Below are 116,167 nucleotides of genomic sequence, written 5' to 3'. Positions count from 1 at the left end.
CTTGTCGGTCACTGGACTGGACTCGGAGGCTGCGGTCCGGACCGGACGGCGACGGGAGCGGCGGCGCAGCTCGCGCGATCATAGCGGCGGCGGCGGCGAGGAGATGGGGCTCGGAGGGCGAGGCGTGGTGGGGGAGAGGTGGTCGCAGCGCGTCCTCTGGTTGTGCGCCATCGGCAGCGCCGTGAGTAAGCACCCCGGCCTGAATCCCTAGACCCCCTACTCGTCGGTGTATATCTCCGCTGCAGACCGCCTCCGCCCTAATCGCAGTGGCTTGATCCGGCGCCCGCGTGTGCAGGCCTGTACTACGTGGCTGTGGAGAGGCAGGCGCAGAACCGCGCGCGGGCGATGGCCGAGGGGCTCAAGGCCCTGGACGGCGCCGGCGCCGGCGCCGGGGAGGACGTGTGACTCGCGAGGTGAAATCCGCCTGTGCAGGGAGGGCCTCTCTGTTCGAGCTCGAAACGAGTTATATTTGCTTGTCTGCTTCCTGTTTCATGAAATGTTCACAATAATGTATTAGTAATTGCCCCCCTTGTCATTGCGATAATTGAGTAACAATTTGCGATTTCGGGCTCTGATGGCAAAAATGAATGCTATATGTGGCTCCTAACTTAGTTGGTTTGGTATGTTAGATTTTTTACTTTAATGGCCACTTACAGCAGCGCGAAGTTCTCTCCTGGACCTTGTTTCTGTTCATTTATATCTATTTTGATCCATGTAAAGATTTGCACGATACTCCTGGATGTGGCCAAGTTAAGCAGAAACATCTTATATAGATAATTCTCATAGGTAATCTCTATCAGGTGGTATGCCTGCTATGCTAATCTTTTATTCTCCATCCAGTTTATTAGTCTTGATAGAATTGGGAGGGTGAACTGTGAGTCTTTGACAAACAGTTTCAGTAATATAATCCTGGGAGGGTGAGTGGGAAAAATGGTGCTTTGCAATGGCTTAACCCCATTCTGTGCCAATAGTCGAAGCTTGCTTAATGCTTCCTTTCACCCATATGGCCATATACCTCCTTTATCATCCTTTTTGGGTTAGTGAATCATAGTCTGTACTAGCAAATGCCATTTTGAAGTTTGTATATTAGCATCTTTTGCTATGAGCGTTTCAGAGCTCAACGTTCAAACAAGATGAGAATGGAACAACGTAGTGCCAAGTGCGCACGATAGTTTACCTTTTCCTTTCATTTGTCTATGCTAGATCTATTATTTTGCTCAGACCTTCAGTTCTGCTCCTTATTGAAGACCGGTGACGATTTCATATATAATTACCCCTCTTTGAGCTCTTATGTACGAAAAACTTCTATACCTGTGCACAACCATGTTCAATCAGACAATAACAGTGAAGTTTTGTATGTTCCTGGGTAATTCTATCATTGCTCTAAGTGAATATTCACATAGTAGAGTTTTTGTTATGCAAAAGTTCTGTTCTAGCAGATTGAAGAATAATATAGCATCTATAGGTTTTACAGCCTCACTGGGTAGAGCCTGTTAAATATTTTAGTTGCTTTGCTTTTCTTTAGGACAGTCTTTTGATGAGTAGTAGCATTAGACATGAACCTGAAAATGTAATTCAATTGGGCATATTATTATTGACTAGATTTATTTTACTGTGCACAGTTTAGAACTTACCTTCATAGTGAATTTCATGCAGACTGGGAATTATCAACATGGCCTTGTCCACGCAAAAAAAAAAAAGGTTGCTATAAGCCTATAACCATGTGATGCTAAAGTAGTGGTAAAAACAAATTTATTTGTTGATGCATCTGAATATGTAGCTGCTATTTTCTCCTAGCTTAAATGAAACATTAAATTTGATGTTTTTTGTGTTTTGTGTTTCCATTGAGGCGATAAGCCATTTTTTGTTTGCCTTATTTTATTCTCAATCCTTTATTTATAGTTTCATACTGATATTATACCCTACATGGAGGATTAATTCTCGGCATAATTTTCAGTCTTCTGGATATTGATGTTTCATTGCATTTTAGTCAAACTTTTAACAGAAGAGAAGCAAAATATGCTTCTTGTGCCACCATAGAAGGAAGAAATATCTGTGCAAGTTATAGAAGTTACCCAGGAATAGTATAAGAGAAAACATTCAAGAATAACTGTCACTCTGTCAGCAGTTATGGAAGAAAATATCACTACAGAAATTAATGATTGATAACAATTTAAAAGTCTCAACAGATACACATGTAATCATTATATATATTTCTACACAGACATCATGTTTTCACCTAAAAGCTTATGACAACAAGTTGCATTGATGTATGCAACCTTTATGACTTTTAAGCAGATGAATTTGATATTATACTTGGATTAAAATTCAATTAGTGGGTCACTGGATCTAAAAAGAAAAGGGGCTGAAAGGCTCATTGTTATATTCTTTTTCTTGTGTACTTTTTGGTAAGGCACTGGTTGATTGCTTCTATATTCAAGTGTTCAGGTTTGGATTTTGTTGAAATTGAGAAGCATATTGTAGGAAATTAGTGGTTGTACATATACTGGTGCGGTGCGCACAGAGAAAAGTATGATTTATGGAATCTGCTAAAGGCTTATAGTTATATTGTAAATTTTCTTTTACAATACCAAGATTTGTATCACTAATTTTGCTTTTACCCTACCAAAATTAAGTTTGCACAGGAATTTCACATAGCACTTCTTTATTAATCACCGAGAGAAGACTTGGAACTCTTATTGCCTTTTGCTTTTCTCTGATGCCTCTGTTTTTAACTTTAACTGAAAGGCAAGTGTTACTTAATATATGCTATATTTGTAGACCTAATGATCAACTAGGTGCCACCTTATACTAAGTATGAAACGTCGAAAATGCGAGGAATCTTCCACGCGCAGAGCCCACTAATGAATGGGGTTGCAGGATTGTGATGCAAGAACCCATCATTCTTCTCTTCCCATCCATAATCCTGAAAAATACTTTTTGTCACATGATGCTGGTTTATTCTACTAAGCGTCAACATCATGAGTTCTAAACAATCTGGCATGCATGTTATTTGTTTGACCATACAATTCCTGGTGCCTTCTTCTTTTGTCATAAACTCATAATCTTTGTCCTATACCGTCAGGCTGGCATGAAGTTCTATATGGATTTACAAAACAAAACTTTAGATTTAGAGGAAGAAGTTTAGCATCTGTTGATAGAGCCAAATCCACCGTAGCTGATTCTACTTTAGTGTATCTTAGAAGCCACATAATCACAAGATGCCTTCTAATAAAATCCATGATGATGGTGGTTAATTATGAGCACTCCACCCTTCCAGATGCTTTTAGTGCTGTTCTTTTCCAGCCTTCCCCCCTTTTTTTTTCGCTTCTTGTTAGTGAACCCCACAAAGTTTAATGTCACAATCAGCTTGATCCAGAGCATCTTGAGCATGATCTACTTGCATTGGGCCACAAGATAATCCCTATTAAACATGCTAACCTTTTCTGTAAATTATCCCCAAGGTGAGCACATCAAGATCGGGCACAGAATATAAAAAGTTCAAGAATGATTGATACGTTTACAATGAGGACCGAAAAGATTAAGTAATTGAGAAAAATGTTTAGGGGGATAGGGGAATCTATGGAAGTTGCCAAAACCCTAATTGGTTGTTTGGTTGAGCATCTTGCAATTTTTTGCTTTGGTCACTAATAGTATGTAGGGGGTGCTAAATTATGCAGTTAGTGGATGGAGAAAGAACAAGTTGAAGGTATAAAGCTTAGTGCTTGTTCAGGGAGTTCAATGTATGTAGTATGTACAGCACTACAACCCCTTTTGCTTGTGGGGCTGGAGGAAAGGATAGATTCTGTTGTTTGAACGTTTTCATAGCCATAGGCTTCCTATTCTCCTGGGACCATTTTAAGTATTGTTTATAATGTTTTATCTTCTCTCTGTCCATCTAGATCGATGGTGCCTACAGGTAGGGATGTACTTTAACAATCTGCTAGCTCATTTCTTGCATAAATTCCAACTTTTTGTGCTTTTAGGAGTGATGGGTGGCCAGGGCTTAACCACATAGCATATTCTGTTGATTACTGTAGGTTTCCCTAGTTAGTGTGCAATCTAATCTTACACAGGTCATTGTCTTTTTGGTGTTACACTTCCACCTAAGCCACTTAGCATATAATATCTGCCAACTCTGCAGTCTGCACAGCCAACTGTTGGTTCAAATCTCAATTAAGCTCCGTTAGATGTGCAAATACTTTCTTTACCTTACTTTTTAAAAGACGCTGTGCATTTGGTCTCGTTGTTTTTCTGAAAATAAATGCTTGTTCCACGACTACTGTTATTGGAGTTCTTGTTCTTTCCTTACAATGTATTAATCTTTTTCAATTTGTTCACAGTGTTCTCTAGATCTATCATACATCTTCTATGATAATAAAATGCACCTTTTTTTTGCATCTTTGCATACTTGCTGATCCGTCTTTTTTAAAAGCAATTTTCTGCTTAAGGAGAATATCTAGAAAAGAAGCTTACTGTCCCACATTCTCACTGAGCTACACTCTGTGGGCCATATGACACAACCTTAATCATGTTCCCCTGTGCGGCAATTCTGTTGGAAAACTGTGCTTAAAAGTTTTCTTCAATTTTAAGAAGATTTGAAAATGTTTGATCAGCCAGAACATTCTTTCACAAGTCTTAAAGCTCATTCCAAATCATCTTTACTATAGCAGAAAATAGGCCAACATGTCCAGGAGAAGCTTATTAATGGCTATTTGTTTGTGATTAATTTAGAGAGAAAGATGCTGGGCTGCTTTAGTTTTGTCTTCAGAACGGCAAAAGTTGGTTGACTTTGTACCTATATAAAAGCATCTTTATAGTCTCAGCCGACAATGTGTATCCACCAGTGTGCTTCATTGCTCCTTATGCGAGCATTTCTTTGGATTAAAGTTTTTAGATATGCATGATCCTAGTAGTGAAAACTAATGTAAACAATAGAGCACCAACCTCTTAGAACACAGAAGTTTCCTGTTTCTGTATGAATCATTTTGTTTTTTTTTTCTTTTTGTAAAATTACTATATTCAAATTAGCCAAATTTCCCTGGAATTTTTAACCCCAAAATGTTGATTTAGCGCCGAAAATCAAAGTTGTACTGATTGATTGCACCAAATTATCGTCTTTTTAGATGTGTTCCTTTGAATTATAAGTTGTGGGTTTTCTATATATAACAGATTTGAATGGTCCCTGTATACTTCTTAACTCTATTTTTCATTATGAAACTTGGTGCAACCAACATGTCTTTACAGGCTAGAACAGGAGAGGAATAAAAAGATGAAAGAAAGTAGGACTAGTAGAGAAAGGCCACGGGTGTAGATAGACATGGAAAAAAGACTAATAATTGCAACTCAGAGACAACAATCAATCGGTTGTCACCTCTACCTGGCCTCATTGTACCAAATTGCATGGGCTGTCTGTAATATGATTTTACAGATTTGACATGTCCTGCACTTCTTAGAGAATTTTAGGCCTTGTTTAGTTTGAAAATGTTTTTTAAAAATATTATGATTTTCACCGTAACTGTATAATTAGTTTTAATATTTATATATATTTAATGTTTTATTTATGTAGATATGATGTTTTAGAGAAAAGTTTTTGCTAACTAAACATGGTCTTATACTATCTGGCACCTATATACTCCTTCCATGGTCTTATACTATCTGGCACCTATATACTCCTTCCATCCCTTGCAATTAGACAGCTTATTGCATGAAAGTTCTAGCTGATTGGACAGATCCATCGAGCTTCTACTCCTACTTGTGCATGTTTTATTCTCTTCCTGAAAGCTATTATATTGTAAGATGAATTCTATCTACTAAGGTCCCGTGTAGTTTTCAAAAATTTTCACCCAAAAACATCACATCAAATCTTTGAATATCTAAATAGAGTATTAAACATAGATAAAATAAAAACTAATTACACAATTATATGAGAAATCATGAGACGAATCTTTTAAACCTAATTAGTACCTGATTAGCCATAAGTGCTATAGTAACCTACATGATTAGCCAAAAACATCACATCAAATCTTTGAATATCTAAATAGAGTATTAAACATAGATAAAACAAAAACTAATTACACAATTATATGAGAAATCATGAGACGAAACTTTTAAGCCTAATTAGTACATGATTAGTCATAAGTGCTACAGTAACCTACATACGCTAATGACGGATTATTAGGCTCAAAAGATTCATCTCGTGGTTTCCATGCCAGCCGTGAAATTCATTTTTTTATTCTTGTTCGAAAACCCCTTCTGATATCCGGTTAAACGTCTGATGTGACACGTAAAAATTTTTATTTCACTAACTAGACACCCCCTAATTATAGCACGAATTTTGTCTATCATATACTAAACTCCATCATAACTCCAATTTAGGTTGTGTATTAGAGCTGATCTGTTTCGAGAAAAGAAAAGAATTATACTTTCTGTAGCTGCAAACATTGCATGCATGCATGCATATTAACATAAGGAGGAACCATTAACCTGCTAATAGTTACACAGGACCACAGGTTGGTCCTACACTTGACAGTGGAGAACGTCCAAGATGACCAAGATAAATAAAAGGAACAAGGCAAAAGCTCACTTTTGGAGCACTTGAGCTTTTCCTCCTGGAACTCCTTTAAAATCTGAAGAAGAATAAGTTGCCATAGCTAACCCCCTTTCCCTTCCTCTTTTTATCCCTTTCATTTGCTAATTACATTTCTTTAAATAACAGCCCATGCATGCATCAGTTTCCTCTACCTTCTGTTGACTATAGTGACTTGGAGAATATGATGAGAAAGATGTGTGTTTGACTTTTGCATCATGACTTTAGTCCGAATGAGCTGTAGTGAAAATTGGAGGTTTTGGCATCTGCATTGCACAAGGAGATTTCCAATCTAGATCATTAAAGATATCAAATGAAAGTTATGGCATATTTATAGCAAAGGTTACTTGGCTTCCACTTCTTGAAAGTATCTCTATCATATCTTTCTTATGCGGTGTTTAACAAGAGGTGTTAAATATGACAGAACCTAGTAAATATATGGAGCTGATGCACCAGCATATGTTGTTTAATCCATTGGCTGGATTGGAAGGGAAGAAGAGCTAGAGGAGATTAATTCAAGCCATGCCAAAAGGTCAGCAGGTTAGAACAAGAAACAAGCTATATATGCATATGTCTCAGTGGATCTGTGTCTAGATACTTTAAACGTTCTCATGCCCTGTTCTGGCTAATCCTTTGTTATCCAACTAATCTTTGTCATTATGGCACCTTGCACTTCCCGGGTCCCATGCATGCTGTCTTTTGAGTGTGCTCGCTTCCTAGCTTAGCTTTGAGCTTTTCCTTCCTTGAACTCTACTCAAGAGCATCTCTTTAATTTCTTGATGACTGGACATGCTTGCTGCATGCTGCTACAAAGGTATATAACGTTGGAGCATTGAAAGGCCAAGTGCCGGGGATCTGAGAATACACGGCAAATGGTGAGCTGTGATGGGGCTTCAAAGATTTGTGTGGACTTTAGAACACATCAAAATCACAGCAGTTGATCTACTCCTATCATTTAGAGGTAAAAGATAAGGGGGGTACATGCATGCAGACACTGACACACAGTGTCAAGAAAAATGCATATATGCACAGTTTTTTTTTTTTGGGGGGGGGGGGGGGGGTGGGTGGGCATTTTTACCTGAACGGAAAGTAATTCCTAAATTTCTGTTCTCTCTGTCAAAAATAGGACAGCTCAAAGCCTCAAAGTTAAAAGTGACAGGTACCTGTGACTATCAACCAGCTAGTACTCACTCTGTTCCATATATCTTGTATGCCATTTTAGCCTTGTTCTAAGCCAAACTTCTGTAACCTTGATTGAATTTATATAACAATGCACTAACATCTGCAGCATTAAATTAGCTTTATTAGATCCACCATGCTTGAAATGTCTTGATAGTGTATTTATTTGTTATTGTAGATGTTAGATGCATTTTTTATAAACTCGGCCGACTTTAGAGAAATATGACTTAGAACAAAACTAAAATGACTTATAGTATGCAAGGAAGGGAATATTATTATAGGCTGAACTTAAGTAATTAATTTGATCTAAGTGACCAGACCAGTTTGTACTTTGGAACATGAAGAAAATTTCTATAATTCTTTGGGAATTGAACTGTTTCTAAACAATAATCCTTGTGGTCTCCTTCAGAACAAACAAAAGTGAAGTGTTTTTTAGAGGATTTGAATCCTAAGGATAAAATTCCTATGGTGTCATTTGGAACAAAGCTTAAAATTCCTTTGAAAATCCTACGAAACGAGGCATTTCATAGGGATTTTGGAGGAAAACTAACGTGAGGTCTCACCTGATGGGTTTCTCTTCCTGTGTTTTTCCGACTACTTGGAAAAATCTTGTGTTTCTATTTCGGTAGGAATTCACATGGCGTGACACTCTAATCATATGGCTTTCCTGCTCTCAAAATCCTCTGTTGATCCAAAAGGTACCCTTAATTAACTTGATCTCTCTTGTTTAATTATCTCGTACACTAGACATCAGTTAAGAGTAGATGCCCAAAGAGACAAGTTAAAACATGCATGAGAACAAGTAACAGCTGTGCATGCAAAACTTTTTGTGAAGCAGGGGGGCCAGTGTGAGTGGAAGCAAGCAAAAGGGGTCGATGGATGCATCAGAAAAGAAGGCCCAGACTTTGATCGATCGATACGGTGGTGTGCAGTGCAAATGCAGGAGACAGTACTGCAAGGACACTACAGTTCAAGAGGCGACGATGCATGGATGATGATGATGGAAGCATTCCATCGATCCAAGCAAGCAGCTGGAGTAGCTGACTCGAGATCCTCCGCAGTCGTCGACCGACTACAGAGAATCTCGTCACTGACATGTGGGCATAGCGAACTCCAGACCCACGTGTCAGTGTCAATGCAGTCGACTACAGAAGATCTAGTTCCGAAGTATAGCTTCCTGGTTCGTCTTCCTCCTCCTCCCCTCCTCTCCTGTAACTTTATTCCATTTGCATTGCTTGCAATGCTGTGCTATGCTATGGCTGCTACTCGTACTGCTGTCTGAATTCTGATGTGAGTGCTCAGTGCTCCTCTCTCGAACTGTCCGTCTGTCGATCGCTGGATCGACAAATGGACGGCTGGGATTAGAGGAGGAGGTAGGCAGGGGGGGGGGGGTGGGGGTGGGAGTATATGTGAGGGAGATGCCATGCATGCATGCAGATCGAACGGGACAGGAGGAGAGACAGATGATTGTACAAGTTGGGAGTGTCTGGTCCCTGTCGCCGCTAAGCTTTGCGTGTGCCCTCACACTCACGCAGTAGACAAAAAGAGAGGAGCGATCGAGAGAGATGGGCCTGTAGCTTTGCATCTGGAGTTGTTAGCATCAAAACTAACCAATGGAATGCTCCTCGCAGAATAAAGTAGCTCAAACTAATGATCTTTTTTCTCAAAATGTCCCTGCTTTCTGAAATTCAAAATATGCCTTAAATTTAAATATAACTACTACTTCACGTATCTCCTCGTCTTCACTTTTTGCTCAGCCTCGTTTAATTACTTCATCCCTTTTTTTCTCTCGATTTATCATAAATATTTAACTATTTCTCATCGATCTTAATTTCTTCAAAACATGGTGTACTGTAATAAAAGAGGTGGATTGTATGTTTAATTTGTTCTGTAATAACACCATTTATATTGTTAGGTGGAAATACGAGGGAAAAGGCGGTAGAAAAATACACGCAAGTTTAGAACATCCATGTCATAGGAATTTCATTGCAGTTTTCAGAATAATTAATAATAAAAGGCAGATTCGATCAAAACGGTTCCAACAAAAAACTTTAAAATAAGTTAATAATCTTCGTCTCTACCTCCTTGCATATACCAATGGTAGTACATCCGTACTTGGCTAGACAATATATCCATTGTAGACTTGTTGCTAGCTACTCCATTATCAATATAGACTTATTAAGGGTCTTAATTATGGGCATGCATGCATCTATACTCTATACCATGATCTGTTGATACATCTCATCTTTTGTTGGTTTTAGCCTTGTAGGCACCTTTTATTTATGTAGACCCTAATCGATTTCTAAAGGATGTTGTTAGTTGCCATAATTATACTTACGAGAAGCAGCAGTTAAACAGCCATTCATGGCTCGTTTAGTTTGCAAAATCTTTTTCAAAAACATCACATCAAACTTTTGAACACATATTTAAAGTATTAAGCGTAGTCTAATTACAAAATAAATTTCAGATTCCGCCTAAAACCGCGAGACGAATCTTTTGAGTCCAATTAATCCATCATTAGCACATGTTGGTTACTGTAACACTTATGGCTAATCACATCCTAATTAGGCTCAAAAGATTCGTCTCGCGATTTCCTCCATAACTGCATAATTAGTTAATTTTAATGTTCATGTATATTTAATGTTTTATTTAGGTGTCTAAAGATTCGATATGATGTTTTTAAAAAAAGTTTTTGGTAACTAAAAAACGCCTCGGAAGGATAATGTGTAGTTAACGGAGCTCAAACTGTTTGTCTTTCCTGTCATCAGCTAGGCACCTACAAAAGACACGATATCGACCAACTTGTCAAGATGTTCGGAAAACTTTGCCCCCTCTTTTTTTTTTTGGCTATAAGTATAATCAAATATCAATAACTACGGCTGTAATCACATGGAATAATACTTTGTGCTACAAATTAAATTATCGAAACAGCTAGAAAATTAAGTCACCTTTTTATATGATGCTTACGCTCACCATTCATATATACTGATCAGCATGCGTGTATGCTTGATTTCATCTCCTGGTGCTTACTCTCACACATGGATATGTTTCTGCATAAATCGTTGGGTTGTGCTAATTCATGTGCGTACATATCATTATTCTAAATAGCGGGGCAATGCATTTAGCGATTAATCTTCTCAAACATACTTATAGCTGGCTAAATATGGCTGTAGTGACTAAGTTGTACATAAGAGCAAACAGCTGTAGCCGGAAATTTAAAACTCAGGCTAGCTCGTATATCTCTTCATATGTAATAAAAAAAATTGATCATTATTAATTCGCTACTATCTCAGTCTTAAAATATAAGTATTTTAAGAGACACCGTAAAACTAACTTTATTTTGGAACAGAGGGAGTGAAATTTTGTCATAGAATAATTAATCAACTTAGCAATAAAAAAATGTCTTTTTTTTGTGTGGAGTAAAATTTTACTTCCTTTGAATGGCTGTGATTAATTCAGAATTATTTCAGATAGGAAGTCCATCACACAGAAAGAAAAATGGAGGCTTCTTGACCATGATCATTCCCCCACCAAAGTCCACTGGATAAAAGGCACCCAATGCAAAGCTGCTCACTTTGCCACCCTCTTCTTCCTCATGAGACCTTATCGATCTCTCTCTCATCTCAGATGCAGAGCTAGCTCTAGCTCTAGCTCACTAGCTGTGCTGCATCCATCTTCTTCTAGCTCGCAGCTCAGGGGAGGAGGAGGAGGAGAAGCTAGCTGGCTGGCTATGGAGTGCTAGGCATGTGTGCGCGTGCGTGTGAGGTGTATGCTTCTCTGTGGCAGAGCAGATGATCCATCATGTCCGGATGCCGTCCAAGCTGACGACGACGACGCCATGCTCGGGTTACCAGCTGCTCGCGGCGACAGGCCGCCCGACGATGATGGCGACGGCGGCGGCGGCGGCGGCGCAGCCCCCGCGGCTGCAGGCTCCGGGCAGCGGCCATTGTCGCCGGGCTGGCGTGCGGGGGGCGGCGGGGAGGCGAGGGGGCTCGTGCTCGCGTGCGCCGACCTCGTCCACCGGGGGGACATCGACGGGGCACGCCGCGCCGCGGAGGACGTGCTCGCCGGCGTTGACCCGCGGGGCGACGCGGCCGACCGCCTCGCGCATCACTTCGCCCGCGCGCTCCTGGCTCTGCGCGTCGGGGACAGGGGCGGAGGCGGCGGCGGCGGCGGTGAAGGGGCAGTGGGCGTGGGCGTGGGCGCGGCGCCGTCGGAGATGGTGCCGTCGTCGGTGGCGTACCTGGCGTACATCAAGATCGCGCCGTTCCTACGGTTCGCGCACCTGACGGCGAACCAGGCGATCCTGGAGGCGGCGGCGGACGACGGCGCGCACCGGCGCGTGCTGCACATCGTCGACCTCGACGCCGCGCACGGCGTGCAGTGGCCGCCGCTCCTGCAGGCCATCGCCAACCGCGCCGACCCCGCCGTCGGCCCGCCCGAGGTCAGGCTCACCGGCGCCGGCCCCGACCGCGACGTGCTCCTCCGCACCGGCGACCGTCTCCGCGCCTTCGCGAGCTCCCTCAACCTCCCCTTCCGCTTCCACCCTCTCATACTCCCCTGCACGGCCGAGCTGGCCGCTGACCCGACCGCCGCCCTGGAGTTGCACCCCGACGAGACGCTGGCCGTGAACTGCGTGCTGTTCCTGCACAAGCTCGGCAGCGACAGCGAGCTCGCCGCCTTCCTCAGGTGGGTCAAGTCCATGAACCCTGCCGTGGTGACCATCGCGGAGAGAGAAGGAACCTCCGCCTCCGCCTCTACCGGAGATGGAAGCGACGACGTCCCCGATGAGCTGCCGCGGCGGGTGGCGGCCGCGATGGACTACTACTCATCGGTGTTCGACGCGCTGGAAGCGACGGTGGCGCCGGCCAGCGCGGACCGGCTGGCGGTGGAGCAAGAGATCCTCAGCCGGGAGATCGACGCGGCGGTGTCGGGGCCGGGCAGCGGCGGCGGCCGCGCCCGCGGCTTCAACGCGTGGGCGTCCGCCGCGCGCACCGCCGGGCTCGCGCCGCGGCCGCTGAGCGCGTTCGCGGCGTCCCAGGCGCGGCTGCTGCTGCGGCTGCACTACCCGTCGGAGGGGTACGCGGCGGAGGACGACGGCCGCGGCGCCTGCTTCCTCCGGTGGCAGGACCGGCAGCTCATGTCGGTCTCGTCGTGGCAGCCACAGTAGCTTCAGCCTTCAGCCATTAACCGCGCGCAGCGGCAATGGCGCACTCCGCAAGTGATCAACAGCGGCGCCGTCCGACCTCGAGAGCTCCATTAATGGCGTCTTGATCGCAAAGTAAGTTACCCACTCGATCCATCGCATTGGCACAAACAAAAAGATCGGATCTTTCGAAGGATGAACTGATAGTCTCAGTGCATGCATGCAACGAACGATCTAGTAGCACTCTAGCTACTAGCTAGCGATCAAGCAATGGTGCTAGGCTCCTAGCTAGCTGCCATTTTCATGGCTACTCGAGGTTGGATTGATTGCTAGTACATCTGGGAGGAGATCCAGAGGAGGAAGAAGAAGAGATCGAGAGGTGTGGTGTGTGATGGACACGTTGCATGAGAAGGCGCCATTGGGAGAAGAAAGAGAGGATCTTTGAGCATTCAACTTGGTGAGCCAGCTTCCTTCTACCACTAGCTCTAGCACCCAATTCTTTCCAATTTTTTTTTTAATTTTTTGCTTGACAGTCTTGATCTTTTCCATTAGTTACTCCTACTTTTGCTTAACTTTGATACCCAAATCTGATATTAGTGGAGTTGTTATAGATTGTTGGTTTTGACACCACTGCTACATATCTAGATTTCTATAGATCTATGTTGATTACTATGTTAAAGGGGTGTGTGCATGCTGCATGAACGCCCTTGCAAAATTAGGTCATGTTGCATATATACAATTGATTTCTTTGATCCCAAATAATGAAGATGATCTCTTATTGTGGCTCAATGGATTGGGCGCCCATTTTAAAAACCTATCCCTGCATTTCACTTCCTCTCTCTCTCTGGTGTTTGATGCGGTTGTTTGTATTATAACTAATCATGCTTTGGCCACCACTAGCCATAAACTAATGCAATTTGGTTGGTCTTTGTTTTACTTAGGGGGGTAATGAACAATGATCACTCTTGTGTGCTGCCAAAGGCCAGTGTACACATACATATTGTAGCTAGTAATCGATTATATAATATTTATACCACTCTTGTGTTGTGTAACTAAGGTAGCTGCTACTACTTAGCTAGCTGTTGCATTAAGAGAAAAAAAATAGTAGAATCATGTCTCCTGCTGCCTAATTAAGGAGGAATTTTCTTTTGTTCTTGTCCTGTGTCAGTGTGTCTATGCCCCAGATATGGTGGAAGCTGTCCTGGGGAGAGCATGGAAGAGATGGCATGATCCCATGCATCAATGCCAACCCTAATTCCTGCCCCCTGTCCCCTCTAGCAAAATCATGGGATTTCTCAAGCCCAAGCACCCCCTTTTGGTGGCACACCCTGCAATCCTTAAATCTTTCACTTGTTCAGCTGCTTCGTCTATCTGAACATGACCATTTCTTTTTTTCTTTTTCTTTTTGTTGGATATATGAATCTCTCTCTCTCTCTCACACACACACACACATATCTGATTTTTCTATCTTGCCTTTGCATTGGGATCTTTGGGTACATGAATTCTTAATTGGTTGGTTGATCTGAATTGCGCTTCATCTTTAACATTTATATGTAATTTGTTGGTGGTTCTTTCATTCCTTCATTCTTCTTGCATCACGGCCACTTCTTTAATTGCATGGTTGGAAGAGCGAAAAGACAGTGCCACTCATTGTCTCTGTTGTTTGTAAAGTTCTTTAGGTTGACCACTTATAGTCTCTAGTTCTCTACCAGTCTTCCAAAAGTTATTATTATTATTATGTTGAGAAAAAAATAAGTTAACTACTAATCGAAGCACCTTTTATGAATTTGAAGTTGCACTAGTTCAAAATTCAATTTGTTTTAATTAATGTGTTGCACTAAATTCTTCAATTCTGCATATACTAAATGTATGTGTAAGGAACTTGAATGTAATTAATAACAGTAATAATTATTAGACACAACGTTAGCAACAATTTTGGAGTTCAAACCCCGGAAAGGATTTTATTCATGCGTCTTATTTCTTAAATTTATAACATACATGTGTAGCGGATAATTTTATCATCCTTGAAAAATTACCTGTAGTTATCAAAATTTTAATTATTTAGAGCTACAAGCACCCGGAGTTATCAAATTTTATACTTGAAAAATACGATATCTTCTAATACTTTATCACGAATGGTAAAACTACTCGTACGTAGCATGACTGTCTACGATAAACCATGAAATCTTAACTACTTTACATATCACAGATTGTATATAAAGCATGAAACATCTTTTATCAATGCTTAATAAAGAAACAATGGAGAGAGGATCAGCATTGATTGCATTCTTTCGTCAGTACCACTTTTAGTTGATTTTAGCACATCAGCAGCCTAGCTGGTTTAACCTAACCATAACTGACTAACTACTAAGTATTTACTGTCAATATTATATGATAAAAGGGCTTTTGCTGATGATGACTCATATACTATATATATGTGTGTATGTGTCTTTAAATTTTGTTGTTTTAGTTTGTTCAGTGAGTCAACTGTAGTCATTGGATAACAATAACATCGCATCTACAACCTCCAGAAAAAAATAAGGTCTGCTTTTGACTTTTCAGAATCAATCAGACCTATTTTTTTATCACTCAACTTTATCAACATATATTATATATATTTGAAAATCGTCATAAGTAATATTAAGAGAGTATATACGAAAAGCATTCCAAAAAGTTTAGTTACTCCTATATCATTTCATATATCGAACTACATATAGAAATATTTTTTTATCAAAATCAATATATATATCATTGTTGCAGTACAAGTTCTAGAGAAAGACTGACATACTTTTGTTACCAAGGTAATCCCTCTATCAAAAAAACCAATTTTTTGGTTTCCGTGTCCAGTATTGACCAATCTTATTTGAAAAATTTTCAAGAAATTAGAAAAAAATAGTCACACGTAAAATATTATTTATGATTTATCATCTGATAAAAATAAAAATATTAATGATAAATTTTTTTAAATAAAACGAAGAGTCAAACATTGTAGATAAAAAGTAAAAGATTAATTTATTTTAGGACGAAGAGAGCATGAGTTATGAAACCAGTGTCCTATAAGCTATAGGAGGTTATTTATATCATTCTTCCCGTGGATTTTACAGAATGTTTCAGATATCACCCTCCATACAAAGTGCTCTTGCATTTCCCCTAAACAACTTAATGTGGTTTGCTTAATTAGAGCCGAAAGACAAAAGTATTGTTTAACCCAAAAGATTTGCCCTAATATAAATCAAACAAAAAATGACACAAATCAATGATAGGATCATGACATATTTGGTGGCATGCACCAATTTTCTTTGAGCCATTTCTGGACACATACGTACACACAGTGGCCAGCAGCGAATGCATGCATCATGCACACGTAACATCACATCGGCTAGCCAGCAGCCAGCTTAGCCTAAGCACATAGGCATTATTACTATACTTATTTTTTTTCCTGCGGGATAATAAATTTTCATAAAATAATGGCTACCTAATAATAACTTTATACAGAGTCAAGCAGAAAATTCTTTACCAATCCCTCCATATTTCAACGTATAACGGCATTGACTTTTCTGTTACCATTTGATCATTTGTCTTATTTAATAAATTTATATAGAAATTGTATGATATATTTAAAATATATTTAGTTATAAATCTAATCATAATAAAATAATTTATAGTTATATAATTTTTTAAATAATATAAATAATCAAACACGTAACAAAAGTTATCCGCATCATCTGTTACCGTAATATTTAAGGAGAGAGGTCCTTGTGCTCTCTGCTTCAAACTTCACACGGTCGTGCATCACACTATATACAGTAGGTAATCACAGTTTTTTGTCATAATTTAGCTATCAAATACTCCCTCTATTTCATAATGTAATATGTTTAACTTTTTTACTTATAATGTTTGACCATTTATCTTATTTAAAAATTATAGAAATATCATTTGTTTTGCTTGTGACTTAGTTTATTATCAAAAGAACTTTAACCATGACTTTTTATCTTTTATATTTATACTAAATTTTTAAACAAGACGAATGATCAATAATAAGTGGCTACCACTATCGACTCTGAAGGTCGCGTTTATTTGCAAAGCAGACAGACAAAAAAAATGTTAAGTTAATTTTCTGAAAACTAAATTGTCTCCTAATTAAACTTCTTGAATAATAAGTCATCTGACAGACGATTAATTCGTGCGTGCAAGGTTTCAGAAAAGACCTAACAGACCATGCGTGCATGCACGCTGTGACCTTGTATGCCGCATGACTTCAGGAGGAGAATTTTCTGGATAATTATCGGGTCTTTGCTTTAACAGAAACTACCCAAAAAGAAAACACTTTTTAAAAACCAATTAATTAATTGTTTTGTTTTGGTGTATCTAAGGGATGGTCCCAGTGGGACCGGGACTAAAAAATACAACTCTAAAGTGCATATGTATGTATAGAAATAAAAAAAACAAAATCAACATCCCTTAATAATATGTGATAGTGGTTTTGGATCAGTTTTATAGCTGTATTTTTGGCTTGATACATTTTCAGTATTTCAAAAAACTATATAGGATGGGCTACCTAAACTTTGGAGGGTAGATACGCTAGTTGCCTACTTGTCTTTAGATTTGGATTTGTCTTGGTCAGCTATAAATATAACGCATAATCAAATCAAATGTCGAGTTATCCAAATTACTCCCTGTGTTTTATATTATAAGTCATTGTATGTTTGTTTTTGGTTAAGCCTTTCAAAGCTTACCTAAATTTATATAGAAATATATTAAAATACATAACACCAAATTAGTTCCATTAAATTCACCTTGGATTTATTTATTTTGTGGTACAAAATTATTTTTTAAAAATTTATCAAGTTAAAATGATTTAATTTAGAACAAACAAACCTGAAATTACTTATAATATGGGAGAAATTTCCATTGGAACACGGAGAACGTATATCTTGGCTAGCTAGCTAGTTGAGCGCATGCAAAAGAAGAAAAAGAGAAATATTTTTCATAATGTCGAAGCAAATATATATATATATATATATATTTGCTAGCTAGTTTTGTTTGCCACAAATACGTCTGCAGTTCCTTGAGTTTGCATGCATGCGGAGTACAATTATTAACTCATTTCTACAGCTGAGTCATCATGTCCTCAGCAAACAGCAAAGTCCAATGTATGCATGTGCCACGTGGCGCCTAACCATTGGTCCAGCGGTGGAAGCCGAGAGGTAGCCTCCCACGCCATGCATGCAACGGCGGCCCCGCGCCGCCGGCGATCGACCGGCGGCGCAACCTGTGCCGTGCCCGTCCGTATACGAGAACTTGAATGATGATGGCTTAATCAGGGCCGGCCTTGCGGTGGCGCCGGCGGGTAGTGCCCGTCCTCGACCGGCGCCGACGACGTCGCCGCCACGATCTCCTCCAGGTCCGGACCCGCCGCCGCCGCCGCCGTCGCCAAGGCGGCGGAGCTGCCCGCGTGGTGGTGGTGGTCCCTGGTGGCCTCGGCGGCGGCGTCCTCGGCGTCGGCGCCGCGGGTGCTGTGGCGGCGCTTCATGAGGAAGGGGATGCGGAGGTGGGAGTGCGGGTGCTGCGGCTTCTTCTTCCTCACGTCCGTCGCCCAGCTGTGCACCGACACGTGCACCGTCTCGCCGAACGCCTGCAGCTTGATGTCGCCGCCCATCTGCATGCACACGCGCAGCGCACGGTGACGTCAGCCTCCGTCCCCCACTAGCTCACCACTGCTTAAGCATGATGAGTAATTTGTTGTTAAGAGTAATTATGTATTAATTAGCAGGGATAATTGGATCTTAATTACGTGGGTGACAATGGCGTAGAGCGGCAGCGTGCTGTAGCTGCAGAGCACCTGGACGACGATCCTGGGAGTTCATGGCAGAAACATTCGTAAAGTTCAGGTCAATGCAGAGACATTTTAGTATTTTGTTTCATGATTCGAAAAAAAAAAAGGCAACCAGCTTCTAGCAGAAATCGGATGTAAAGCTCAAATTTAAAATTTTTACTAACCCAATAGCAAGTCTTGGGAGGGCATAAGATTTGTTCTCCATGATGCATGAGTCAAACCCATATGTTGCCTGTAATTCAAAATTCACCAGCTTGTTTAGCACCATAGTTTTGTACTTTCTGACATCTCAAAATATTAATGCTGTAAAACTTACCAAAACCCAGAAGAAAAAGCCCATCTCAAAGGAGTTCTGGAACAAGATGAAGTGGATCAAATGGAGAACAATCCTAGGCTTGCTAAACCAGAAGTGCTCCTTGCTTGGCTTTGTCCAGGGATCTCCTGATGTTCCATCTGGACAGTCTGCTGCTTCTTGTGCCAGCCTAGTGCTTATGAGCTCCAGCTTTGTGCCAACAATAAGTAGCAGCTGCAATGTGCCCCCAAAAAGTTGGAATTCTTCAATCATTAGAACTGAAAGAGTGTGCTCACTGTAGTCACATATATAGGGTGGTCTTTATAGTTCAGACTTACAATTAAGGGCAAGAAAGACAGCCAGAAGTATGTGTGCCACCCTGCATTGGATGTAAATCAAAAGTTTACACTTTATGGCCACCTCTAATAGCTCCTGGAAACTGGATAATTTCATTCAATGACAAAATGCATCCTAGTTCATACAATCAACACTCTGGTGCAGATAAATTGTATTGTGGTCCTCCCATCAATGGCTTGCTCTGAATGAGTGAAATGATCATGGTGCATGAATTGGAAAGGATGTTGATTGCTATGGCCAGAGTCTAAATTGGGATAACTTAATTAGATATCAGTATGGTGGAATTCAGTTATCCAGACATATTTGAGGGCACTTGTTTTTAGGTTTATGAGAATTACCATTTATATTCAGCAGCAGGAAGAGGATAACGAAAAGCCATAGGTACCAGCTGCATGTGGGTGCACATCATCAGATAAAGTAAAGATGGTCAAGCAATGTTAGTATTTTAACCAAGATACTAACCTGATTCCAACAACTTCTTTAAAATCATGCTCAAGAGCACGAACCATGTACTTGTGGAAATCAAAATCTGGACGGTTTGGGTAGTGCCTCTGGAGAAAATTTGTCCTATTAGCTTCAAAAACAGTACGACACTTATGATTGAGCTGAAGTTACTGAACAATGCATCTTACCTGCACAAAAGCTGATCTAAGCACTTGATAATCTGGTTTACCAACAGAATCATAAAACTGCTTCAAGAATGAAATCTGAAATCATGTGTGAAAAAAGTCGTCTGAATTAGAATATAGAGAAACTAAGTTGAAATTTGTATCTGTGACAAAATTCGAACATCTAGGTTTGCTTTAGGCAGCATAGAATTTCTGCTATAACTATGCAGACAGTATGATACGCAGTGAAAACAATATCTTGCTGAGCGCCGTGCCTCAGTGCACTGTCCTAGTAGAAGCTACATGAGTGTTGGTCATGATAGTGCCATGTTGCAGGGAGACACCTGAAATAAGGGGGAAAAAAAAGCAATACAGTACTGCTACGGTTTTTGCTCATGGCATTCATATGTTGCTGTCAGAATAGCCTTTCCGTACCTTAATTAACCTTATCTGACAATGGACCATCTACAGGTATTCTATTCATTTATCACAATAAAATGTGTGTGTGTGTTCTGATCACACCTTTGGACTATATGACAACCTACTCGTAGACCCTATAATTTTTATGTTGCTGGCTATCCACATATTTAATTCCTAATTTACATGATGTTATATAGTAAAATTTTATATTGGAAATTTGGAATTCTAGTTCTGAATGTTGAATGTCTAAAATTTTTCATTGTTTTTATATAATTCACTAGAGGTGAATATATTTATCTTTTTTATAATAGACGGTCACCAATCAACGACTCAGCATCAGGTGTTCTAGAGAAATATTTAGTTAGTTAACAATTATAAATTCTAAGTAAATTTTGATACCACTTTAAAAGCAATACTCTAAAAAGTGGTCTGATTTTCTGGGGGCAGTAAATCCTAATTATCAATTGTCTGGGAGTTAGGAACAGGGAAGCAAGAACAGAGCAAACAGAGAATCCCTTTTAGTCTCGTTACGATCCTAAAACCTCGGATATTAGGAAAGGACCTAATATCAATTAAATAGGTATAAATGAGGCTTCGAACCCAGGCTAGCTAGCCCATCACCTCGTGGAGCTAGCCAGAAGACCCCTGGGTGTTTCTCATATCGTTACGATCCTACTTTGTTAATTCCTAAATGACGAATAAATAATGGCATTACAATAATTGAGAAGCATAATAAGTGGCACAGATTACTTACAGTCCATCTTACAACAACAAATTTCATCCAGTCTGACTGCTTTGGGCGCTCCTTAATTCTTCCTTGTTGAATATCTTTCTCCCATTTCTCCCATTTTTTCATCTGGAAAATTACCATCGATGAGTTATTTATCTAGTACACCATGGGGAAAACATACTTACCCCTTCAAATAGTTTTACCTTGGCTACACCGAGTAACAATGTTGTAACACAAAACACAACATGGACCACACCAAGGACAAAGATAAAGATGTGCAGCTGATGCAAAGCCTCTTCAGATAGCATAGGAACTTCACCCTGCAGAAGGATAAGAATGTGATTTCAGAACGGCCAATCTGGTTGAATTCATGGAGATAACAAGTTCATGTTCGTTTTAATCCTCAAGAAAGAAAGATATGCACCAGAAACAAATTCTTTAGGGAAACAACAAAGCTAAACAATCCGGACTAGCCACTTGGCAGTAGAGTTTATCAAATCTTCCAAAAAAGAAGAAATATCTCCATAGTTCACATTCTACCTTTCGCTTGCAAAGTTTGGCAGCATCTCCTGTGGCCTCAGACGTCTCTCTCATGCATGGAAGCATGAGACGTGCAGCACTCTCCGGGATGCAAATGTGATTGATAAATTTTTGGAAGACGCTTAGTAGGAAGGAAATGAAACCCAGAAGCATCAACTCTGCACAAAGTAATCATCAGACTGGATCAGGCAGTGAATAAATGGCCCAAATTATTGTGTGGCATACTGGCATGAGTAGACTGATCTTCCAGTGTGTCATGAAGCATTTTATCATTTGTTATGTGATACTTCTGTTCAGACTAAATACTCAGCGTAGTTGCATTCTAGTATTGAAATTTCCTGAGAGAGAAGACAAAAACTAGAACTTATGCTATAAAATCTTTTCAGGTTCTGCTAATCATAACGGGTGTAAGAAAATGGAGTGAAAATTTCTCCCAAATCCAACAAAAAATTGTTCTGCAGGAATCTAACTATAAGAACTTGGATAATACTACCTTCTTTGACCCTCTGAAGAGCGGAAAACAGTGCTTCTTGGCCATTGAATTTTAGCACCTGAACAAGGATACAGGAAGAAAAATTTAGTAAAAGGCAAATTTTTTTAGCGAAGTTATTGCTGTAGAACAAAGTGGCGGCTCAATGATCTACTTCAGGAATTTGTATAGCTAAATCCATGTTTCCCACAGAGTAAATTGTACCAAATTTCCTATCCAATTTTGAATTATGTACCATCAGAATCTAGCCCTTTTTTTTCTCACAAGCCTCCAATTGTGTCGCGCAAGTAGCCAAGTTCATCATCAGTAAACCATACAGAAAAAATGGTGCAGAAGGAACTGAAGTATCAAGATTGGACAATCCCAGCTATGACAGATTATTACAAGTAAATTCCACTGCGCTCTCAATCTACAATTTTTCGTATGAATCAGCAGCATCGAATCTGAGTGCTTAACTGCTTAATAAGTAATTAACTGAACAACTAAGCAAACGGGGAGTAATCAATATAGCTGGAAACATTATGAGAAGCAAAAGGAAAAAAATGGTATGCAAAGTGGAGGCGGGCGTTGCCTTGCCGAGGCGGTGGAGGAGGCGTTCAACGGCGAGCGAGATGGCGACGATGACGAGGCAGACGCCGGCGACCACCCAAGTGGGCGTCAGCGCCAGCGACTGCTCCTCCTCCGCCGCCGCCCCCATCTCCCCCTCCAAGCTAGGCGGCGGCGTGCTGCCCGCGGCACGATGCGGCTACCGTTAAGAGGGGGTGGCCTGCGGAAAGAGAGGACGAGGGGAATGGAGGGAGCGAGACCGGCGCGGCGACGCTGGCCACTCACCGGTTTCTGCGGCGGGGGGCGGCCGGCCGGCCGCCCCCTGCATGCCCCGAGACCCCGCCGCGACAGCGAGCGCCTTGTCCCGGCGCGGCGCCATGCCGCTCGCTTTCGACTTTGGTTTTCCTGCTCGTGCGCGAAACTCTTTTAAACCCCAAAAAAAGGAACCGTTAACTCATGTGCAGAGAAGAGAAGGTATTTGTATTTATTGATACGTAACAAGCAATTCGTTGATATGGTTGACTGAGAGAAATAAAAATAAAAAAATAATTTTAGATTAAGACATAATGTCTTCACGTAAAATAATACTGTGTATGAGAAAAACGAGTGAGTCATGCGAAAATAATATACAAAAGTTATACCGTAAAAAATAGTTTCTTGACACGATGTTCTGGGTATACAAACCACGATAGGCACTTCTGGGTCGAGAGCCCGAGAGGATCCGATTCTTGCCAAAACATACTTTCAAATTAAATAATTTTATACGATATATTAACTTGTGATATCACTGTATAAGTTCAAATATAATTCTAAAAGATAAAAGAACTTTAAATATGTGTATAGTAATTAGTTTAATTTGTTCGTTTTGATAGATTAAATTTTGATATATTCTCATCTTGTTCCAAATAACTGTATTTTTCATACATCACAACACACATCTATCAATACAAAAGCTAAAAGACTAAAATACAGTATACTTTATCAAATCTCAGTACAACTAACTCTTACTTTATTTATTCTTCGTTTCATGAACTCTAATATAATGATTAATTAAAAAATAAAGTTACTCAAGGATAATCTTGAATAGTTTAATTGAACTTTATTTTAAGACAGGACAGTATATTCATATAGTGACATCCTAAGTATTAATATATATTTTGTTAAAAAAATTTGTTTTTTTCACAAGTATTTGAATGGCTAAAAAACATGAGATATCTTACGGTCCATTTGGCGTGACCCCGTGATGCTCGTTTCCACGCGTGGCAGCGGCGACGCGAGCGTGAGGTGCGGCGGCGGCGGAAATCGAAAGGCAAAAACCATGTCCATCCAGGTGTACATGTGCTGCAACAGCAGTACATGTGGACGTGAGCTCGTTGAAATGGACTCCTCTCCTGATAATTCTTCTGCGGCTGTGTGCTACGACTGTTGCTTTTATCTATCGAATAAAATTATTCTTACCACGACGATGATTCGTACGTGACACATGGACGGTGATTGGCTTTTTTTTTTTTGATTTTCGTGTGGATGTTATTTAGTGGTCTTTTCAAAGAACCTAGATCTCTACTCTATCGGTTTTATAATAGAAAGATTATGTTATTTTAAAAAATAGGGAAGTAATAAAGATTTGGTATATAAAAAAATCATAGCTAGGAGAATAACCTAGGGCAATGGAGTAGGCATAGCTCAATTGGTTTGCTATTGGTTAGGTTTCTTGCTGTGAAACCTGCTCGTCCATATTTAAATTATAGGTTTGGCATGGTGTTCTTATTTTTATTAATTTTTAGCGAAGTCATGTGGTAAAAAGGTTATGAAATGAATTAGCACAAAAGCTAGTAAGTGGAAATAAACTATAACAAAAGTTAATAGATAAGGAATAATATATTGTTCTAGGACCATAAAATCACTTCTATTTAGGATATGATGGATAAAATCTCTTATATTATATGGTAATTTAATAGATTAAGAATGTGGCACCTACATGGTCATCCTACTATCAACTCCCTATTATTTTGAAAGTGAAAATCACTGTCATAATAAAATCATACAAATAAGAATAAAGTAAAGATTTATCAAGTTGCTCCTCTACGCTGATCGACTTGTGCCTCCTAATTATGCCACGACACTATCTTCACTCGTTGCCTTGCATGGCCTTGCAACATGCACGTGCTGGCTTATTCAACCCTAAGCTACCGTGTTGGGTGCTTGCATTGCCACGACCTATAGCTTGCTGTCTACATCACTATATATCGGTGCCGTACATATGATCCATTCTCTTAGTCATTGACCCACATACCGGTGAGACCACACAAGCCCACAACACCAACACGCACACACACAGTCCACAAACCCAGTCGTTTGCCTCACCTTCCTTCTCGCAATCTACTATTGCATGTCACATATCACACTTTGCATTTTGCATATTCACGAACGAACAAGCGTTTGGACAATGACTCATAGCCAAATCGAGATACAGCGAGTGTTATGTCTTATTATACCGGAAGATGGAACGCTACGCTTAATCTAAACCGTTGATCGAAATAAGAAATGAAAGATGAGATCACGTGCAGTCACTGACCTGCGGTTGTAGCAGCCAGCGACTGTATGAGATCTCATTTTTTCCTTTTTGGCTATGAAGCGAACAAGCCCGAATATAGAAAAGGAAAAAAAAGAAAAGAGAAAAAAGAACGAAAGAAACGCAATACATCAATAGATCGTAGCCGTCCGATGACGCATCCAAGCGGCTGCAACTAATCTTGGAACCCGAAACAGCCGCCTCCACTCTTCCAACTCCGGAAGCGGCAGCTCTGCGGCGGCGCCGCCGTGACGATGAGCTGCCTCCGCCGCGCGCTCCGCCTCCGCCGCGGGCTCTCCTCCTCCTCGTCGCCTGCGGCGGCGTCGCAGGCCGGGCTGCCCCCGCCGCGCCCGTCCGCGGGACGCCGCGTGGTGGTCACGGGGCTCGGGGCCGTCACGCCGCTCGGCCGCGGGGTGGGGCCCACCTGGGGCCGCCTCGTGGCCGGGGGCTGCGCAGTGCGCGCGCTCGCCGCCGAGGACCTCCGCCTCCCCCCCGGGGACGCCGCGGGGAGGACGCTGGGGCAGCTCCCGTCCAGGGTCGCCGCCGCCGTGCCGCGCGGGAAGGGCGACGCCGAGTTCGACGAGGAGGCGTGGGCTAAGGTTGCTGCTCACTGTAGCTTCGCTAGCCCTCATGATGCAATGCTTAAATTAACGGGCTCGTACTAAGTTTTTGATATGAGATTGAACTGATGCAGTAGATTGCATTTTGTGCTGCACTGGGATTCAAGCACTGGAATGGAGTGGTGTGTTCATGCCTTGTTGGATGCTAATTTGGAGCACGTTTAGCTCTATCCTTACATCATAGTTTCTCTCCATTTTGTAGAACTGATAAGTTTGCCAATATGCACACAGATAAATGGATTGCCCATAGTAATCCGGTACCATTTTTCCTTTTTGAAGTTATTTATAATTCTACATCAAACATAAATTTAGTGCTAGTAAATGTCACAGATTATCGTAATGCATAAACTAATATTGTTCCTGGTAGGCTGGTAACAATGACAGTGATCTTATCTTGAACCAGGAATGACAGTGTCTTCAATGCTGCAATGCTTTTTTGTTAATTTGTGCCTCTGCTTGTATTTTCATTGCATACTTACATAAATGTAACACGTCCTAGTTTGGATCAAAAGGTGTAGATAGAATTAATAAGCCTTCTATCATTTTTTTCTTCTACTGGGACCCAAAATATTCTAACAGAACGTTGTCTGCATGGTTAAAACATGTAATGTTGATGCTGAATATCTCATATGATTAGAATCTGTATCAAGCTTTTGAGGTTTAAACTGTTGAAGTGTTGATCTATATTCTTGTTTCCAGGACAGTAAATCTATATCGGGATTTATAGCCTATGCTCTATGTGCAGCTGATGAGGCTTTAAGAGATGCAAATTGGTTGCCTTCAGAAGATGAGAAGAAGGAAAGAACGGTACAAGCTGCTGTTGATGTGAATTATAATCTTTTTATGTATTTCTGAATCACTGTATCTGATTGAGTTGTATCAGGGAGTCTCAATTGGTGGGGGGATTGGAAGCATCTCAGACATTTTAGAGGCATCCCAGATGATACTTGAAAATGTTTGTATCCACACTGGTCGCAATATGTTCCTTTTCTATTGGTGTTATTATCCATTGTTGCAGATAAGGTGTTATTGTGTTTCTGCGTGCTGAACTCTCTACTCATCATTGTCGTCGTCATCATCATCTAGTTAATATATCCAGAAAGTACAGTCAACATATGATTTAGACTAGAATCTATCCGATAGTGATCCTTATGCTTTTGCTAAGTTATTTACCTACAGTGTCATATGTGGCTTGCACTCCAAACAACAATCTTCCAGTAACTGCAGCACTGAAATTTGAAATTATTTTTATCATGGCACAGCGTCTACGTCGCCTCAGTCCATATTTCATTCCCAAGATTTTGATCAACATGGCATCCGGTCATGTTAGCATGAGATATGGTTTCCAGGTGAAGTTTGTTATTTTCATATGCTATAGTTCCAATATTTCATTCCAGAATTCATTTCGTACATCTATGTTAATATGGATAGTTAATGCTTCAAACTTAGGGTCCAAACCATGCTGCTGTGACAGCTTGTGCCACAGGTGCCCACTCTATTGGTGATGCTACACGGATGATTCAATTTGGAGATGCAGATGTAATGGTGGCTGGTGGAACAGAGTCTAGCATTGATGCTTTGTCAATAGCTGGATTTTCTAGGCAAGCATATTTGTTCGTGTTTTGTTTTACTTATGTTCTATAACTCTTTTATATGCTCTCTATGAAAATAGTGTAAATTTCCTTTAATGCTTTTACCGAGGTTATATCGTATACCTTTGAAATAATGTCTGTAAGGGAACCTCAACCAACGTCTATGCACACAAAACACTTACGGTTCGTAAATATCCATATGCAAACTATATCACTAATTTCTTAGTGTTCTATTGCATATGCTCTTTTAGTTAGTGTGGCCAACTTTGTCTTATTTCGTTGTAATGCTATTCGTTTTTCAGGTTACGAGCATTATCTACAAAATATAACTCTCTTCCGCAAGCAGCTTCCAGGCCATTTGATTGTGGTAGAGATGGATTTGTGTACGGCATCCTTTATCAAATCATAGCCTTTTTTTCCTTTTTCATGTGTGGCTATTCTTATCTTTGTTTCAAAAAAATTAATAGGATTGGTGAAGGTTGTGGGGTTATGGTGTTGGAGGTGAGTTCAGAAAAAAAAAGTTGGTCTTTTACATTGTTTTTCCGGAAATTTTGGTTCAGTGTACTTAATATCAGCCATTTACCTTTTGGTCAAATTGACAGCTTTTTTTTAAATACCATGGTCTGTCTCTTGATCACATGACTCACATATCCATTTATCTGTCCCTTTATATTCTAATTGTTTTTCTATATGGTGTATGCATTTTTTTAAGTCTGGAAAATTTTCATTTAGTTCACCTTATTTGACCTTAAGAGGGTTAATGATATACTCCTGTGTAGGCACTTGATCATGCAAAGGAACGTGGAGCAAAAATTTATGCAGAAGTGAGAGGCTATGGAATGTCTGGTATCCTCCTATTCCGCAGAGAATTATTTATTCTGTCATTAAGATGCCTTTCATCATGGATGATTTTTTAGGTGATGCACACCACATTACTCAACCACAAAATGATGGTAAAGGTGCTATGTTAGCCATGAAGCGAGCTTTGGATCAGGTGCAACGCCATATACCTTTGTGATTTTTTGTGTAGTGGGCTTCAAAGACTTGAAGTTGTTAAGGAGCTGTAAAATGCATCACAGCTATTTATGCTACATTCTGATAATGTTCTTCCTCTTGTTCTAGTCAGGCCTTCAGGCAGATCAAATTGATTATTTGAATGCACATGCAACATCAACTCCTCTTGGTAAGTGCTCAGTCAGACCCTCAAACTTCACATGGACTAACAATACTTTTTGTTCGTTCCATATTTTTGGTATCATGTTTGGTTCTGCACCATCTGGAATTATAAAAATAAAATAAAAACTGATGGTTTGATTTGAACCACAACTAGGTGATGCTGTAGAGGCGAATGCAATCAAGTCTGTCTTTGGCGACCATGCAATATCTGGTGGTCTTGCATTGTCCTCAACAAAGGTATAGCCCCACATTGTGTGCAACTGGTTCATCACAATCCCCCCTGTCTCTCACTTGCGACAAATGGCACAACATTCCTCAGGGAGCAATCGGTCATCTGCTTGGGGCAGCTGGGTCAGTGGAAGCAATCTTCAGCGTATTAGCCATCCACCATGTATGTTTTCAACAGTTAGTGACCAACAGCTTGAGTTCAGAATGTTCTCCTGTGCATAACTTTTATGCTCTGTTTTCAGGGCATCGCTCCAGCAACACTTAATCTAGAACAGCCAGACCCAGTGTTCGAAGGCGCGTTCATACCTCTATCTTCGCCAAAGAAGATGCCTATACGAGCGGCCATCTCGAATTCCTTCGGTTTTGGTGGAACCAACACCTCGCTGCTGTTCTCGTGTCCCCCTTAGCTGTTTCTATCAGCTCCCTGTCTGTTTTGCCTGAAGAGCTGTAGCTAAGCATCCAGAGATTTTCCTGCACAAACACCGGGCGGCACCATCTGCATGCACTGAGGCAGAATCTGCTGAGGTTTCAGTCCTTTTCCCCCTTGTATCCTGCATGCCCCGTTGCTCTTTTCTTTGCTAGCTTCTTTTTATCTCATTAGACTTTTTAGAGGAGCATGTTTACATGTCTCACATTCTGTTTCGAGTCGATTTAAAATCATAAATTCATGCTTCCTCACTGGATTTTGAATCACCTTGAACAGATGATTGTAATTTCGTTTTACATGCGAGGCTATTATCCAAAACCTGAAAGGCTGAAACTGATTTTGCATCAGGCTGACTGATGACAGGAGTGTTGAAAACACAAGATTGGCTATAGTGTGCCTGCTAACCTAAGACCAGATTTGGTTGCGTTCGTTTGGTTAAAAATTGGTTTGGTTTGTTCATGTGGATGGTGATATCTTCTAGAGGAATCTGGAGGCGTTGGTAGGCTGGATGGATCGCCCGGTTCGTGTGGTACCGGCCGGTTGGCAATCTGGCACGTCACTTACTCGACGTGCCAGCGCCCGGCCTTGATTGCTCTCTGCAACTCATATTCTTTTCCTTTCTTAGTTCACGATGGCTCCTTTTATTATAAAACGAAAAAAAGCTTTTATGGAAGCTTGATTCTTAAAATTCTTTCGGAACTCATCTTGTTCCAATTATCTGACCAGTACACTTGTTATGTAGTTATTATGTACTACGTCCTTCGTCCCCCCAAAATAAATACTAACTATTTTGGTCATTTTTTGTTTTAAAAAATGACACTCAACTAAAATGACTTCCATGCCTATATCTATTTATCCCTTTTGGTGATAGAAATACGTGCAATAATTATACACGACGGAGTAAATCAAACATCATACGGATACTACTCTTCGTATATATTCTAATATAGATGATACTATTGACTTTTTTTGGCGCATGTTTAAATATTTATCTTATTAAAAAATTTTATGTAAATACATAAATACGTAAGTTATAATTAAGAAAACATTTAGTAATAATTTATCACAACAAATGTAAGTATTTTTAATAATATGAATGATTAAATACGTGTACAATTAATTAGGTCATTATTACACTAGGACTCTAGGAGGGAAGCAGCAGCATTGTTTGCCCTTATGCGAGTCTCGATCTATGACATAGTTACCAAGACTGTGAATTATGTAACCAAGTTAAATGAGTTTCATGGGTCTCTCTCATATCATGAAACTCCCTCATATGAAACTTCCTTATTTAATAACCATGTCATTTCAACAATTTTATTGATGTGGCACCCTACTTAATATGTTTCTGTTTAATGTGCATGACACCTTTATAAAATATGTATTGAGACTGGCCTTAGAAGAGCTTGTGTTACCCAATGGATTTTACTATTGGACAAAAGAAATTTATCCGTGCTTTTTCTACTAAACCAGCAAAATCTGAAGCGATTTTTACTATTTATGGGGAGTGGCATTTAACTATTTGTCACTATTAAGATTAGATGTTAATAGATTTGTCACTCGCTGTCTATTACATGTGGACCCTTACGTGTCTATGACACATGAGTCCAGTGATAAATTTATTATCACCACCCGTAAGAGTGCCAAAAAAAATTAATTATTCCCTATCCTATTAATATAGGAGCATTTTATGAGAATATCTTAAGGGACTTTTACTATACTACTACTACTACTATACGAGCTTTTTAAAGAGAATAACTAATATACGCGTATGATGAGCACAACAGTTGGTACCGTAATAATAATACGCATCCGTTCCAGTTAAAACTTAAAACTGTTTTTGACGTGTGGTAATAGCAGTGGAAGCGTAAAACAAATCGTCCCCTGCCTCCCCTCACGTGCTGTCCTCGGTCACTGCTCGTGGGCCCCACTTAGCAGTGGCCACGGCCACGTCCTTCCTATTTATTGCAGCCTCTCTTCTTCTTCTTCCTCCTCCTCCTCGCCTCGTCTGCTCCGCTGTTTCATCTGCGAGAAGAGAAGAGAAGAGGAGAGACTGAGAGGAGAGGAGGAGGAGGAGGAGGAGGCGGCAATGGCTCAGGCGCAGCTGCGGTCGTTCGTGGAGGTGGCGCCCGGGTCGCACTTCCCCATCCAGAACCTCCCCTTCGGGGTCTTCCGCCGCGGGGGTGAGCAGCCGCCGCGCCCGGCCGTCGCCATCGGGGACTTCGCGCTCGACCTCGCCGCGGCCTCCGAAGCGGGGCTCTTCGATGGGCCCCTGCTCTCCGGCTCCCCCTGCTTCCGCCAGGTGCGTGCGTGCCTACCTGCCTACCTACCTACCCGCCCCTATGCTGGTGTCGCGGTTGGTGGTGAATTTGTGATGAGCTGAGCTTGTGTTAGCCTTAGCTTAGCAACGCCGATTTGGGATTGGAGATTTGGGGGAGATTGGTCTCGATGTGGTTTTGGTGTTACAAGTAGTAGTCGTATTGTGGGTGTGTTGGTGTTGGCGAGCGATGTGATTTGATCGATTTGGTGGTGGTTGGTGTGCGCGCAGGAAACGCTCAACATGTTCCTGGGGATGGGGCGGCCGGCATGGAAGGAGGCGCGCGCCACTCTACACAAGATCCTCTCAGGTTCTTCCTTCTCCTCGGCCCACTTCAAACTTCCAGTCTACTTATACTATGCTGTTATTAGTAGCAATGTACAATGAGTAGCGCGGCTTCTGCCCCAAATTCTGATGCTGATTAGAAATTGTAACCATAATGGTGTTGTTAGTACTACGTTATGCGAATGTATGATGATGCAACCAAGTTTAAATGGGGTGCCTATAGTTGTTATGATTATGTCAGAGCAAAAGGTTAGAGATCCTGGAGTTGACTATATATTTTTTTTCTTTTGTTCTCTTGTCTTTGCAGCTGATGAGCCGATTTTGCGTGACAATGAGGCTTTGAGGAAGAAATGCCTTGTTCCCATGGTGAGCTTGATCAGCTACTCTTTTCTTCTCAGGACAAAAAAAAGGGTGACTATTGATGACATTGCTAACTTCTCTTTTTTGATCATTTAGAGCGATATAGAGATGCTTCTACCAATCACAGTAGGAGACTACACCGACTTCTTTTGTTCTGTGCACCATGCAAGGAATTGTGGGTTTATCTTTCGTGGACCACAGACACCAATCAATCCAAATTGGTAAAATATTTTTCTTAGCCATGCCTTATGTTGAGACTCAGGGTTGTACTTTGTCACTAATCTACAATGTCTGTTCGCTTCTTTATCAGGTTTCATCTTCCAATAGCTTATCATGGTCGTGCATCCTCTGTAATCATATCTGGAACAGACATCGTTCGACCCAAGTACGCATTCCATAAAGCCAAATAGTTATCAAATTTTTATCAGATTTCTAGATGGTTTTATGGCTGTCTGAATACTCGAATTTAGTTTCACATAACCTCGTGTCTATTTTGATTAATAATTGCTCTCAGTGTCATCTTTTTAAAAATAATTCACTGTATTTTGTGATTTTTGCTGCATGTTGTGATGTATTTTAGATTGATTGTACATGTATTGATGTATATGGTACATCAACATTTTATCTTTGTTGTAATATCTAATTGATGTAGAAAATATGTTAATAATGTCATGTTTCTCTTCTTTTTAGAGGACAAGGCCATCCAACAGGAGATTCTAAACCTTATTTTGGTCCTTCTAAGAAGCTTGATTTTGAACTTGAGATGGTTAGCTTCTTTCAAACCTCTTGTCCCAGTACATGTTTGTTATTTTTGAGTTACTGTCATTGATATAAATTCTGTCCATATGCAATTAGTTATAGATATTGTCATTTTCCCTGGATTAAGTATACCATAACACTTGTTGGTTTGTTGCTTTCAGGCAGCCATTGTTGGACCAGGGAATAAATTGGGCAAACCTATTGATATTAATGATGCTGAAGAGCATATCTTTGGCCTAATGATAATGAACGATTGGAGTGGTAGGTATCCTTTACGGTTTAGTTTAAATTAATTGCATTTTATTGTTAAACTGAGTACTGTATAATATTGCAGCCAGAGATATTCAAGCTTGGGAAACTATACCTCTTGGACCTTTCCTTGGGAAAAGCTTCAGTAAGACACTTGATGCTTTCTCAGTTTATTGTTTTACCATGTTCAGTACTGCTTCTATTTCAAAATATAGTGCATATTTTGTTTTGTTAGGACAAATGTTTGACCCAAGGTTACTTTATTAGGGTATAGTTTTATGACATGATATTGATATTGTTAGATTCGTATTTGAGAGTACTTTCTTATGATTATATTTCTCTTGTCACATTAGTGATAAATGGAGGGGTAATAGACCACTTTCTGTTCAAAAGTTTAAGTTCTGTACAAATATTGCTTGTTTCTGCCAAAAAGAATTGTAACATTGTTTTTTTTTCCTTTGGCCTGCGTTACCTGAGTGAAATCTTCCATGATTTCAGCAATGAAATGTGCTTTTTTTTCCTGCCAGCTAACATGGTTCCTTTCTATTTGTGATTTTTAGGTACAACAGTATCACCTTGGATCGTTACTCTGGATGCCCTAAAGCCTTTTACCTGTGATGCTCCTAAGCAGGTGAGCAAGCTTGTATACTATAGTTAACCTTTTTTTTTCCTTTGCTAATCAACATTTTGTTGTTCTATGGATAACTTTTTTTTTTGCATTGCAGGAACCTGAACCTTTACCTTACTTAGCTGAAAAGAACCACGTAAACTACGATATTCCTCTTGAAGTAGGATTTTCTCGTGCCATTCCACTTTTCTATTACTAACTACTCGTATTTGATCGAAAAATAAACTGATGATTATTTTACTTTTATAAGGTTTGGATTAAGCCCAAGGAGCAAAGTGAACCATCAATGGTCGCAAAGAGTAACTTCAAACATCTGTAAGGATGTTGCTTGTCTGTCGATTGCCGTTTCATTACCGTGTGAATTTGTGAACTTTTGGCCTTACTGTAACTAAATTTTCCAGGTATTGGACTTTAACGCAGCAGCTAGCGCACCACACAGTTAACGGGTGCAATCTGAGACCAGGGGATATGTTTGCAACTGGCACACTAAGTGGACCTGTATGGAATAAACTATTTCAAATATCAGTACAATCCTAAACATGCTAATCTACAAGTTATAATCCATTTTTATAACTGGACATCTGCGTTCTTGCAGGAGCCAGAATCTTTGGGATGTTTGCTGGAGCTAACATGGAACGGGCAGAAGGAGATACCAGTTGGAAACTCAACCCGCAAGTTCCTGGAAGATGGGGATGAGGTCATCTTGACAGCATGTTGCAAGGTACAGTAATCTCATCCATCTTGATCAACTAAATTTATAGATCTCTTTTCTTCTCAAGAAAGATCCCCTTGAAGATGCCATGCTCCATCTTGATGCCACATGTTTTTTTACAGGGTGATGGCTACAACGTTGGATTCGGAACATGCACTGGGAAGGTTCTGCCTGCACTTCCATGATCCCAGATAGAGGATAAGCCTTGTTCCAGTAATCTCTTAAGAAAGCATGCAGTGTGGCAATGTACTTATTTAGTGTTTAGCGATGGTAAATAATGAGTGCGTCCCTGATGTTCTTCCGTGACAATAAAAACTGATTTGAAGTCGTAGTTCGTTTCAATGAGTTGGGCATGCTTTGCTTGATCTGGAAATCGACGTCCCAGATGTAATGCTGGCCATATGATCGAACGGTCCAGAACGGTGCTGCCGAAATTAGTTTGGAGGTGAGCTGGTGAAGCATGCTGCACAGATTACATGTCTATGCTGGTACAATGCAGCAAACTATCTGGTAAAATCAAAACCAAACCTAATTTCTGACAAATTTTTTGTCGTATGAACCAGTCCAAGTCAGAAGAGAAGTTCATATATTCCAAACGAAGAAAACAAAACGTCAAAAAGAATAAATGGAGAAAAGAAACTATGGTACAGATTACAACTAATTAAGTCGGATTAAAAAAAAGAGCAACCAATCAATTAGATTAATAAAAAATAATAATGGGTTAAGGTGAGGAAAGTCAGAGGCAGGAGAGTGGCTTGGCGACGTTGGTGGCCTTGCCGTGGACGTTGTGGCAGACGGCGATGGTGGTGTTGCCCTTGCCGGCGAACTTGACGTCGACGTTCTGCAGCTGCACGCCCTGGCAGGGGAGGTTGTTGGCGCAGTTGAGGGTGACGGCCTCCGGCGTTGCGGAGGTGCCGGCGATGTTCTTGAAGACGATGTCGGTGACGGCGACCTTGGAGTGGCCGGACTTGGAGCAGATGTTGTTGGGGCAGTACTTCTGGTCGATGATGATGGGGTAGCTGACGTTGTCCATGGTGACGCCGTCGTAGACGAAGCGGGTGGCGCGGAGCTCCGACTTGGAGTCCTCGTAGGACTTGATGCGGAGGCCGTTGGTGGTGCCGCGGAGCGTGCAGTTGGAGACGACGACGTCCTCGACGTCCTTCTCGTCCTTGTAGCGGCCGAGGCTGCCGACGCTGATGCCGTGGCCGGGGCCGCAGCGGACGCCGTGGACGCGGACGGTCCGGGTGCCGGGGCCGATGGAGATGCAGTCGTCGCCGGTGGCGATGGTGGTGGCGCGGATGGTGACGTTGGTGGAGTCGCCGATGTGGATGCCGTCGGTGTTGGGGCTGTCGCCGGGCGCCGTGATGGTCACCTTGTCCACCACCACGTTCTTGCTCTGGAAGATGTTCATGTGGAAGAACTTGCTGTTCAGCAGCGTCACCCCGCGGATCGTCACGTTCGTCGAGAAGTCCAGCACCAGGCTCTGCCCACCCACCGTCCACCGTTAGTCACGGACAAAAAATTATCAAAATTTAAAATATTAGATTAGTATATGATATACGAGCAATTTTATAGTACTTCCGTACCAGGAGTTGTCACTTTTTCTATGTAAATATTGTACCTTAGGTACTGGGAGGTATTAAATTTTATATTAAAATTCTGGTAACTCTTGGTATCTACTTAAAGACTATAAAATTGCTCATGATATATTACTTAAAGTAACACGTTTGATTGTCTGTCGCATTAGTGACAAGAAAGACGAGAAAGTTGATGAAAACACGGAAATGGATTTTAATCTCAAACGAATGTTCCCTCTTTTTTACGAGATCAAATAGTTATGAAAAGGTTTCAAAAACTTTGAGAAGACGGATTAGTATGTAACATGGAAAGTACCACTGTCGATTGTCTACCGCTGTTCCAAAAACAAATACTGATCTGCCGGTTTAAAAACCAGCATGGGTGGTTCTTGAACAGACAGTGATATTCGTTAGTGTCATTATCAATTGTACACTGCTCCAGTTATCTACTGTATGCTTCAAAAACCAATACTATCAGTTCTTAAACCGACAATGACACTATTGTCGTTTCTTCGCTGGTTAAAAACTAGTAGGCTCCGTGTATTGATAAAATGTTTGAAAATTTTAATTTCATCAATCAAATCCGGTAATTTTTATTGGATGATAATTTAAAGGCATGCATGCAAGTCAAAAATCTAATACACGCCTTTCCCATGACCCCCACGTGCATTGTAGGTGTGTTTGAGAGAAAAATAAAAAATCAAACATTTGATCAATAGCAAAAGTAAAACTGGTAATGTAACTCTATTTTAGAATGTTAAATTTTTTAGTATTATCTAAATTTATATAAATACTAATAATAATATATATAAATGTATATTGATCAATAATTACCATACGAAATGCAGAGAGTAAGTTTTGGTGACAGTGAGAGAGGAGGGGATATGAGACACGGGAGGGTACGTACATTGGGGAGGACCTTGCAGTTGTAGGATTTGTGGCACTCGTTGTGGCTCCACACGAGGGGGCCCTGCCCGTCGATGGTGCCGTGGCCGTTGATGGCGAAGTTGTTGACGTGCATGATCTCGATCCAGTTCGTCTTGTACGCGTTGAGGTCGGCGGTGCCGAGCAGGTTGCCGTCGAGCCGGATGATGATGTCGCTGGTGCACGGCCCGGCGAGGAGCAGCGCGCCGGTGAGGTAGTTCCCCGGCGGGATCACGATCTTCTGCGTCCCCGTCGCCCTGCACGCGTGCGTCCACGCCTGCAGGATGAACCTGGTGCTGTCGCTCTTCCCGTCGCCCTTCGCCCCGAGCTGCGCGATGTCCAGCGACCCCTCCGGCGTCGACGGCGTCGCCCCCGGCGTCGCCGCCGCCTGGGACGCCATCAACGCCAGCGCCGCCGCCGCCACGACGGCGGCGGCCAGCGCCGTGCTCCTCCTCCTCCTCCCCGTCCCGGCGGGAACCATCTCGGTCTTGGCTTCTTCTCTTCCTGGAGGGACGGGCGGCGATCTGAGGTGGCGCGCGCGTCGGTGGATGGAGACGGCGAGGCCGGCGTGCTCCTCGCCGGCTTATATACGGCGGAGGCGAGGAGGGGAGCGAGCGGACGATGACGCGGGTCGCGCGGTTTTCTGCTATTTTTGGCGCGAACCAACGACGGAGCGCTTGCGTGCCTACCGGTCATTTCTTTGCACTCCAGCCGTGCGTGCCATCTCGACGAATTTCACATGATTTTGAACCAGAAAATGTGTTGAATTCACGTGTTCCAATCATGGCTCCTACAATTTTGGCACGAAGGCCACTATTTAGAGCATATTAATTTCACTGGATTTTCCGAGGAATCGGCTCAATTTCCGTGAAAAATATAAGAAATTCCTGGGATCCAAAGGAATCGACGGTGTTCGCAAGGAAAAGGGGTGTTTAGAAATATGATCAATCTACATATTTTCAAACGAAAAATAAATTATAAATAAAACTCTATATATATATATTTATTTATTTATTTAACGATCTAAAAGTTAAGACTAAAAATAAACTTCGATGAAAACCTTTAAAATCAACTTTAAATTTAAGGTTGAAAATTTAAACTTTAGCTTATAGCTTATAAGTACAAGTAAAAAGAGGAGATGCAAAACTCTCTAGCTTCTCTGGTCAAAGATTTGGTGCTTGGTGCTTGTTCGAAACACACTTCAGCAATGGCTATCACTACAGCAAAATGTGTGTGCAATGCAATGACGCACAGTTCACCTAGTCCACTGCTGCCTGCAAATGTCGTTAATACCAATGTAGCACCTGTTACTTACCAAGTTACCGGGAGTGGATTTTAAACCCTCGAGAAATATCTTCTCGTTTATTGCATACTATCTAAATATCTAAATAGTTATCAATAAAATATATAACTACATAAATATGTAAGTTCAAATATAACTTCTATAATATATAATACATAGAAAAATAACAAATATAACTGTGACTATACGTATACTATTCAGAGTTTAATTTTTTATTTTTAGTATGAATTGTAAAAGTTATATTTAAACTTGTATGTTTGTGTAGTGATATATCTTATATTAATCTATCTTTATAATTTTTTTTAAATTTTTTTATAACTATTTAGATAGCATACAAGAGACGAGAGGACATCCCCTCGAGGGATCAGAATACTTTCTCCCGAGTTACCAGATAACACTATCCATTTCAAATGTATATTAGCCCCCCAGATTATTAAAGAATCAATCAGAGAAAAAAGTCCAAAATGGAAAGAAAAAAAAAAAGTCCCAAAGCATGACTACTGTACAGAAATCAGTCAGGAGGGGCCATGCAAACAAGGCGTTTGCGTCATGGTTCAGTTCAGTTCAGACTTCAGTCAACACAGCAAGACCAAACACTTCGTCAGTCTTGAGCTCCTCACACCAAGTCCGGGTCATTCTTGGGTCCAGCTACCTCCTCGACCTGCAATGGCTTCCTGTAGAGCTGGAGCAGCAGTGACGAGCAGACGACGCTCACCGAGGAGGCAGCCATGCAGGCCCCGGCGAGCCAGGGCGGCAGCCGGATGCCGGTGAACGGGAAGAGGACGCCGGCGGCGACCGGCATGCCCAGCACGTTGTAGCCCAGAGCCCAGACGTAGTTGAGCCTGATCCTCGAGAGGGTCTTCCTGGAGAGATCAATGGCAGTGATCACGTCCTCGAGGCTGCTCCTCATCAGGACAATGTCCGCGGCTTCGATGGCGACGTCGGTGCCGGCTCCAATGGCCAAGCCTACGTCTGCAGCGGCTAGAGCCGGCGAGTCGTTTATCCCGTCGCCGACCATGGCCACCGTCATCCCTTTCATCTGTGAACAAAATGATGCGATGTAAGTTGAAATACTGATGGTAAAATTTGATCTATTCTAATACTACCTCCGTTTCCGTTTCATATTGTAAGACTTTTTAGCTTTGTCTAAATTCATCCTTCGATGAATATATATAATTTATATATATGTCTAGATTCATTAACATTTATATGAATCTAAGAAGGCTATAGGTCTTAAATAGAGTGAGTAACATTAATTTTTGCTGGAAGCAAAAAAAAAAAGATTGTACCTGCAAGTCTTTGATCTTTTCAGCTTTACCAACTGGATCGATCTCAGCGAATACTGTGCTGATCCCAACTTCTTTTGCTATGGATTTAGCTGTAGCCCAATTGTCACCCGTCACCATGATACTTGAGATCCCCATTGAGGTAAGGTATGAAATGGCACGGCCTGCCTCAGGTTTCAGAGGATCTGACACAGAAAGAGCACCGCATATGGTTCTATCGATGGCTACAAGCACACAGGTCCTGGCAAGCTCTTCGGTTTCGGACATGTATCCCTCCACGTCAGAGGTTACTGGAACTTCAAACTCTTGCATGAGCCTTTTGTTTCCAACCAGCACCAGCTTGCCTTCAACGTTGGCACTCACCCCTGCCCCTGGATGGACTTCAAAGTCCTTAGACTCCATCATATGGTCACTGTGAGATCCATATTGCTCCCTGAGCTTCTTTGTGTACTCAACAATAGCCTTTGATAGAGGATGCTCACTGTTTGCCTGGAAATGGTAGAATAAAATTAATAGATAAACCCACAAAAGAAGCCAAGGTTTATAAGTATTCTAACTGTCTAAGAAGCCAACCTCAGCACCAGCAGCCAAATCACACAGTTCTAGAAGTGGCGTCTTGGAGAACACCTTTGTTTGAACAACGGAAGGCTTACCAATCGTCAGTGTTCCGGTTTTATCAAATATGATAGCTTTAACCTTCAGTCAGAGAAATATAAGCATAGTTTAGTGGGGCAATATAAAGCATTAGAATGCATATGAAGCAAGAAAACCAATTCTTCTGAAAGGAAGCGAAGAAGAAAAACTTATACAAGTATACGACATAGAAAAAAAATCATCTAACAGTTACCTTGTGAGCTTTCTCAAGTGCATTGCCACCTTTAATAAGAACACCTTGAGAAGCACCTTTTCCAGTCGCAACCATAACAGCAGTCGGTGTAGCCAGTCCAAGAGCACACGGGCACGCAACAACAAGAACAGATATTCCAAACTGCAAAGCAAGCTCAAAGCAATCCATTGCCTTTGGAATCCACTTTCGAGGGTATATGTGGAATAGCCCAGCTATGAACCAGCCAAGCCATGTAAGAAATGCAGCCACCACAACCTTAAAATGACAAAGAATGATATTAGATGAAGAAACAAACAAAAAACTCACATATAGCATGCATGAGAAGCATCAGAAGTTTGGAACATTTGCAAGTATCAATCAGCCAATCAGGGTAACATTTCTCACAAGTAACATATTGTTTACTGCAGAGAAGTGATCAGATTTGTAAGGAGCAAGATTAAACCTGCTAATAAACCAAACTCATTAAATAAATTTGATCTATGAATGGCAGGTTCAAGACAGTTTCCAGATGAATGCTGACTGGATCTAGAATAGATACCTAGAAATTATAAGGGCAGGAAAATTTTCCAGTGGAATGACTATCAACTAGTTAGGCAAGTTGGATGTAGCAAACTAGCAGTGTTACAAATTTGTAAACGAGGTGTTGTGGACGCATTCATGGGAAGAACTTATGAGTGCCCGCAGGAAGATGAAGTTGACGGCATCCATGAGCGGCTAAGTCAGCAGTTATCTAATTAGCTCAGAGTTGTTAATTAGATAAGTTATGTTTTAAGATAAAGTTCAAGTTGGTTAATTAGATAACATATGCTTAGAGAAAAAGTTGGTTTGTTAGCAAGAAGTTTGTGATCTGCATCTCTATATAAGATCAGTCAAGTATTTTGTAATCAAGGAAGAAATTAGTATTCCATCTAAAGGTTGCTCAGAGCCTCTTGTAGGGAACCGAGTGCGCTAGTATCCCTCATCCATAACCTAGCCATATCAGAAGGCGCAGAGATAGCAAGAAGGGAATTTGCAGGGCAAAACAAAAGTAAACTTACAGTTGGAACGAAAAACCGTGAAATTTTGTCTGCCAACTTCTGCACTGGAGCCCTTGCTAGTTGGGCAGCTTCAACTAACTGAACTATCTGTGACAGAGCCGTTTCTGACCCAACATGAGTGACCTTGACAATTATGCAACCATTGTCATTTACAGTACCACCAATAACCTGTAAAAAACAAGCCAATTTAAGTGTCATCAGAACAACAGTTCATGAGACTAAACAAATAGTCAGAACAAGAAAAATGACAACCTTGTCTCCTGGTTTCTTCGAAATGGGTCTTGCTTCACCAGTTATCATACTTTCATTCACATGGCTTTGGCCTTTGATGACAACACCATCAACAGGAACTTTTTCTCCAGGGACAATCTTAATGACATCATTTCTCTGAAGTAACTGGGTGCTGATCTCTGTTTCTGAAATGACATTTCCATCTTTGTCCAAAGTAAGGAGACATGCTGTTTCTGGTGCAAGTTCTGTCAACTTTGACAAAGCATCTGATGTCCTTCCTTTTGCCACCACCTCCAGATATTTCCCAAGCAAAATAAAAGATATCAACATAGCACTAGTTTCAAAAAATTCCTGTCCTTCAAACGAGTCTGATGTTAGTGCCTTCAGAACTATATACACAGAATAGAAGTATGCAGCATTTGTCCCCAAAGCAACAAGCACGTCCATGTTCGAGTATCCTCGTTTTAGTGCATGATAAGCTCCAACATAAAATCTGGAAGTACAATAAAACAGTGTGAATTACAATGTGCAGTTCGTAGTGCACGTGTGCAATGAAGGAAAGAAACAAAAGAAAAAAAAACATTATATTTAGGCTAAATACAAGAAACATAACACTTTAGATAGAAACAAGAAACAAGATCAAGTAAGAAGTTGTTGGAGAGATGGGACTGTACCTCCAACCAATTATGAACTGGACCGGAGAACACAGCAACCACCGCAATAGCATGCCTATCGTCATGTTGTTGCAGACTTTATAAAACAACCAATCCCCAGAAGGAGAAAGCATTGGAAGAACCATGGAGAACAGGAATACAGGTATAGAAAACAGGCAACTCCAAAGAAATTGATTCCTGTAGTTCCTGATTTCATGATGGCGTTCTGCCTCTCTTTGCTTTGGTGGTGAGTACAAGCTGGCGCTGAAGTATTTAGGGGGCTGCGCAGCATCCTGAATGCACTGAATAAGTAATCGTGGGCCAGTGACATCAGGATCATATGCAACTATTATCGTCTGTCCAACTGTGTCGCACTCAACATTATTCACCCCTTCTACAGATTCCAGTACGGACTGAATGAGTTTGATGTCTTCAGGGGAACTCACACCCTCAAGTTTTAGGTGGACTTTGTTCACATCATCCCCAGAACTAATGAGATCAGCTCCAAATCCAGCATCTTCAATAGCCTCAATTATGAGATCACGGCTTGTGATATTTGGATCAAAGTGGACTTTAGCTTCCTCTAGCGCAAGGCCCACTGCAGCCTTCTTCACTCCAGGTACCATCTGAAGTGCTCTCTCAACAGATTCCGAGCAGCTTGTACATGCCATTCCTTTTATCCGAAGTCTGCACACAGCAATTTCCTGTTCTTGAAGTTCATCAACCTCGAAATTGAGACCTTCAATAGCTTCTTTTATGGTTATTGCCTGGAAGCATAACAATGTGAACTTAGAACATGTGAAAAATAATGCCAAAGTTTAACATATTCTGTCGTTACTTCATGACTGTAACTTGAAGTAGACACGAATTTAGTGAACTGAAAGTGCGTTCTTGAAGAGAGAAATTACCAGTTCACGTACTTATCACTTCCTCCGTTTCATATTATAAGATGTTGACTTTTTCTAAAGTCAAATTTTTTAAAGTTTAACCAAATTTATGTAGAAATATAGCAATATCTACGACACTAAAGTAGCTTCATTAAATAGAACAAAAAATATATTGTGAGACAATTTGTTTTATGTTGAAAATGGCACTATATTTTTCTATAATTGTGTCAAACTTAAAGAAGTTTGACCTTGAAAAAGTCAAAACATTTCACAATAGATGATTGGCCCAGACCTGACAAAAGATGATTGTTAAGGTAGTCACTGTTGGTAGTACTTAGGCATAAATGACCAATACAAAGCTGAGATGAAATTTGACATCCTAATCACCCAAATCACGACATACAGGATAAAATTCAGCTCCTCAAATTCAAAATCAGCTTATTGCTTATATTAAACACATGCAGAGTGGCCCAAATAGTCTCCTAGTCCAATAGAGAATTGGCCGAGAACAACTTGAACAAAGACAACACATAAGAAGCTACCATATGCATTTAATTAAAAATCCTATTTTGCCTCCAATTGATGACAAACTCCCAAAATTCTCACTGTCATGTTGTAAATCTAATGCAGTAAGGACAATAACGTCAGCTCAAAGGAAATCTTACATCGGTTTCCTCTGGTCTGTACTGGACAACGGCTTGGCCCTGAAGCACCGAAACCGAGATGCTCTCGACTCCCTTGAGGCCTGCCACCACCGTCTCTATCGACACGGCACATGAAGCACACGAGATCCCTCGGACATTGAACATGACCTTCCTCGTCTTCCTCTCCTTCCGCGGTGACGCCCCGGCAGGAGAAGCACCGGAGCCCCCATCCACGGGGAGGAGTGGATCTTTGAGATGGTTCTCTCCATTCTGCTCCATCTCTGTACCAGTAACAGCCACAAACCATCATAAATTTCAGATTTTTCATCTTCTCATGTACATGTTACTCTCTCCGTTTCATATTACAAGACTTTCTAGGTCTGTCTAGATTCATCTATGTATCAATGTATATGTTTTGTATATGTGTCTAGCCATCTAGATTTATTGGCGCACAACTGAATCTAGCCAGAAAGTCTTACAGTATAGAACAGAGGGAATAGTACATTTTACAGCCAATTGGTAAGTCATAATAGTAGTTACTCATAAGTCATAACCCAGCATAAACTTCTTTGTTGCAAGTACAGCTTGAACTATGAACTCAGTACAGATAATTATGAACTCAAGTACAGGTGACACAAAAAAAAGTATATTTTCCTGGTAACCACTAACCGGAGCATCCTACCCCAAATTGCTAGTTAACTAACATATACTAAAGTACGGATCGCTTTGGTACATTCTAGGTGCAGGTGATAGCGTTGAACCAAATTTTTTAACCACCACTTGCACTAAACGCGCGAAAAAATAAAAATCACCAACCCAACACCCGCGCGACAACGACAGCAAACGTTTCATCAATTTGACGAACCACACACAAACAAAACAAATCCCGCGCGAACTCGGAGGATAGAAGAAGAAGTAAAAGAGGGGGAAAAAAGCAGCGTCCGCAGCAACTCCGCGTACGCGTTTCGTCTCCACGAGCAGCGCGCCACCACCAACACGACTCAACAAAGCCCACGGAATGAGGGGCGGGAACGGGAAAAGGACATCAAAACCAATCTGGAACAGCACACAGAGAGAGAGAGCAGCGAGGCGGCAGCGGCTTTACCTCGGCCGCCGGCGATCGCGGCGGCGGGGCGGAGTGGAGCGGGATTCTGGGGCTCTGCCTCTCCGGTGTCTCGCGCACGCGTGGGGGAGGGGAGGGGGAGGGCCTCGTCGTCTCGTCTGGGGATCGAGGCGGCGGCGGCGGCGGCGGCGAGGCGAGGCGGCGAGGTGGTGGGCGGGGAGGGAGGCGTGAAGCAGGGGCGGCGCGGGGGAGGAGGTCACGTTGGGTTTGCGTTTATATTATTATGGTTTTTGGAAATTTGGGTGTGATATGGCGTGGGATTCGGCGGCTTTTCGCTTTGGTCCGCTCGAATTTTATAATCTTTTTTAGCGTTATTTGATTGAGTTTGAGTTCGGTTTGGTTTTGGGCTCCCTCTCCATCTGTCGTAGTGGCGCCGATGTGCGCTCGCTTTCTCCGCTTCCTGTTTATCCTTTTTCGTTATTCTCGTTTTCCCCCTCGTTCTTACAAAATTTCTCATATATGCCCCCCTGGATGGTGCAACGTAGTGCTCTCGGTTTCTAAAGTTTGATGTCTGCGTTTGATTATTTCTAATATCTATATAGTATCTACTATAAATATTAGTAGTGGTGTTTCCCCATCTCCTTGTTTTTTTTTCTTTTATCTATATTCTATTTTAAAAAGAAAAAATAATGATGGATTTCATATATTAACTGTTTTCGCTAACTCTACTTATTATGTGTCACACCCGGAGTTCTATCCCAAGCCTAAATTTGTAAAAGAAATTCATAAAAAAATTCGTAAATAATAATTGGCTTAATAAAATCAGGAAAATCCCTCTAAAGAAATTAATTTAATTAAATCGAGGTTCACAAATTGATTAACTGGATTTAAACTCAAATTGAAGAACTATAAAATTTGGCCAACAAATCAACTTAAAATTCGGCAAAAGTGCGGCTTTCTCTGTTTCCCTCCTTTTCCTTTCTTTTTCCCTCCTTCTCAAATTGGGCCGAAGTCCAATTTGCCTCCTCTTTCTTTTCTTTTTCCTTTTTCTTTTTCCTCTCCTCCTTCCTGGGCTGGCCCAGCCGAGTCGGCCCATCTCCCCGCGCCGGCCGCCCCTTTCTCTCGCGTGCGCCTCCTCCCTCCCTCCTGGGCCGCCGCTCGGCCCAGCTCGCCCGCGCCACGCCGAAGTCCGCGCCGCCTCCCCACTGCATCCGAGCCGGACGACGCGCCGCCGCCGCAACGACCGCCGCAACTGCCGCCGCCGAGACCGCGTCGTGGCCGACACGGACTCCGCAATCGCCGTCCCGCTGCCACTTTTCGCCTCACCCGTGCACCGCCACTTCCTTGCCGCCGTCGACCAATCTCGCCGTCGGCCGTCGGACGTCGCCGCCTACCCGCGTCACCACCTCTGCCTCGGCTTCGCCGGCTTTCTGCCATCTTCACCGCCGCCGGTGGGACACCAGAGCGCCCATGTCGCCTTCTTGCCCTCTCCGCCGTTGCGTCCGACCTCGTCGCCCGCGCGCCGCCATTCGCGTCTCGGCCGTCGTCGCCACCTCTGCTCCGTTCGCCGTCACCCGGCCCTCCTCCTCGCCGACTTGCTGCCGTCCTTCGTCGCCGTCGGTGAGCCCTTCCCTCCTCTCTCCCTCTCTTTTTCCGTCGCTGCCGGGTCTCCTCGCACCCGCGCCGTCGTCGGGTGTCGTGCGCTGCCGACGCTCGCCGCTGCTTCTCCGCCCGACGTCGCTGTCGCCGCGCGGTCGCCAAGCCGTCGCTGCCGGTCCCCGCCGTCGTCTCTCCCTCCCACGCGCTGTTGCCGTCGCCCACGGCTCCATGCGCCGCCGCCCGTCACCTTGCGCCGGCCGTCGCCGTCGCCGTCATCGCCCTCCCGCCGCCGGCCGTCGCCGTCACTGCTCGTCGTCGCCCGCCGGTCGCCGCCGTCGGCCGAGCACCCCTCTCTCCGCTCCCCTGCTCTCTCACTCTGACAAAAAGGGCCCACCCACCAGTCACCGACCGCCTCTCCCCTCTCGCTCCCTCTCACGCTGACCGGCGGGTCCCACTCGCCAGTTGCTGGCCACCGCCCCTTTCCCTCTGTCCTCCTCGGGCCCGCGTGTCAGCCCCTCCTTCCCTCTCTCTCTCACCGACAGGTGGCCCCCACCTGTCAACCGAGGCGCCGCCCTCCCTCTCTCCTCGCTGACGTCAGCAGCCCTATTAATTACGCAATAATTGATTTAAGATTTTTCTGTTTAGCTAAAAAACCCAGAAAACTTGTAAAATTTATATCTAATTCGTCTAGTCTCCGTTTAGGTCCATCTAAATTTTATTAAATTCATAAAATTGTCAAGAATCCATTAAAAATACTTTCTTTTACTGTTTCAGTAGAGTTTGTGCCTGTTTTATTTATTTTTGTGTTTTGTCGCTTAGATTCGGACCCCACCGAAGAGTCGGTTTACTTCGAGATCGTCGCCGAAGTACCCCAGGGGCCAGAGCAAGGCAAGTGCCACTCATCTTTGATCATATTGAACCTATTATTGCAAATTCCCCGCTTTATTTATTCAAATATGCATTGTTTTAATTAAAGTATTTACTGTATTTATTTCTCGGGTAATCATTATTATTATGCTGTTGATTATCCAGCTTTATTCATGCTAGACCAGGGGTAACTTGACTAGAGTTAGGCCTAGATTAATGCTTAGTCGTGCTTAGATCAAGTAGCTCATGAGATCATTTAATAATCATGTTTAGCTCAGAATAGTTGTAATAATGATTCATTACCCGGTACGGGTTAATGACAACTAAAATATTGATAATGATGGGCTGTGGGTGCATGGTTTTGAGAGTCGCACACATGGCAATTAAGGACCGGTTCACGGGAAACCCTGGAAGTAATTAAGTGCTAACCACATGCCGAATGGGTAAGGTGGGATCTGGAGCATGGCTTCGAACTATTTAACGTACCAAGACAAGGGTAGGCGTGATGGAGTATGGACGGACAATCGTGGTGTAACGAAAGCCTCTGCTGCTTTCGGATCTACCAAGGCACAAGAGGGGACTGCCCGACTTGGTGTAAAGGAGGGGGTGAAACCTGAAGTGCGGTGCGATTAAATAGGGAGAGTTATGCGACGGGTCCTATCACGGTCTCCTTTTCGGTATGCCATGGTGGTATGTCGGCGCACGTTCAAGTGTAGTGGAGTCGTGTCTTGTGGGTACAGTAGTACACCTCTGATCAGAGTATAATCTATTCGAATAGTCGTGTCCACGGTTACGGGCAGACTCCCAGCTTCACTGTGATTAGTATACCTTTAATGACCTGGGTAAACTGGTTTTCACTTGGGACTACTGCAATATGGTGTAACGTTGAGTAGTGGTTGGGCATGTCGCAACGTGGTATAACGTTGGACAGTGTTGTGGTATTTTACAACTGTTATTTACTTATCCTTTAATGTATTTAATTACCTTTATTCAGTTTAATCTCTGTTTTTTTATTTTAAATGCTGCTTTATTGCAACTAACCCTAGCATGTCCTTGATGATCCTTATGCATCATTTATTACCCTCTTTTCCGTGCTACTTGTTGAGTACGGTGGTTTGTATTCAGCCTTGCCCAATTTCTTCCTCCAAAGTTAGAAGTGGAATTCGATGGAGGTGACTCTCAGGAATGAGCTGGTCTGCCGTCGAAGCTTTGCCTGTGGACTGGAGCCGTACCCGCTTGAGCTAGTCTACCTTTCTTTTCGCTGCATTTTCGTTAGAATAAGTGTTATTTTCAGTTGTTTCTAAGAACGATGGTTATGTAATCAACATTGTCTTTTTGTGTACCCTGGCTAGTCCTGGACAGGGATTTTAATACACAATTAAGTTCAGAAATTCGTGTGAGGAATTTCTAGGCGTGACATTATGAGAAGAAAAGAATCGTTAGATTAATAGACCCACATGTCAATAACACATATATGCAACAATTAAGATATGACATATACAAAAAATAATATTAATAACATGTTATGATATTTTTTAAATTAAATCTCGTTGCAACGCACGGACAATGTGCTATTACTTTAAAGAGTGAAGTGCACCAACGGTCTCTAAACTTGTGTGCATGTGTCATTTAGGTCCATGAACTCTCAAAATGTATTTTTGAGTCTCCGAACTTGTCCGGAGGTGTCATATAGGTCCAAATGGGCTCTGACCCACTTCAATCGCTGACGTGGCATGCCACGGTGGTGCCTACAAAAAGGGAGAGAAAAGAATAAGGAGAGAGATACTGACATGTGGGATACACATAGCCCCACCAACATGTAGGCATCACCGTGGCATGCTACGGTAGCGGATGGAGCGGGTCGGAGCCCGTTTGAACCTATATGACACCTCCAAACAAGTTTGGGGACCCAAAAATGCATTTTAAGAGGTACCTAGATGACACATGCACACAAGTTTAAGGACCTCTGATGCACTTTACTCTACTTTAAATGTCTCTAGTGGTAGTGGGTGGTGGCAGTGAATCTGTCACTGTATTGCTTTCTATATATATATATATTAATTAGCTCTTGTGTTTTTCTGATATTATGAAATAATTTGTATTTGGTTCAAACAAATGATGTGATCATAGTCGATCAAAAAATCTATGATATTTTGAAATATATTCTCATAGTGTATATTTTGCTAGTTCAAAATAATTTACATAATTGGTATTTATTTTATTTTAGTTTGTTTTATTATCGTAGAAACTTTATACATGACTTATAATTTTGCATATTACTTCGTAGTAAAAAATGAATAAGATAAATGGCCAAACAAATGTTTAATAGTTAAAGGCGTCACAGGTTAGAAAACAAAGGGAGTATGATCATCGAGGTACACTCGATAAACTGTGAAAAAAATGAAGCAATAGTAATAAATAGAAGGGAAATTTAGAAATAATAACAATTTAACAGCCAACATAAAAATAGATTATTTCATCAAACAAAGTATTTCTTACAAAAAAAAATAAAACATGGCTTGTTGATGTGCTGCTCCACTGCTTTGGCCATGTCAACATGCACCAGCACCACATAAAAATTGACACATTCGTACAAATTTTCATGTAGATGAGAACGAGTGTGCTTAACAAAAGCTCATTCTTTTTATCCCCCACATTCTACAATGGCCTACACAAGTATAGGTGTGGTGTCCAGTCATATCATATGATGATAAGCACAATAAGCATAACACCTCTTCAAGAAGTGGTGATGCCTTATGTAAAAGGAAAGGTGGTGATGGTACAAAATTGGAGGGGCCGGAGATCTCTAGATGCTTAATTATGGATAATCTCAAGAAGATAATTATGAATAATCTCCAAAGTAAAAAAAAATCGACAACGTTGGATATTGGAGTTGGCTCTAGCATCATGAGAAAAATGATTGGCATTACCATGCGATAGCAGTAAACCAGTATAGGACTATGCGCTACTTCCTCCGTTCAAAAATATTGCTATCTATAATGGAATTTGACATATTATAGGACTAAAATTCTGGACATACTCTTTATCTAGATTTATATAAATCTAGAATGGGTCAAAATCCATCCAAGGTAGGTATAATTTGGAAAGTATCTTAGAGAGTTTAAAAGTAGAGCCAATTATTAGCTATAAGGTTAACATGTATAATAGGTTACTTACATGGCTGGACTACACATGATTAAAGGGATATTATGATTGTTTGTTAAGAGAATAAGAGAACGTAGCTAAAAAAATTAAATAAAGAATAATTATGATTGATCGAGATGACGAGGTATGTGGGAAAATAGCTCAGTTTTGAGACAAATGAGGTGGGGTAGAAATAACTTAATTTTGGGATGAAATGAGTATTAACTTTAAAACTTGAAAAGATGATATATATTTTTAAAGTAACTTTTCTATAAAAGTTTAACACATCGTTTAGCCGTTTACCAAATATGTACGAAAAACAAATAAAGGTGTTTTGATTGGTACCAAGAGATACGAAACGTAGCCATAGTGCATCAAGGGAGGCACTCTAGGTTAAAATTTGGAACTTTTTAAAGTGACAATCTCGAGCACACACATATGTGGATGAGGATAGCTTATTGTTACCGTTGCACGATAGCTGTAGTTGACAAGTAGACCCTACACTCCATAGACGATAGACTCATGTGTTAATTAGTATAGTTGTTGTATAGTGACATGCATCCCACATAGGTGCAGGGCGAGACTTTTAGCGTCTCAGCATTTTTTACCTTGTGATCCTTTTAAAATAATTATTTCATAAATAAATCCTTAGAAAAAATTGACTCATAAATACACCATTTTCTCGGCGCTAACAATAGTAGTGTCACTACCCTCAGCCCTCTAGCCTATGGTTAGGGGGCTCACCTTCTTCCTCCACTAGCCCCCTCCTCTTCTTCATCTCTCTCTTTTGCCCTCTCATCTCAACTTCTCCTACGTGGATCCAATGTGGGTATGATGGCTAGAACAAGGGTTTACCTTACTGCTCCATGCTCTGAAGCTGTTGCCTTAAAGAGCGTGGTTAAGGATGGTTTTTCACCATGATAATCATAGTTATCACGATAGCCGCAATTAAGAAATCATCGATTTCATTTACCATAGATAAAACCCCTCGGATACTTGATCCGACCCTATGTTCGGCGTGAAAGAGGTGGTTGTTATAGATCTATTTGCACATATACACTCAAATGGATCATCAAATGGATCAAAGCATAAAATAAGTAATTTTGCAAATAGATTCTCGGTACCGATCCTCTTCGTGCTAATAATCCGTAGAGGCGAGGGTACGAATGCTAGTATCGTTTGCTTTGGAGTAAAAAGAAAGTTCATTTACAAATTTAGTTCCTTTACAAATCTTCAAAGATCTAAAATAAGGTTCATGGAAGGGCTAAAGCAAGACGACGAAAATACTGTCCATGCAGCGCTCCCACCCAGTGCGGCCGCGCGCGCGTGGGCGTGGTGGGGCTGACCGACCGACCGACCGACCGAGGTGCGGGGTGCGGGTGCGAGTGCGACGCGACGTTTTCCACTTTTTTTCCCTAGCAGCAGGAGGAATGGCTCGGCGGCTCGCCTGCGCGGTTCCAGCGAAATGGGCCTGTGGCTTCTTCCCTTTTTGCGCTGCTGCTGTGGGGTTTTGTCCGCCTGCGCCGTCCGTTGGTTGGTTGCACGGGTTGGCACGCACGGCGACGTGCGGGCGGGTGCGGCCAGGCCACCAAAAACGCCCAAAAAGCGGGAGCGCCTCCCGATGCCACCGCAAAACAGAGCGTCAGTACATACTTGTGGGAATTGTGGACAACTAACATTTGCAGTGCCATAAATACACGTGAATGCCAATTTTGGTAGCGTCTGAGCTTCATGTACTATCCAAAGATTGGACACTTATTATAAATAATAAACATTGACTATTAATAAAACACATTTATAATTTTGGACTAATTCACGAGACGAATCTAATGAGCCTAATTAATACATGATTAATCTATGTGATGCTACAGTAAACATACTCTAACTATTGATTAATTAGACTTAAAAAATTCGTCTCACGGATTACCCCTTATTTATAAAATTGGTTTTTCTATTGGTCTATATTTAATACTTTAAATTAGTATCCAAACATCCGATGTGACATGGGGCTAAAAAGTTTAGCCCCATCTAAACAACCCTTATTGGGGGCTATAGGGTCTTTCGTAGATTCAAGTTAATAGTATTAGAGCATCACCAACAACTCATTTATCTCATCATCTTTTCTAAAAATAGAGGATGAAGACCACAAATTGAGCTCTAACAGAACGGCTATTGTATCATCTATTTTTAGATGTCATCCATATTAGGAGAAAGAACCTTCATATTTAGATGATCTCTCTCCATCCTCCAAAGAAATATAGAGAATGTCATATATAGATAATCTAGTAGAGTACAAAGAGATATGAAGGATGAAACTGGTTTAGATGATCATCTAAATGAAGATATAGATGGCCAAATTTAGATGAGCTGTTGATGATGCTCTTATGGAATCATATAGTTTCACCTATAGAGATCGTATTTATAAAACATGCCAAAATAAATAGCAAGTATAGGTTATATGCCAAATATATATTAGGTAACAAACCTATATTTGTAACTGGTTGACAACTAAAAACCCAAAACAAACATTTTACCTCTTCGTGTATCCAAATACACAAATCCGAACATATTAGACGGTAATGTATACTTTCCAGCATTCTGATCTTTGTTAGGTTTTATAATCTTCACACAGACATAAAAAACTCAACCTAACATTTTGAATTTATGATGGTGATGAGCACACAGATCTTCCTACTAGGACACCAAACAATCTCCATCAGCATAGGCATGAGGGTTTGATTTATGTCCTTTCAAGGGAAGGCTATCAAGACTTGTCAATGCTTGATGCTGTGTGACCTTCAGAATTTGCATAGCACAGTATCACAAGGATCATTTTCAGCAAACAACTTCCAAGCACTAGGGTCATAATTCCTAGTCACACCCCACAAAACTACTTGCCTTTTGCCCCCCTTCACCTTTATCCATGGCTTTAGAGGATAGGGGCAAAAACCAACAAAGCTGTGGCAAAAGCCCCAATGTCTCTTATCCTCAGCATATTCAAAGCTGTTGGCTTAACTGATTCCCATCAAAAAGTTCTTTACTTTGTGAAAGAAAAACCAATTCCCATGAAAAATCATCCCATGTCCCAGGCAATTCAAACCATGTGCTACAGGAACAATATTTTTCCTAAGAATTATGTAAGAGGTGAACATGTTTCAGGTTCACGTGGAAAAGGAAACAGTGGCGGAGCCAACTCATGGGCAGGTCGGGTGTCCGTCTGGGCTCCGTCATCGACGTTTCTATGTATTTATGTTACAATATATATAATAAATTATATATTGCTAGCGCAGACACATCTAGTCGCCCAACCTATAAGATGTCACTGGCTCCGTTGCTGAAAGGAAAACCATCCATATGAGTATATTTTTTTAATAATTTTGTCCAAGCTTTTGATGTAAATATGTTTCAAATCGTTGTCGAACTGTAATGGTGCCAATTGTCAAAAGGGTGAAATTTGGCATGCCCAATAGCCAATAAGTCCAAACACAAGGTCTGGATTCGTAGTAGTTATTGTCATTCGTACCGTAGCCACCACGGTGAAATTTGGCATGTTTTTTACTTTGTACTTTTGTCCAAACTTTTGGCTTCACCATACACAACATTATCGCCATGGAAATTCTTCATTCGGCAAATACTATCTACCGATACTAAAGAGTCAGACTTTTTTTTGTCAAGAGACAGGAGTGACAGTGACAAAAGGGTTTTGGAAGAAATTAAAGTAAGTCACCATGGGCTGAAATGCAGTTGAATTTTTTCATATGCTCAAAAAAAATTCAAACAAGTTTGGGCTATAAATGGGCTCAAACTCCCAACCATGATGATTTCACACCAAAACCTACAGTACGAAAACTATGGGTTTTACTCCATTATTTGGGCCAAAATTGCTCTGCAAATTTTGCTCTGTTGGGCTTTCAGTTGAAATTTCACAATTTTGGGCTAAAAATCTGTACGTTTTGTATTGCCCAATTCCCATTTCCAGCACGTGGATCATATGCGCGAGAGAACGCACCATCCCTGCCTCTAATCCTCACCGTTGGATCTGCCACCCCGAGACCATCCAACGGTCCAGATCCACGCATCCGCCAGCGACACGATTTCCGAGACGATCCAACGGCTCTCGTCATCCCAGGAGGTGGAGATGGCGGCGCGGATGACGTCACGTCCCCACCACCATTCCCTTCTCCTCTTCCACCGCCGCCGCCTCCTCCTTCCCCGCATCGCCCATGGCGGGCGAAACCCTCGACCCCTCCACCTCCACCGCCTCGCCGCCGAAACCCTAGACCCGACCACCGACGTCCCAACCTGTGCCCCTCCCCCCCACAAGTCGCCGCCGCGATGGGGCCGCGCCGAGAAGTCCGCTTCGTGTCCTCAGGTGTGAAGCTCCCCCGCGCCGACCCGGCGCCGGCTCCGACTCTCCTTTCCACGGCGCTCCCCTTCGCGCACATCGGCCGGGCCATCGATGCCGCGGCCCGCCACGTGGCCAGGTTGATGCCCCGGTTACCCGTGGCGCGGGCCGAGGCGGGGGCGCCGCCCATTCCGCTGCCGCGGCGGCAGAAGGACGGGGGAGGTGGAGGCGGTGAGGAGCGGGTGCTGATCAGCGAGGTCGCGGTGCGGGGGAAGGACGGGGAGCCCCTGGAGCGGCCCGAGCTGGAGGCGGCCGCGGCCGCGGCGCTGCGCGCGTGCCGCCCCAACGCGGCGCTCACGGTGCGGGAGGTGCAGGAGGACGTGCACCGCGTCGTCGAGAGCGGGCTCTTCCGCTCCTGCATGCCCGTCGCCGTCGACACCCGTGACGGCATTCGTCTTGTGTTCGAGGTCAGTTTTGTTTCCCCTCTTGTTCTCCTTTCCCCCTCCCCTCAGATAAATTTGGAACTGAATGCTACACATTTTGGGTTGTGTCTTTGTTGGTTTAGGTGGAGCCGAACCAGGACTTCCATGGGTTGGTCTGCGAGGGTGCCAACATGTTACCATCTAAGTTCCTGAAGGATGCATTTCATGACCGCCATGGTAAGCATTTCCCCACTCATTTTAAATAGCTTGCCGTTGTCGGTGAAGTGAAATGTGCTATGAATTACCCTAGTTAAGGGTCTGTGCCTATTAGGGTGAAAAGCCACGTTTGGTTCATTTATGCATATATCAACTGGTACATGTCAAAAGCTTTAAGCAATGTAAATTGCTGCTGTATTTTCTAATGATAAAGTCTGATTAAAGAGTCATCAAAGCATTAAGCATAGGATTTGTTAGTATCCAGTATGTTTGACCTAGTGTAAGAGTTTATATAGAATGAGTTAGGGTATTAGCTTTTAGGATAGAATGAGTTAGGGTATTGAATTCTAGCTTTTAGGATTTCACTGGATTAAAATATGCTGCATATATATGTGATACTAATAATGCAAAAACCTACTACTTTGCACATTGTTGCTCTTATTATTGGTTCATTTTGACCTTATATTTCTCTATATCCCTCAAAATATCGTGGCAGTATCATTTCACTATATAAAAGAATGCACAACTCATTCCCTCTTTATAGCCCTCATACTTCTTCTAGCTTGTCACATTTTCTGTTGAGACCTATTTGACCTTTTAATATTACATTATGTAGGCAAAATAATTAATATAAGACATTTGGATCAAGTTATCAAGTCTGTTAATGGATGGTACCAAGAACGTGGTCTAACTGGCTTGGTAAGTGGGAAAACAATCAATATAAAACTCATGCTCTACTGCGGTAAGCTATATTTGATGTATATCACATTTTTGTTTAAGAGGTCAGAGCATTGCTGTAAACAGGCTTCTGGTGCCCATTTGATTTACAATACATTCTTTGTAACTATAAACTTTAGATGCCTACAACAATAGTAGTCGGTTTGTTGCTATCCACATTGTCTGACCTGCAAGCTATTTGCATGTATATCACTGATATCAAATAGGTGGGGCATACAACATCATACTGTATTCCTCTGTTATTTCTTACTGCTTGTATGTAAACTAGAAATTTGAATCTTTTGTTTAAATCATTTTTCCCACTATATGTGGCACTTAAATTCTTAGTCCTAACAGGATTAGAAATATGATGTGGGGTAATGTGAATGTGCGGTAGTTAGCAACCCATTGATTAGTTTGATTGACCAAAATCACTGGTATTCATGATTTTACATCAAAACATGCAGATTTCTTTTGCAGTTCTAACAATAGAAGGGTGTTTTGATTGCTAATGATAAATACATCAATAAACTCTATTGATTTGTTATCAGGTTTCATATGCTGAGATTCTTTCTGGAGGGATTCTGAGGTTACAAGTTTCTGAAGCTGAGGTTAATAATATCAACATTCGATTTCTGGATAGAAGAACGTGAGAACCATAGCCTGATTTAGTGAGATTCGCTTCACTGGTTACCGTATTGTTTTCGATGTGATATTCTGATCTTTCTTATCTTCCATCTCTTCCTATTTCTTTCCATCAGTGGGGAACCTACTGTTGGGAAGACACAACCAGAGACAATACTCCGTCAGCTTACCACCAAGAAGGGTCAGGTCAGAGCATTTTCAGAAGTCCCTTTACCACAATTTTGTTTGTCTACTTTACGACCACAATGCAGCTACAATAATATTTACAAATATGGACATCAGTTATGTCCACAATATACGAATTTTCACGTGATATACCTTTAAGAACCTTTTCATACCTACTTTAGAAGCTCTATGTCACTATTGATGGTATTTGTATCAATTATAGCCAGAGTGCACAAGTTATCATGAGAGATGATTTCAGTAACTGTCTCCATTTCATACTTGATTGTATGCTGTGCATTTAAGCATTGCTTTGGTGTTATGTTGAAATTGCATTGTAAATGCTGACTATAATTGTAAAAACTGTTTTTACAACCAGTGTTAGAGCTTATCCATTGAACTTCGAGAGCATTTATGTATAGAATTTGCCATATTATCTGTCTATCTGTCTAAACTTCTAATGATGAAAACAGGCTTACAATAGAGCACAAGTGAAAAGGGATGTTGAAACAATCCTTACTATGGGAATCATGGAGGATGTTACAATAATTCCTCAGCCAGTTGGAGGTAATGCTTAGTTATTGGTTCACCCTGTTTTTTAAATTGGATATTTCTCTCATTAGCGCCTATGTTCTTACTTATGGTCTTCTGCAGATTCAAATAAAGTTGATCTTGTCATGAATCTTGTTGAACGACCGTCAGGTGGTTTCTCTGCCGGTGGTGGCATTTCAAGCGGGTGAGTACAAGTCTTGCTGATTGACTCAATTAAGTAAAATATATGCTTTCACAAAATCTGTTTCTTATTTGCATGGTTCTGAAAGTTTTAGATTTACTATATCTCAAAGACGACATGCAAAATGTCTGCAAATTTACATCCAAATTTTGAATAAACATCAGTTTTTGTCCTGATGGCATGCTGTGTTTTCTGCAGGATAACAAACGGACCACTTTCTGGGCTTATTGGCAGGTCAGTAGATTCTTCCATAGTTCCACTCTTCTATATTTATGCCTTAAGCTATTATGGTTTTTTTATCGTACTATTAACACAAGGTCAAAGTTATCTTGATTCTGCTGGAAGTTTTGAATACAACTTTTTATCTATGCAATGTTGGGATTGTGATTTGTTAGAAATCAGATTTCTTAAACTTGTAGGAAGCATTCTGGATGCTAAGCTTCGAAGAATTATATATTGCTCTAAATGGATCAGTTAATATCCTGATAGTTTGTTCTCAAACTGGAGTTGCACATGCCTAATTTTTTTTCCTGCACTGGAAAAACAGTTTTGCTTATTCTCATCGGAATGTTTTTGGGAGGAACAAGAAGCTGAATCTCTCACTGGAGAGGGGGCAAATAGATTCTATATTTCGCTTGAACTATACTGATCCTTGGATTGATGGTGACAATAAGAGGACCTCCAGAACTATCATGGTGCAGGTAACTATGACTAATAGTCAAATACGATACCATCTTCAACCCTCCATAGTTACTTCAGCCGATAATCATTGATATGCTCTTATAATTATTTTCTTTGCCAGAACTCTAGGACTCCTGGAACACTTATCCATGGCGGGGACCATCCTGACCATGGGCCCATTACAATCGGACGAGTTACTGCCGGCATTGAATACAGCCGACCATTCAGACCTAAATGGAGTGGCACACTTGGATTAATATTTCAGGTAACAAGTGAATTGTATGCCAGAATAATCAAGTAACCCTTCCTCTGTACTTGTCCTGGAGAGAAGACCCAGACTGGACATAATCTTCTTACATTAATACTACCTTAGGTTAAGGACAAAAAAAAAAGATATATGCGCACAGTTTGTACAGTAATGGTGTAAAAAATCAAGTGAACTAGGCACTGTTGATTTGGTTCCTGTTAACCATCTGCTGTTCCCTTTGCTATCTCTCTTTCATGAAATGAGAAAATTAGCTGAATTGCATTCTACTGAGTATTGACACTCTATGCAGCATGCTGGTGCTCGTGATGACAAAGGCAATCCTATCATCAGAGATTTCTATAACAGCCAGTTAACTGCCAGGTCTTGAATCTCAATGCTTCATTTACCTTAACTTTGCACCATAAATATTTGTGCGTTCAACCTATCATGAATTCAATTGTGAAATCAAGTTAATACATGAAATCTGATGTACTTGTCATGGCAATACAGTGGAAATGCTTATGATGACACACTACTAGCTAAGCTTGAAAGTGTTTATACAGACTCTGGAGATCGTAGCTCAACAATGGTTAGTGTTTCTCCTATTCCGTCCCCACCGTCTAATTTATTGTTAAAATCTCTTATCACCTACTGTTCTTCCTGCTGCCAGTTCGTTTTCAACATTGAACAAGGTCTTCCTGTTCTTCCTGAGTGGCTCAGTTTTAACAGAGTGACAGCACGTTTGAGGCAGGGATATGAAATTGGCCCTGCTCGACTTCTTTTAAGGTTTGTGTTAGTGCATATGTCATCATTAATGGATCTTGAGCATACATGAGCTTGGTCTTAATATTTTGCATAGCAAGTTGCACGGGTTTTGTTACTCATTTCGTATCACTCTTTTTATGTGCTTTAGTGCTTCGGGAGGTCATGTAGAGGGAAACTTTTCACCTCATGAAGCATTTGCAATTGGTGGGACAAATAGTGTAAGAGGATATGAAGAAGGTGCTGTTGGTTCTGGCCGCTCATATGCTGTTGGTAGTGGAGAAATCTCTTGCCGCATGGTAGGCTTTGCCTCTTTTTTATGGAATATTGATTGGCCTTTACTGGAATACAACCTGAAGCACCAGTACAGTGAATATACATTACATACAACTACATGTTTTTACCCATAAATACCTAGTTGACAACATGGATATACATGCAAGTAAGAAAACTGAAAATGCTAGTGTTTGGGTGAAATTAGTTTGCAACTTGGTAAAACTAGTAAAATGTATTGGATGTATTTAAAATATATATTTAACTTGCTGATCAAACTATCAAATACACAAAACGGCAAATAGTTGTGTCTATGCCAAATATGTCATGAGCTGTATCACTCTACCAGCTGTTTTTTCCTTGCTTTAGACAGGTAACCCAGCGCTTTCATCAGATTAGTGTGAAGAATTATACATGTCAAATCAGTTTGTTCCTAACCTGTGCTACACAAAGATGAATTCCTAATGAAGATACCAAGCCTATCTGTACTCTGTGCATTTTTAGGGACGGTCTTAAATTTTTTGTGTATGCTAAAGAGTTTATTAAATGACAATTTAAAAGTTACTCTTGTCATGATGACAAGTGCAGATTGCTTGCTGCAGTGCCACTATAATCTCATGCATAAAGGGCAACTTTTATATGTCATTTCGATTAATTACAGTACTCTATCTATCTCTCCTGTGTAGTTTGGGCCATTGGAAGGTGTGGTGTTTGGTGACTATGGCAGCGATCTTAGTTCTGGTCCCAAAGTTCCTGGTAAGCCTGCTCACATTTTACATGTTCAGGAATTTTTGGTCCACTTCTATACCATTTGGTCCTAAAGCAGCGCAGTCCTGTCACCAGTAGTCAGTAGATCTTTAATTTGTTAAGCTTCGTATTAGTTTGAAAACACAAATAGTACTTATAATTAGGAAAGTTAATGCTTTTGCATGTTATTCTAATCTATTGATGAGATCTAGTTCCCTGGAACAATTTTGACATGGTTTCAGATTTACAGAGATAGCATGTTTTATGCTAAACCCAGATCTCATTTAGGCCATGTTTGTTGATTGGTTGTTTAGGTGACCCAGCCGGAGCTCGTGGAAAGCCAGGAAGTGGTTATGGCTACGGTGTTGGTGTCCGTGTGGACTCCCCACTGGGACCTTTGCGTCTTGAGTATGCTTTCAATGATAAACAAGCAAGGCGATTTCATTTTGGGGTTGGCTACAGAAATTAACCTGAGTTTTGTTTTGTTTGTGGCGTGATCCTTCATTTGATTAGCTGCTGTTAGGAGATAGTACCATTACATCCATTTCTTTGCGGTATTAATATATAAAAGCCTTTTCCAAAGCAAATTTTGTACAATTTGTCCAGATTCCCTTATTGTAACATATTTGTACAATTTTTTCAATCCTCCCCTCTTCATGTAGATGCTCTTGAAACTGAGAAAAAAATGATCCCAGCTGGTAATTACTCATGACTCATGGTTGGGTGAAGGTCCCTGAGATAATTTAAACAAGTTTTGTTGTTGTCGTAGTGCAGAATTTTGGACTTGTATCAGCCTGTCACCATTTGTATTATAATGCCAGCTTGAGTAATCTGAGCCTCTGCCATTCAGCTTAAACAGCATAGTTGGGTATTTCAAGATATCATTATCTGTCTGATGACATTACAAACTTGATCCAAATAAAAGCTGCCCCTGACAGTCAGTCCAGGACCCGTGTCCACGCTCATGAGCCTGCATTATGTGACATGAGAAGTTGTATCATTCATCAGATTTCCCCATATCTCAAGATGAAAGAGAGCTTACTAAACCAATAAAGCTGGATTGAGGAGTACTCACGGAATCTTCCATCCATGCAATGGGGTCATGATAGCAGGTACGTACAAGCAGTGTCTGGCCATGCATTTGGCCTTTAATTATAAGGTATCCTTTCATATTAAGATATAATCAGTAGAATCCTGGGGTACAAATTTCTGGACAATAATTTGTGCTTGTGTAATTCTCATTCATTTTTTACAGTTAAGGTTACTATGTCGACAAAAAGTTACAAAATCGTTTTCCCTTTTTTTAATATTTGTGCTGTTTTCGGTTCAGGAATTCAACTTATTGTTACTCTGCTCCATATCATCCATGTGCTACTGCCAGATGCTATAGATGTAGCATATCGATATATCGCATGATGCATATGTCCGGCATTATAATGGAGGGACAATTTTTCCAGACCAACATCTGCACACATTCTGTCAAATTATTTATTTTTGATCTCCAAATTCTTGCAGCAATCCAGCTGTCCTTCTGCACACTCCTCTAATTTAATCATTTTGCTGATGCATGTTTTCATTTGGTCCCAGATTACCCCTACCTCCCTGCCATAGAGTTTGGCTTTTATAATCAAGCAAGTCATCTTGCAATGCATTGCCTGCATGCTGCAGGTTAGCCATCATTTCACAGGCAACCATCAGCAGGCTGGCCATGCTAATAATCAAAGACCCAGGAGACCTTTTCTTCTTCTGGGATTCATGCATGCATGATATGGCATGCAAATATAAGCTGACAAGCCAGATGCAGCCACCCATTGACAGTGTCTGATCAGTCCATGATGGGAGTAGGAGACCAATCTGGGTTTATCATCTCCAGTGATGCAGCGGACCGATCAATAGATGTTTTTTTTTTCGCATTTGTGATCATGAGGTTTCTTGCAGATCAATCTCCACTGGAGTCATCTCAGGACAACATGGATGGATGCTTCTGCTGCTGTTTGTTCATGCTAACCTCTACTGCTGTTTTGCAGCAGATTTCAGAGTCACTCCAGAATCCTACATTCTTGTGAACCATACATGGCATGCGTCTGCATGAATCCTGCACGTATAAGATAAAACATTGCTAAGTACAAGAATCTACCACCTTCATGATAATGTCAAAAAAGTTAGATAATATTCCGCCATAAGAGTAATTGGGGATAACACGTTTTAAAACAGATACTAACACAACAAACTAGAAAAATCAAATGTTAGTTGCATCCTAATCCTATGTTTCTTACTAAAATTTAATTATCGCACCAAATATGGTAACTAGCTAGGTTTGCTCCATGGTTACTGGAAAGAGGAAACGCAAACCAAATTCTTACATTCGAACACTTCATAATGTCAATAATGGCACTACGTTGCTTAGTTAGCTGATGGTTTCCAAGAAAATTAAAGTGAAATATGGCAAGAAGCCAAAGTTGCTACTCACTCCTTAACAAAAATATAACAATATTTGTAGTTAAGGTTGCTTCTTCCTCCATCCTAAAATAATGGATCATTTTGGCCAAAACTTTTATCTCAAAATAAGTTACTGTCTTGGGAATTGGAAAAAATAATCCATAGTAAATAGAGGCATACACAATTATTACATATCTTTTCATCGCCAAAATGGTAGACAAGGGCCATGGATGACATTAGATTTGAGTACTAATTTATCTAATATTAGTCTAGTAATCAAATATTTTGGAACGGAAGAATATATTTTAGGATAGAGGGAGCAGATGATTGGGAACACACCGTGTGCGTATATACCAACTAACAGACGCCATGAAAAATTACAGAAAAAAATTCTGCCATAAGTCAGTGGAAAGAGGGGTTAGAACTTTGCCTCGACGCCGAAGAAGGGGAATTTTAGCCCCCTCTACCCATGGTTCCACACATGTACGTAGTCTTATATCTAAATCTATTATATTTTAGCTGCAACGCAAGAATCGAAAAATCTAATACTTTTATCCTTGTTGTGTGTACTAAAAATTGTAATACCCATGATGCATCCCCTACATGATTAATGCAATATCAGGATGATCACAACACATCTTTTCCGGACACTGTTGCACTTATCTGTCCATCAGGACAGAGAGCATCAGCGCCACATCACCGATGCATGAACCATGATCTTTCGTATGAAAGATTGGCATCGAAAAGCTGGCTAGAAACCAGTACTACATGCTGGGTATCTCGTACTGCTGCTGTGGGTGATATGATGCAGCATACGAGTAGGCTCCTACAAAAGGAAACGGGGAAAGCAGCTTTGTCATCCATCCAGAGAAGCTCTCGTTGTCAAGCTGGGTATCTTTGTGTCCGCTGTGACGTGTGTGTTGATATGCATCACGCCCTGGTTAGTTTCCAAAAAAATTTCCCAAAAATACCGCATCAAATTTTCGGACATCTAAATGAAGCATTAAATATATATGAATATTAAAACTAATTACATAGTTATGGAAAAAATCGTGAGACGAATCTTTTGAGCCTAATTAGTACGTGATTAGCCATAAGTGCTACAGTAACCTACATGTGCTAATGACGGATTAATTAGGCTCAAAAGATTTGTCTCGCGGTTTCTTGACAGAATCTGTAATTTATTTTATAATTTGGCTACGTTTAATACTTCAAATGTATGTCCGTATATCCGATATGATGTTTTAAAAAAAAGTTTACAAACTGAACAAGGCCTCTGTGTAGTACAGTGAACTAGTACTCATGTTCAAGAATATAAACATCTATATTTTGTTTAGCATGACTTAAAGATTAATATGAAATGACTATAGTGCCCATAATAAATAAGGAATAATGATGTGTACCGATAGTTAAGGTAAAGTAGAAAGAATTTTAAGTTAAAAAAGATTGATGAGATAAATAATGCGGTAAATAATGCTATAAGTATTTATATTATTAGACATGATTTAAATTTTAAAAATAGTTATATTTTAAAACGGAAGAAATACCGCTGGTACCATGTACCGACACAGTGGAGTGCTGATTCATTAAAGACTTATACCTCCATAAAAAATAATCAATTTCTAAAATTAAATCTAGATAGCTGAGTGTCTTAAGTTCATCTTTTGAAATAGTTTTTTTTTTCTACGAGTCGGTAAGGTGGAGGATTCGATGGAGACAATGGTTAGATAGAGGGGTGATGAACTACTACTGGTCCTGCATCATCGTCATCACCATGAATTTGCTTGTGTTGGTACGTTTCCCTCGGATCGGCCAAGCACGGTTCAGTCGCAGCGCCTCATCCAAGTTTATTTATCGTTAAGAGGACGGTAGTACTTCTTTTTAGGAAAAAAAAGAATGATGCTATAATAAATAAAAGGGAAAATTGTGTTCATACCCCAAATTTAACTTAAATATAAGTGCATTACTAGCACTGAAGAGCCAAATTAGTTATAAGAAGAAATCACTTAAATACCCGTCACTAGATAAGAAGATTGTATGGAGCCAGTGGTAGATAAGAGTAAAATATATAGGTATTTGAATATGAGATAATTTATGTGACAACTAGTACTCTACAAATTCACTATTTATGAGATAAATTTAAATTCTAAAAATACACTTATTACGAGATAGAGAGAGTATTTTGCATGTACCAAAGTTTGAAGTTCCTAAGGAAATTCTGGTGTAGCAGCGAACACTTATCATACGTCGATGCACTTCCGTAAGAATTTTAGTTTCACACTTTTATCTCTATCCGTCAAGTATTGGGCAAGTGCCAACAAGATAGCATCGTCACGATTATTTGATAAGACATTTGAGGTTTTAGCCATAATTCCTACGCATTTTCTTCTTTGAAAATCTAAGGGATAATGAGATCGGTGATCATGACGTCGTTTTGGAACATTCATTATCGATGACATGTTCGATATTGATGTATCCAATCCGTCTGCTAGCTAGCTATACTCAATCCGTACAGAAATATCAAAGATAGATGTGTTTTTTATACATATTTTTTCTCAGCTTTTACGCATGCGTTCTTAACCAATATAGAAGTTTATGATCATCTTGTATTTCTAAAATAAAGTTTTAATTTTGTATGGTTAACTCCATCGTTTATATCATTAGATAATTAGATAGGTATAACAAAAGTTAGAAAATCTTCCAACTTCATCCATAATAGAGTTTAAACTGTGTTCAATAATGGCATCTTCACCTAAGTACTCGTCTCAACCAATTAAAAAGTTACGTCATTTAACATTTTCACTAACTTTCCCATTGATCAACTAATCATACAATTAATCCCCTATTATCCTAACCTTAATCACATGCTTAATTATATCGTTGGGCGGTGAGAGAAATTTTTTATTAAATAATCTTTTTAGCAAGTAATTTTATTAAAAAACCACCTTGCAAAATTTTTCTAAAACTAAACATTTTGGCCACGCCAGTGTTGGGGGTATGGCCAAAAGGTTCATATGGTGGAAATATTTTTCCCGAAGATTTAGTAATTTTATTTATTAAAAAAGTTTAAAAAATAAAAAATTCACGGACTACTGTTACTGTATATCAGTTATGTCTCCACTGTTGATCTATTCCATCCATAGAGCAAGGCTAATAATATAGCCAACAAGTTGGCTATAAGACTTTTTATAGTCTTCTCTTAGTCCACTCATATACTAGTTAGCTCTTTATCATTAATTTAGGACCCACATGTCACTCTCACATAGTTTTTTGGTTCCTGTGCCCAAGCTAGCTACAAGTTAACAGTCTGCTTACACTCTCTCTCATCCACTCTCTCCTCCACATAAGCATATAGCCAGCTTATAGCCTGCTATTATACTTAGTCATACCTTTGAACCTAAGTGCTGTCAGTTGGGAGTTGCAAAGGGTTGCGATGACCCCTACAGTAATTAATTCATGGAATTAATTAAGCTGGGGAGAAAGCAAGCACAGGACCATGAATGCTGCTACTGTTTGGCATTTGGTTTCAATTAATCAATCAAGCCGTGTCCACTCCAGTTGAACATTGAGCTATACTCGATCCACTGCTGATATAGCTAGCTGTGCAACACAGTGGGGGCCTGGCTGCAGGTCCATTTTGTTGTGTGACCTTGTAGGTGTTTGATTATTGGTTGTTGGGGCTATATATGGTGAATAGTATATAGAGGTTAGTAGCAGGAATTTGAGCTTTTTTACCGTCTTAGAAAATATCTCGAGATATTATTTTTTTATATAAAATTTTAGTATCTTGAGAAGATACCATATATAATTGTGCACTAAAATTTTAGTAGTTCAAGATATTTTTCAAAAATGATAAAAAAAACCTTAGAAATTTACAGAATTGTACATATGGCAAGTAATTATGTGCCAGAGATAAGTAAATGTATGCATGTGAGCTGTTCGAGAAAAGGAAAATAATTGGATTTTCTCACTTGTATAGGTAGGTGATGATTGGATGGACCTGTTTTGAGCTGTGGTCAGTTTTGAATTGTAGAAATTCAATTGGCAAATTTTTACATTTCTTTTCATCATTGCACTGGTTATATATGTGTTCCTTTATGCAATCCATAGGAGAAAAAAAACTGCATTTGTAGCATGATAGTAGAGCTTCCATTTGTGGGGCAACCAACCTAGGCTGAAATGAGGTTCACATAGATTTTTCATGTAAGATTGAGGCCAGGGTATAAGATCGTGTGAGGTGTTTGGGAAAGGAAGGGGTGGTGGTCTGGTGGACTGGGAGGGCGTGTTTAATTTCTTGAATTAATGGAGGGTCATCTTAACCCGTTGGTCTAGTTTTTTTTTAAATAAGCATTATCTCCCATGCAATTTTATATTGTATTTTAACTTTGTGCTTTGGTAATTATCATGCGCTAGATATGCACAGAGATGATGCTACTTAGTACTTCTTCCGGCTAAAAATTACCATCACTTGACTTTTTATAATGTTTGAGGTGTGATTTTACCACTATTTATGTTAGAATACTTGTTTATAGAATCTAATAAGTTAATGATATTGTGGTAGTAACTTTTAGGTTAAATCTATCGTATACTACTTTTAGTAGCTAAGTAGCCGTAGATAGGCTCATAAAAAAACAATTAGTATTAGGGGCTGGATCTCTTATAGAAAATGAGGGAGAGGGGAAGGGAAGAAGAGAGGGGCTGGAGAAAGAATGTAGCAAGTCTCTCCAAACTTCATATCCTAGATCTGTCCCTGATTAGTATATAGAAGTATCCAATTAATTTTACACCAAAAATTTAGCTCATACTTTATCTAGCAATCTAATTTTTTTGATAATTCACTCTAAAATTTCTCATCTGAAAAACACTAATCTAACTACTGAGATTAAAAGTGAAAACTTTTCTATCGGTCCTTCATAATCAAATGTCAAAAAAACCCCATTTCTGGAGGCCGTACGTACGTGAAATCCAACAACATGTTATAATAAACCAAACGGCCACGCTACCCTCTTCGTCTTCGCCCATCCACTCTCCCATGCATGCACCTCAGCTTGCATTCCATCGATCCACATCCATGGAGGACGCTCGAACCAGCAACCTCAGGATCTCGAGAGGCCATGGCCATGGCTGCCAACCCTCTTCTGTGAAGGAGCCTTTCCCTTTCCTCAGCCTCATCGCTTCCTCCTCTCCTTCTTCGAGCAGCAGCAGCCGCCACCAGCAGCAAGAAGGTCGCGGTGGCCATGATCAGCTGCTCCAGTACGCTTGCCTGAGCGGCGAGCACCAGTACCGGGAGGAGGAGGAAGAGGTCACGGTTGCTCTGAGCATAGGCCTACCGGTCATCTCCTCTTCTTCTCCGTCGTCGTCGGTGGCGCCGGCGACGAAGCTGGCAAATCAAGATGGTGGTGGTACTTGCGCCGGCGGCGGCGGTGGTGAAGAAGGTACTGGTGGAGACGGAGTGAGCTGCAGCGGCGGCGTGGGTCCGGCGGTGGGGAGCGTGAGGACGGCCGGCGGCGGCGGGCAGTACTGGATCCCGACGGCGGCGCAGATCCTCGCTGGCGCCACCCAGTTTTCGTGCTCCGTCTGCCACAAGACCTTCAACAGATACAACAATCTGCAGGTACGTACTCTCTCCCTCTCTCTGTATATATATTAATACAAATTTTGTAATCTGCAGATAGACAGCGGTAAGTTAACTTAACCTTCCTTTTTCCGCGTGCATGCTTCTCGAATTGCTAAACAGTATTTTCTTTGCAAAAATTTTATATAAGAAAGTTGTTTTTAAAAAATTATATTAATATATTTTATACTTTTAATAATTAATTAATCATGTACTAATTTATTACTACGTTTTCCGCAGCAAGTAAGTTAACTTATCAACCCCTTACGCGAACACGGCCACAGACAGCATTGATTGAGTGTGTTTATACTTATAACCTTAAATATTCGTAAACACACCGTCTACAAAGTCACAGGAATTCTGAAATAATACAATTTAACATACAGTACATCGTAACCAATTAATTATACCGGAATTTAACAGAATGTAGGATTCAATAAAAATTTAATAAAAACCAGGAATTTATTTTTTATATAATAAATAATTTGACCTTCAATGAAAATTACAGCCCCGTGTAACACGGTAGGAGATATATGCACAAGTGTACTGTGCATACACGGTGTTATTGGTGTACGTGTCACTTCCATATATTAATTGTAACTTGAAAAATAAAAGAATAAAATGTTATCATATTTGACTATAGTGAGTATGTAATGGCAGACAATTGTAAGTGCCTCTCGCACGTCGTCTTAAAAGGAAAAAAAGAAAAGGAAATGAATGGATAAAAATTAGCTGCATGCAAATGCAAATGATAATATATATGATATGATCATTCAATACAAAAAGATGAAAAAAGAAAAGAAATTAAATTAAATGGGTGGCTGCATAAGTAATGCAGATGCACATGTGGGGGCACGGGTCGCAGTACCGGCGGGGCGGCACGGCGGCGCTGCGCGGCGCGCAGCCGACGGCGATGCTCCGGCTGCCGTGCTACTGCTGCGCGGCGGGGTGCCGCAACCACATCGACCACCCGCGCGCCCGCCCGCTCAAGGACTTCCGCACGCTGCAGACGCACTGGCGGCGCCGCCACGGCGCCCGCCCCTTCGCCTGCCGTCGCTGCGCCAAGCGCTTCGCCGTCCGCGGCGACTGGCGCACCCACGAGAAGAACTGCGGCCGCCTCTGGCGCTGCGCCTGCGGCGCGGACTTCCGCCACAAGCGCTCCCTCAACGACCACGCCCGCGCCTTCGGCGCCGGCCACGGCGGGGTCCTCGTCCTCCTCCACCACGACGGCGGCGACGACGAAGAGTGCCGCCGCGCCGCGCTGGCCCCTAGGCCCTAGCTACCTACCTAGGGTTTAGTGCTGCAAAAGGCATATAGGGTGAGATAAATTGATTTCAGATTTGTTTGTGATCACATATAAACAACTCTCTTATTTTTTTTGTTTGGTTAATTTGATTACATTTGTATGATCATTTTGCTTAATTGGAATTTGCGGTTTGGATGTGAAATTTTAATTTGAAAAAAAATATGTAAATGGATTAACATGAGACGTATCGTTCCATAAACATACAAGTTTAAATATGATTTCTACGATCTATAACAAAACATAACAAGCATGAGTCAAACGATGTGGTATATTTTAGTTTGGATGCACGAAAAACGTATTTATAATGATTTTTTTTCATAATAATAATTTTTAGGTAGGTTTTACAAATATTATAAGTAATAAGTTGTCACTAGTCATATTTTGACTATTGGACTCAAAGCAACATACTACCTCTATTTCATATTGTAAGACTTTCTAGCTTTGTCTAAGTTCATCAATTGATGAACATATATAATTTATATATATATTTAGATTTATTAGCATCTATATAAATCTAAGCAAGGCTAGAAAGTCTTACATTGTGAAACGGAGAGAGTATTTTCTTGACTAGAGGATACCTTATAAGTGCTAAATGAGAAATATTACTGTCAATATATAGTTTTCATAGGTCTCCGCAACTTGAAAATACTTGTGTTTAAACGTATAAGTTCCCATTGTATATAAAACTTTAGCTTAAGTATGGTGGAACTTTTAGGTTACTTTATTGTGTTTTGTATTTTTATGGGTTCATCTAGATGTATTTTCTTATATTCTTATCTAATTTGTCCTTACATATTTCAAAGTTATAAGATATTAATTCTCATAAGAAACATGTGAGTTGTTGGATATTGATGTAGTGGTTTAAATATGATCATAGATTAAAAAGGCATATATTCAATACATAGATAATCCTTTAGCTAATAAATGGTCACTGGTCATACACAGTCCATGAGTTAAAAAACATTGGTTTTAAACCTAACTTATGCATCTGGTTATCTTTGGGAAATCTGATGTGGGTAGATAAAATCATAAAAGGCCGGGTTTAAAATTCTTGCACACCACGAGATGATATGATAAATAGGTTGCACAATAATGTAGTCCCCATCGTGTGCAATAGTCTCTCACTGCTTGCTCTATGTCTGATAAGACGTGAAAAAAAAATAAATGAACCGATAAAAAATGATTTGTATAATTTTTAATATTTATGTTCAGCGATTAAAGATCAATGTTGCAAAATAAACTATAATAAAAATCTCTTAAAATCAATTGTAAAAATCAAGTTTTAGAATTTAAATCTTGGTTATGGCTAATAATATCGTTGTACACTAGCTGGTTATGCAGCTTGTTCTATTAATGCAATTATTGCACGTAAATAGTTCAACGGGTCTCTATAATGTTTATTTAGTACTTATATCTACTGAGTAGTGATGATGGTAGTAGTGAATCTCTCATCTATCCTACGCGCGCCAACTTCTTTCTATTTTTTGAAAAAAAAACTTAGACATGTATATCAAACAACTTTATTAACTCTATTTTAATAGCATGCTAATGATATTTTTAATAAGATCTGCATGGTAATACGAGAGGTACTACAGATTGGTACGCTGGTCAGTGGGACCTATCGAAATAATAAACCGTGTACATGTTTTCCTTTTGTATATCTCCATCTTGATTCTATCGCTTAAGCTCATGGGCGCGTTCTTTTGAGACTTTACAGGAAATATGATTAGCAAATAATTAATTAAGAATTAAATATTAAAAAGTTGAAAAATATATTTATTTAATTTTCTAAAGAAACTTTTATATATTAAATTTTCACACGTATCAAACCATTTATCGAAAAGTGCTAACGGATACGGAGGGAGCATGTATTAGAACCCTTCACTTCCCTTCACTTAAAATCGACTCTCTTTGCACCATATGCTATTTTGTTTGCAATGTTGAGACTGGTCAGTATTACCACCCTTCTCTCCTTTGCTATAACTCTTAAGCATACCTTGCAATGCTCGGTCGTGTTGTTTGGTGGACGAATGATGAAAAATGAAAAAAAAATTCTATTTTTAATAGCTATTTAATGATATAAACGATAGAATTAAGTAGTGTAAATTAAAAAATATATTTTAAAAAGGTAAGATGATATAAAAACTTTTGATAAATAAAATATCATTTAATAGTTTAGAAAATATGCGTGCAAAAACTAAGAAATATCTATAGAGAAAAACACAGCCAAACCATACATCAAGGGAATTTTTTTTGTGTTGCCCTATAGTGAAAAATGGCATATAAAATATTCATAGCCAGTGAGATGCCACCGTATTTTGTTGCCATTTTTAAAAGAAAAATTACGGAAATGTAACAGTATAGACGTATTTTTTTTTCACAAAGACATATCTGAACCATTTTCATACATTCAAACTACATAATTTATACTAGTCAAAAAGTTAAAAGAAACTAGAACACAATACTACAATATATTACCATCAAGGTTTCTGGAACTATAATTAGCTCATGTCGGGCCAAAGGTTCAAACCAAGGACAGTTTTTGACAGTCAAAATGGAGCGTTTTTTATTTTTTTATTTGTCACGCAATAGTCACGCAATAATCAGTGTAAACTGGCCAAGTAAAAGGCTGATATGACTGTTAGTTCAAGCTGTCTCCTATTCCTCCCCAACAAATCCGGAGGTTACATTCTGATTCTGGGTGGTGTTTGCCACCCACGACCAAATTGTTCTTGTTCACTATAAAATGGTCAAATAAAATGACCAGTTGTAATAGCATACATATGGCCAACGCGTGAATCTAGCCATAAATCCTCGTTTCTGTTTGATAAATGGCAAATCCTCCATCATTCCCACGTCCCTGCCTTGGTAGTGCTCAGAAAAAGGACAACCCTTCTAAGTTCTCAGCTTCAATTCAGAGGATCTGCGACAAGCTTCTATGGTTGCAGACTAGTTTGTGCTACAAGCTCACCTCCTTTGGTAGGCTGATCTCCAAGAAATACAAGCTGCCAGTGCAAAAACCACAAATCAGTATCTACCGCTCCAAAGCACGTGACGGTACACTGCAGCATAAGATTGACTAGCAGAGTTCAATGTCAAGGTAAATAAGTTCATCCAAAGGTCCAGTCTATGCATTTGATATATTTGAATATTGATGATGACAATGATGTTTTTGCAACTGTGATGCTGATGATTTAATCTATTTAGCAGCCTCATCTTTTCACTTCTGCTTATGCTTATAAGCCAAAATTTGAAATTTCAACCTTAAACTTGGAGTTGATTATGAGGTTTTCTTATCATAGTTTATTTTTCAGTCTTTGCTTTTAGATCGCTAAGAACACGTATATAAAAGTTGCATTCACAAAATTATTATCCATTTGCAAATACGTCGTTTCGCTTTTTCCCCCAAAAAGCCAAACAATCACCGCCTAGGTCAGTATGTCAATGCTTATTGATCACAAAACTAGCATGGGCTACTCTCTTTTTGACGGCCTAGCTAATAGCAGCTGCCAACATATTATGTTAATTTACAACAGTACGGGTTTTATCACTACTACATGAATATCCACATGTTTCATATACATTGATCATCCATTCACCACCTGGGAGCATTAAAATCAGTCAAGATACTTATATTCCAGGGTATAAGTACTTCAAAAGGTATAAAAGGCAAGTCTTATACTGAACACAAATCCACATTAATCACAAACGGATGAAAGGGAGCATATTATTTAATTTGAAATATCAACAAACCTTGCAGACATGAAGGCCATGCCAACAAAGACTGCTTTGACAGCTTGCTTTTGACCAGCATAGTCAAATGCCAGAGGTAACATTTCATGCAAAGTAAGGAAGGCCATAACACCACCAACTGCACAAAGGCACATGGGTGGTCAACAAATTGCACAATACTGATACCAGTTTTTCTGTTTATTAAAAGACTTACCTGAACCAAGTAGGCCTTCAAGAACTTCAGGATTTAAGCTTCTTGGAAACAAGTAAGCTGCAGCAGCTATTTCCATCAGCACTCAATGGTATACACCAGAAGGGAAATTACAAAGAAGTGCATATGAAATAGCATACCAACAACAATAACTCCTAGTGGCTCAGCGAAACCAGAGAGAGTTGCAACTTTAAATGCTTGCCATTTGCTTTGACATGGAAAAAAAAAGGAACAAGAAAATTACTGTAGTAGAAGAAAGTGTTACAAAATTACAAGAGAACAACAAAACAACATGCTATCATTGGGAAAAAAACATAAGCAGCATTTGCCTTTTTGCTAAAGCAAAACCATTTCAAATTATTAATGTTCTGTAATCCTGCAAGCGCAACAGGTGAATATAGCAGATAAGAGTGGTCCACCACTATAACTAGTTTTCAAATATTATAAGCTTATCCTTAACAATTCATGACTTCAACTAGTACACACCTCTGTCTATAGAAACAAGTTCTCTAACTTATTTCTGAAGGCTACTATGAACCATATAAATCCATTCAGTTCCCCTTTACATGGGAAATAGGTACCTTTTGGTAGCAAAATAGAGTGGCAGAGCTACAGCAACCCCCTGAGAAGGTGAAAAAAGCCAGGTAATTAGGGCTTCAATAGTTAGTACAAGAAATAGAACCAAGTTTTGTAGAAGTTAAAAAAGTTGTCCAAGATCGCTATCATGCCACAGTCAACAATGATTCAAATACAGTTGCCGTTGAGTTGTTGAGATCTAGCAAATGTCATAAAAGGGTGCAGCTTAAGGGCATATATGCAAACTTAAGAATCATACCGAGATTTTTCTTTTGTCCTTGGCATTGTTTAGTTTGCCATGACATTTGGAATTCATATTGAAATGATATATGAAATCTCAGATATTTTGTGTGAGGCAAAAGTTGGACGGCTTTCCATATTATTGGCTTTATATATCAATACCCCCCCCCCCCCAAAGTCCTACGGGTGTGGCTTAATTGATATATAAAGCCAATAATATGGAAAGTACAACAGAGTCCTCAAATAGAGGGATAAGTACAGTTATAGATGCTATACAATATTAGAAAAGAGATATACTCTAATAGTTTGAATCTTTCTGTCAAGCACACAAGGTAAATCCTAAGTTAAGAATGTTCATTAACCAGAAATGCTGATAGGTTGAATTATGCACCTCTGGTATGTTGTGTAAAGCAATAGCAATAGCCAAGTTCAGTCCCACACGAAGGCCCTGCAGTTTTTCATCACAACATAACACAATCAGGGTAAACTAACAAAAATCAAACATGATATCTATTGGAACACAGAAATGATGTTAAATACAAGTAGAAACTAGTGCAAGCGATATAGTCAAACATGGTAACTATTGGAGCACAAAACTATGATCGAGACCAGAGTAACTTTATTAGACAAAAAGGCATGTTACAGATCTCCTCAACAGACCAATGATACCACTATACTGGAATGATGAATATACAAAATAATACCTTCACGGATCCCAAAAATACTGCCATCCCCTCTGGGAAATTGTGCAAGCTGATTCCTGCAGCTCAGAATAAATAATAAATCAGATGATTATAGTATCTCAAGGAAGCAAAGCCATGCAACTGTATCTCAAGGAAGCAAAGCCATGCAACATAGATCGAGGAACCTTCGTGACATGAAACAGTTCAAATAAGGGCCTGATGTTAGTTCAATATGAATGCATGTCAGATTGTACACAGGTGCTTAGTGATACAGAAGAATTCGTGGTTTCTTACCAACAGCAGTAATGATCCCACTGAATAATACTTGCCGACGATGTTTTTTCATCATATCTTTACCTGACCCATCATCGTCAGTCTGCTTTCCTCAAACCAAACATAGAGAACTAACTTCTGTTCAGCCTTGATATTTGGAAACAGAGTGATATGAATGTGGAAACAACGTTAAGGCTGCTCATTCCAACCTGCTTCTTGCCTGCATCAGTTGTTGGCACAATGGTTGGCTCTGGAATAAACTTGACAACCAAACCAAAGAAAAGAACTCCAGCAAAAAACTGCAGAAGATTATTAGTTAATGATGGTCGCTCCTTGTTGTATGAGATAGATCGGCATCACATCAGCATGGATACTATTATAGGCAAAGCATGACTCACCCAAAGGTTGCCCTTCAAGAAGCCAATAGAATTCAGTGCATTGTGTGCTAAATCTAGAAAGGAAATGCTCAACATAAGTCCAGCAGCAAAGCCCTGTAGTCAGCAACAGCGAGAAATCAATCTACACAGAACCAACAGTAAAACCAAAACTTGCTTAAAAGATAGTGAAGTTGCCCTATGGCTTGAGAGAACAAAGCTTATAACCTGTAGAAGCCCAAGCATCTTAAGATTAGGTGTCGGATTCAAAATCACAAACAGCGCACCTGTCAAATGAAATAAAATGGACCTTAGCCGAAGTTGGCGAAACGGCACAGAGAAGCCTTGCTGGAAAGCCCCCCACAGAGGAAATTTTAGAGGTTCTAAAATACAGTACCCATTACTCGATGTACTGAGATAATTCAAAGTTGTAAATTGTTAACCAAGCATAGGTAAGTACATTGTGGAAACCTAGTGGTTAAACGTATTGCTTGATCACGCAAGGCCAGTTCTTACTACTTAAACGTACTGTCTATAAACGCATAGTACACATAGAGAAATTCACACCCGTGCCGCTAACCTTGTCCAGCCACTTACCCCGTTGCCTTGAAACAACCAAATGTGATGAGTCATTGCGATCCATCAATTTTCATGTTCTGAGATCTAAATATTAAAAATCTGAATGCTTAGCATCCAAAATGGTGTGCTAGGGTCACACGAAGACATGGAATTCTGAACTTTATTTTTCCAACAAACCTGAACTCTGGTTTTCTGTCACCTAATAAACAATACATCTGAAGTTTGCATGAATTTCAGCTACGAAAAGGCCGTAATTCGCCAGCGGCAACTCGAATTCACCGGAACCTAAAAATCCCAACGGATGCGAGATGCTCAGTCGATTCCTTCGAGTAGCAGTAACCCGTCAGTACTCGAACAGCTTAATCCAGCAGCAAATCGCGAAGAGGAAAAACCCACACGGAAACCCTAGAAACCGCGCAGACCAGACCGCGAGAAATTCCCCTCGCAGCCCAACCCAAAAGGCGACTGCGGGCAGCAGGCCAGTAACTAAGCCGAACCGAACCGAACCGAACATGGCGGGGGCGAGGCGAGGCGAGGCCGTACCGACGGAGGTGCTGAGGCCGCCGACGAGCGAGAGGGCCAGCGCCACCACCACCTGCGACTCCATTGGCGCTAGGGCTTGGGGGTGGAAGCTTTGCGCGAGCAGTTGGAGGGGGAGGGGAGAGGGAGAGGGAGAGAGAGAGAGAGAGGGAGGTTCGGTGCGTTTTGCTAATCACCATGCTTATGCTTCGCTAATAGAGAAGGGGAATACATTTTGTCTCTATCTCTCTCTGTTATTCTCTCCTTTTCGTGTTACGTGTTACTTTTAACTTATGCTAAGTTAAGTATATATATTTAAGTTTAATAACTAGATTTATAGAAAATATAACACTATTTTCAACGCAAAATAATTGTAATATCATAATTATATTTAATTATGTATTTAATAGAATTAATTTGATGTTGTAGATGTTAGTATTTTTTATAAACTTAGTTAAACTTAAAAATATTTGACTTATGATAAACCCAGGATGAGTCGTAATATGAAACTGATGGAATATCTTTTTATCATGTTTTGTAGGTTTCAAGTATTTAACATCTTGGATTGTCGATTGGATTGTCGATTCGTCGAGATCAAAATGTATGAGAGCCAATTGGGACGAGGCCAAAAATTTATGTTCAATCTAAGTAGAAAAAAAGTCATGTTTAATGTACGGAACAAAATTTTAGTAGCGTTGACAAGGATGACAGTAACGCCAATATTATCTGTCAGTTTTATAAGTTATTCCCTCCGTTTCGTAATGTAAAATTTTTTTATATTGCCTAAATTCATATGAATGTTAATAAATCTAGACACATATATAAATTATACGTATTCATTAATAAATAAATTTAGACCAAGTTAGAAAATTATAAAACGGAGGTAGAACTAAGATACTCCGTAATACAAAATAGCCACACGAAGTCATGAATCATGTTGCCATCAGGCTACTCCAATGGCAAACCATTAACCCTTCAGCTTATCGTAAAACTTCTTGTATATATTATAAAGTTATTTTTTATCGTTGTATATTTTAGGATTTTTTATTTTAGTAAGAAAAATTATATAAATGTTTTATTTAAATTATTTTTAACAATAGTAAGTGATTGGCAAAACGATCACAGAGCTGATGGTGGTGTATGATGGCCAGCGTTGATTTTTCATACCAGAAAACGATGTCTGTTATGAAGCTTACCGTTTTGATGAACCTTTAACAATTTAAATTCATTTGAAACAAAAAAAAGGCTTAGAAATGAACAAATCAATTGATGCTATATTAAATTGCCATAAGATCACGGTTACAATATATGAACTGAGCACGTACAGCGTCAGAAAACAAATTAAACGATACAATCAGAATTCACAAAAAATAAAGGTAATTAATAAAATTAAACCAAACAATTAAATTATCCAACGAATTAGGAGTATATTAGAATTTTTTAATTAAAAAACAAATAAACCAGCTGCGTCCAAGGCGAGCCTCTCCTCCTCCTCAGTGCAGGCAGTAGGCGAGGAAGGAGAGCACGACGGCGGCGGCGGCGGCGGGTGCGGCCGCGAGGGCGGCGGCGCCGCTGGCGGACCCCGGGCCGGCCGCGCCGGGCGCGGACGCGGGCGACTCGGAGGCCGCGACCGCCGAGGCGGACGCCGCCACGGCGAGCAGCGCGGCGCAGGCGATCTTCTTCATCTCCATCGTGGGCGGCGGCAGCGGCGATGTGCCGGGTCTCTTCAAATGCTGGCAGCGGCGGCGGCGGCGGCGGGGGACGAAGGCGACGCGTTTATTCTGGAGCGGGGGAGTCGACGGTGATCTTCTCGGCCGCTCTCTCTCTCTGCTCGCAGGCGTGGTGGGCGTTGAGCTGCGAGGCGCGCGGGGGGATTTTAATGGCGGCGCGAGTGGCCATGAGCGAAGCTCGGGTGGCCTTTGCCAAGAATGGGGGTGGTGTGATTAGAGGATGTGATTAGTGGCGTTTGCCAGGAGAGAGAGGTGGTGTGATTATTAGTGGAGGTGATTAATCGACTTAGATGCATTCATGTTTTATTTTTCAAAGTTTGCAAGAGCTCTACATAATTAAACATGACTATAATACGATGATGCCTACATAATTAAATAGACTGTGTTTCTACCTAATATCCAAAATACAATAAAATGAGTAACTTTAAATTCATACATGAATCGGTAGTTCTTGATGACATGTAGAATACAGAAATCGACTATTTCTTACATTAAGATTGATGTGTATCTCTTTACTCAAAACGACCATTCCTGTATTTTCCGATCATCCAGCTTACGGCTAGTTTACAGCTGCATTCCTATGCGTTGTAATTTGCATTTCAAAGAGGCCCTAATGTTCCCTTGCGGCACATTAACATCTTTTACTGGTTTTTTGCAGAATTTTGTTCAAATTCTCCAAAAAACTTTGAAATTATTGCATTTCAAAAGGGGATCAAACTCATACCATAAGATCAATCATTTAAGATTTGATTATACACATATGTGCAGGGATCACAAAGATCAGCCCTTTTTCACCAAAAGCAAGCTACAAAAAAAAATTTCAGATTCCAGCCTGAACTTGCACTACGGCAAAAGCAGCTAATCTCATACATGCTCAGCCAAAAAGGATCAGAGTTCCAGACATCCTGAGGATTCAGGAACACAGAATTGCACAAGATCACAGTGAAGATCATTTGCGGTTCTTGGCACGCCTGCTCTCGAGCCTCTGACGAGCTCGCTCAAACTCCTCTTCCGTGGGCTCCGAGCTGCTGCTCCCCCTGGCGTCGCATTTGGACATTATGGACGAGAGCACCGAGTCGAACCGGTCCTTCCTCTGCGCCCTGCGCTGCGAGATCGCTAGGATCAGATCGTTCTCCTCGCTTTTCTTCTTTTTCCTGTGAAGTGGTTTTGAGGCGAAAACAATAGTGAGCAAATGATGGTAGATAACATGTATGGCCTTTTCGGTTTGAAGGATTTTCAAAGGGAAAATGAAGGAATTGAACTGTTTCCTCTGAAAATACTGTAAAATTCCTACGATCGGAAGAAGCCAGTAATCAGAAGGCAAGTTAAGAATGTGAGCTTACTTCACTCTTCTCTCTAATGGGTTTGTGGGAGGCTCTATCTCAGAGATCTTCTTGCCCCATTTCTCATATGCTTTGGTTGATTTCAGCTCACCTACAAAAGCAGGGGAAAGGAAGGGCGTCTAATCAATAGAAGTTTCAGGGGACTGATTGAGTTAGCATGATAAGCTAAGCACTTTGCCAGCGCTTCATGCCACCATTATACAAAGGGAAGAGAGAAAAGGTATCCGATATTATATGATAAAATTAAATGGCAACAGCATATAATCATTTACCTTCAGCAATTGCCTTGTCGATTATATCCTTAAAGCGATGGGAATCAAGCTTTGGATCTGAGCAAATCATTGAACAGAAAAGCCTGCATAGAGAGGCACAAATTAAAATAGAGATTTAGAGATGAAATCCAAGGGCAATTATTTGCCTTTTTCAAGGAAAAAGCAAAACAACATATTTACAAACAAAAAATAAGTTATAAATAATACTTTTATATAATTGTTATTCACGATAAAAGTCATGGCTAAAAAATAAACTACGACAAAAAAACATCAAAATCAACACTCAATCTAAGGTTAAAAATTTAAATGTTGGCTTATAAACATAAGCAGAAGTGAAAAGATGAGGGTGTCAATTATTCACTTGAGATTCATTGTCTTTCATATAAAAATCTAATTAAGATTAAAAACATCGAGTTTGCAAGCCACCTGTTCATTTTGCCCTTAAATTTTGTATATAGATCCTTCAAGTCCTTTTTTTCAGAATCTGACCCTCTGTAAGTAGCTTCAAATTCTTCAATATCGGCCTCAGTAACCTGCAGAAGTGTAGGTGGTCATCACTAATTGTATAGGTGAAAAGACAGCATAAGTTTCTCGTTGATATGGACTAAAAGGTACCTTTTTGTAGACAGCTCTGAAGTACTCTTGAAGATTGTCTGCAGCATCTCCAACCAGTGCCTGCAGGAAAGACAAGACTTCAGAAAATCTACTAGGAGTGAGGTTTGAAATCATAGTATCATACTGCTTGGAATTAAGTTCTCACATCATCATCAGTAATTCCAGTCTCATCATATAATGCCCTTTTCTCCTCATCCCCAAGGATAGATATCACCTTCTGCAGTTGCTGAAATTTCTCCTTGGCTTCCTGACATCACATAACACTCTGATTGAGACAAATGACACTTGATCCACAGGAACAAAAAGTTTACACATGAGATGATGAGATCTAACCTCATCTCCAGGATTCTTATCTGGATGAAGACGTAAGGCCAACTTGTGATAAGCCTTCTTTATTTCCTGTTGTGAAGCGGTCCTCTCAACACCTAAAATCTTCAGAATGAAGGAAGGAAAATGATATTGGATGATTTACTTGGGTTATAAAGAAATACAAAGTGAAGAGTAACAATTGCTTCTGATTATATATGACATCTAGTATACTTTCCTAGCGTTTCACTTCCAAAGAAACAATTATTCTGATTGCAGTCTTACAACTTATGGCTTGTCTGAATTTGTTTGCATTAATTCCACGTACCCTTTCAGCTTTTTGGTGTTTCTTTAAGCTTAGGTTTCACCATTTCAGCAACATTTGTTTAATTTTACGGTTTTGATCACACTCAGCACAATCCAGTAATGTGTGCCGCGGATTACAAGTTTTCAGCACAGATCAAGCCAAAAATACACTCCGATGTCTGAACAACTGAGATATATAAGAATTAAGTGTAAGGTCACTTGCTTAATTGCTTTTAAAAAACAGTGTTTATCTTGAGATGAACTGCCAATCATAAACCTCTTGCACACTCTACCCAGAGATCAGTGTTTTCTAATTGATCAGACAAGCAAACCTTTATACATGGTAGCATATACTACCTCCATTTCATAATAAGATGTTTGACTTTTTTTATTGTAATATTTGATCATTCGTCTTATTCAAAAATTTAGCACAAATATAAAAAATGGCAAGTAATGCTGAAAGTTCTTTTGCTAGTAAAGTAAGTCATAAGCAAAATAAATGATATTTATATAATTTTTTAAATAAAATAAATGGTCAAACATTACAAACAAAAAAGTCAAATATCTTACATAATGGAACAGAGGAAGTAGTTTTAAAGTGGTGAACCAGCTCAGATTGAATTATGCCTGCAGTGTATGTCCATAGCAGACCGAAGCCCTCTCTCATCTCACACTCAGCCACAAAACTGTTTGGCATTTATTCAGGACAGGATTAAAATCACATTAGGCCATCAGCTGGACCTTCATAAATTCCGTGGTGCTACTTAAGAGGCACAGTATATAGCTCGGATGCAAGAATGCCATCAAAGAGCAATTGGCAGTAAGGCATGTGGGTAAGATTGAAAGAAGATGAAGTCACTAGAAAGTCCTTTGGGAGTTACTGTTCAAAACACTACAGGGTCCAAATTTTGAGCTGAAGATAAGCTCAATGCATTCATTAAGCAATCGCATCCTCCACTGTCACTCAGAGTGGCTTCACAGAAGGTCAGTCAAATGCGAGATTTAAGCAACTGCCCACATCTTTCATATCCCAAATGCATTTATGTATTCATCTCCATGCATAAGCACTCACTTCGTACTTCGATTCATCAGTTGCACAAGCCTTACACCTCTAATTATTTTGCATATTCGAAATGAGGTGATATTAATGAGGCTAAACGCGATCAATCCATAAGCACGACTGCATGAGACTCGCCCGAAACCAGAGGAACCTAACGCGCCGCCGCCCAGCGGATGAACTGAAACGAAGTTATCGCATCGAACAACCAGATGCGCTCCCGCTCCCTCACCCGCGATTCCCAAAAATTCCGGTGATCCACCCCACACGATTCGACCCGGAAGCGATGGCCCTAGGGGTTGGGGGTTTACCTCGTAGAGGCTCCTTCCCTCGGCGGCCGCCGGCGCAGGCTCCTCCTCCTCCTCGTCATCGCCGTCGCGGGAAACCCTAGCCCTCCTCTTGCGGCCCATCTGGTGGAATCGGTGGGGGAAAAGGAGGGGGGAAGGCAGCCGCGGCCGCGGGGATCTTTATAGCCGGAGAGGGAGAAGGCGCGGGTGCGCGAAATTTTCCCGCGCTTTTTGGTTCGCGCCGGGATTTGGCGGCGTCTCGTCGAACGAACCACCAGCCATGGAAGACGATTGAAATGGGATGGTATATGATGCCGCTGCAGTAGGGTGCGCCACGTCGGATATACTGTGATTGGTATATCTCCGGTCTTTTTATTTAACGCCTTTGATTTTTTTTAATTGTTTGTCGTATTTAAAAATTTTATATATTTATTAGTTATTAAGAACAAATTGAATTTTACATAAAAGTTTTAAATAAGATAGAGTGATGAAAGATCCAAAGTTAATCTAAAAGTAAAATGTGTTAAATAAAAAGATCCAAAGTTTTTTTAAAAAACGAGGGTGCTAGAAATGCATATATTTTAGAATGAAGGTAGCATGTTCTTCTCAGGTCATCACCAATATTTATTATCTACCTTGTGAATAAGGGTGGAGCCTGCGTCAGTGGGTATTAGTTGTTGTAGCCACGAGTTAAAAGAACAAAAGTAGGTAGTAAGCTAGACCCCACCATCACTAGCTCGAGAGAGAAAAGAAAAGAAATCATTTGCTTATTCCTTATGACTAGGTAGTAAGCATATTACCTGATATTAGTTACTTACTACTCTCACAGTGTATGCAATCTAGTAGTACTATTTTATTCCTTAATACCTACCTTATATCCACATTGTGGATGCCCCTATGCACTGAAATGATACATGCTGATTTATCATGTGCGCTTGGATGCATGTTATGTTTAGTATAATGTGTATTGTTTTAACGAATACAACCTTCTTATGTCTTGTTTAGTTCCAAAATAATTTTATGTTCACTTATCGGATCGAATATTTGGACACATTCATAAAGTATTAAATATAGTAAAAAACTAATTACACAGTTTGAAATGAATTTACGAGACGAACTTTTTAAGCCTAATCAATCTATCATTAACCATAAGTGATACATTAACTCACATATGCTAATGACATATTAATTAGGCTTAAAAGATTATCTTGTGTTTTCCTAATACCCTATATAGTTAGTTTTTTAATTAGTCATTAAAATACTCTTTCGACGTCTGCCAAACATACCCAAAAATTTTAAATTCCGAAGCCCTTAGCATCGGTTAAAAGGAACGGAACAAAGAGCACACAACAGTCAGCATTGAGCATTCACGTCAGAGCAGCCAAACGTTTGTACTTAACGTACCGACTTAACCACGAAGTGACTTGATCCAAACCCTGATAAACTAGGAGGTTGTTTAGATGGGGCTAAACTTTTTAGCCTCATGTCACATCAGATATTTGGATATTAATTTAAAGTATTAAATATATACTAATAAAAAACTAATTTCATAAATGAGAGCTAATCCATGAGACGAATTTTTGAGCCTAATTAATCCATAATTAGCAAATGTTTACTGTAGCATCACATGCGCTAATCATGAATTAATTAGGCTCATTAGATCGTCTTACGAATTAATCCAAGATTATGAATGAGTTTTATTTATAGACTACGTTTACTATTTATAATAAGGGTCCAAACATCCGATGTAACTAGGGGCTAAACTTTAGTCCCTAAAAACAAACACCCCTACATCGAATAATGTTATCCATATATCAACAATACCCAGCATTTGCAGTTGGTTTGACCACATTCTTTTTTGCACAACAATTTTGAATAATGTGCTACGTCTAACACAAATTATTAGTATTTTTTTTAATCCAGAAGACAATAATTTTACACGAAACAATTTAACTCTCTTGGATGACCATGTTACCTTTTCATTTCAAACGAGTCCATATTTTATAGAGAACAAACCGACTAACTTAAGATGCCACATTTTGATTGTTGTATGAACGTGTTCTATTTTCATCCCAAATAGGTTCACATTATGCAGTATAACAAAAGAGAAAAAAAAACAAATTCCATACTAACAACATTATTATAATAAACCGATTAACTTAAGATGCCACATTTCGATTATTGTGTGAACATGTTCTATTTTCATCCCAAACAGGTTCACAATATGCAGTATACCAAAAGAGAAAAAAAACAAATTCCATACTAATAATATTAATATTATTATAATAAATCATTAACAACTAAACACAAGTATCACACCACCAATAAAGAGAAGAAAAGGGACACGCACCTCGCCCATCCATCTTCTTCGCCAGCAAGAAAGAAAAAGCCCCTCCTTTTGAAACCCCACGGCTCGAAGGGACCCAGCCGCAAAAACGCCACCATCCCTGCCATCCCAGCCGTCCAACCGCGATCCCCACCCGGATCGGACGGCTGTGATCACGCCACGTAGCGAGCCGAGGCGCCGGGGGCAGAAGGGTAATTTCCCGTCGGCGTCGGGGCTTTCTTTTTTATCAGTCTCTCTCTCCTCTCTCTCTCTCCCTCCCCCACCTTCCCCTGGAGAGAGACGAGACGCCACCCGCACCGAGCCGAGAGGCGAGAGCTCCTCCTCCTCCTCGCGATTCCAATCCGCGCACGCCACCGCCGCCGCCGCCGCGACCAGGGTTAGGGTTCGCGCTCTGTCTGCCCGTTTGGTTTTCGCCCCCTCGAGTTTGGGGCTGTTCTTGATCTGTGGGTTTCTTTTCTTTTTTTGTTTTCTTTCTGGGGTCGATTCGGTTGCGTGATCGATCCGCGAGCTGTTCGTCCTGGGGGGATCGGTTCCGGTAGGCGCGGGGGATCTGCTGCTGGGTTCGTGGCTTGATTTGGTTTCCGGCGTGGTTTGGTTTGGTGTGGTGGGGTTGGGTTCTTTGGGCTCGAGGGGAAAGCGTCGTGTTTGATTTTTTTTTCTTCTCCTCGTGTATGTGGATACGTGATTTTTGTGGTGGAAATCATTAGATTTGTGGGAGATTCGTGAGGGTTTTTTTGGTTGATTTGTTGCGGAGCTGTGGATAGTTAATCATTTCGGGTCCCTTTCTCGGGGGTAAATGCGACGGGTTAAAACGTGTTACGGCAGATTTACGGTGTTTGAATTTGGTGCCATCGAAATGCAATGAACAGGTGACTTTTGATTGATAAGATGTAGGAAGTTCTCTTCTGAGATGAGATGGTGACTGTGGTTGCGCCTCCTGTAAACTGGGATCTTGTTGTGCAAAGCATAAGCTCGCCGCATTCAGCTGTAAATTATTTACAAAGCGGCAATTACATGACCATTTCGACAAGAAAATTGTGCCCCGAGCTAATGCGACGCTTGTTAATTTATCTGTATGTTAGAATTGTTTCGTACTCTTTTGGGTATTTAGTTTTGCATTGTTTGTTTGATGAACAGATCATAGTTGAGATGGAACACAAGGAGGCTGGCTGCCAGCAGCCCGAGGGACCGATCCTATGCATCAATAACTGCGGCTTCTTTGGCAGCGCGGCCACCATGAACATGTGCTCCAAGTGCCACAAGGAGATGATCATGAAGGAGGAGCAGGCCAAGCTGGCTGCCTCCTCCATCGATAGCATCGTCAATGGTTGTGATGGCGGGAAGGAGCATATTGTCGCTGGCGGCAGTGGTAGCGCAGCAGTGGCAGTTGCTCAGGTTGAGGCGAAGACACTTATTGTGCAGCCTGCCGACGTTGCGGGCACCAGCGAGGAAGTTGCTGCAGCTCCCAAGGTCAAGGAAGGGCCGAACCGGTGCGCTACCTGTAGGAAGAGAGTTGGGCTGACGGGATTCAACTGCCGGTGCGGTAACATGTATTGTGCGTTGCACCGCTACTCCGACAAGCATGAATGCCAGTTTGACTACCGGACTGCAGCGAGGGATGCCATAGCCAAGGCCAATCCAGTGGTGAAGGCAGAGAAGCTCGACAAGATCTAAGGCGGCTAGGGGCGTTGAATGGATTGCAACCTACAAGATTTCAACATCCACTTTTGCTGCTCTATCCTTGCAATTCTTGTTGGCTGCTACATTTCTTAAGTTGTTCAACATTTGTGATGCACACTGCATCATGGCAGCTGCAAGAATTCATCCTCTCAGTCAAGTCAAGTGGTTTGCGTGTTGGGTATGTTGTGTAATCTTTATTCTTGGTGGTTTTCGGTCAGTATTGTGGTGTCGCATTTTAGCTAGCTCTGTGATGTACTATGTCCCATGCTTGCTACATTTCAATCAGTAATAGTTATCAGCAGTGGTCCATCATATTGCCAACATGTTCCTTATCCGATTTTCTTTTTAAGATTATTTATGTATGCACCTATATCTGGTGCACATTCAAATTCATGTATGTTCAAAGAAGTTTGCTGAATTGTGCTTGGTTGGCTGTCTACTCTAAGATTGAACATCGGATCTGAGAGTAAATGGTGACAAGTGACAAGGGAGTTCTCAGGTCATATTGCTCTTATCACCAATTGGTCATTCTTTAATGCTAGTTTTGGATCAGGTCTGAAACATGCAATAGTGAAATGGAGCATGTGAAGCTATTCTTCTTCAGTTTATCTAGGATGTAGTTGATAGTCTGCCTCTAAGGTTCAAACAGCTATTAGCTTGTGATTTGAACAAGCATACACATTGTTGTCATGAAGATATTTTGTATGATTGATTTCATGGTGCAAGGCAGCTGCAGTTCTGATTCAAGGGATCACTTAAACAGATTTTGCCATCTGCTCCCAAATTCTGCCCCGCTAATATTATACAAGTGAAACACGTTGCCCCTTAGGTAGATTGGAGTAAGCATTTTGTTAGTCACTTGATTGGCATGATTGTGCCAAAAAAAAAATCTTTGCAGAGGATGACTTCTTTCCTCCTTGATTTGCGCCATTGTGGTTGGGTTTCTTTAGGCATGATGGGTACATTGATCAACTCCTTTGCCGGGTGTTAAGCAGAAATGCATTAAACAATGCAGGCACAGATGGTGAGCTCTGATCAGTTGAGATTCCTTCATTGTTTATTGAATTGGATAGGATCTTCCGTTTGTCGTCCTCCCTGTCGCTGGAGATGTATTTTATGAGACTAATAACTGTGTTACCTGCTCTGATCTTTTATCTGTTATACTATGCCATTATAGTGTATATCAAGCAATGTCCTGATAAGAACAGATGAGCTTTCCTTTTTCTTTTGTGTTTTCCTGACAAAAGTCAGAACATTGGGGATAAATTTTAGCACCTACTTCATCATATATGATGCAGAAAACAAAATGCTAGAAAGAGAAGCTTCACAACATTGCACTGAAACTCAGTAAAATTATCCTACAATTTGAGAAGAAACAACTCATTCTCCCTCTGGTTGCATGATTCTAAATTACAGTATATGCAAGAAAAAGGACAACCATTATTCTGAATTCTTGATTCTTTCTACTATGGAGTAATATTGCAAGGATCAGGCCCCAAGGTTGAAGTAAACTGTGTAGAATTCGTCTCTCAGGCTGTACAGTGGCTCAAGCAGGAAGTTTCTCTTCACCCCCTTTGCAATGAAGCTGATAGGATGGTACTGCCTCAATGGAGCAGCCTGCACAAAGCTTGCTGCTTGCTCGAATATGCCATTGATGCTTGGAAGAGAATTCTTGCAGCTGACCTGAATCTTTGTTCCTACTGAGTAATCCGCGCCCGTCACCAGGAAGCATCCCGGTTTCGTTCCCAGCTCAAGGGAAACCGAGTTCGGTTTTCCGTCAAGCCCGGGTACAATGTTGAAGAAGGAATCTGAACTCTTTTGCGTAGACAGGGTAAGGTTGTTGGTGATCACCGTTCCTGGAAGGTCAAATGGTTCGATCTGCAGAGAGGTTCCCTTCAAGGTTGCAGTGTGGGTGTCATGTTGCCCTGCTGAGTCCTGAGAGTATACTCTGAATGTTGCATGGATGGCGGTATCAGTGCCATCAACCGTTGGCCGTTCTTGCATTGTGAGAGTGCCATTTGCGCTCGAGAGAATGCACGTCTTCCTGCTAGATTCTTGGGTGAAGGTCACCAGTTGTGAGCTATATGATGAAGGGACTGCAGCTATCCAGTCTGAAATTGCACTGGTATGGCCGGCCTTTGCGGACCAATCACCAGTGGTTAGGCCAGCAAGAACAAATGGCCCAAATAGGATTGCTTGAAGAGATGCATATTCTGGCCGATCATCTAAAGGCACAGGTAGAAGTTAACATTGAGATGAATACGGACTTGAATAAATCACAATAGTTGGTGTACGTCACACCATCACTGTTTGATATTCATTAGCTTATGATTCTTTTTTATATTAATTGATAATTATCGGTTGAAATGGCACACTGTTGCACATGAACTAAGCAAAACAAATTGATGAATATTTGACAATAGAAGAAAATTCCTAAAAGTTGAGTTTTGACCTTTTATTGCTTCAGTCCTTAGTGTAATAGGGAATTGTAGCGATAAGTGATCATCTGAATTCCACTGTTTGGTGATTGAGAGGAAAGAACCTGACCACAAAACAATAATATAAAAATTTGTCTTAAGACATGGTCAAGGATGATTGAAATGGTCAGATTTTTTTGTTCATGCACTCAAATGATTGTACCTGGAGATACTGATCCTAAATCTTTGTCATTTAGAGTTGCTTTTGCACCATTGGCAGATATCCATGATGGTATTCTCACATTCAATGTGGCAGACTGACTGTTTGCCTGCGTAAGCAGAATGAAGGAAGCTAACTGCTAGTTCTTTCATCTGATTTTCATCTAAAATACATGAAAATAAATTACCTTTGCAGAAGTGGAGAGTGAAACTTGAAGATACATGTCCAAAGAGCTGAGGGCTTTTAGTTGTTGATTAACAGTAAGCCCAGCAGCTTTCCAGTTAAAAGTACTCGGTATGTACTGAATGATGTTTAGCACTGGTGTATCACCTTTCTCCTCAAAGTAAATGGAATCACCGAGTTTTGAAAAGGATTCTATGCCTGTAAATGAAATAGAAGATCCATAGAGAAATAGGCCACCTGATAAATAGTCTTTCAGTTGAAACTTGCATAAATTTTGATGAAAACACAAGCAAGTTACTGCATGATTTTCACATAAAAGGAGCAGTGTCAAATAAATAGAACCCAGCAGCCTTTTGTATTACCTGTCCCATAACAGCACCAGAAGGAGTCATACTTTGTTCCCCAACCATGATAGGTAACTGCTTTAGATCGTCCAGGGGCCTGTGGTAGCATGTAAATCATCACACCGGGATCAGTTCCTCTTTGGATGCTTAAAACACCATTTATCAGTGCCCTTTCATAATAGTCTGCATATGCTATTTCCTTTGTCCATCTGAATAGGTTGCGAGAAACCTGCAAACAATGATACAAATTGCATTTAGCGCGCGCGCGCACACACACACTAGAGAGAGAGAGAGAGAGAGAGAGAGAGAGAGAGAGAGAGCAAGAGTAAATGCTCAGGAGAGTGGTTTGATATTATGAACCTTGAGCATGTTGTAGGTAGTGCAAGATTCCTCATTCTCAGTACTCAGAACATCAGCTAAACGTTTTGGGTTGGTCCTGAGTAATTCATAGAAGAAGAAAGTTATATCAAAGATAAATCTATTTACTATGAAAGTAGGCATCTACAAAAGGATTACCAAAATTCACCGGCAGACGTGCCCCCGGTAGCATAGCTATGAGAAGAATTGATGGTATCCATGAAAAATGTTGCAATTTGCTGTTTCAGGAGAATTATGGCTACAATAAGCTTTTCTCAAGTGATGCCAGAGAATAGAATGAGAAAACAACAAAAGCAGATGGTATAACTCCAGTAAAATACTGGCACATGGCTTTGGCATACAGCTGGAATAAAATAGGAACTGCAGATCTTAAATGGGTAATGAATTTTATAACACAAAAAATACCGAATAACCAATTAACCATAGTTTACCTAGATAGATTAGGATTAGCAGGAAATATAATATTTTCTCTATATTAGGGCTGTCACACTTCCAGGCCCATATTTGGAAATCTACCAATATCAGCAAGAAACATGAATACACTGGAAGCAGAATAAAGCTATCCATATCCCTATTCCTTTGAATTGTGGCTAATATGATGATCTAAACTAACAGCATAATACACTTATACCCATAAAATTCATCTTCATCTATGTATGTGGAGTGCTTAAGTTCTCCAGGTTTGGTGTTCCTTTACCTTGTATAGAATATCACCAGTAACTTCATATCTCATCTGTGCACCAATAATAACTGGAATATGTGTATTTGAATGGAAGCCTGAAATACTGTCAGCCTGAAATTGAAGCATTCTCAAAATTATCATTCAAAAGACATTCCTGCAACAAGAGTCAGATCAAAAGTGCCAAACTTCATTTTAGCCTTTAGTAGTGCAAATGGTGTTGAAATAATTTAGGTCCATTTAGTGTGCAAACATGTAGTTAACATTGGCTGTGAAACTGCCCAGTGCCAACTGAACAAAACTGGTCATCATTTTCTTTTTTTTTTTGCAGCTAGAAATTATGTAAAATGGAGACACTGCTAGAGGTAGACACAATAAGATAGAAGTTGAATGTAAATTCAATTCAGCCATTCACTATGCATTGAACATGTTCATAGATGGTAAAAGCTAGAAAAACAAATCAGCAGACCTGAACTGCAAGCAACCCAAGAAAGCATGGCTTATCAAAAAGATGGGCCAGCGTAAGATGCTTCTGATCATTCTGCACGCGCAAGAAAACTAGAAAAGTTAGCAGCTCCATGAAGAAAAGGGAAAACAATAGATGATTCTAAAGCTAATTACAGATAAAGAGCAATAGCATCTCGAGAAATTGTATTAATTGGGGGGCAGCACTCCTATGTTGCAACACATCAGCAAATCACCGTTATCGTGTAGAGCTGATAGAGCACATCATTCATCCCACCAGTCTCCTCATTGAGTGAATTCCAGTGCCTCTCAATGCTGTATTTCTGTATGACATTCTTCACGCGGTCACTGAAGTAATTAGCCATCCCCACCACCATATCAAGGGCCTTAGAGTTCCCAGCCACTGTATACTGATCAAGAAGACCTTGCATAATCTGCAAACCAAAAATCACACTCACACCAAGACAAATGATCTACTATAGTGATCAAGCAATACTAGGCACTGAATCCCCATATACCTTGTGAATTGTATAGTAAGGAGCCCAAACAGCCTTGATGGCCTCGACCCTGTCGAAGAACTCCGAGGGGAAGGCCGACAAGTACCCTATGCCCATCTTCTTCTGGCAATCATAGAGCGCGTCGACGACCGATGACATCTTAGCCTGGAGAGTATCATTGTGTGTGCTTGCCCACATCTTGGCAGTAGCACTCAGGTAGTGCCCTGCAAAGAACAGCAGCAAGCCACTGCAATTCAGTCCAATTGTGCAATTTCGCTGTGCAGGTGATCCAAAACAGGCCAGGAGAGTGAACCGGCGCACCGACGAAGTGTCCCCGGAGCTCCACGTTGGGGCCCTCCCACCCGCCGTAGGGCGTCCCGGACGCCGGCAGGCCGGCCTGCGTGCGGAAGCTCCAGACGAGGCGGTCGACGTCGAGGAGGAGCAGGTACTCCAGGTTGGTCTGCTGGGCCTGCCAGTACACCGTGCCCGGCTGCAGCCGCACGTCGTGCAGCGACGCCTCCGACAGGAACGCCCCGCCGGCGCCGGAGCCGGAGCCCCGGAGTTTGCGGTAGAGCATGAGCCAGTCGAACGCCTCGCGCCGTCCGCCGCCGAGGAGCCTCCGCGGCATGAGAGACATCCACGTGGACTCGTCGGTAGGGGTGAGGTGCCGGTCGTCGTGGTCGCCGCCGTGGCCATGGCCGTGACCGTGGGGGAGGAGATCGAGCATCCGCACAGCCTCTCCCCCTTCCGGCCGCAGCTGCGCCGCGGCGCGCTCCGTGTGCGACGCCGTCAGCCCCGGGAGCGCGTTCGTGCAGTCCTTCGCCGCGACGCCATGGACGGCGGCGACCAAGAACACCGCCACGACCCCAATCGCCGCCGCCGCCGCGCCCCGCGCCATCAATCAGCCCTCGCCCTCCCTCCAAGAACCACTTCCCCCCACTCACTCTCTCCCTCCCCACCACTGAGCTACCTTCGCATCAATGGAATCCCACCCCACACCATTTATGTCCCGATCGATCGCCACCGCGAGGCGAAGCCGCGCCAAGAAACGGCGCCAACGCAACGATTGGCGACTTCACCTCGGCCCGAGGATTGCACGGAAAGCAAGCCGCAACAAGTGAATCCCTCCTCCACACAGATCACTCACTCTAACCGAGTCGCTGGGCCAGTGAAACTGTGAAAGAAGAGTAAAAAATCGCGCCTTTTCGCCGCCGCGCGTGGCGAGTTCGTGGATGGATAAGCGGAGCGAAATGGGGGCAGAGAAACACGCATCGGGGTGGGAGCAGGGTGGAGGATCGATGAGAGCGACGGTTAGTAGGATTCCTTGCACCCGAAGAGCAGCAACGAGCGACATGAAAGCCACCATGGATCTACCGCATCCGTTCCCGGTGACACCGCCGCCGCTTGCTTGCACGCCGGAGCTACCGCTCGTCGGATTACGACGCCGGGGAATCGGCATCTTCGTGTCAGTCTCGAGGAGGCGACCAGGAGCACTGAGACCAGAAGAGAGGTACAGAGATAAAATATGTCTATGACATGTGAGACTATATGTTAATATTTTATAGATAACTGTGGTATGAATTAACTATTAAATTGACTATAGATGAATTAGAGCTAGTAGTTGGCTATATCTCTGAGTAGCACTGCGCCTCGTCAGCACACTGATCCGATTTTAGCTTTGTGACACGGGAGGGTTCCCATAAATCAGTTATACTAGCAGTAACATTTTATTGAAGCCACGGCCCATCGCTAATAAATCTAGACACGTATAAACCATATACATTGACATATGAATAAATATAGTCAAATTTATAAAGTTTTATAATGCGATGAATTAGGGGAGGGGGTGTTTGGATTGAGAAAATTTTTGGGTGAAGTGTCACGTCAAATGTTTGACCGAATGTCGGAAGAGGTTTTTGGACACGAATGAAAAAAATGAATTTCACGGCTAGACTGAAAACAGTCGAATCTTTTGAGCTTAATTAATCCGTCATTAGCATATGTTGGTTACTGTAGCACTTATGGCTAATCATAGACTAATTAGACTCAAAAGATTCGTCTCAACATTTATTCCGTAACTGTGCAATTAGTTTTTTTGGTTCATCTATATTTAATGCTTTATTTAGGTGTCAAAAATTCGATACGATGTTTTTGAAAAAAAAAATTGGACTACACAAGGCCTTATATATTAAGTGGTGTATTATTAATTTTCTCGCTAGCAAAGTAGCAATGTCCCGAGCTGAGCCGTTGAGGTATATCGACAATGAGATCTGAGTAGTTTGTCGTATATAATGCTTAACCTATTTTTCAACCCATGAAAATGCCTTCGTAAACCTACTTCTTTCTAAACACATGTTTTTATAAGAATTTCGTAGAAATTAAATTGATTAATGTGAAAAATCTGTAAAAAATTGATTCAATTTATTTGAATGACAGCCGGAGATCAAGTATACCACACGTGACCATACATGTAGTATAATATATAGAAAGCTAGAACACTACGTATGTAGTAAGTTACATGCCATTAATGTAACTAGGTCAAATGAACCTTAGTGTACTAGGTTGGTTGTCAAACAAGTGGTTCTTCCTACGGATTGATCGTCGAGTATTCAAGTAGTTGATTTTTCAATTGAGATGATGTTTGGATCCATGTATTTGTTCACGCTACAACGCTAACACTCTTTGTGTATTTAGTACTAAAATGATCTTACCACAATAACATCGGTAAGTAGTCATCGGTATGATCAACATGACGAGTATGAACCCTTGAACAATGCAACTCACCATCCTCACTTTGTTTTACAAAAGTTATAGTTTCCATGAGATTTGGCACCATGAATTTAATCCTAAACACGATTCACCACTATTACGTGCGTTTGTGACAAACTGAATAAATAGATATTATCGCAGTAAAGAATAACTAGAAAAGCAGGCAAACAAACTTTTTAGCGATTAATTTCTTCTTCACGTGTTACTACAACGTTGTGCTCATGCTCCGGAGTCCGGACTAAAAACCAAATCGATTAGCTGACAACATCCTAGATGTTACTTGTTCGACGTCATTGACTTTTTTATATACGTTTGACTATTCATTTTATTTATTTTTTATAAAATATACTCCCTCCATATTTTTTTATATGACGCCGTTGACTTTTAGGTCTGCGTTTAACCTTTCGTCTTATTAAAAAATATATAATTATTAATTATTTTGTTATAATATGATTTATTATTATAGGAACTTTAGGTATGCTTTATAATTTCGTATATTTAGATATAAATTTTGAATAAGACGAACGGTTAAACGCAGATTCAAAAGTCAACGGTGTCATATAAAAAAATATGGAGAGAGTATAAAGCTATATATATGCATAAAAGTATACTTAACAGTAAATAAAATAATATAAAAATAATTAGTAATTATGTAAATTTTTTAAATAAGACGAATGATCGAACGTGCGTTAAAAAGTTAAGTACGGAGGTGTAATTTTTTCATCCCAGCAGAGACCAAAAAAAAACGATTTTGCAGCCGGGCCCAAAACCAGCCCAGCCCAGCCAGCCCAAACCAACCCCTCTCCTGGGCCGCAGCCGGCCCCACCTTATCCACTGCAGCCAGCGCGCTATAGCTCACTGACTAGCGGGCCCCACCTGCCGCTCTGAGCAACCGCAGCCGCAAGCGGATCCCGATCCGGATTCGGAAAACCGTTAGCCCGTATGCCCGCCTGCCTCTCCTCCCCCAACCCGCCGCAGCTAAAAGCTTCGCTCGCTCTGCCATGGCGGAACCCCCAATCGCCAGAGCCGACCCGCCCTCCCGCCCGACCCCCACCGCCGCCGGCTCCCGCGGCCGCTGATCGCTCGCGACGGCGCGGATCGATCGAGGGGACTCTCGGCGCCCCCCCTCCCCCCCCCCGGCACGCGGATCTCTCCGCCCGCCCGGTCCTCTGTCCGGCGGCGCGCCTGTCCGTGGATTCTTGGTCCGGCGAAGAAGGAAGGGTTTCCTCTTTCGCCTTCCCGGTTCCTGCCGCCGGCGTCTCGTCGCGGCCGCCGGTTCGGCAGGCAGGTGTGTTGCTGGTGGAACCGTCGCTGTGTGCTCAAGCGATTCGTGTTTGCTCGCCTTGGTTGGATCGTGATGCGCAAATTTGCCCCCGGTGGAACTGAAATCGATGGCTTATCTTGCCTGCTCCGCACCTGCATTGCGCAGTGAGGCGCAGCTGTTGATGAGCTTAATCGGTTTTTTCCCCCCGTATCTGCCCTGGCTAGGTTCTTCTTAGCCAGCCAGCAAAGCTGCTGCTTTTAGCTGTGTCCTGGATCTGTAGGCTCACCCCACGGTGTATCCGCCTGATGAAAATGAGATGCATTGTTCTGGGGAGTGTTCGCTATCTGCTCATAAGGCACACAGTGGCACAAACTAGTGTTGAGTTATCATCTCCTGCAATTCTTAGTTTGCAGTCATGTTCTGGTCTTTTTGTTAAATTTTACAATTTTATAATTGGTTATAAATCGTGGAATTCTGAGTTGTACAGTCATGTTCCCAGCATCAATTTGCGCAATACATTTATCATTTTGTTGGCTAAATTAGCTTAATTCAACTTGTGCATTCTGATCAGTATTTCCAAGATGTTCCTTTACAGTTTTAACTGCCCTTGACCCTCGGTATGTTGACTTGCTAATTAAACTTTGTGCTGTAGGCATCTCTCTGTGTCCACCACTGTAATTTATAACGAAGTCTGCAAAATCAACATTATTCGAGCATTTATTGAAATATGGTATCAGTCAATCTTGGTCTAGTACATTATGTACTAGACCACATATATGGTACTGTTCTACATCGCACTAAATTAGGAACACCATTTTTCTCAAAAGGATGGGGAGGTACCAAGCTTGATTTGTTAGAGAGGATAGTGAAACAGCTATTCCCTGAGGCACATTGTCAGAACTGGCCACCAGCTGCCGTGCAACCCATATGGAAAACAATTTGGGAGACAAAGAGCTCTTGTCTGCGAGAAGGTGTTTTCAGGACTACATGCGATCCGCAACTAATTGATGCATTGCCTCCTGAGAGTCACAATGCAAGAGTCGCTTTTCTTACACCCAAGTCGGTTTCTCCTGAGAAGATGGCTTGTGTGATTCATCTGGCAGGTAGAACAGCTTAATCTTACTTAATTTAGTTCTAACTTTGAGGTACCGTGTAACTTACATTATTTTCTGTAAGAGGTCATAGTCTCAAAACTTTAGGTATTGATGTCTGTACGCTAGCTAAATTCTGTTTATCTCAGCCCACCAGACAGAAACAAAAATTGACTAGATGTTTCAACCTTCCTTATTGAGTGCTGTGCTTTCTGGCTCTAAATCTTATATTTCATATGGTGCTGTGTTCTTAACTGATGAGCTGCAAAAGACTTTGTCCTCCTGTTGAAATTTGACCCAGGACTCTAATCCAATGAATCAAGTTAACTTTTATCTAATATTATAGGCACTGGTGATCACTCATTTGAGAGAAGACTTCGGCTTGGTGGGCCTCTTTTGAAGGACAACATTGCAACTATGGTTCTTGAGAGGTGAGGCTTTTATAGACTGGTTCTCTTCTGCCTTCTTTGAATTTTCCCTAACCTACAAAACCTGATTTCTCAAACAAATTGCAGCCCTTATTATGGACAACGACGACCAAGCATGCAGCACGGTTCAAAGCTTCAGTGTGTGAGTGACTTGCTACTCTTAGGAAAAGCCACTATTGATGAAGCCCGCAGCCTTCTGTATTGGTTGCAGAATGAGGCTGGTTATGGAAAGATGGGCATATGTGGGCTCAGTATGGGTATGTAATTTTAAAATTTTTGTCTGTTATTGAATAATTTAAGTCTTAAACAACCTGCAACATCTTATTTATCAAACTCATCCAGCATTCTCATGGAAACTTTGTTTCAAGGTTCCTATTTGTGTATTGATGTAATAATTATTCCATAATATTGGTAATTTGGATGACTTTTCTTGAGGAAATATATTTTATATTTACCTCAAGTATTTTGGCCCCTTTTTCTTTATTTCTTTCTTTTGAGGAAGTGCTCCTTCTTCCATTCATTTGAATGGATTTTTGATGCAAAAAAATGGTACATGATAGATAATGAGGTTAAACCTGGCATGATTATTTGGAAAGACTTTATCTAAGTATTCATTAGTATCTACATGTAAAATGTGTTGTTATTTCTTACAAGCATCTCTTGCTAATTACACAGGTGGTGTACATGCTGCAATGGTTGGATCCTTGCATCCTACACCAATTGCAACGCTGCCATTTCTTGCTCCACATTCTGCTGTGGTACCTTTCTGTGACGGACTCTTCAGTTATGCCACAGCTTGGGATGTATTGAGGGAAGATGCAGCATCGTTAACTCAAGACGTAACTTCTTTGACGGAAGATGCGACACAGAAATTACCGATCACTATTGAGCAAGTAAAAGAGAGGTTACGATCAGTGCTGTCTCTGACTGACGTCACTCGATTTCCAGTGCCAAAGAACCCACAGGCTGTCATTTTTGTTGGTGCAACGGTTAGTGTCAATGCCTTCTATCATCGTTTCCAGACATGATTTACCTTGCCCGGGTCTTATGATTTTCCAAACTAGTGCATAAATTTCTTGACAGAGCAACTCACTGCCTACCTTCTAGTACTAGTTCACTCTGTTTCCTACTATTCCTCATATCTCATTCTGAATTAATTGAAAATTGATTTATTGTGTCATTTGCAGTAACACATCACTTTAGCTTCTCAATTCCAATGATTACCATGCCTATCTGTTTGTAGTGTTGTTCATCTTCTTAATTCTGTAATTTCAGAAATCGTTACTTTTGTTGGTATCTTATAATGTTTAATGGATCTTGGTTCCTACTCTAAAGCAATGCTACTCTTTATCTTCAGGATGATGGTTACATTCCCAAACATTCGATAATGCAGCTTCAGAAGGCATGGCCAGGTTCAGAGGTCCGGTGGGTAACCGGTGGGCACGTATCGTCGTTTCTCCTCCACAACGACGCATTTCGCAAAGCCATTGCTGATGCTCTTGATAGACTATAGCAGCGAAGGAAATTCATCTTTGTGATTACATTTTCTTGCTGTGCTTCTTGTGAACTCAGGGGCATGGCACAGGAAAAGACACATTTTTTTTTTTTTTTGTAAAAATGGGAGAGCCCAGAGACACCACATTCTTCTGCCTGTAAGGCTGTATTAAACTGTGTTTTGCCCAAGATTGGGAAGATGAGTACTCATGTATAACATTGCATTTGCTACCTGTTAACTCACCATTATCATCTGTCCCAAATTTCACCTACTAACCTTGCAACTGAAGCCATGCCTCGTGTGTTGTTGTGACAAGAAAACAAGAAGATGACAGTGTGCATGCCTAATTCTGTGTTAAAAATCTGAACTCTGAAGCAAAGTCAGTCAACCATATGCCACAAGACAAACATTACAGTCTCGTCAATTCCAATTCTTATTTTCATACTGACTAATCATCATCATAATCATCAGCTACTACAGCTTGATTAGTTCTTTCTTTATATATGATATGCACAATTACAACATGCTACCCAACCTAATTAAATCACCTGATCCTGTCAAAGAAAGAAGCGAGAAAGTAAATTAAAAGCGATCAAACACCTGATCGACTGACCATCATCTCTATGCTTTTTTCTGTCTGAACTCTGAACCTGCGAAACTGAAAAGCTAATTAACCCTGTCCCTGTCTGAACGTAAGCTGCAGTGATCAATTGAGCTACATGTAATGGTGGCTAGGGTTTCTGCTGTTCATGGGTGGAGGCGGCCGGCGGCCGGCGGCGGCGGAGGGGGCGGCGGCGGCTGGTCGGGGTGGCGCGGCCGGGAGAGCCAGAGCGAGGTGAGGGCGCGGAGGCGGTGGGAGTGGTCGGCGATGGCGAGGAAGCACCGCGCCGACTGCCGCGCCGTCAGTATCTGCGGCAGCTTGTACAGCGTCTGCAACCTCAGCGCGTCCGCCTGCATGCAGCCGGATCATGCACACGTCATCGTTTCATCACTGGCACTGCACTTGACTTTTTATTCCTTTCAAGGTCAACTTAGAAAAATTCTTGTCCCAAAATAAACCAATTCATATGTACTATCTCCGTTTCGTAATTTTAGACTTTTTTAAATAACGTTTGACCATTTATCTTATATAAAAATTTAATATAAATATAAAAAATAATAAGTTGTACTAAAGTTCTTTTAATAATAAAGGAGCAAAATAAATGATATTTTTATAATTTTTTGAATAAGATAAATGATTAAACACTACAAGTAAAAAGTTAACCATCTTACGTTATAAAACGAAAGGAGTAATTTATTAAGATTTGTTCTAAAAAAGACCAATTTGGTATTTTTCCTCTCAGATGGTATTGGGATGCTAGGAACAGACAGCAGTACTGTTGGTTAGAAACAGAATAATTAAATTTTAGGTTTTGTTTATTTCACTAGGATTATATAATTAATTGCTAACTCATTGTCTGGCTCTAGCTTGTGCTAGCTAAATTGGCTCATCCGAAGAGACAAAATTAAAAAAATGCCCAGCTAATACCACTGATTAGTGGATAGGGTTTCTTAATCGTAGAGGATTAAGATGCAGCCATAGCTGGCTAGATAGTTAATTAGCCCAATTAGCCATTTTTTTTGTATAATCCCACTTAATCCAGTAAAGTGATTAACTAATGCAGCTAGCTAGAACAATAATTAAAAATTGACAAGGATAATTAGTAAATTACTATCTCAATCTTAAATAAGATCATTTTTTATTTTTTTATACTATTTTGACTTTTCGTCTTATTTGAAACTTTTTTGTGTTTAATATTTTTATTCTTACTAAATGATAAAACATAAATAATACTTTATGCGTGTCTATTATTTTTATTTTTTTTATAAATTTTTTAAATAAAACGAATAGTTAAACGTTAGATTCGAAAAAACGAAAAATAAATGTACCGTACTAACGGAAGTAGCAGTAGTAATGGAGCATACCTGCCTGACGAAGGCTTCGAGGGAGGTGAGGTTGGCGACGGCGAGGGAGAGGTGGGCCATGGCGACGTCGGAGAAGGCGGCGGCGGGGGGGCAGAGCGGCGGCAGGGCGTCGGAGGAGACGGCGTCGGAGAGGGCGCGGTGGGTGGCGTCGAGGTCACGGTCCAGCGCCTCCTCCCTCTCCCGAGCCCACTGCTGCACGCCGTACACCCCCGCCGCTTGCTGCTCTGTCAGCGGCTCCGCGTGCCGTGCCACCATCTACGCCGTCCATCATTTCAATTTATATTCAACGTTAATAATAATAATAATAATAATAATAATAATAATGATAATAAAACATATATAATCATTGTTCAGCGTTCTCGTATACGATGATGATCGAGCCAACGTGGTTAGAGGGGGTTTGAACAAGTTTGATAGACCTTCAGTTTTTTTATATTAATCTTTGACATAAAATTCTAGAGAACGTTAGTACAAGTTTCAATGGCTTTAATAGGGGCAGTGGAGGCTCGAGTTCTCACCGCCCCATGCTAAATTCGTCGCTGGTGGTATGGTCGTATAGTCGCTAAGGGGTGATTGTTTGGCATTTTTAGGGAAATATAAACGTCATATTCATAAACGCAAAATGATTTGTGAATAAAAACTTTTATATACGTGTTTTTAGCAACCTAAAAACTTAACTAAAAATAAACTATGATAAAAAAATTAAATTAACTTTATATTTAAGGTAAGCATAAGAAATACGAAAATGTAAGTATTTTTTTTAATCAAGCAGCTTGACTTTGTAGGTTGTAGGAATTCGTTAGGCAACATCTATAATAGTCGGCTCCGTTTCTTTGAAGCAAAATATTCGGATAAATTCTATTATCTAACAAATAAACTCGTAAGTTTGAATGGAGATTTTCTAAGATAATTTACATTTTTAAAATTATGAAATATAATTATCTCAGTCTCTCCATCACCTGGCATCATATTACATATTGCTCTGTTAGTTAGCTTGTCAACCATAGTCAATATAAATTTTAAAAGTAGTCTTTTTAGCACTGGCTTTTTTGTATATGAATTATTTTTTTCTGTTGTTTATATATTTTTATATGGCTTATCAGCTTAATATTTTAAAATATTAATGAAACATGCAAAATGAATTGAATTAGCAAGTAGTATGTGTGTGTGTATACTTCATCTGCTGGAGAGTGTTATAAATTACTGCGTTGTAGTTCTCTAGCTATTGTTAGGAGATATGCATAAGATGTTACAGTTGCTAGCCTTTTATGAGATTTTGCACTGTGAGGTAGGCCCTGTTCTTCTCCTCTCCTGCTAATCTCGATTCTTTCAATTTTTCACGCGCATGCTTCTCGAACTGCTAAACGGTGTATTTTTTATGAAAATTTTCTATAAAAAGTTACTTTAAAAATCATATTAATCTATTTTTCAATCTTTATAACTAATAATTAATTAATCAAGTATTATTTTATTAGTATATTTTTCGTGCCGAATAAATTACCTAATACCGAACGCAAACGCGGCCTAGTAGTATAATATTCTCTCCATCTAGAAGGTATACACACGTCTTCTCTTCATGCATTATTGGTAAATTAGACATCCCCATCTACATCGTTGATCTCTCTTATCTAACTTGCCTCCTTCACCAACTCTCTGTTGTACATCACTGCACACTTTCTTCCATTCCAACACAGAAGATAACAACCACATAGGAGCCAATATAGTAGCCATCAAAGACTTCCAAAGAGCCTAACTGTTCCATCAACTGGGACCTCTCACCTACTTAAATTAATATTTTTTAGCTAGTTAGATAGCTAGCTAACCCATCATACATCCCTAGTTTGGAGTACCTAATACCTCTGGACTCTTGATTGGCTTAATTAGCTTCAGTATGGTCAATTCACCGAGTAGTCCCTTGCATCCTTATGGTTTACAATATTGAAACACCAATTTTATGTGGTTTTTACATAAAAACACCTCGTTTCTTTCCAAAAAGTCCTCAAATACTTAATTTCACATACTTTAATTATTAGGAGGCCTTAGGTGTATCAGCCTTTTACATGATCTTCAACATTATATAATGCATCAACCATTAATAAATATGTAATTAATATCACATGTAATTACTTTTGAATACTAATATAATTATTTCACATGTGCACTAAAGATATATATTGCTAGTTCAATTATAAATTATAAGTTACAAATTCAGATTTTTCTCCTAACAATGCAATATGGACCCAATGATTTATATTCTACAACGGAGGGAGCTAGTATATGATTAAAAGTTACAAAAATGATTTGGTAATGTAGAGATGATGGAATGAAGTTTTTACGATTAAAAGACATTTTATTATGTTGTAGTATTTAATGTAGGAGTAGACCACAAATACTAGTATTTATTAAAAATGGACTTTTACGGCTATATTTGCGGTCTACTCCTACTAAGACTACTAGCTAATTAAGTTGACTAGATACGGAGGTTATTGTTTGGGTTTTTAAAGAAAAAGTCAAATGACATATTTATAAATTAAAAATCATTTATGAATATAATTCTTATAGACATGTTTCTAGAGATCTAAAAATCAAGACTGGAAAATAGATTACGATAAAAAATTTTAAAAAACTTAAATTTTAACTTATAAGCATGAACATAATATAAACGAAAAGATGAAGGTGTATATGCATGCATACATACTTGCACGACAACCAAGGCATGCAAGAAACGTGTGGTAAACACTCATGTACATGTTGCTGTGCATCTCGGAAGAATGAGTTTTTCCCAGTCAATACATAGACACGTACGTAACACAAGAAAATGGAGAGGAGCAGGTAGCTAGGTTAAATTGGTGATCTCAAGCTTACGGTAACCTGAGCTCATGCAACAATGTACATGACTTAAATTGGCTAATTTTGGTTGATTAAAAGAAAAACTAAATTCGCTAAATACATATAATACAGAAATATATGAATTACTAATCCGGTTATATTTGTAGGAATATAGGCGATGAAATTTAATATGTTTTCTTTCTTTGCTTCTGTGTAAGGGAATATTCTTTTGTTTGAATAGCTGACTGTCTGACTATATAACTGAATGGCTAATCTGTGATAACCACTTAAGATAAAAGTTGGAATTAGAACATTTTTCTAAGAAATTCATTCATAAATTATTTTACAAAAATCACATGTTTAAAAGTTCGAGAAGGGTTTCGTTGTTTTAGTTGAAGGATTACTATAATTATAACTCCATCCAACTATGGCTCTATTCACTTTTGCGTAACGGATAAATGGATAAACGTGCGCCCTCTCTCTATATATAATATATATTTCTGAGCTACAAAACAACGCGTTTTTTGCAAAAAAAAATCTACTCTCATTTTAAATATGTTTTCTGATAATGGTATTTAAATATATTTTCAACTCTATAATAATAGTTAATTCATTTATTTTATTAACCTGTAATTATCATAGATTTGTTGAGCTATCCAGCCATTCAACACAAACAATTTGTCTATTCAACCGTTCTCTTATATTTCCAATCTAACCCTAGCTTGAGATGAACCCTATAGTAAATTAAGCACATATGCAAATCCTATACTATCTAGCCTCTCTCAAAATATAATCGACCAAGGCTACATGTACTCTAATTAAATATACATGTTATATAATTATATTACTTAATCAGAAAACACTGGTTTAGATCTCATTAGTCCACCATGAATACTACATGGGTCCAGTTTGATTTTGTTTAGGTTAGGAATGTGTCGTTGGTCTCCATCTTTTTATGTTGGGTACGTTAAAGGACATAATACTGTAATAATGGTCGGCTTAATTAACTATCGAGAAATTTACAATATATTTTTTTGGAACATAAGTTAAATAAATTAAATTAAATATAAAAAGATAGACAAATTAATTAAGTGCTAGCAGTTAAATTACCTTGATGATCTCGGAGGGGCGGAAGCCACCGATCCAGAGGAAGCAGCGCTCGGCGGCGGGCAGCCACGTCCCGGAGACGAGGTGGAAGACGTCGGCGCTGGCCACGGCGGCCTTCAGCTCCACCAGCACGCCGTGGTGCGCCACCGCGGCGTCGACCAGCTGCCGCAGCTGCTCCTCCGCCACCGCCACGCCGCCGTCCACCGCCGCCCGCAGGTGAGCCATCATCCTCTCGTGGCTCTCCACCCACCGCGCGTACTCGCCGTCGAACCACGCCGCCTCTGCACACAATATAATGTAATATAATATTTACTCGCTGAGAGTTTTGTGGACATATTAATCTATAAATATTTCTTTAATATACATATTCATTCTCATCTATATAAAAGACAAGCTTGAGAATAAACTACGGTGAATAACTATAAATTCAATTCTAAATTTAAGATTAAAAACTTAAATTTAGGCTTATAAACATAAGCAGAAACGAAAAGATGAGTGTATTTATTTTTCTTTATATATCACTAATCCCATTATTTAATAGTACTCCTACTTCAAATTAATTAATTCTTTATTTTGTTTATATATATATATATATGGACATTTGTAATCAAATTTATGACGTTAAAGAGAAAATCAATTAAGTAGAGAAATTTTGGTGATTATGTGGTTGAGTATGGAGTTTAATTGTAATAAATAATTAGTGCTGGTCTGATTGTTGTATGCATGCCTGGGCTTTGTCCTCCAATGCCGGAAGAAAAGGCTCCACCACCCAAGATTGCACCCTTTGTTGATAGATGTGAAGTAGACATGCAACACATGGAACAAAATAAATAATTAGTTTGCTGAAATAAAATACCATATCAATTTTTTTTTGGCATTTGGTGTGTGTACCTGAGTTCTTGATCTTTGCATCATCTCCTGTTCCAGCTGAGACAACCTAATCCTGCTTGTCTCCAGATTCTGAATGTAAGCCTGTGTATCGATATGTAACATATAGACAAGAGAGAGAAACATAATTAATTAGGAGTCATGAGAAACATAATTTTCAGATTGAAACGTTAAAACATTAATTTTACCTACGTATAGAGCCAGTAATGTGAGCATATTCCATTTATAGGTAGCAAGCTAGCTTCATAACCCCACATGCATGCATGTTTGTTTTGACTTTATTTTTGTTCGACATGACATAATTAAGTTGCTTTTCACTTAAATCAAAGAAATTTACTCCTGTACACTGTCGTACTTCGTTTTAGGTCAAATTGTACTGTGATTGAGTAGAGAGTAGGCTAAAATTAATCTCCATATATATATATATATTTACCTGTTAATTAATTACTTAATTAAGGAGTAATTAATTTACCTTCTTTCTGAGCCTGCTTTTTCTGGCGGCCTCCCGGTTCTGCGCAAGCCTCCGCAGCGTCTTGGCGTCCGGCGTCTTGGGGCCCTCGTGCTCCGCCGCCGCCCCGCCGCCGTGCTGCTTGCCGGCGCCGGCGCCTTCTTTCTGATCGATCAGCCGGCCGAGACGACCAAGCAAACTCACGTGTGAGCGAGCCATGCATGCGACATGCACGCGAACGTAGATGAACAGCTAAAGAGGAAAGAGATCACCGGAGCTAGCTTACCTTGACGACGGCAGCGGCGGCGCCCTTGCCGTCCTTCCCGGAGGCAGACGGCTGATCCGCCGGATTCAGCCTCGACGGCTGGCCGGCCGCGGCGGCGGCCGGCCGCTTGGAAGAGCTGCCGGCGCCGGCGGCGAGGGCGCTACTCGACGGCGCCGAGCTGTTGGTGGCCATGGATGACGATCCCCTGGGAGAAGGCTCGCCGGCGTGCATTGGCTGAGAAGGGAAGATGTTGAGGGTTTCTGCATCCATTCATTCACACACATGGAGGAGAAGTAGCAGTTAATTCAGAACTAATACTGAAACAATATCCAAAAATATTACTCCTTCCGTTCCTAAATGTTTGGTGTCGTTGATTATTTTATATACCTTTGGCCATTCGTCTTATTAAAAAAATTATAAAATATGTAAAGCTATATATATGCATAAAAGAATACTTAACAATAAATAAAATAATATAAAATAGTTTAATAATTGTATATTTTTTTAATAAGACGAATGATCAAACATGTATGAAAAAGTTAACGGCGTCAAACATTTAAGGCCGAGAGGTAGTATTAATTATGCATGCTGAACTAAAATGTAAGAACTATATATATACACAATGCTTGACGTCAATACATTAACATATATAGATGATCAAATGGTAAGAGCATGTCAACGTGCATGTGGTTATAAGTTCTCTATTGTTTCACACTTATGGTGTCCTAGTGTAGATTAAAGTAGGAAAAGTGAGAAGAAAGAGAGGAAAGAATATATGTATGAATGCTTGATGTCTAGATATATAGCCATACCTTTTCTTGTAGCAGTACTATGCAAATGGTTCTAGGTGATTAAGGTTAAAAATGCATCTATCTAGCTTGTTTTAGCACTGGTACGTATATATATCTGCATATATGATAATCTTAGCAAGAACGACACACATCTCCAGGTGTTTGTTATACGTCACTCTCTCCTCTCCACCTTGAGAAAAAATCGGGAAAATGACATGTCAGAGAGTAAAGCTTTTGCAGAATCCAAAGAAGGAAAAAAAAAAGATCGATCACCATCGCTGCCTGCTCATCGATCTAGCTAGCTAGCTAATCCTCCATACATGTAGTCGAGAAATTCGATAATGACCATGCATATATGCACTTGTCAAAATCGAGGTAGATGAGATGCTTGCCGATCGACCTGCTGCTATATCTGATGAACTTAATTAATGATATGATCAAATTAAGAACTAAGTATTTATGTGTGACAGGGAAAAGGATTATTATTAATTCCCTCTCTCTGATTAATTTCTTCTCGATCACATCTTTTTTTCAGAGAAGAATATTATAAGAAAATGTCTGAAGATTTGTGAAAAGTCTGAAGATTTCCTGACGGAAATGAGGGAAATTAATGGCTTACGAGGTTGTTGATCTTGGATTGCTGATGATGCTTGATCCTGGCTATTGAGGTAGAGGAAGATGTGATCCAACTCTGCCATGTCGTATCCTCCCCCAGGGTCCTTTCTGCTGCACTTGCACAGGTTAATACAATAAAAAACATCACAAAATTATTATCATCTGATACACAGTTAGCTAACTAGTATGTGTTAGCAGTTAGCTAGACTATTCTGCATATTATAAGGTTTGGGCAAGAGAATTAGCTTCATGCTCCAAAAGAGGGGATAAAAATAAATTAAAGAACAGATGTGTTTGGAATTGGAAGATGCTAAACAAATTTAGTATTAGAAAAAGTTAAAATTGTAAGATGGTGTCCAGAGAAAAAGAATGAAAAGTCTCATGCACCAGCTAGCCGAATTAGTTGCACCAATCCCCTTATTATTGAATTTGGAGCAAGTACACGCGCTCTGGATATACCATATCAAATTTAAGATGCTAAATTTCTTCAATTCAACCCTTAAAGAACACCAGAGATGAAGTATTTGTGTTGCCCCAAAACACACACCATTAGTAATTAAATAATCCTTTCATGCTTCATACAAACACATGAAAACAACTCCATAATTAATCTCTAAAGTTCAAAATTAAGAAACAACTCCATAATCTTGAGAGAGAAAAAAACAGTATCCAGATCTAGAGAATGAATTAGAGAACGAATTGAGAGGAATTAGAGCTCTAGTACTGATAAGATGGATGGAGAAGAGGGCATTCGAACAAGAGAATTGGGAGAGCAAAAAACCAAGTCGTGTATATAGGATCGAGTTAGGGTTTTTACATGATGCTGCTGCCATGGATGGAGGAGGAGGCTGCAGAAGCTTGCATCATCGTCCCTGCCGTGACTGAGCAAGAAGCCTGCTGCTGATCATGTGGCTGCTGCAGCTGCTGCCATGGCCTATCCCCCATGCAAAATCTCGGTAGAAGCTAGCTTTATCTCTCTCTCGATCTGCAGCCGTACCACTGGCTATATCTATCCTTTTCTTGATCACCTGGATCAGCTACCAAATCTGCTGCTGTTCGATCTTCCTTGTCACATCTGCTCACACCATAGCTCTTTGGGCTCGATCTGATCCTGACTGATTTGCGAGAAAAATTGACGACACGTGTCGATCGATCGATCGCCGCCGCAATCCTGATGAACTCCTCCTCTTCCTCTTCCTCTTCCTCTTCTTCTTCCTCCTCCTGCTAGCTAGCTAGACATAGCTTCTAATTCGTTAGCTTCTTCTGACCGTAAGCTTGATTAGCTAGGTAGCAAAAGTATGTAGGACTTGTAGTAGCAGCTGCAAGCTAGCTTAATTGAGGTTGAGTGCTTGTACAAGAAATATAAGGGGAGTGGTTACAGGCCATGGAAAAAGCTAGGCAATAATTAGACTTTTTTTTATATATAAAGGTTGAATACGATATGTGATTGGATCGGGTCTGTCTGTGACTGGTTTTGGAGCCTGGTTTTATATTGATTTGATTATTTAATTGGTTGGTGTTTGATCTTTATTACATGTTTTTGTTCATTGGTCCAAGTCAATTATGGAGAAAAACTAAAAAAAGTTATCTGTGTGCATGTATTTTTCTGTTGGGTATTTTGGGTTCCGAGGAAATCAATGACTAAATAAATAAGTGATTTTCGCTAATTATTCAAAGACACAAATGAGTTAGCTATTATAAAGTTGAAATAAATTTAAACAATAAATTCATATATAATAATTCGTATAGTTTAAAAATTCAGGAAGCATAGGCATTTATCTCTCTGAGATAGAGAAGACCAGGGGCCTTGTATCAATGTTTCAACTGCTGCTTATTGTTAATTTTGTTCCACTTGTGTTTTGGCATGGTTTAGGTTGGAATTAATTGGATACTGCAGCTATATATAGTCTCGGTCAATTGGATCATGTGTAATTATTTATTCAGTGCTGTATATATAGCATACAAATTGATTTATATGTGTGAGTTGTGATTCTTTTTTAGGGTATATATACATCAACATATATAATTGCAAACTCTAGCGTGTACTTAATTTTGTAATGGATCGATTTGGAATAATAGTTAAGAAACATCAATGTCTTAATCCAACCACAATGTCCAGCCCTTTCAAGAACCAATAGCCACTCAAAAGAGAAGAAAAAATAAATGATGTTATTACAAGATAAGCATAATTAATTATTGTAGGGTTTCCTCACTTGGATACAAATAAGGAAGGGGCTGGCCTGGACACATATCTCAGTTGGTTGATCCTTCCTGCATATGCCAATTAATTAGGGTGCATAATATAATTAAATTCTAGCTAGACACCCATGAAACCCTATGTCTGGTCTGTTGCAAGTTAAGCATCCAAAAGGCAAATTTTGGGTCTGTTTCTTCTCTGGCCAGCATGCATTGTTGGCTACATCTTTCTCTCTCAATGAACACATTATTTTACAGTTAGGTCAAAGCTAGAATACATGTCTGTGAGTTGACCTCCAGTGATGCATTGCATCTAGCTACTATCTAGCACCACATGACCCTTGTATATATGCATGCATGCAATCCATCTTTAATAAATTTCTTCACCAACCCTAAATAATTAGATGCAAAGCCGCCGGAGGAAAATTAAAGATTTTGCAGGGGGCTAATTTATGCACTCACCAGCTCTGGTAAATGATAAAAGAGGATCACCAAATTAAGCATATTGGTTTATCTGTTGGTACCAGTTTAATTTAAGAAGATGCTTATCACACAATTAATTAACCAGCAAATTAGCTAGCTAGCTAGGGTTACCAAAACACAATTGATATAAAAGACATAAATAATATTAACAAACGCCTAATTCTAAAATAACATCGATGAATTATCAGTTGTACAAAATATCATCGTACAGATAATTTTGTCAATGATATTTCATAGAATTCGCGCCCGTCAATGATATTCTTTAAACTTAGATATTTATCCGTATTATTTTTTTGAGAGAAATATATATTATATATACATATATATATATATTTGTATATTAGGGTATGTGAATAATTAATTAAACTGTACCCGTGCAAGGATCGATATGATCCAAAGTTTCAAAGTGTACTGCCTGCCTCTGTCGTCAGAGATCGGCGACTGCGTGTATGTATAGCTGAATGCAACAGTGCATGTGTATTTACTTACGTATACACAACACACGTACATTATACGTACGCACTTGTGGCTGACGTGTCTACCTGTTCTTTTATGTGGGCCCTACGGAATTGATGGCATTGCGTCGTACGAGGCACGGCCCTTTTGTACGGCTAGCTTAGCTTAGCTGGAGATCGAATGGAGAGATCGATGTACATACACCTCTCGATAATTTCTTTTATTTAACACTATTGATTTTTTGTCGTCTAATTATCTGTGTTATTTATTTTTATTTAAATATAGAATCATAGATTAATAAAATAGTTAATAACTATATAATTTTTTAAATAGATAAATAGCTAGTTAGATATAAACCTATTAGTCAACGATGCCAAGAGAGTACGTGGGCCGTCGATCGACGGGGCCTCCGAGAGGATGACGCCATGCTGACGTTGCAGTTCGTCGTCTACGCCTGTCATGTCCACGTCCATTTACTTGCTTAGTCGCCGGCTAATTATATATTTAAAATTAAATCACCTGCCGATTGGATATGATAGGATCACTTAATTTGCCTCAGCTAGCTTAGCTAATCTCTCAGAACCTAACTAAACGGCTCCACCCAACCCATGGAGACGTGTGCGATTGTGCAACAAAGCATGCATTACACAATCAACCTACCCCTGAGTTGGATAGATACATATATAAATTGGTAGACCAATCCCCGGCCGGGATAGGATATATAGTTAGGACATGTGTTTGGTTTTATGTCATGCATAATTTCAAATTTAAACGAGTAAGAAAAATGTTTTGGAACAAATGGACGTTAAACCCAAATTCAAAGATCGAGCGCCTTTTCCACCGCACGCACGCCGCTTGTGTGTTCTGTATGACCACGTAACTCGATCCTCCGACGGAAATATGCAATTATATTATTACAACAATATCTCACATCATTATATTTTAATGAAAAAAATGTAAATTAATGCCCTAACCGTTAAAATTTGATGATTCACATGTGAGAATAAAATGTTTCATTTGAAATTTGACTCAACTGCACATAGTTATGATTTGTATGGAGATTTTCCTTGTGTCTTTAAGTCTTTTGAGACTCGATGTTTTATGTAATTGTTGTTGGTGTTGTAGTCACTTTTTTTTAAGTGAATTACACTTTGGGCCATACTCTATCACGTAGATTTCATTTTGAATCACCCTTAAACCTATCTTTTCATTTTGGACCGAGTATATTTATCATTGTTGCATAAACAACCTTAAACACATCTGACAGATGAACTCCCATCTATGTGTAGCCTATATATATTTTCAAATAGAGATTATACATGATGAGAAAAGTTACTTATGGTGGTCCAAACCGCAACAGTGGAGAATTTATCTGATCCAAAGTGAAAATATAGGTTCGAAAATGATCCAAAGATGAAACTTGGATAATCAAGTTGAGTTAAAACGTTTGGCCAAATGATGAAACATTTTTTTACAAGTGAGGCAATGCCCAATTTCTTGGGACGACAAATAGTCCTAAAATGTATTTTGTTAATAGCTCATTTTGCTATCCTTATTTCACGGTTTACGTTCAACTTTTGACAAGTCACAGTTTGAGGTATTCCTATAGGAATGAGGAATTTTCCATAGATTATTTACCAGAATTGTTTTGATCATGTAAAAATCCCCGTGTTTCAAAAGAGTCCATATTCTAGTTGTAGACAGTTTGCACACACGGGCTCATACCATTTTATCAAACTTTGGCAATGCATTGATGATAATATGATTTTGGGTGCTGAATAAAGCATGCCATATTAACCTCAAACCGTCGACTAACTTGTACTAATTAAGTACAAATTATTGTCACATCGGAAAGAGAGAGTGGATTTATATATCAGAACAGCTAACATATATAATGTGTTGTGACTTGTGACAGTGCATACAGAGGATTATCAATATATAATCTATCTCTCTCTTTTTTAAAAAAAATATTTGGAAGAATGGTCCGTCTCCGGTGCATTCTACTGATGGTAGAATTTAATTGATACCGTTGATCTATTTTTATCGGACGACTGGAACAAACTATACTACCAACAATATTAGGTGTAGAAAAAATTTGAAAGGGTAAAATTATCTTTTTTATTATGATCTTTGTTAAAAAACAAAATTATAAAATACTACCAATCAATTAATTAACAAAGTAAAAAACACTCTTTTAATCAATAATTAAGATTGGTTCTACTAATATTAGATAATACTGTGTCAGTAAAATACACCGAAGAGGACCTTGGATGAACCATAGAGAATATATATACAAACTGCCCTGTTGAACTATGATATAATTGGTCACTTCAAATGTGTACATATCGGATTCTCTTGGAAGATAAGGAGATGTCATTTTCATCGACCTTGGCATTGTCAAATCACCCTAGCTTGTTTTTTTTTTTTCATTTTTTCTTTTCCATGGTCAGTCCATGCATGCATTCAAGCATGTGTTCCGCGCATGTACGCTTGCGTGAGAGAGTTGATTTATGAAACTAACCGGCAGGATTAAGATGCTAAGATCGGCCAATTGACCTGTTTTTTGGGTTATTATAATTAACCAAGTTGCTTCGATTCTTCTTGTTCTTCTTGTTTCTTCCAAAATTCTTCATAATTTATATGTTTCCAAGGTATATAAGTCAGAACTTCGAAACCAATTAACAGAAGGTATAACGAGATAGTTGTGCATGCATCAATTATCCTTGTATTCTATCCGTTCTCTGATAGATGATGTTTTACACAGTTAATATATGTATTCAAACATGAAAATTTTAACTCGGAATATTCCATCAATGTCATATTATAAAACTTTCTGGTTTATCTATATTTATCTATAGATTATAAATGCTCTGTAGATGTTACAAAGTCTAATAATGTGACGGAGGGAGCAGTAAATAGAAAAAAACAGATCATTCGATGTGTGACAATAGAATGGAGAATTATCATGGAAAAACTTTCTTGCAGCTATATTTTTTTATTCCCATGAATATATGACATAGATATGGATGATCAACTGTATAGTGGAGACTGAGACAGTATTGATATCCTAAAATATTCTAGAAAAAAAGAAAGGATATGCAATAATTAATTAAGAACAAGCTGGGCTAATGGAAAAGGTCAGAGAAGAGAAGATAAGTGGCAGTGGTTTCAGATTACTGGTGCATGAGATGCTGTCGCCCTGGTCGCTTACAACAAGCAGGCAGGGCCATCTTTTTTCTAAAAAAAATAAAATAAAAAATAAAAACTAGGGCCAAACAAACTTTTGTCACAAGTGAAAACAAGATGGTACAAAGGTCATGGCACATATATTGACCTTCTTATTGGGATCACTGCAAAATTAAGATGATGCTGATCAAGTCAGCTACAAGACTAATTAAGCTGGAAAACATGCTCTCTGCTTTTCACAGATGTTTAATTAATTGTCACCCTTGTTAGGATTCAATCTGAAATGAATTGCAATTTCTACGTACGAAATTTCTGTGTTCTGAAAGAAAGGAAAAAAGGGGAACCATTTCAATTCTGTGTAACGACGTACGAGTCGATTTCAGAAAATTACAGCAAGTGCAATAACGACATGTATTGACCCAGCTTAGCCAACAACAATTAATCTGGTTTTGAAGTGGTGTCGATTGATTAATTAACCATGGGGGTATTTCCTACACACGAAAAAAAAGAATCAATATCAGTTTTGTCCCAATTAGGGTCAAGTCTTGAATCCTGAAAAGAAATTGACCATTACAAAAGCAACGGTTTCCAACCACGAAGCAAAGTCTCTTGTAATTAATACTCTCTCTCCGTTCCAAAATAAATTCATTTCAGTCTTTTGTTTTTTATGGTTGACTCTTCGTCTTATTTAGATTTTTTACGGTTAATAATTTTATTATTAGTAGTTGATAAAACATAAATACTAGTTTACGCATAACTAATTTTTTAAAAGTTTTTTTAATTTTTCAAATAAAACTGATCGTCAAAAGCTGGACACAGCAAAAAAGAATATTTTTTTTGGGTAGAGGTAGTAAAGCGATGGGCCTATATTCCTTAAGAACTTTCTTGATGCCTTGATCGGTCCATATAAGACAGTTTCTTCCTGCATGCCCCTTGACACCGTGACAGAAGAAAGGACTCTCGAACGACCAAATTCTTGGCTGGGATAAGGTGATATGTATTTTTATCACGCGGTTTTATATGTGTATTTTATTGTGTGCATCTTTCGTTTTTTTTATAATGGATTTTGTTAATGTAATCTCTATATCGACAAATGATATACATGGATCGAGGATTTTTTTTATGGTTTTATGTTTTTCATGGGTCTAAGTGTGCATATTTCGTGCGTAGTAAAAATGTTAAAATACGCTGCTGGTTCTATTTTAATATCACGAATACGTTGAATTTTATTAATTTTTTCCATGTGATGAATCATACAAATTTTAGGTAATGAAATAAGACGGCAACGAGTTCCTCTTCGGTTTAGAGGATTTTAAAAAAATAAAAATAGGAAAATCCAGTAAACTTTCGTACGCACTGTAGATTCCATAAAAAAGGAAAAAAAACGATGAGAGGATGCACTAAGTGTAAATAAATTATTGTGTTTCGCTAAAATCGAGTTATATCGGTGGCCGGCCGGCGTTGGCGGCGCCGCCTGCAGCGATGGCTCTGCGGCGGCGCCGGCGATCACCGCGGCAATATTTGGGGAGGCCACAGCGGTGCAAGGGCC

The 116,167-nt window shown here is 40.3% G+C and overlaps 13 protein-coding genes across 13 annotated transcripts; 7 read left to right on the top strand and 6 right to left on the bottom strand.

Annotated features, from left to right (window-relative positions):
* Positions 1-11,537: 11,537 nt before the first annotated feature.
* LOC121053448 (protein MONOCULM 1-like) lies at positions 11,538-12,938 on the top strand. The gene has a single exon (XM_040520358.1). It carries the CDS (start codon positions 11,538-11,540, stop codon positions 12,936-12,938), a length of 1,401 nt encoding a protein of 466 aa, XP_040376292.1.
* A 4,879-nt stretch (positions 12,939-17,817) lies between these two features.
* LOC102718903 (MLO-like protein 1) lies at positions 17,818-22,920 on the bottom strand. Its single transcript, XM_015833009.2, has 13 exons — positions 22,759-22,920; positions 22,191-22,248; positions 21,698-21,855; positions 21,361-21,477; positions 21,182-21,283; positions 20,032-20,106; positions 19,862-19,950; positions 19,738-19,787; positions 19,381-19,421; positions 19,067-19,276; positions 18,915-18,982; positions 18,709-18,769; positions 17,818-18,573 (listed from the first exon to the last, which is right to left on the bottom strand). The coding sequence occupies exons 1-13, from the start codon at positions 22,882-22,884 to the stop codon at positions 18,235-18,237; spliced, it is 1,494 nt and encodes a 497-aa protein (XP_015688495.2). The 5' UTR covers positions 22,885-22,920; the 3' UTR covers positions 17,818-18,234.
* Positions 22,921-25,423: 2,503 nt separating this feature from the next.
* LOC102718625 (3-oxoacyl-[acyl-carrier-protein] synthase, mitochondrial) lies at positions 25,424-29,775 on the top strand. The gene is made up of 13 exons (XM_015833008.2): positions 25,424-25,904; positions 26,625-26,732; positions 26,809-26,880; positions 27,188-27,274; positions 27,375-27,526; positions 27,820-27,900; positions 27,985-28,018; positions 28,297-28,363; positions 28,435-28,511; positions 28,640-28,700; positions 28,848-28,930; positions 29,013-29,084; positions 29,164-29,775. The coding sequence occupies exons 1-13, from the start codon at positions 25,560-25,562 to the stop codon at positions 29,326-29,328; spliced, it is 1,404 nt and encodes a 467-aa protein (XP_015688494.2). The 5' UTR covers positions 25,424-25,559; the 3' UTR covers positions 29,329-29,775.
* A 1,536-nt stretch (positions 29,776-31,311) lies between these two features.
* LOC102703837 (fumarylacetoacetase) lies at positions 31,312-35,031 on the top strand. The gene is made up of 14 exons (XM_006646961.2): positions 31,312-31,650; positions 31,897-31,975; positions 32,258-32,316; positions 32,407-32,531; positions 32,621-32,695; positions 33,001-33,076; positions 33,231-33,330; positions 33,404-33,463; positions 33,879-33,949; positions 34,044-34,106; positions 34,197-34,261; positions 34,348-34,444; positions 34,542-34,667; positions 34,781-35,031. The coding sequence occupies exons 1-14, from the start codon at positions 31,438-31,440 to the stop codon at positions 34,841-34,843; spliced, it is 1,272 nt and encodes a 423-aa protein (XP_006647024.1). The 5' UTR covers positions 31,312-31,437; the 3' UTR covers positions 34,844-35,031.
* A 48-nt stretch (positions 35,032-35,079) lies between these two features.
* On the bottom strand, positions 35,080-37,666 carry LOC102703551 (exopolygalacturonase-like). The gene is made up of 2 exons (XM_015833941.2): positions 37,143-37,666; positions 35,080-36,141 (listed from the first exon to the last, which is right to left on the bottom strand). The coding sequence occupies exons 1-2, from the start codon at positions 37,638-37,640 to the stop codon at positions 35,395-35,397; spliced, it is 1,245 nt and encodes a 414-aa protein (XP_015689427.2). The 5' UTR covers positions 37,641-37,666; the 3' UTR covers positions 35,080-35,394.
* Positions 37,667-38,927: 1,261 nt separating this feature from the next.
* LOC102703276 (copper-transporting ATPase HMA4) lies at positions 38,928-44,328 on the bottom strand. The gene is made up of 8 exons (XM_006646959.2): positions 44,069-44,328; positions 42,538-43,283; positions 41,885-42,356; positions 41,633-41,800; positions 40,596-40,850; positions 40,322-40,444; positions 39,752-40,237; positions 38,928-39,501 (listed from the first exon to the last, which is right to left on the bottom strand). The coding sequence occupies exons 1-8, from the start codon at positions 44,324-44,326 to the stop codon at positions 39,079-39,081; spliced, it is 2,931 nt and encodes a 976-aa protein (XP_006647022.1). The 5' UTR covers positions 44,327-44,328; the 3' UTR covers positions 38,928-39,078.
* Positions 44,329-54,926: 10,598 nt separating this feature from the next.
* On the top strand, positions 54,927-61,435 carry LOC102718340 (outer envelope protein 80, chloroplastic). Its single transcript, XM_006648357.3, has 16 exons — positions 54,927-55,532; positions 55,631-55,724; positions 56,320-56,402; positions 56,972-57,069; positions 57,182-57,251; positions 57,701-57,794; positions 57,882-57,963; positions 58,159-58,194; positions 58,508-58,661; positions 58,763-58,906; positions 59,199-59,269; positions 59,399-59,477; positions 59,559-59,674; positions 59,802-59,949; positions 60,610-60,679; positions 60,985-61,435. Exons 1-16 carry the CDS (start codon positions 55,056-55,058, stop codon positions 61,137-61,139), a joined length of 1,971 nt encoding a protein of 656 aa, XP_006648420.2. The 5' UTR covers positions 54,927-55,055; the 3' UTR covers positions 61,140-61,435.
* A 6,697-nt stretch (positions 61,436-68,132) lies between these two features.
* LOC121053536 (zinc finger protein WIP2-like) lies at positions 68,133-70,162 on the top strand. The gene is made up of 2 exons (XM_040520742.1): positions 68,133-68,723; positions 69,562-70,162. The coding sequence occupies exons 1-2, from the start codon at positions 68,142-68,144 to the stop codon at positions 70,000-70,002; spliced, it is 1,023 nt and encodes a 340-aa protein (XP_040376676.1). The 5' UTR covers positions 68,133-68,141; the 3' UTR covers positions 70,003-70,162.
* Positions 70,163-72,664: 2,502 nt separating this feature from the next.
* On the bottom strand, positions 72,665-83,420 carry LOC102703002 (zinc transporter ZIP12). Its single transcript, XM_040520357.1, has 20 exons — positions 83,157-83,420; positions 81,510-81,608; positions 81,322-81,423; positions 81,177-81,236; positions 80,988-81,094; positions 80,562-80,644; positions 80,290-80,380; positions 79,904-80,100; positions 77,241-77,405; positions 76,347-76,405; positions 76,143-76,235; positions 75,954-76,043; positions 75,766-75,847; positions 75,493-75,548; positions 75,180-75,236; positions 74,554-74,594; positions 74,113-74,180; positions 73,976-74,032; positions 73,783-73,900; positions 72,665-73,034 (listed from the first exon to the last, which is right to left on the bottom strand). The coding sequence occupies exons 1-20, from the start codon at positions 83,253-83,255 to the stop codon at positions 72,989-72,991; spliced, it is 1,770 nt and encodes a 589-aa protein (XP_040376291.1). The 5' UTR covers positions 83,256-83,420; the 3' UTR covers positions 72,665-72,988.
* A 2,310-nt stretch (positions 83,421-85,730) lies between these two features.
* Positions 85,731-87,567, top strand: LOC102702440 (zinc finger A20 and AN1 domain-containing stress-associated protein 4). The gene is made up of 2 exons (XM_006646956.2): positions 85,731-85,855; positions 86,617-87,567. The coding sequence occupies exon 2, from the start codon at positions 86,629-86,631 to the stop codon at positions 87,151-87,153; it is 525 nt and encodes a 174-aa protein (XP_006647019.2). The 5' UTR covers positions 85,731-85,855; positions 86,617-86,628; the 3' UTR covers positions 87,154-87,567.
* A 903-nt stretch (positions 87,568-88,470) lies between these two features.
* Positions 88,471-93,817, bottom strand: LOC102717774. Its single transcript, XM_006648355.3, has 12 exons — positions 92,664-93,817; positions 92,364-92,566; positions 92,082-92,279; positions 91,850-91,921; positions 91,399-91,494; positions 90,840-90,919; positions 90,684-90,759; positions 90,342-90,552; positions 89,984-90,177; positions 89,800-89,905; positions 89,612-89,701; positions 88,471-89,384 (listed from the first exon to the last, which is right to left on the bottom strand). The coding sequence occupies exons 1-12, from the start codon at positions 93,238-93,240 to the stop codon at positions 88,648-88,650; spliced, it is 2,640 nt and encodes an 879-aa protein (XP_006648418.1). The 5' UTR covers positions 93,241-93,817; the 3' UTR covers positions 88,471-88,647.
* A 2,479-nt stretch (positions 93,818-96,296) lies between these two features.
* On the top strand, positions 96,297-99,701 carry LOC102702160 (protein ABHD18). The gene is made up of 6 exons (XM_006646955.3): positions 96,297-96,399; positions 97,028-97,478; positions 97,813-97,897; positions 97,982-98,151; positions 98,570-98,883; positions 99,252-99,701. Exons 2-6 carry the CDS (start codon positions 97,103-97,105, stop codon positions 99,405-99,407), a joined length of 1,101 nt encoding a protein of 366 aa, XP_006647018.1. The 5' UTR covers positions 96,297-96,399; positions 97,028-97,102; the 3' UTR covers positions 99,408-99,701.
* A 61-nt stretch (positions 99,702-99,762) lies between these two features.
* Positions 99,763-109,611, bottom strand: LOC102717497 (transcription factor TGAL9-like). The gene is made up of 9 exons (XM_040521080.1): positions 109,115-109,611; positions 108,302-108,408; positions 106,913-107,151; positions 106,651-106,791; positions 106,182-106,262; positions 106,018-106,072; positions 105,294-105,571; positions 101,355-101,609; positions 99,763-100,340 (listed from the first exon to the last, which is right to left on the bottom strand). Exons 1-9 carry the CDS (start codon positions 109,240-109,242, stop codon positions 100,137-100,139), a joined length of 1,488 nt encoding a protein of 495 aa, XP_040377014.1. The 5' UTR covers positions 109,243-109,611; the 3' UTR covers positions 99,763-100,136.
* Positions 109,612-116,167: the final 6,556 nt, after the last annotated feature.

The sequence above is a fragment of the Oryza brachyantha genome, chromosome 2, assembly GCF_000231095.2.
Source record: "Oryza brachyantha chromosome 2, ObraRS2, whole genome shotgun sequence".
NCBI classification, from domain to species: domain Eukaryota; kingdom Viridiplantae; phylum Streptophyta; class Magnoliopsida; order Poales; family Poaceae; genus Oryza; species Oryza brachyantha.
Note: the sequence above shows the minus strand (reverse complement) of the source record. Positions and strands in the feature narration are given on the sequence as shown.

Bases quoted from the DNA above. Each gene is read 5' to 3' on its own strand.
- LOC102717497 (XM_040521080.1), bottom strand. From the start codon at position 109,242: ATGGGGGATAGGCCATGGCAGCAGCTGCAGCAGCCACATGATCAGCAG. The intron at 105,572-106,017 runs GCATGCATACAA...TATTGTGTGCAG, and splicing joins CATTGGAGGACAAAGCCCAG to AGGCGGCGTGGTTCGACGGC. The intron at 100,341-101,354 runs GTATGCTCCATT...GGCTGCATGCAG, and splicing joins TCGAAGCCTTCGTCAGGCAG to GCGGACGCGCTGAGGTTGCA.
- LOC121053448 (XM_040520358.1), top strand. From the start codon at position 11,538: ATGCTTCTCTGTGGCAGAGCAGATGATCCATCATGTCCGGATGCCGTC.
- LOC102717774 (XM_006648355.3), bottom strand. From the start codon at position 93,240: ATGGCGCGGGGCGCGGCGGCGGCGGCGATTGGGGTCGTGGCGGTGTTC. The intron at 91,922-92,081 runs GTGATTTGCTGA...TTGCGCGTGCAG, and splicing joins ATCAGCTCTACACGATAACG to AATGATCAGAAGCATCTTAC. The intron at 91,495-91,849 runs GTCTGCTGATTT...CTTCAATTTCAG, and splicing joins TTGGGTTGCTTGCAGTTCAG to GCTGACAGTATTTCAGGCTT.
- LOC102703551 (XM_015833941.2), bottom strand. From the start codon at position 37,640: ATGGTTCCCGCCGGGACGGGGAGGAGGAGGAGGAGCACGGCGCTGGCC. The intron at 36,142-37,142 runs GTACGTACCCTC...GTGGGTGGGCAG, and splicing joins ACTGCAAGGTCCTCCCCAAT to AGCCTGGTGCTGGACTTCTC.
- LOC102703276 (XM_006646959.2), bottom strand. From the start codon at position 44,326: ATGGAGCAGAATGGAGAGAACCATCTCAAAGATCCACTCCTCCCCGTG. The intron at 40,445-40,595 runs GTAACTGTTAGA...CTCTGACTGAAG, and splicing joins CACTTGAGAAAGCTCACAAG to GTTAAAGCTATCATATTTGA. The intron at 40,238-40,321 runs GTTGGCTTCTTA...TACCATTTCCAG, and splicing joins ATTTGGCTGCTGGTGCTGAG to GCAAACAGTGAGCATCCTCT.
- LOC102702160 (XM_006646955.3), top strand. From the start codon at position 97,103: ATGGTATCAGTCAATCTTGGTCTAGTACATTATGTACTAGACCACATA. The intron at 97,479-97,812 runs GTAGAACAGCTT...CTAATATTATAG, and splicing joins TTGTGTGATTCATCTGGCAG to GCACTGGTGATCACTCATTT. The intron at 98,152-98,569 runs GTATGTAATTTT...CTAATTACACAG, and splicing joins CATATGTGGGCTCAGTATGG to GTGGTGTACATGCTGCAATG.
- LOC102703837 (XM_006646961.2), top strand. From the start codon at position 31,438: ATGGCTCAGGCGCAGCTGCGGTCGTTCGTGGAGGTGGCGCCCGGGTCG. The intron at 32,532-32,620 runs GTAAAATATTTT...CTTCTTTATCAG, and splicing joins ACACCAATCAATCCAAATTG to GTTTCATCTTCCAATAGCTT. The intron at 33,464-33,878 runs GTAAGACACTTG...TGTGATTTTTAG, and splicing joins TTTCCTTGGGAAAAGCTTCA to GTACAACAGTATCACCTTGG.
- LOC102718903 (XM_015833009.2), bottom strand. From the start codon at position 22,884: ATGGGGGCGGCGGCGGAGGAGGAGCAGTCGCTGGCGCTGACGCCCACT. The intron at 21,478-21,697 runs GTAGAATGTGAA...ATCCTTCTGCAG, and splicing joins CCAAACTTTGCAAGCGAAAG to GGTGAAGTTCCTATGCTATC. The intron at 18,770-18,914 runs GTTAGTAAAAAT...ATGAACTCCCAG, and splicing joins CTCCCAAGACTTGCTATTGG to GATCGTCGTCCAGGTGCTCT.
- LOC102703002 (XM_040520357.1), bottom strand. From the start codon at position 83,255: ATGGGCCGCAAGAGGAGGGCTAGGGTTTCCCGCGACGGCGATGACGAG. The intron at 81,237-81,321 runs GTGAGAACTTAA...TCTTTCCTGCAG, and splicing joins CTGGAATTACTGATGATGAT to GCACTGGTTGGAGATGCTGC. The intron at 76,406-77,240 runs GTACGGCCTCGC...TTCATTTGACAG, and splicing joins CGGCCTCAGCACCTCCGTCG to GTGCGCTGTTTGTGATTTTG.
- LOC102718625 (XM_015833008.2), top strand. From the start codon at position 25,560: ATGAGCTGCCTCCGCCGCGCGCTCCGCCTCCGCCGCGGGCTCTCCTCC. The intron at 28,019-28,296 runs GTGAGTTCAGAA...ACTCCTGTGTAG, and splicing joins GTGGGGTTATGGTGTTGGAG to GCACTTGATCATGCAAAGGA. The intron at 28,931-29,012 runs GTATAGCCCCAC...AACATTCCTCAG, and splicing joins TTGCATTGTCCTCAACAAAG to GGAGCAATCGGTCATCTGCT.
- LOC102702440 (XM_006646956.2), top strand. From the start codon at position 86,629: ATGGAACACAAGGAGGCTGGCTGCCAGCAGCCCGAGGGACCGATCCTA.
- LOC102718340 (XM_006648357.3), top strand. From the start codon at position 55,056: ATGGGGCCGCGCCGAGAAGTCCGCTTCGTGTCCTCAGGTGTGAAGCTC. The intron at 57,252-57,700 runs GTCAGAGCATTT...TGATGAAAACAG, and splicing joins TTACCACCAAGAAGGGTCAG to GCTTACAATAGAGCACAAGT. The intron at 59,675-59,801 runs GTTTGTGTTAGT...TATGTGCTTTAG, and splicing joins CCTGCTCGACTTCTTTTAAG to TGCTTCGGGAGGTCATGTAG.
- LOC121053536 (XM_040520742.1), top strand. From the start codon at position 68,142: ATGCATGCACCTCAGCTTGCATTCCATCGATCCACATCCATGGAGGAC. The intron at 68,724-69,561 runs GTACGTACTCTC...TAAGTAATGCAG, and splicing joins ACAGATACAACAATCTGCAG to ATGCACATGTGGGGGCACGG.